Source organism: Varanus komodoensis, unplaced genomic scaffold (genome assembly GCF_004798865.1).
Source record: "Varanus komodoensis strain SLA01 unplaced genomic scaffold, ASM479886v1 scaffold2, whole genome shotgun sequence".
NCBI classification, from domain to species: domain Eukaryota; kingdom Metazoa; phylum Chordata; class Lepidosauria; order Squamata; family Varanidae; genus Varanus; species Varanus komodoensis.
In genome coordinates, this window is record NW_025335568.1 from 41,708,485 (window position 1) to 41,852,663 (window position 144,179).

At 43.6% G+C, this 144,179-nt stretch overlaps 3 protein-coding genes and 1 non-coding gene across 13 annotated transcripts in view; all 4 read right to left on the reverse strand.

Annotated features, from left to right (window-relative positions):
- Window positions 1–39,480, reverse strand: part of FARP1 (FERM, ARH/RhoGEF and pleckstrin domain protein 1) — a 227,148-nt gene extending 187,668 nt beyond the window's left edge. For 5 of the 9 annotated variants that reach the window (XR_006414629.1, XM_044429479.1, XM_044429478.1 and 2 more), the window contains exon 1: window positions 39,185–39,480. The gene's annotated coding sequence lies outside the window, so the exon portion shown is untranslated. Of the gene's footprint in view, window positions 1–38,310; window positions 38,333–38,877; window positions 38,923–38,975; window positions 39,055–39,184 lie in introns of those variants that run through there. The other 4 variants (XM_044429477.1, XM_044429474.1, XM_044429475.1 and 1 more) reach the window with 4 other exon arrangements.
- A 12,583-nt stretch (window positions 39,481–52,063) lies between these two features.
- On the reverse strand, window positions 52,064–118,130 carry IPO5 (importin 5). The gene is made up of 26 exons (XM_044428533.1): window positions 117,987–118,130; window positions 113,186–113,266; window positions 110,370–110,562; window positions 109,520–109,622; window positions 108,666–108,762; window positions 105,787–105,891; window positions 104,168–104,290; window positions 103,960–104,080; window positions 102,099–102,186; window positions 99,155–99,261; window positions 96,310–96,434; window positions 96,141–96,230; window positions 95,888–96,061; window positions 95,571–95,789; window positions 93,709–93,792; window positions 88,612–88,744; window positions 88,407–88,528; window positions 81,964–82,060; window positions 81,042–81,214; window positions 77,334–77,445; window positions 76,739–76,794; window positions 75,327–75,449; window positions 74,488–74,707; window positions 73,532–73,760; window positions 59,912–60,053; window positions 52,064–52,787 (listed from the first exon to the last, which is right to left on the reverse strand). Exons 1-26 carry the CDS (start codon window positions 118,077–118,079, stop codon window positions 52,701–52,703), a joined length of 3,297 nt encoding a protein of 1,098 aa, XP_044284468.1. The 5' UTR covers window positions 118,080–118,130; the 3' UTR covers window positions 52,064–52,700.
- Window positions 75,830–75,965, reverse strand: LOC123023234. The gene has a single exon (XR_006414683.1). It is a non-coding gene; the product is annotated as a small nucleolar RNA SNORA21 (small nucleolar RNA).
- Window positions 118,131–135,350: 17,220 nt separating the features above from the next.
- On the reverse strand, window positions 135,351–143,873 carry LOC123023204 (single-stranded DNA cytosine deaminase-like). Of its 2 annotated transcripts, XM_044429675.1 has the most exons (5): window positions 143,803–143,873; window positions 142,213–142,795; window positions 136,734–136,821; window positions 135,578–135,811; window positions 135,351–135,440 (listed from the first exon to the last, which is right to left on the reverse strand). In XM_044429675.1, exons 2-4 carry the CDS (start codon window positions 142,753–142,755, stop codon window positions 135,624–135,626), a joined length of 819 nt encoding a protein of 272 aa, XP_044285610.1. In that variant the 5' UTR covers window positions 142,756–142,795; window positions 143,803–143,873; the 3' UTR covers window positions 135,351–135,440; window positions 135,578–135,623. The 2 variants fall into 2 exon arrangements, with proteins under 2 accessions (XP_044285610.1, XP_044285609.1); XM_044429674.1 differs by having other exon boundaries at window positions 135,351–135,811.
- Window positions 143,874–144,179: the final 306 nt, after the last annotated feature.

Below are 144,179 nucleotides of genomic sequence, written 5' to 3' on the forward strand. Positions count from 1 at the left end.
CATTTGGCAGATATTCAAGGAGAAATATATGAATAACGTTCTATGGACAAAACTAGGATCTCTGTAAGCCTGTGTATTCCAGAGTCCTGCAATTCCCCAGTGCATGCAGAAGAGGCTGCACACACAAACGCCACATTACCCATTTCTTAATTTGACGCCATCCTGTGTTGTCCTTTAAACAGCTCCTTCAACAATCTGGTCCTTTTAGATTGGCAATATGGTCACTGCTCACTGTAGGAAGGGATTGGGCAAACTATCAACATTTTCTGGATTTTAATGGATTTAAGAGATAGGGATTCCAATCAGTATAGTCCTGCAGCCAAAACCCCATCCCACCAGCTATCCCTTTGGGGCACTCCAAATGGCTTTAGTCCCACTCCCTCAACCACCAATTGTTTGGTAGTTTCCAGTTTTTCTGTAGTTATTACCATCATCTAAAAGCTAAAAAGGCAACCCTAAGGTTTAGCTGGTATCAGTAAGGACTTGAAACTGCAATTTTTTTATTCTTGGCCCCGCCCCTTTTGCCTTCAACCCCACCCACTTTCCTTTCAGCCCCAAACCCCCACAGCAGTAGAATGCAGACTTGGCAAGCTTCTGGGAAATGGAAACTGGCTCACAGGCTAAAAGAGATTGCCCAGCCCTGGGTTAGGTGCCCTGCCCTGCCCTGCCCTGCCCTGCCAATCCAGCCCACTTTTCAAGGCAGTGCACACAGAAGTAGAGCTCAACATTCCAAGCCACAGGCATGCATTATCCCAGTCTTTGTGAATTAGCACCTCTTGGAGGGGGGATGCCTTTCCCACAGAACAGTAGGCCTCCCTTCCTGCCTCTTATACTGACAGGCATTTCAGTAGTCTAGAGTGCTCAAGTGAAATCATGCAAAACTGGAAACTATAAAAAGTCATAATAGTAAAAGTGTATGACTGTAGGGGTATCCATGTGGATGAAATCAGCCAGGGCCCCGGGGCAAAGCAGTGTACTGGGGCCCCTAACTACAACTACTGTTAAGTTTTCCAATTTTCCAAGGGTTAACATACACAGATTAGTATGGGGCCCACGGGCAAGTGCCCATCAGGGCCATGGGTTAAGACGGCCCTGAAATCAGCTATCAGAATAAATGAGTGGCAAATATCCAAGCAATGTTAAGTGAACAATTGTTTATCTATGTAGAAAATAGAAAAGCAACACTTATCAACTGAGCTGGTGCTATCACTCATCATGGAGGAGGAAGTATGAAATGTTTTGCTGATTTGTTTTTATAAGATGAATACACACACCCTTTAGAAGGGGTTTCAGATGTAATTGATCAGGACTGTTGCAAGGGTGGATTGGGTGGTTGGCTAACCTTCCATGTATTGGTGCCAATGATGTCTGTTCACCATGATAGCTAGCAATCAGGTAATATGACAGCAAGCAATGCCTATGCATCTGTGAAACAGAACACATGATGCTGATCATCCTAGAAAGTGAGCACACTTAGGTTTCATTCCCACTACAACTCGGCAAGGAGCTATGGACACAGATCCACTGCCAGCAAGGGCTCCTTGCTTCTTTTGACACCAATTTGCTTGTCTTTCAGCTTTATGCATGTGCACTCCCAACAAATTGTTCCCTAAGAGGCATGTCCCCAAAGAGGCATGTCCACTTGAGAGCTTCCTTCATTCACACTTTAGTGCTTTAGTGTTGATGTGGAAATGGCTACAAGACAGGATTGGGCACACGGCAGATTTGTGCACGTAGGGTCAGTCCAAATAGTTTAACATCTGAAAATCCAAAAGACACTCTGTAATGGTAAACATGTATGAATACATTTAAGTTCTCATAGGTTTCCATGCATCCAGTGTTCTGCCTGGCTGCACAGAACATAAATCCTATTTACCTGTGTCTTTGTTCACATGTAGCCCAGAAATTTCCTGGAGCAAGTGCTATTAGCTAGACTGGCCAGAGCCATTTTTAGGAGATGACAAAATTTATGATATGAATTAACACTCATATCTGACTTTGCAGACAACTGTATTTTTATGATACTGTAAGTGCATGTTTCACATGTATTTAATAAGATTCAGTTGGAACTATAAGCAGCTGGGAGGCTGCCTCCATTATCCCCAAGGATATTCTTGATAGAAGCCAATGCAAGAGCAAACAAATTGGATTCTGCAAAAGAGGAGAATCAACACCACTTTGCCGCGTAGGATCTTCGCATTGATGGTCTTGATGTTGATGATGTTGATGTTGGACCACAGAATCATAAGAGTGTCCCCTGCTGATCCCGGTTCAATGCCCGCTCTGGAGCAGAATGCTTCGTATACCCTGTTCTCGTGGGTAGCGAACAAGTCCATGTCTGGATGTCCCCAACACAGGAAAAGCTGATTGCAAATCTGTCGATCTAACTCCCACTCATGAGTTGTCGACATTTGCCTGCTCAACACATTGGCTTCCTCATTGTCGGTACCGGCTAGCCGCCAGAAGAGTTATGTCCCTCGGGATGCACCAGTCCCAAATCTTCATCGACAGCCGAGCTAGAGTGGCGGATTTCATCCTGCCCTGTTTGCTTACATAGAACACAGCAACCATGTTGTCAGATGCAACCTGAACCACGTGTCACTGGAGAGTATCCTCGAAGGATCGAAGAGCTTAGAAGATTGCCAGCAGCTCGAGATAGTTGATGTGCCTGGCTGATTCCTGTCAATCCCAAGTGTCCTCCGTTCAAAGTCCTGCACATACGGCACCCCAACCGATCAGAGATGCATCGGTATAAAGAGTCAGGGTTGGATGAGGCGGTCGGAATGGAACACTTACATTCAGATTGTCTGGCACTGTCCACCATGCTAACACGTGTAGAACGGATAAGCGGAAGGCGAATTGGTTTGCTGGGAGAGTCCCGTTGTGGATGAAACATCCTGTTGAAGCATAACTGAAGAGGTCGTAGTTGAAGTCTGGCATGAGGAACGATGGTCACCGAAGCAGCCATGTGACCCAGGAGCTTTTGAATCGAAAGAGCCGGAACAGTCCTGTCTCGTCGAATTTGGTGGATCAATGAGCAAAGATTGTCTTGACAAGCCAGAGGAAGAAATGCCCTCGCTAGAGTGGAGTTGAGACAAGCTCCAATGAAGTCGATCACCTGCGAGGGGACAAGGGATGATTTTTCATGATTAATACACAGTTCTAAATCGTCCAGCAAAGTACAAGTTGTGTCCACAGCCGAGAAAAGACCTGCCCAGGTCTGTGAAACTATTAACCAGTCATCCAGGTAAGGGTACACTTGAATACCCTGAAGTAGAAGGTGCGCATACACTGGAGTCATGCATTTAGTGAAGACCTGTGGAGAGGTGGCTAATCCGAATGGAAGGACATTAAATTCAAATATGTCGGAACCGACAGTGAAACGTAAGAGACGCCTATGGCAGGGATGGATAGAAATATGAAAGTAGGCATCTCTTAAATCCAGGGAGGCGAACCAATCCTCTCTCCTCAGCGACAGAAGGAAGTATTGAAGAGTGCTCATCTGAAACTTCCTTGGTTTGATAAACCTATTAATATCCCGTAGGTTCAGGATCGGACGGAGACCACCATCCTGCTTAGGGACAGTAAAGTATCTTGAACAGAATCTGCAAAGTCCCTCAGAGCATGAGAGCTGTCGGATTGCTCCTTTACAAAGCAGTTGGAGAATCTGTCTACTAGCACCGGTGAACATGGTGCAAATCAGATCGGACCCAGTGGAGGAACGATGTTGAATTCTATTCTGTATCCGAGCTGGATGATGGATAAAACCCACCGATCAGATGTGATGTACTCCCAAATGGGGAGTCAGCTTTGCAGTCGGTCCCCAAATGGGAGAGGGAAGGGTGGGTGTCGGATGAAAGGAGAGGTTTGCCGGGCCTGTCAGCGCTGACGCTTGTCGGAGTCAAAGCGGCGACGGCCCTGCTGGAAGCGTTGTTGTGGCGGTTGCTTCCAACACTGTTGGCACAGTTGGAATTGCTGTCTAGGTGGAAATTGCTGTCTGTATGATGGGTGAGACCAGGACCACTTATGTCTAGGCTGGGCTGGAAGTTCCATCCGACAAGCTGTCATCCGAGACTCGTGGACAGACTTCAGCTTGTGGTCTGTCCTTGCATGAAACAGGCCGGAGCCATCAAACGACATTTCTTCGATGCGCCGTTTCATTTCCTCCGGAAAATAGCAGCTCCGAAGCCATGCATGTCGGCGGAGAGAGATGGCACCGACCAGAGCCCTGGAGTCAGTATCGACGTGGTGCCTTGCCGTCAATAGTTGTTGGATGGTGACCTGCATGGCTTCTTTAATAAAGACTCTCACCAGGTCTCTCTGCTGGTCCGGTAAAGAAGCAGCAATGTTATCAAGCTTCTGCATGATAAAGTATTGATACCTGGCCAGCGTTGTTTTGTAATTAGAAATACGAAGACCTAGTCCAGAGGCTGCGTAGACTCGGCGCACCAGCATATCCATCTTCCTTCCTTCTTTATCACGAGGTGCCATATGGCCCCTTGACTCTTGGGCTTGGGACGATTCGACCACTACCGAGTTCGGTTTCAGATGGTGCAGGAGGAATGGTATGTCCTGCCCCCGAACTCAGTACATCGCCTCGTACCGGTGCGACATAGGCTGTGGTTGGGCCAGCAGGTCCCAAGGTTGCACCATAGCCTGCCAGTGTTGTTATTAAGGGCAGGACGATGGAAGCCGATTGTTCACCCCTCACGATGTCATAAAACTTGTCGGTGCTAGGGTCAACCTGATGTTGTGCCTCGATCTCTAGCGACCGAACAAGTCTTGCCATCAGTTCTCCAAAAGTGATGTGAGGCTCTTCCGGAGATCCTGGCCCCTGAGAAGTAATCGCCACGTCCGGTGAGGTAGATGCCACCTCGGACTCATCCAAGTCAGTCCCGTACTGCAGCGGCCCGCTGGAAGAAGAATTCCCTGGTGAGGTGGGGTGCCCTAGTTCCACCGGTCTGGAAGTAGATGGGGCCCCTCTCGGAACCGGGGAAAACGTATGTTCCTGTGCCGACGGATAGATTGCATAGGAATGGCAATCCTCCGAACCCACATGGTGACTGCCATAGTAGGGCTGGTCCCATTCCTCCATGAGTCGGTCCTAGAAGCGACGTCGGTGCCATGGCGAAGAAGTAATCGGTTCCGCAGTTGGCCTAGGATGCGGCATCGGTGTAGGCGAATGAGCTCTCGGCGGAGAATCACAAATCTCCCCATCCGATATTGATTCGCGTAATGGTGCCACGGGTCGCTCAAGGGATGAATGTGCCGAGTGTATGACCTGCCTAGGAGACCCTGGCGGAGTAACCTGCATGGCAGTCTGCAGGGTCGGGCCCGTTGGCATTGGTACCATCACGGCCGCCGGGACCGAGGGCACTGACGAATCTGAATCGCAGTGTCGAGCGTGGTCGGGTTTCTTAGGCTTGGGGGCCATCTTATCTGCCTTATCCTTCTTTGCCTTTTTGTGACTAGAGGATTTTTCGGAGCTGCCATGTTTCCTCTTCTCCCTTTGTTTTTGAGGGGAAGAAGGAGGTTGTTGAGCCTCCGTAATTGGGGCACCATCATCCGATGGGTGTGGTGGAGGCGCAGCAGAGGCAGAGGCAGTTTTTGCAGCCAGTTGGTCAGACTGCATGAGGGCCTGGTCCCAGAGCATTTTTCTCAGGCGGTTCTCTCAATTTTTATGTCCCTGTTTAGTGAAGGCCTGACAATGGCCACACTGATCAGTTCTGTGCCCCTCGCCTAAGCAAAGGAGACACAGTTCGTGTGGGTCCGCAGGGGACATTTTTGACCCACACTGGGAACATTTGCGGAATGCCGCCCGCTGCGCCATCGGGAAGAGGAAATGAGGATGGAGAAGATAGTAAAGAGGGAAAGATAATGTTTTGTTTGTTTGTTTTTAGAAAGCTAAAGAGTAAATGGGAGAATAATTTGAACAGGAAAAAAACTTGGAAATATAGGAATAACAATCAACAAGGAGTAAGTAACAATGGAGATCAATACTAGCAAGAGAGAGAAGAGGCTCGAGGCACAGCGAACGGCAGCCGCAAAAGACTGAGAAAATGGCAGACACTCCGCTCTATATATAGCATTGAGGGGGAGGGGAGCAGAGTTTTCCCGCCAAAAACCGTTAGCTTTGCAATCTTTGTGGCCTTAGGCACTGCGCAGGCGCAGTACCCATATGTGTGATGCATGGAGGCCACGACGAAGAATACCAAGTTATCAATACTTGTAGCTCCCTTTCTTATCAATGGGTACATTTAAAAAGTAACTGGCATGCCACAACAAAGATACATATTGTGTAATCAACGTAACCACTGATTGTGGGCATGTTCACTTAGGATTCAGTCTCACCAAACTCAGTGGGACTTCTGCATAAAACATGTGCTTAGGATTTCCTCCTTGATTCATAGCTCTACTTTGAATCCATTAAGTAATCAATGTGCTACAATAAAAGCTCTCACAAAGGTTTCACATGACTTGTGAGGATGAAAAAAAAAAGCTTTGTGTACAATCCCAGGCAAATTTTTCAACTCAGGGTTTATATGTATTCCTTTTAACAAAATTAGCCAAACCTCAAGTGTATGTGAACTTTGGTGCACGCATTTTATTTAAATAAAACTGTTGTACCAGCTGGAAGGTTTTGTGCTCACTCACTCAACCACAAAACCCTTTAATGTGAAAGTCAAGCAAGATTTGTTTAAAGACTAGAGTAATCAGATTTCTTTCCAGGTTTCAATGAAAGAATTGTGGATGTAACCAAGCATGCATGCCCAGTCCTTACGGATAGCACAGCCTCTAGAGCCAGACACAGATTCTACAGATAGATACCATCTGACCTAAGAAAGACTTTTTAAGAATCACTGTGGTTCACTAACAATAAATCAGCATTGCAACTTGCAAGCATGCACATTTGGTCTGACTGAGGCAGAGGCAGGGGCAGGCAGCATGTTGCCCACGGACATCAGAACACCCCCTGTGTAGTCACATGATGTGGGAACCTGGAAAAACTGAGTTGCTTATAGTTTAACCCAGAGCTAAGGCAACAACAGCCCTTGCACACTGTGCTCATCTCTGCAATTTCTAGGTTAAACAACTGAGAAACCACAAGCTACCATGACATGCAAATCAGGTCTAAGTTTTGGCTTGTCATTGTCACCAGACAGGAGTTCTTTTGGGAAAAGAAATAGAAAATCAGCCATTAAGTGCCAACAACAATAGCTTAATAAATTAAGGTGGAAAGGAACATCTCTTTATAACTTTATTTACTTGTTTACTACCCATCTATGCTGCCCCAAAGGCTCTCTGGGCAGTTTCAAAAACATAAAATACAATACCATAATAAAACATTCTGTAAACCTATTATGGGGTTTTAAAGAGCATACAACTAAAAGCTTAAAAAACTGTAAAGGCCAACAGCAGTGCAAGAATCATTAAGCACACTAAGGGTACAATGCAGCTAGAAGGCCCATGGCCCTTGGAGCATTATAAGCATCCTATGGAGGGTGGAAATAATGTGGAGATGAAGATCACTTTCACACTCTTCTCCTGCCCTGAAGCTCAGCTAGTTGGCTGATTTTTGCCATCACTGAAGGTGTCTTAGAAGAGGATGGAAGAAGACTGAGGTACCACCAGGATACCTTGGTATCCTCCGTGCCCTGCTCCTCAGGCCCCCATCTCTGAGGCCTCCCTTACAACCTCTGCAGCAAGCCAGCATAGTTCTTTCCATGCTACCTATCAGGTGAGGGAGGGGGATCCCAGTGCACAAACTCAGCTACAAGGTCAGAGTTATCTTCCAACCTCACATCTGGGTCTCCTAAAAATCCCACAGCGGTATCAATGCTATCTAGAGGCCGTAAGATTGTACTGTAACCTATCCATCCAGTATTCTCATTCAACCATAATACCACAACACCAACGTGTATGCATGCCCAGCCGGGATGGTGCTTCAGCAGGTGTCATGTCTCTGGTGGCTCGACAGGCTGTAGAAAATACAAAGCACTCATGCTAGCACAGCTGTGCTACAACAGTAGATTTTAAAACAGTGAGCTAGATGTATCAGATGGTCAGGTCAGTCACACATCATACAACTCAAAGAGTAGACCAATCTTCATTCCTAATGGTAAGGAAGAATTCTTGAACTGGGAACAAGAGATACTAATAGAACATCAAGAGGTGCAGACTTTATCCAGAAGACAACACAGCTTCCTTATTCTATTGAAATTTATCAAAAACTGCATATAAAGCTCTAATGAAAGGCCTCTTCCACGATGTTAGCAGTTCCATGCGTTAAAGATTGAATGACTGAAAGAAAATTAGTGTTTTCTGCCTGACATGCAGATTTTAAAGGCTCAGAGCTCTACCCTTTGAGTAGAGGGTTCATAGCATACTTTCCACAGGTTTTCTCTTGCCCACTTCATACATCAACCCATCTTTGTTCTTCATACATACACAAGTATACAAGCAGTGTTTCTTCTACCCGCTAGACCCCAAATTTTATCTAAACTTCTCTGAATTTGATAACCTTCTGATCAACCAAGAAAGAATGAGATCACTAGTTTTCAGCAGATACAAAAACTTCTATGGTTTGGCCATCAAACTCAGCATTACCTACATGGACAGGTAGTGGTTCTTCAGGGTTTCAGGCAGTCCTGCCTGGAGATGCAAGGGCTGTCATGGATGCTTCTACATACAAGCATGTGCTCTGCTGCTGAGCTATGGCCTCACTGCATATAAAAGCCTCCATGAAGAGGGATTCAACATCCAAGCCGAAATAAAGCAGGCCACTTCTAGGGAGCCCACAAATCCTCTTTTACAGAGGGCAGTCCTCACTCTGCAGGCATCTTTCCATTTGAAGGGCTGTCTAGTCCAACAGCACTGGAAAGAACCATCAGAAGCAGGAGCTGGGCCTTGAAGTTGCCCATCATCAGTTAGCACCTGGTCAGCAGAAAGAACAGGCACACAGGAAAGCATCTTTCCCCATGTTTTTCTATTTAAATTCTCATAATATTTTAAAATGTACAGCTACACACACACAGCTATTTATTCAAAACTTGTTTAGACCATCCCTTACCGCGGTCTCGGGACGGTTTACCAATAAGACAAAATAGATAGGATAAATAGGATAGAATAAAACATAGAGCTATAGAGCTATAGCAGATGCCCTCTTTTTGATGATGTGTTTCCTTCTTTCTGGTGATTCATAAGTGGCCACCCTAATTGGTAACCACCCATGGTGGCTTAGCAGGAGATGCTGCATCCTGACATTTCTTAAAGCCCAAAGCTGATACCCAGATCCAAAGGAAATCGATTCATGCTTAGAATAATTAGAACTATTTTTAACACATTCATTACAAGACTGTTACAAATTTAATACATTCATTACAAGACAAGATATTACCAGCTATTACAGTCATTACAAGGCTATTACAAACTGTTTCCTGGCTGCAAGTTTTGCGATGTGATACACTTCTACTGAACAAATTATACCCAGTCATATTTCTCTTTAAGCAACAGCACATAAACGATACACCTGCTGTATCATTCAATGTAGCATATATTGATTTATGTATTTATATATTATTTAAAATATTTGTATCCCATCTACATCCACTGCAGGATCTCTAGAGGGCTTACGGAGAATAAAACCAAACAATTACAACCACAACAGTAAAGTACTTGAATCATAGTATACAAAATATAATACATAGATAGCTAAGACAGAAGAGAAGAAAGGGTAGATACCAGGGCACACCTCACTAAGGAGCATATTCCATAGCCGAGGCGCTATCAGTGAGAAGGCCCTTCTCCAAGCAGCCACTTTTCTAACTTCTTTCAAAGAGGGCTCCCAGAGAAGGACCTCAACATCTTAGTGTCCAGGCAGATGCATATGAAAGGAGCTGCTCCTTCAGATAGCCAGGTCCAAAACCATTTAGCGCTTTATACATCAGCGTTAACACCTAAAATCAGGCTCAGACTTCAACTGGTAACCAGTGAAGATGGTACAGGACTGGCGTTATGTGATTCCATCTGCCTCTGGTTAGCAGCCTAGCTTCTCTATTCTGTACCAGCTGAAGTATACAGTCCATTTTCAAGGGCAGCCTCACACAGAGCTCATTGCAATAGTGCAAGTGGGAGGTTACCAGAGCATCAATTACTGTTGGTACGCCTGGCCTGTCCAGGTAAGGATGCAGTTGATGGACCAGCCAAAGCTGGTGGAAAGTGTTTCTCACCACAGCAGACACTGAGAGTGCAAACATTGCTCTAGAACAAAGTCTCAGCTCATAATCAGCCTTAGCCTTGAGAAGAATCCTTCTGAAACAGACCTCCTCCTCCTTTTTGTCCATTTGCCCCAGTGCCCATTTCCTATGGAGGTTCCTCCTTTGGCTAATCCCTCTAACCACCTCCTTTCGCATCCATGGTGGCACTCTCCTTCGCCTCCCCACCTTACTAACTAGAGGTATCGCCAAGGCTTGTGCCTCCAAAACCTCCCTTTGAGTGCCATCCTTCTCTCCTCAACTCCCTTGCCTTCCAGTAACCATTCCCAGGAGACTTTCCCCAGTCTAGCCTTCAATTGGCCAAAGTTGGCCCTTGTGAAGTCCCAGCTTCTAGTACTTGACCTGCTGCATGTCCCCATTCCCCTGATCTCAAAGAGAAGGATGGAGTGTTCACTCACATCCAGAGCTCCACTAATCTGCACCCCATCTATCAGCTCCTCCCTGTTTGTCAAAACCAAGTCAAGGATTCCCCCACCCCGGTAGCTTTTCAGACTCTGTGTGTGAAACACCTTCCCTCTATAGCATCTAGAAAGCAATGTGGCCTGGCTGTCGTTGCTGAGTGAATCTTCCATAATTACTGTGTCCCTCCCCCAAGAAATCCTTCGAATCTGGTCTGTCAGGGCAGCGTTCAGGGTCTCAAGGTGACCTGGAGGGTGATAACATACCCCCAATGTCAGGTCCCTCCCCTTGTCAAAACCCCTTAGTTTCACCCAGGCTGCCTCTACCAGATCCTCATCTGCACCACATTCTATCTCAATGCATCCTATCCCTTCCCTGACGTATAAAGCCACACCCCCACCTCTCTTTCCCTTCCTGTCCTTTCTAAAACGGTGATCCCCTTCTATGTTCACATTCCAGACTTGCCTTTCATCCCGCCAAGTTTCTGTGATTCCCACCAGATCATACCCTCCTATTCCCAGGAGTGCTTCAAGCTCTTCCTGCTTATTACCCATGCTCCTTGCATTGGTGTACATGCACCTCAACTCCTTCCCACAGCTTCCTTTCTTTGGAGTTCCCAGCCTCCTCCTTCCTCCCATCTTCCATGATACCAGCCCCCTCTTCATAGGAGTCCTGCCAGCCCCTGCAGTATCCAGTACTGGCCCTCATCCAATCTCACTCTGTCCAGGCACTGATTCAGAACCATCATCACCTCACCTGGGTTGGATGAAAAAGAGAGGTAGAGCTGGGTGTCATCTGCATACTGGTGACACCTCAGCCCAAACCTCTGGATGACCTCTCCCAGCGGTTTCATGTGGATAGCAAAAGAACATCTTGAGTTTACCCCTAACATCTTTTAATAACAATTTTTAATGAATTCCAACACATCTGCAAAAGTGACAGAGCATTCAAAGATACGAAGAATCTCATTTTACTTTCCTTCAAATATATAATCATAATCAATGCCTGCCAGCACTTGACTTAAAGGTTCTATCCAGTTTCATATTCTATCTCACAAGCACCAGGTAAATAACCTTGTTTCCAAATGTCTGCTTTGGCAGTAACATCCAGTCTTTCCTTTGGATCCCTGGAAAAATAGCACATATTTTCCAGCAATATTTGACCTCAGAATATGTCGGCATCCTTTGCACCTAAGCACAGGTGTCACACCACAGATTAAATAGACTTTTTTTTAGTATGCTAGTTCAGAAGTAGTTCTCAGCTTTGTAATCTATGGCTACCTCCCTTTCTCAACCCAAAACAAAACCCTAAGAAACTTATAAAAGCTGGAAGATAGATCAATGAGCATTATACAGTAAAAACAAAGATACAGATAACAGTTTTAAGAGAAACTTCAGCAATCTTATTTGTTTAGAGAAACCACTTTGTAACAGAAACCAATTTGTTTCTGTAATTTGTTTATAATTTCAATGCTGAAACACATTTCTGAAAAAAAAAAACCACAGACCCTTTACTAGACCAAAAAGTAGGATTATTATTATAATTATTACAATGCATTTATATCCTATCTTTTAATCCTTGGGGGCACCCCAAGGTGGCTTCCATAGCTCCTTTTTATCCTCACAATAAACTTATGAGATAGGCACACCATGTCACACATATCATGAGCAATGATCTTTCTTTCAAGCCTTTTGCAAGTCCATGAAATCATCATCTGTCTACCCTAAGGAGTCAAAATGCCTAATACAGAGGGGGAGTATTCTAATGCCTTTGCATCTATGCAATGTTTCACTAAAAACACTACTATAGGGTTGTATTATTACATTACATTACATTAATTGGTTGCAAAATAACCACTCAGGACTGCTTAAAAGCAATGAAGTTTAACCCTTAGGAGAAGACTGAACATAGCACAGGTGTCAACAGCTATGGAATTATATGTCTCTGAAATTTTTAGAATAGTCAAATGAGGACAATTTCATCACATGGCAAAATTTAATCTCTCTGGCTGTGAAAATCCATGACTAGTTCCCAGAGAAAGTTGCTTCTCTCTAGAAGTTATGCACAAAACTAGGACCATAATGCAATGCAGCTACTTCCATCTCCAAATTTCAGTCATTTGGTTCAACAAATGAATTGGATTAAATAATGCAGGAAATCCAAATCACTAATATACAAGTCCAGACCATGCCCTTTTGACCTGGTGAGAAAAAAAGTATTTGAGGTTCCAAAAAGATAAAGGGACAGCATTACTGATGATACAATAACCAAACACAGTAGATACCCCAGCAACTAAACAAGTATTTGGCAAACAGTATTATGCCCTTAATAATGGGGTTCCACATAGTTTGAAACTTAAATAACAAGGACAAAGGGCACAGGGAAGTTTATATACTATAATGGAAAGAAACAAAAAAGCTTCATGTTACTGAAGCTGTATTTCTCCACATGTGTAAAACACATATCCAAATGCTATTTATCTGTCATGACCTGCCTTGAAATGCTGAGTCTCTGAGCCCAATTCCAAGATCCTACATTGCACACAAGGTCATTCATATTCATTTTTCCCTACACAGTTTAATATATTGAAACATTTCCTATGCTCTCTGCTAAACACAGCAGAGGAGGGTTTGGTGGGAAGTAGCTACTCATATGTACAACTTCACAAGCTGCCTTACCTTTTCTGTCTAGAATCTGCTAGAAACAAAGGAAATAAAAGCATTAGTTAAGAATTTTGTACAAAGTGAACAAAAAAATTGAAGACTAAATCCAAATGCCACATTATATAGCTAATATAATAATTTATGTAATGTAGTTATGTAATATAACAATTCATTGCACTGTACTGGATAATGTGTGCATGTATGTATCCAAGAATAAAGATGTATTTCAGTCCAATTAATAACCAATTAGAATAAAAGAGGAGAGCATTCTGAAGTTCAAACAGGAGTATAATGCACAGCAAAGGCAGTCTTTTTGCCCTTACACATTAGTAGCTCATCAAGAATGGAAGTGACATCGGTGCCTATTACTAAGCAACGTGGTTCTTACTTGAGGAATAGTTTAAGAAGCAAATGGCTTCCTCTTAGCTATTTTATAAAGGAAAAAATTGAACCTCCCCGTAAATCTAAACCTCAAGATGATTAAAGATCTCCTAAACAAACAATCATTCATTTACACTTAGTCCCAATATCCAGAGAAAAACACAACCCTATGAAAAACAGGGAGGGCACTTCAATGAGAAACTGGGGAGGGGGGACTGGAAAAGGATGGGGAAGTCAGTTTCTGCATGTGTTCCAAGAATTCAGAAGAGGAAAATTTGGATTAGACCTAGACTCAGGGTAAGATGATAAGCTCCCTCCGCCCTGTGATGCTGCTTTATGATTGCACATTCTTGGCTCCCTGTGGTTTTTCTTGGCAGAAAGGTTTACCACCAGAGGTGGGGGAGCTCTGCAGGAGGCAGACAGAGGCAGACAACAACTCTTGCCAGCAGTTTCCCTGCCCACAGCAACTCACAGAAAGGTCTCAACTGGAAAACGCCGCAATTCCGAGGGTGGTCGCGAGGAAGCTTTGTATCTCCTGGGTATGCCAGCCATGTCTACTTCGGCACAGTTCATTCCCCTCCATGCATATTGCCACCAATCAGAGGGAAACTGTGAAGATGCAGATCTAAACCACACACACACACTGCCCTGGCCAACCAAAGCCAGCAGAGCTTGGGATGTGCTGAGATACGCTGCTCTGCTCTTTTTTGGCTCCACGTCAGATTTCTCTGTAAGCTAACTGAACTTAGTTCCCACTTAACTCTTTCTCTACAGTAAAGATCCAGTAGCTGCACGGCTACTGAAGTTCTTTCCATACAGCTGGCAGCACACATCTTCCTAACTGTCATCTCTAAGTCAAATCTTACCTGCATGTTATCATTCCATTTACATCCTCCTGCCACCAGGCCCGTCGGCCCTGTCTCCCGTTCAACACCCAGTACTATTCTTCCACAGTACCCAAAGAGGATACAGAAACAACGAGGCAGCCTTGGCAGATTCCACTGAAGAACCGACAAGTGGAAGCAATCCAAAGTTCATGGTCTGATGGCACAGAAGTGCTACTCAAGGAAGAAAAAACTGCACATAATATCCTTATTCAGTTCTCAGATACCACAGCAATGCCGTGGGAAAGAAACATTTCTGCCACAAATGGCAGCATACAAAGCTGTCTATAACTTGTTACAGCGGCATGGTCTGCCAAAACGGTATTTCAGTCTGGGCATATTTTCAGAGGCTACTCACGAAAGAGTTTGTGGAAAACAACTTGAAAAATGCAGAAAATTATGACATGTCAGACTGAGAAGGCAGTTAGGTAATTAAGATTCAGAAAAGCGGAGGCTTGGATCCTAAATTGCTCCTCCGTGTTATATTAAGGGAGGATCCCCCCACAACACCCTCTCCACCTGCAACACCCCTCACTATATCCCAATGAATTTCCAAACTACATGAGCAGATTTTCACTGGGAGATACAAAGAGAAGAAAAGCTCCATATCATAAACATGAATTCAGTTCATTTTCAGAAGGAAAGTCTGGATCCAGACCGGAGCTACACAACCACAACATAAAAGTGACAATCCACTTTGCGAAGACCTCAAAAACAATGAGATTGCTGTACAAATCCTAACATTTGACATCTCTAAGAGTAAATCTGCACTAGCACATACTTTCTCCTTCACATTTCTTAGCTAAAATAAACTACATTTTTAATCTTTGATTCCATTTTTCAAAAGGAAATGCTTTATCCTTTTTCTTTACTATCTGGGGAGAAAATAGCCTCAATTGGTAAACTCCGACCAAAAAAAAGAATACATTAGGAAGAAAGCAAATGTAGAGCAATATAGAAAACCTAAGTGTTTATAAGAGATTTAAAGAAGAGATATCACGCAGAGCATTGTGAAGTAAACAGGGAGGTACATAAACAGAACACCATTTAGACTAAAATGAATAGTCACACAAGCCCCTTTGAAGCATCCAGTAAACCTAATCCCTCTGTGGATAAACAGACTCAAATACTGCATATTCTATGGTGAAGCACTTAGAATGATGTCATCAGACAAGAACAGAAGACTTCCTGCAAACATTATGAGCGAGTGGGAAGAGAGAGATATTAACAGACACCACAAGATATTGGATGTTTTCTGTCAAGACGTCAGTACAGAGATTAAACAAGGAAGCTTGAATAATTGAAAAGAGGAATGATTTCACAACAGAGAGAACCTACATGCAGAACAGATTCCCTAAAATAAAATAATCTTTTTTAGAATGAAGAAATAGTTTATATTATTTTTGTGAATGTTTGCATTTTTATATGAATCTTCAAAATTTCAGATAAATCTGGTTAATGGCTGAAAATGCTGAAATGAATGGAGGGCAGAATTCTTTGTGTTGCCCGCTATTATAGAGAAGCCCTAAACCTGGAAGCTTTCAAGATTTGAAAGCCAGCAGAGTGGGAGGCACAACAGCAAAAACATTTGCCTCCCCATTTTCTGATATCCTGCATTTTTGCTAAATGGTGCTTTGGAGGACAAGGAAAATGACAGAAAGGGGCTTTCCTTCAGTTTGGCCTCTCTGGTCTCCTTCCATCCCTGCCCACTGGGATGCTCCTTATTCCTTCTCTAAGGCTGATTTTTTGACTTCAGAGAGGGAGCCAATGTGGCTCTCTCCATCCCAACTGCAAGAGGCCAGATCTCTGATTTCCCCTTCTAAGGTCAGAGCACCATCTCTGATCTCAGAAAAGTTTTCCAAGGCACCCTATGGAACCTGGGACGCTTGCCCAGGAACACAGGATTGCTTTCTTAGAAGACTATCAACACTCAAGAGTATGACTGCTACCATTCAAACAGGTTTGTCCAAAAAACACATATATACCTATTTTCAAACTTTCATGAAATTAACTTGTGACTTTGATGAATGCCAAAGTCAATATGCGTAACATAGTGGACGTTCCTTTCCACACCACACAATTTTACAAGCAACCCAAGAAACTACGAGTATGGCTTATTTTAGGGTTGCAGTGTGGTATGTCAGCCACTCCCAGCACCCACCCAGCATTGACTCAACAAGCTGCACCCAAACCAGCAAAGGTAACTCTGGAAATGGGGCCATGCACAACTGGCACTCACAAGTTGGGAATATAAGCCACAGTGGCTTATTTGCCTTCCCCAACTTTGTGAAACCATGCAAAATGTGCTACCAGGACAGTGGTGGTCTTATATTTAGAGGGGTGATGACTGTAGAGATGGGGCTGATTTCTCTCAAAACACAGCATTCCCAGTAAGAAAGCTCAGATCCAGAAAGTGTGTTAGAGAGAGAAGGGGATTAGAATGTTGCAAAGAAATGTCAAGGTTAATGAATGAGATGCGTTAAGACAGCTGCTGAGCATCTAACCCTGGAGTCTGGGGAGAAGCACTACTGAACATGGAGCATCTGAGGAGAGGGGTGAGTTGATTAACCCTGTGAGCTGCATCAAGCCAATAAGCAGCCCAGAGTTCCCACTGTCTGGCCTACAAGCAGCAGGAACCTCCCTGAGGGTAGTGTCAAGTCTTTTGGGAAAGGAAGGAAAGAGTCTTCAGTTAGGAATCAACTCTTCACATGGGCAAGAGTTACTTCCACCAACCAGAGAGAATGTTACTTTGATTGATGTCACTTAAGAACAACCTTTTGAAGCACCCTGTATCACCAAAAACAAACAAACAAAAAACCTGCGTAGCTCCAAAAGAAGCGTATATTTCAAAAGCCTTCTCCTTAAGACAGTCAGGACAATGACTCTGAATATTCTGAGCAGCTATTCTTAGGAAGATATACATATGCAATGACACAGTAAGCCCACAGCCAGGTGCACACGTGGCATATTGTTTGGGAGAAATTATCTGTGATTTTTATACAGGATTCCTCCAGCTTAAATGCAGGGTTCCAATGCCTGGATCAGCTCCTTGCTCTAGCATTATCAGGGGGATGCAGCATACGTTATGCAAAATACCAATACACAGAATTGGTTAGGGCAACATGCAGCAGGGTGCATATATAGCCACTGCTCCCCTCTGCCCCATCAGTTCTTTCACTGAGGTGGGGTCCTGCTGATTCCATTGTGCAAGAAGGACCCACTGCTCGCTTAATGAAGATTTAGCACTCAGAAAATGCATAGAAATGCTTGTTTTGGGTCGATGCAGGAGTGATAAATAGCCATTGCACAAGCTGAGGGGGGCACCTGCATAAAGGAAAGGGTGGGGCAGAGATCTGGCAGGGGCATAAGTGGCAAGATGAATGCTGTGTTCAGTTTGCATAATTTACACAAATCACAGAATTTGAATCAATGTGGGGTATGCAAGTAGAGAGTGTATCCACTATGATGTAGAACAAACTACTGTGAGTGTTTTACAGTATAATGGACACGCTATCCACTTGCATTTTATTGGTAATAAAATGTTCTTTGCAAATTGCAGTTGATGTTATTGTATAGTTTAGTTTCTTATTGTAAGAAGCACAATAGTGGGCAACATATTTCTTATTCTGTACAATATAACATTTGTATACAAAGAAGCTATTAAAACACAAAAATATCCACAAATGCAGCAATCTTTATTTGAACATCACATCACTGCAAGTCCTATTCTCATAAAAGTGAGGTAATTTAGAAGCCAATAATCCCCAAACCATTTCAAGTATTCAGAGGTCATGGCTTTATTTTTGCCTTTCAGTCAAGAATGCCAATTGCCATTCTCAGTGGAAAGTAATGTGTGTTTTCCTCACAGCACAAATTCTTTTATGCATTGATTTAGGATTACAGGCATTGACGATGCATCACTGCATCAAGAATTATTAATCCAGCCTTCAAGAATGAGTTAATGTAGTAAACTCATTACAACTGAAAGAGAAAAGCTGAGCTTAAAAGAGACTCCAGCTAAGAAAGAAGGTTCATGAGCAACAACTGTGGTTTATTTATTCACACGAATGACAATGCAATCCAATAGAAGAATTCTATCAGCAGGGGTCTCAAACTCGCAGCCCGTGGGCCATTTGCGGCCCGTGGGACGATATTTTGTGGCCCCCACTTGATATCAAAGTTTAGTGATAGTGCGGCCCGTGCGTGTTTCTCACACGCACCTGCGTGAGTCACTACCCTGGGCGCAATGTTCCCTCTAAGTGTGACGGGCAGGGCACGGGGCAGGGGCCCTGCGGCCTTCAAATGTGGCTCAGCTGTGTAAGAGGAAGCGTGTCAGGTCTCTGGCAGCAAGGACCAGGAGAAAGTAAGAGAAGCCTATGTTCTGAAAAACCGTTCATGTTCTGAATTATTATTAGTAAAGATTGAGAAGATTGGATCAGTTGTACCTTTTTTTGGAATACTTGAAATCCTTTTTTTGTGGAATACATGATGCGGCCCAGCCTCACCCAGACTCTACTTCCAGCGGCCCCCAGGTAAGTTGAGTTTGAGACCCCTGCTATTAGCATCATATATATGAAAACCAGCTCAGTATCTGAGTGCCAAGGTTTCTGTGCTTAAAACAGTAGCTATCTATACACAAGAAGGCACGAGGCAAACTCAAGGTTTACAGAAGTACAAAAACTGTTCAGAAAAAAATGTATGGAAGCATGAACAAAACACCAAAGCAGTCGAGCTCACTAAGTTCTAAACATGGTGAGTGGCTGCAATGTTGATTGAGCATTAAGGAGAAAAACAGAATGGAGCATTCTGGGAAGGGGGTCTGGCTGGCTGGCTGGCACTCTGAACAGTAGCATCCCACAATGCAACATTTGGTTGCAGGTCCCACTTGTCCTTTTAAAAACTCATTACAGAAGTCCAAGTGATGAGATTATCTGTAATGTTAAAGCAGACCTTATTTATTCTGATAAATTTAAAACATTAGCAAGCACATACAGATTTCCTCTGTGCCAAAATAAAACCATATTAAATATGAACCCAGCAAATATCTGGAAGAGAAAATACTTCAAGATTCTCATGAACAGTTATTTCATGCAATCTATTTCTTCCTCCACTAATGTCTACACAGGCGTAAGCATGTTGTTGTTGTTAGTCGCGAAGTCGTGTCCAACCCATCACAACCCCATGGACAACATTCCTCCAGGCCTTCCTGCCCTCCACCATCCCCCGGAGTCCAGTCAAGCACACACCAAATGCTTCAGTGACTCCATTTAGCCACCTCATCCTCTGCCGTCCCCTTCTTCTTTTGCCATCTATTGTTCCCAGCATTAGACTCTTCTCCAGGGAGTCCCTCCTTCTCATTAGGTGGCCAAAGTATTTGAGTTTCGTCTTCAGGATCTGGCCTTCTAAAGAGCAGTCAGGGTTGATCTCCTCTAGGACTGACCGGTTTGATCACCTTGCGGTCCAGGGGACTCACAGGAGTCTCCTCCAGCACCACAATTCAAAGGCCTCAATTCTTTGGCGCTCAGCCTTCCCTATGGTCCAGCTTTCAGAGCCATACATTGCAACTGGGAAAACCAGAGCCTTGACTATACGCACTTTTGTTGGCAGGGTGATGTCTCTGCTGCCCTTTTGGCTCTGGTCTCTACAAGCCCTTGTGGCTCTGGCCTCTTGGCAGAGCAGCAGAGGCACCAGCTGGGAGAGAGGGCTGAGTGGCCAGGGGACTGGTGAAGGCAAGGCAGGGGCTGGGCAGGGGAGCAGAGGGCCAGGAGCAGTGGAGAGGAAGGGGACGGGGCCAGAGAGGCTAGAGGGGCCAGGAGGGAGTGGGGCCAGAGAGGCTAGAGGGGCCAGGAGGAAGCGGACAGGCGGGGCCACCGGCCTGAGGGACTGATAAGGCCGCGCTCAACCACTGCAAGCCCTTTGGCTCTGGCCTCTTGACGTCGTCCCTTGTCTGCTTCCCTTAGCTGCGGCCCGGGCTGTCCGGGGACTCCCTCCCCTGGGACGCAGAGGGTTTTTTTGTTTGTTTTTTTTGGTGCAGTGCTGTGCTTTGCTTTTCCTCCAATTTAACTTTAAGTTTATTTGATAAATTTATTTTATCCTTGCGTGTGTGCGCGAGTGGGTTTTTGTCTGGGAGAACTGGGCGAGTGAGAGGAACTGCAGGACAAACAAGGCAGGGGGGACCAAGGTAAGGTCTCAGAAGGGATACCGATGGCAGACCAGGAGATGGCCTTGGCGGGAGTCACAGGTGTTGCTGTCCGCTGCAACAGCTGCAACATGTTCGCCCTTCTCCCCCAGGAGAGGCAGAGATACACTTGCCCTCGATGCAAGCTGGTGGTCCTGCTAGAGGAGGTGAGGTGCCTGTGGGCCGAGAGAGCTCTCCAGGCCCCCCCCGAGCAGCCCCCCTCTGGACAGAGGGTTGAGGGAGAGGCCACGGGAGGAGCAGCTGCGGAGACATGGAGGCATGTCACCCACAGGAGGAGGAGGCCAGCATGGCCTCCTCCTTCTCCTGGCACCAATCTGGAGCTAGGAAACAGGTTCTCTCCACTTGGGGAGGCTGGGGCTGATGAGGCCTCGGGGGACCAGCAGGACCCCCAGCCTGGGACGTCAGGCGGCAAGGGGGTTGCTGCAGGAAAGGTGAGGGCCAGGGCACGGCTGCCCACCACCACCAGGAAGACACGGCGGCGGGTGATTGTTGTTGGGGACTCCCTGCTGAGGGGCACTGAGCCGGCGGTGTGCCGCCCCAACCTGGAGACAAGGGAGGTTTGCTGCCTGCCGAGCACACGCATCCGGCATGTGAAGGACAGAGTGGAGCGTCCTGTTCGCTCCGGGGGTCACCAGCCACTCCTGGTGATCCATGTGGGCACAAACGATGTGGCCAGGCAGGGTGTGGTTGGGACCACCAGGGACTTCGAGGCCTTGGGGAAAAAACTCAGGGAGCTGAAGGCCCAAGTGGCCTTCTCGTCAATCTTACCTGTCCGGGGATTTGGGCCAGGAAGCGACAGGAGGGCCTCTGAGGTGAACGACTGGCTTAGGGTGTGGTGCCAGAAGGAACGCTTCAGGTTCCTCGACCACGGCACTCGTTTTCTTGCCAATGGACTTCTGGCAAGGGATGGGTTACACCTCACGAGGATGGAGAAGAGGTCCTTTGGAGATGCTCTAGCGAACTTTGTCCGGAAGACTTTAAACTGAGCTGGGGGAGGGGGAGTTCAGGCCCCCCCAGAAACGTGTCTGCACTGGACAAGTGTGGGGAGAGGATCAGGGCTCTGGGAGCAGGTTTTTAGAGGTACTGCAGGGACTGACAGGACTCCTACAGAGAGGGGCCAGGTATCAGGGAGGACGGGAGGAAGGAGGAGGCTGGGAACTCCAAGGAAAGGAAGCAGTGGGAAGGAGTTGAGGTGCATGTACACCAATGCAAGGAGCATGGGTAATAAGCAGGAAGAGCTTGAAGCTCTCCTGGGAATAGGAGGGTATGATCTGGTGGGAATCACAGAAACTCAGTGGGATGAAAGGTAAGTCTGGAATGTGAACAAAGAAGGGTATCACCTGTTTAGAAAGGACAGGAAGGGAAAGAGAGGTGGGGGCGTGGCTTTATACATCAGGGAAGGAACAGGATGCAGTGAGATAAAATGCAGCACAGGTGGGGATTCGGTAGAGGCAGGCTGGGTGCAACTTAGGGGTTTTGACAGGGAAAGGGACCTGACAGTGGGGGTTTGTTATCGCCCTCCAGGTCAACTTGAGACCCTGGATGATGTCCTGACAGACCAGATTCTAAGGATATCTCGGGGGAGAGACACAGTAATTATGGGAGATTTCAATCTCCCGGATATTACTTGGGAGACTCACTCGGCAGTGACAGCCAGGTCATGTCGCTTCCTAGAAGCTATAGAGGGAGGGTTTTTCACACAGAGGGTCCGAGAGGCGACGAGGGGGGGGAGGCATCCTTGACTTGGTCTTGACCAATAGGGAGGAGCTGATAGGTGAAGTACAGATTAGGGGAGCTCTGGATGCGAGTGATCACTCCATCCTTTGCTTTGAGATCAGGGGACTGCGGACCTGCAGCAGGTCGAGCACTAGAAGCTGGGACTTGAAGAGAGCCAACTTTGGCCAACTGAAGGCCAGACTGGGGAAAGTCTCCTAGGATAGGTTACTGGAAGGTAAGCAAGTTGAGGAGGGGTGGATAGCACTCAAAAGGGAGGTTTTGGAGGCACAAGCCTTGATGATACCTCTAGTCAGTAAGATGGGGAGGTGGAGCCGAGTGTCACCATGGATGCGAAAGGAGGTGGTTAGAGGGATTAGACGAAAGAGGAACCTCCGTAGGAAATGGGTACTGGGGGGAATAGACAAAAGGGTATACCGGGAGGAGGAGGCCTGTTGCAGAAGGATTCTTCGCAAGGCTAAGGCTGATTATGAGCTGAGACTTGCCAAGAATATCAAGAGCAACAAAAAGGGCTTCTTTCAGCATGTAAATAGGAAGAGGAAGGGGAGAAAAGTGGTGGGACCACTAAACAAGGAGGAAGGAGATCCAGCGACTGATATGAGGAAACAGGCACAGATGCTAAATGACTATTTTGCCTCTGTGTTCTCCCCAAAGCAGGACGGGGGATATCCGCATAGGAGATTAGATGAGGCTGGGCATAGGTTAGAGTCACCCCCCTTGAAGTTGAGGGGCTCCTCAGGGCATTGGACATTACAAAGGCGCCAGGCCCTGACGGGTTACACCTGAGAGTACTTAGAGAGTTGGCAGGGGTTCTCTCACACCCACTGGCCTCCATTTTTGAGACCTCGTGGAGAATGGGTGAAGTTCCAGAGGACTGGAGGGTGGTATCAGTGGTCCCAATTTTCAAAAAGGGTAGTAGAAGGGACATGGGGAATTACAGACCTGTTAGCCGTATGTCCATTGTAGGAAAAACAATGGAAAGGCTCATAATAGAGAGATCTAGTGATGCTAGACAGGGAAGGGAGGCTGACAGCCACACAACACGGCTTCCGCAAAAACAGGTCCTGCCAGACAAACCTTGTGGAATTCTATGACAAGGTTTCAAGATGGCTAGATGGAGGTGATGCAGTGGATGTGGTATACCTGGATTTCAGCAAGGCCTTTGACAAAGTGCCCCATGATATCCTGGTAGAGAAACTGAGGAGTTTTGGGATACAACAAAGCACTGTCCGGTGGGTTAGGGCATGGTTGACTGACTGAAAGCAGAAGGTAACCATTAGTGGGGAATCATCGGGATGGCGGCCAGTGACAAGCGGGTTCCCCCAGGGCTCTGTCCTGGGGCCGATCCTGTTTAATCTTTTCATTAACAACATGGAAAAAGGGGTGAACAGTCTGCTGATCAAATTCGCAGACGACACTAAAACTGGAGCAGTGGCCACAACTGTGGAGCAGGTACTCCAGACCCAAAAGGATCTGGACAGACTATGGAAGTGGGCAGGAGACAACAGGATGACGTTCAATGTGGATAAGTGCAAGGTCTTGCACTTGGGGCATAGGAATAGCTGTCGTAAGTACAGGTTAGTTGACAAGTGGCTGGAGAGCAGCACTTGTGAAAGGGACTTCGGGGTACTGGTTGACTGCAGGCTAAACATGCGTCAACAGTGTGATGCGGTGGTCAAGAGGGTGAACGCCACCCTTGATTGCATAGCCAGAAGTGTGGCTTCTAGATCAAGAGAGGTATTACTACCACTCCACACGACTCTGGTGCGCCTGCAACTGGAGTATTGTGCTCCGTTTTGGGCCCCTCATTATAGAAAGGATATAGCCAGGTTGGAGTCAGTGCAGTGTAGGGCCACAAGGTTGGTGGCCGGTTTGCAGGGGATGCCGTATGAAGCGAGACTGAGGGAAATGGGTCTCTTCAGCCTGGAGAAGAGGAAACTCAGAGGGGATATGTTGGCGACATACAGGCATGTGAGGGGATGTCACATTGAGATGGGTAGAGACCTGTTCTCCCCTGCAGAGGAAGGCAGGACGCGCTCCCACAGAGCAAAGCTCAGGGAGCCAAGGTTCCATTTAGATGCCAGGAAGCACTTCCTGACAGTCAGGACCCCGAGGGTGTGGAATGGGCTTCCACAAGAGGTCGTTGAGGCCCCATGGGTGCGGGTGTTCAAAGATAGGCTGGATGTCCACATGGTGGGCATGTCATGAGCGGAGCCGGCTGGTGCTGGAGGTCAGACTAGATGGCCTGGAAGACCCCTTCTGACTCGCTCTGTTTCTATGTTTCTGCTTTGTAGTATGCTGTCTAGATTTGCCATAGCTTTCCTCCCCAGGAGCAAGCATCTTTTAATTTCTTGGCTGCAGTCCCCATCTGTGGTGATCTTGGAGTCCAGGAAAATACTATCTGTCACTACCTCCATTTTCCCCCTTCTATTACATTACATGTATGTGTAAGCATACATAACAGCAATTTCCAGAAACAGTGCTATTATTATTTTTACATACTAGAGCAGTTATACAAATGTCCTCTGTATCTGCTCAAACAGACACACACATGCATACAAACACAGTGACCTGGTTCACATGTGATACGCCAGCAAGGATGAATTTCTCTCTGGAGCTTTTCACTGCAGCCAAGCAGGACACACAAAGAGAGTGGAAATATATTCCATCATAAATATTCCTCATGATTTTATTTTCCTAACCAGAAACACCAGTTGTAATTTTTTCCAGTTGTAAGAGTGCAGAGTAGAAAATACTCATTTTTATAATTCTTTGCCCATATGGACTGAAATAGAGTTAACACGATTACCGAAAGATAGAGAAATTGCTTAATCACACATACTGAGATGGGTGAAGGTGAAAGGAAGCATGATTCAGCAGGCAGTTTGCGTGTACGTGTGTGTGGGTGGTGGTGTTGTGGTCTGCAACATGCTACCATCGCCACAGTCCTCAATGAGCATTTTGTCTGCCTGCTCTCCTTCTGAAACCAACACCACTTCCAATTTCATAGATAAGAATGAAAAGCCATACTTTTGTAGAAGTTATAACTTTTGTCCTAAACTCACTTGCCTTGACTAATTTTGTTTTAGTGTTCTTAATAAATTAATTTGGCAGTCTACGACACAGAAATGGCTACTCAGAAATCAGATGTGCCTACAGCTGGACTGAACATGAGAAAAATACTGGTGCTAGGAGAAATACTAGGAGAAGATAGTTTCTGAAATATCACACATTTCTCCTGACCTGGCCCATCTCCACCTAGGACACTGCGCAGCCAATGGTATAGGGTTGCTTTTGCTACTTACACTGCCCTATTAGAAACCAATGTTTGTGCAACATCAATAACACCAATATGATCGGTTTCCCAGAAAACCCATCAAACTAGCAAGTGCTACTGATGCTGAGCAAGCATTAGCTTCCACCAGCGCAGTGTAAATTGGCCTGCTAGCAGCTAAACACCATAAGAGCTTTCCACAGTCTGGAATAAATTTCTTTAGGAAAAGCAAATGGATGCAGCAAAGTACACTCAAAATTAAGAAAAAAAACAAGGAGGTAGTGAATCTGGAATCAGATCTCCTGGCAACAAAAAGGGTTTGTTGCCAGGAGATCTGTCAGATCCTCCTCTTTTTTTTTTTTTTCTTTAACGCAATGAGTCTCTGTGCCAAATAAATGGAAACTAGCTTCTCAGATCTCACACCTGGATTCTTTCCTCTTTTTTCTTTGCAAGTGTGGACAGGTCACCCATTACATAAGTGTAAATCTGGATAGCTAGAAAGGCACAGACATTAAGGGGGAAATAAATGGGGCACTGCTAGAACATCAGTGATAGTGCAGAGTCTTAAATGGCATTGATAATCTAATTGTGATAATCTATCAGTCCATATGAACTACTAAAAGTTTGGCCAGATTGCTGGCAGAGGCTTACTTAGCAATCTAAGAAGGCATCTGGCACAGAACAAGTTTATAACATTCCTAAGGAAGCCATCTCCCAAACACTCAGAAGGTCAGGGCAGAATATAATAATTCTGACAGGCAGTGCAACAGTCCTTCTTCACTTCTATCACAAGACTATCTTCCTAGCTTTCTGGGGTTTCGCACTGTTTCCCTATAATCTACACTTCAAGGTATGTTTCTAGCTTGTGAATGCACCTGCTTTAATTACTGAGCAAGTAAAACCATCCACCAGACTGATGCATATTCAGTTAATCAATTTATGTACACACACAATTACTCTATTCATACATTTAGCCTCCCATTTGGACTTTGGTTGGCTGTTTTAAGAGTTTTCCGAAATAAACACATTAGTCACCTATATCGGAGAAAACAAATAAATGAAGAAGCCTAGATTATTTGAAAAGATCAATTTAGTGGCTAGCAATAAGCTTTGAACAATGATGTAGTATGCTGGTCTTCTTGCATGCATCATCCAAATTCCCTTTAAAAGATTCATTAGCTCCAGCTCAAAGGCAGGCCACAAATATCCAAGCAGTAGGTAGTATTTTTTAACTACTACTCTTCCAAATGCTGTTTGCTGTATCACTGTAGCCTGCTGTTTAAAATCTGCCACTGGAGAATACTTTACTGGAATACTTTACTTTCTTCACTGAAAGAAGAGTGTAATGAATGCAATGCTCACCATGGTCAGAATCTAAAGAACTCGTCCAACTGCTTTCGTTAATCCATCAGTGCTTTGGATGTGCTTCTTGAACAGCAGTAACTCCCCCTGCCCTGCTGGCCACCAGTTCCACCCATTGCAAAGGGTTTTGGAAAAGGAAGAGAACTGTAAATGCACTTTGCAATATGGCATAGTGATCTACTGTGCATAGTGATCTACTGTTCAAAGAAAAACACATTCAAAATCCCAGTGGGTAAACAAGTGCTCTTGCACAAGACTAAAGCTGCTCTTTTGTTCTCAGTTGGTGATTTTCATTTCACTCCTGGGCACTGTTTAGGAAGATTCCACATATATTAAAAATTGAGACAGCCAAGGAATGAAGCATTTGTAAATTGGCCCATGTTTAAAAAGCACAGTAGAACAATACTTTATTCCAGTGGGAATGCGGTTGGCTTTGAAGTCAGCTCAGGGTACAGGCTCAGCTGTGGGTCTCTTCGGTCATTCCCACAAATCTATGTGCAGGGCTGCTCCTACCATTAGGCGAAGTGTGGGTGGCTAGACAGCCAGTGCGATTCGTTCCACACTGGATGTGAAGTGGGTGGCCAGCTTGCATTTGGATTCCAGCTCTAAGGCCACAGGAATGCGAAGCTGGAGTTCCAGACAGTCCTCAAGCAATGTCAAGAGGCCACGGGATCATGTCCTTAGTGACCAAAACAAAGACAGCCTAGCTAGTGCAAAAAAAGATATATCCATTAAACGTAATAACCATCTTTTGCCAGATTAATTCTTTTCAAGAAACGCCAAAACTATTATTTCTACCACAATTCGTCTATGAAAACAGAATACAGGAGAATGTTCTAGTATCATTTATAGTTTTTTGCTTATAACCTGTTTCCCTGCTCTGTTTAAAATGTTTGGAGAAATTTTAGGGATGCTTATGGAGTAAGGCAGGGAACATATGCCACACAACTTCTCTCTGATTTCAAAGGTGGGCCTCTTCTCCATCCTTCATTAAATAAAATGATATTCCTCAATGGCTTTTAAAGCCTGCAGTCTTATCACTCCTGTACATATTTGCCTGGAAGAAAGCCTGATTAGACACAATCAGTCTTATTTATGTATTTATGACATTTTTATATAATTCCCTTGGCCTACTGGTGCTCTGGACTGTTTAGAACATTTAAAATTTAAAAAACCAGACATCACAATCACAATGAAAACAAGAGCAAAATTACAATAATCGTCAATTAAAATATAACCAATGACAATAAAACAGACTGTAAAACTAATAATAAATAAAAATAAACAATCCAGAGTGCCACAGAATATACCAGACATAATATAATAGCAACATTTCAACAATTAACTTATTGAGGGGAAAAAAGGTTTTAGCCTGGCACCAAAAGGTATAGGGCATCAGCACCAGGTGCACCTCTCTGGGAAGCTGTTTCCACAAGCATGGTAGCACAACCAAAAGGACCTTCCCCTAGTAGCTACCTTCCTTATAACCTTTAGAAAGGTGGTTCCTAGAGTAGGACCTCTGATGATGACCTTAATGACCAGGCAGGAGTATATGGGAAAAGAAGTTCCATCATATACGTATGATTCTAAGTAGACACAGAGTATGCTGAAAAAGAAATGAATTAATCTTAGGAACACAATTTTTATACTTTTCAGTCTGGAGTTTCTAACCCCTGTTATTGATTTTTTCCATAACTTTCTTTTTTGGATTAGTCACATTTGAAAAAATTACACCTTGCCAAAGGCAACAAGAAGGCTATGTTCAGCACCATTAAAGTTAAAAAGGACAAACTGTTAGTGAAGCAGTTTTCAAAAACAAGCTAGCAACATACATGGGGTTTGTCATGAATAGGATCTATTTTATTTTCACAAGTCTTGAAGCATTACACACGTGAATTATGGCATAGCAAGAGAGTAAGGCACATATATAACCTGAAATCAATGAGCCAAAGAACAAAGTAAAAAGATGTCTTGAGTGCCTACAGAGAACATTTATTGTTGCTCAACCCATTTTGCAAAGATGTTCCTTTTTTGTCAGGGGCTGCTTGTGTTTTGTGGGGGAAAAAACATCTTCTGAAACATGCTGGGCAACAATAAACATTTTCCATAGGCACCGCACACTCCATTTTACTCTGTCCGGTGAATTATGCAAATTATTACAAAACTGAATGGTATAGCATCAACCAGCCCAATATGCCAGCATTAATGCCATACTTTCCACCAGAACTGTAGCAGACTTTAGTACTGAAATCACAGTTATTAATTAGATAAACAACAAAAAATATGCTTGCCCTGGAGCTAGTGTACTTATTTTCTTTTCCAATGAACCACTATAAGTGGAAAGTGATTTAAAAGGTCAACTACCAGGAAAGTAAGGAAGGAAAGGTGTGGTGGGAATCTGCATGCTGCACCAGTGGGTCCAGACGGGTGCAGAAAGTGGTGGCAGTGGCATCATGAACTCCCTTGACCCCCCTCCCCCACAGGATTAATACATTAAAGTATCTCAACTACTCCACCATGACGCAGCCAAATCTTTTATTCCATTCAGTGTCACACATTAAGCAAAGTTAGTTTATGAAGCAACCTTTAAATCTTAGCCAGATACATGTGAAGCCAGCTTTTTCAGAAAAAGTTGCATTTCCTAAAAAGAGGTAAAGCTCAAGTGGCAAGTACTAGTGTTAAGTTTTTGCAATCAACTGAACAGCCACAGGTTGTTTTTTGCTCATGAGATTATTTACTCTCAGCATCCAATTGTTCCTTTCTGAAAGAGCAACTTCCATCAAGTGCAGCCACAATGTGACCATGTGCCAACCTGTTCTCAGCCATTTCAATTGGTTCAACATTATACCATGGTTTCCTTTAAACAAAGTTTAGAACCCAAACCAGGGTTTGAACTTTGAAACAATAAGGCAAGTTATGCATAAGGCTGTTTGGCTGTTTCTAGTTTCCTTCCGCTCAGCACTCCCACCTCTCTGGTGCAAATACTTCTTAAGCTGCAGCCATGGCTTTAAGTATGGCTTGCCGATTCAAAGTCATCGCAGCAATACACAGAACAAACCATGGTTCGCAAGCCCACTTCAAACCATATTTTTGAATTCTGGTTGGCTGGGAAGTCTCAAAGCGTGGTTTGTCAATTTAGATTTAACTGTAAGGAACCTTTGAATTCAAACTATAAGTTACATTTCCTTAATACCCATGGTTATTAAACCATCCACATAAATTTAACATGTCTAACAGTAAACCAAAGATGTTCTTTACCTTTTAATGGCAGGCTTATATTTTGAATGTGAATAAATTGCTACTAGCAACATATTGTAGCTAGTATTAGTAAAAGAGTTTGGAAATATTCTTAAAACACAGCATCAGAATGTTACTTAAACTGGATTGACTCCAGTATCAACAGCTTCTCCTAAAATTTATATTGGATGTGTTACAAGAAGAATATGTCTCTGTGTGTGGAAAATTAAAAAGAAACTGAAACAACCAAATACTACTAATAACTAAAGTTATCACCTCATTCTCTAGAGCCCAATCTACTTGAAAGAAGCCCTGAAAAGAAAACATGCTTGAAAAATCTGTTACATTCAGCCTATCATATTCTCATTATAAAAATGCCAAGTACAACAAAAGCTCAAGAAAACTGAATACAACCTCTAACTTGCTTACAGATTTATATACTGAGGAACTCAGGATTTCTAAAAATTGTTATCTTTATTATCACCAAAGATTATAAGCCAATTAAAGAGTTCCACAATGATTTACCAGCAGCTTTTCTACTGATTAAAATGAAATAAACCACCAATATTTTCCAATGCACAGAAAATAATCAGAAGTTCCTGAAGAGTTGGTATTTCTCTTAAGTGCATGAAGGCAAAAGTGATATGAATAAAATTTATTACTCATTATGAGAAAAAAAATATAGCAGTCCCAATTGCAATAACATTTCAGGGCTCAAATGATTTAAGAACAGAGCAAGTTTAAGCACACACAGAACTATGAATAACGCAGATTTGAAAGATAAGGTTCTGTTCAATGCCACACAATTAAATTTCCACCAGTGCAGTGGGAGTTTTCCTTCCCTATCTCCCCTCTGCCTGGCCCCAGCGTCTGCTCCAGCCAGTCCTCTAACCTCAGGAGCACATCTGAGGGCATGGGGAGGATTCATTTAGCAGGATCTGCCTGCTAGTAGAAGGGCACTGTTGTACGCCACCCATAATGACACCTTCACCTGCTCCCCCACCTTTTCTTTTCAAAGAAGACTGAAGAATTGGATACAAATTTAGAGTTGACCTACTGAAAGTAATAGGACTAAAGTTAGTTATAATTAACTTTTCCCATTTATTTCAAGGAATCTACTTTAAGCATGACTAAGTCTGGATCCCAACCAAAGTTAGTTTATCCTTCATGAAATCTGGGTGCTAGTTTTGAAGAGTTATCTCCCAGGAATTCCTATCAATTTTGGCTCAGAGAAGAGAGAGATGTGAAACCATAGTTAAACTGCAGAATTAATTTCCTCAAGTTGTACTAATGGTCACCAATTTGGATTGCTTTAGAGTGGGATTGGGCAAATTCATAGAGAAGGCTAACCATGACACTAGTCCTGATGGCTGTGATAGGTGTGAAAGGGTGATTTGAAACAAGGGAGTAAAGAGATTTAAAAAGGTAACAAAGAAAATTACTTAGCCCAAAGGAGTGGATGGGCCAAAATCAGATAGCACAAGGTATGGGGAAACAAAAAGGCACCGAATACTTCCTGATTGTTTATTGACAAGCCGGGCAGAACAAAGAGAGCGTATGGTGGGCGGGGGGGGGGGGGGGGGGGGGGGGGGAGGGGCAGGGCTGGATTGGGAAGACCGGCAGCACAGAAAGAATGTAACTCTCAGTACCCTATTAGCCAATTAGGGGAAAGGAGGAGGGAACAAGCGGCTGGGAGCAGGGTTCAAAAGGGGTGTGTGAGCATGTGCTCAGGTAAACAGAAGAATGGGAAGAAAACCATTCCTGTCTGTTCCTTGCACTGCAATAAAGTTTTAAAAAGAACTCTGCATGCCTGGAATATTTTTCTCTTCCGATGGAAAGAGTGTTTATAACAACCGTATGCTACTTTCAGTATTAACACAGCACGGTATGTCCAGCAGTTGCTGGGGAACATGGGCAGCAGGGTGCTGTTGCACTCACACCCTGCTGGGGGGAGGGTTCCCTGTGGACACCTGGCTGACCACTATGTGGCTAGCACAGCGTTCTGCACCAAATGAACCTTCAGTTTCACCAAGCACAGTTCTTCCCATCTTCTTAACGAGGCCACTGCCAAATCTGTCTTTTGTTACCAATATCACAAGCTGATCAAGTGGCAAATTTTAATTAGCCAATGAAATTTCAATTGAATGATCACACTGATTAAAATCGATTAAAGCTTGCAGTCCTAATCACACATAATCCACCACAGGCACTGCCAATTAAAATGTTAAATAACCTTGGAGACAAGTTAGCCCCAGCTGCTGCTCCGATCCCTGTCGAATGAGGTATGTTTCCATCTGGGTGTGTGTGGGGTGGGGGTGGGGATTATGACACTAAGCAGCAGCTGTACGGCTCAGCAGGGCAATCTGGGGCAGCAGAAAGGGAATGGGGCTTGTACAGGCATTTGCTGAGCTGCTGTTCATAACAGAGCACACAAGGTGCGAAGTTCGACCTTTAGCAACCCGTTAAAAAATAACTCAGGTCTATGAAAAACCTTTGACTAACTGTCTAGATAGTCATTAACCATCAACTTGGGCAATGGTGATCTGGCCTGAGTCAACAAAACACAGCCTATGAAATGAACACAGGTATTTAAAGGCACCTCTGCACCCTCTCCTCCATTTGGTCTGAACCTGCAAACAAGAAGAGCCCTGCTGGATAAGACCAAGGGCCCATCTAGTCTAGCATTCAGTTCACTCAGTGGCCAACAGCTGCCCATAGGAAGCCTACAATCAGGACATGCCTACCCTTGTTCCCCAGCAACTGGTGTACTTAGATATACAGCCTCTGGAACTTGAATACAGCCATCAGGGCTAGTAGCTTTTGATGGCCTGATCCTCCATTAATTTCACTGGCCAGGCACTGTGTCCAACACTTCATTTTTGTCTTCTACACCAACTGCCATTGTGGCTTGGAGTAAGGGGGACTTTTTAAAAATTTAAACAAGTTTTTTGTTAATTTAATACTTTTATATCTTGTTACAGATTATTTTAATTTATTTTGGTTAATATATTGGTAATGTTTTAGTATGTAGGGGTATAGTTTATTATGAGATGTTATCTATTATTTTATTGTTTTATATATTATCTGATTATTAATTGTTACGTTGTATTCTATGTATGTTTTTATGCTGTTTTAGCATTTGTAAGCTGTCCAGAGAACCGCTGAATTATGGGATAGCACAGAACAGAATAAACAAAAGGTATGTTAAAAATTATCAGACTGATTCAATGTTTGGATTCAATACACTGAATTCAATACAACAGATACAATGTTTTACTGAAAATAATACATATATTTATAATTAAAAACATATTTTAAACATAAATGGTTTCTGGAAATGACTCAACAAAAATATGCCAAAACCTTAAATCCATTCAACTTTCTCCCAGGCCATCAAATGCCATCCCAAATTAACAGAACCTGTGATGACAGAAAAAGATTCAGTCTCAGTAAGGATTACAGAGAAACAGAATGGCATGGAAGTGGAGCAGCCACCAAGTATCCAACTCTTACATATCTTTGCTCTAGGAACTGGGCCATTCCCAGTAGTTAGGGCAGGTCATCCTAGGTCATTCCTCCAGGAATGTTGTCCATGGGGTCCGGATGGGTTGGATGTGACTTCACAACTAACAACATCCTAGGTCATAAGGGAGAAACATGATGGGACATCAGGGAAAGTTGGTCTCCATTACCATGCAAAGGCCATTTCACACAATATGCAGCAGGAAATTTGGATCTTCAACAGGCTATATAAAGCACATGATTCCCTGACCAAGTATATCTCGATTACACACATGTTCAAAACACACATTTATGCCTTTCACATCTTCTATTTTTCAGTGTATATCAAAACATCAAATTTTGGAGTTCCTCATAAACTCTTTGGGCTTCTGTGCTGAGAAATGAGTCCAGGAAACCGCAGGAAGGGAAACACCAAAGAATATGCATTCCCACAGTCTGCCCTTGTAGTGACAATGGCAGACAGCAACTCTGAACTTGTGAGGGAGTTTTGCTGAGAAGTACTTCTGGGCAATGCTGCTGTGTCTCAATATACAGAAGCAACTTCAGGCAGGCTGAACTGCATCAGTGTGGGCAATCCTTAACTCACCAAGGCACAGAACTGGTCCACTTGACATTATCTCTGGCTTCAGCTTCAGCTAGTTCACATCCAGTCCCCCAACCCCAGCTGAACACAGGAAAAGCATAACACAAGCAGAGTCCAGGGCAAATATAAAGAAGGAACCGAATATCCTCCTTGGCTTCATGCCGGCAGCAGATTATCTAGAAAGGAGAAGCCCAAAGGAACTACACACATGGTTGCTTAGTAACAAAGCACACATCTCCTCTGTCTTCAGCCTGATCTAGAATTTTTTATTTACCATTTGGATACTACTGTCCCAGGATTACCAAAACAAAAAGAAAGAAAAAAGAAGCAACAACAGTACAAAAAAGACAGTAAGCTGAAACCCACAAAATAATAAAAGTATGATAGCAGAGACAGCAGGATAAAAATCACATCTACAAAGCTGTAGGAGAGTTTTAAAAAGTATTAGCCTGAAAGGTCAATAAAGCAGGCACCAGGAAAAACCTCTCTGGGGAGAGCATTCCACAACTGGTTCCATGACCAAAAAGGCCCAATCTCTGGCAGCCATTTACTGCTCCTGGTGGGGAGGGAGTGAGCCACAGAAAGCCCTTCAGTGAAGAACGCAAGTGCAGGACTGCTTCTTTAGCATCTCCCGTTCCTTCCTCCCTCCCTTCTACAGTTCTGATCCAGCTAAGTCCATGTAGAAGCAGCAGTCAGACAGCTTGAAAGCGAACCAAAAGGGGTGTGCATGGGGAAAGGGAGAAAACAGTTCCTTTGCCTAGTCCACGGTGTTGAGGATTGCGACGGGTTTGGTTTTTTGTTTTTGTTACAGGATACCACTCATATGGCCAAAGATTAAGAGTTGCTACCAGAAGAAGTTAAGGGGGACAAGTCTTCAACTATAACCAACACTTTTAAAAACTGCTTGTAGGTTTAGTCCTACCATTTCCCTAGAAGAAAAGGAGACCCACAACTATGCTAAACATGGGGAATTTTTGCCATCAGATAGACCAGTTCACACATCATTTCATGAGTAAGATTGGCATTCAATATTCTGTTAATTGAAAAGAAAATACCCTTGAGCACCTGATGATCAATGCTGTGAAGTAACAGGCAAGAATTTAAAGAATTTATCTGAATAACAAAACAGAGAATAATACTATTTACAAAGATAATGGATTGGGATTTTCTGGTCAGCTTTTGGCTACAAAGTTGACAAAAGCATGCACCAAAAGTATGAACTACAACGTAAGTAAGAGCTACTGTTGTACAGAAGATTTCAACTCCTCCTACAAGTTTTATAAATCACAATCTCAATTACACCAAATTCCCTCTCCCCCTACATTAAATGCAACACTCAGTAGTACTTTGATTCATAAGCACTTCTGACTTGATAGGGTGCCACAGGCTGAGTGCCTCTGAACATGTGTAGAAGTCCTTTCTGTGGCAGAAATTAAAGCATTGGGCCCATTGACAATATATGTAAGCAGCAGATATCACCTGGGAGATCATTTAGGCAGTCTCCTGAAATGTGCCTGCAAAACATTCCCAGTCATCTCCACATTCCTCTTATTAAGAAGCATGAAGCAGCTTCTATTTAAAGTCTGCTTCTATTTAAATTCACAATGCATATTTGCTAATTTTATTTATTTAAGGTATTTCATAGCTGCCTTTTAAGACTGCAGTTTTTCCAGTGTCTTACCATATAAAACCTACAATTCAATCAATATAACAAATTTGGAACTCTCTGGTAATGTTAACTGAATATGCAAATATTGACATGAAACATTTCAAACAACATATGAAAGCAACTTTAATGTGATTTAAATGTAGAAACTATTATTGAAATGCTTGTAAATATTTAGATACAATAAGAAAGCAATTTTATAGTGCCCAAATAACATCCCAGGGACCACTGGATGGCTCAGAAAGCTCCTTTTCACATCTCTTTGGAAGGGAGAGTGGTCAATCTGACCACCAACCCCTTGCAGTCAGCTTGGAGAGAACTACCCACAGTGTCTCCAAAGTTGGAAAACTTACCTTGTAGCAGAAAAGAAGGACATTCTGCTGGGCAGAAGATCAGGTAGGCCAAGATAAAATTCATCCTGACCCTCCTCCAGCCTTTCCCTCTGCAACTGTCAGAGGATGGGTACGCAGAGTGCCTCCACTGCTCCTCCAGCCCTGCCTGTTTCAGCTGGGCATGGACAGGGCATAAGAATTTGGCATCTTCTGAGCAGCAAGGGATAACAAAACTGTGCTCAACCATGTCTTTCCCTTACATTGTTTAAAGATAAGGTGGGGAAGGGAAAAGAATAGTCCTGAAAACCATTGAAACACTAATGAATTTTGTCATCTCAACAAAATATGCATGATTCGTTGACAACCACTCATGCTAATCTGAAACTGCCAATCTTCTTTAATACTGGAGTTGGCACCCATTCATTGTTACTAATACACACCACTGTTTACAAGGTAGCTTTCTTTGACTTCATGGAATTTTTGAAGGCTGTCAAGTACAGGAAGCTGCCAACTGACCAGTGCATCTGCACTGACAACTAGCATGTGTGACGAGGCAATGTATGTTTACTCAATATCAAGTCCCATTGTGAACAAAAGAGAAAGAGTACACAGTTTAAGTCATCATGGATGGTAAGAAAACTTTTCTATTATTTCCTACCACGCACATCACAGTGCTTTTCTACACTGAATCCATTCTTACATTCTGCTTTGAGTCACCAAATACTGAGCAATCAAGTGATAGGAAAGTAACTTATGTAAACCCAACTGTGAAGCTGCAAAAAGGTACTATATCATGCATTACGTCTGATTCACATGAAAACAGCTGAACAAAGTGACCTACTAACACACAACCAAAATCCCTAAACTAACTCCTGACTAAAGATCTGGACTTTATGTCACAGTGCAACTGATCTGTTGTAAATGCACCTATTTATGCTGGACAGTATATCACTTACAGCAACCTTCCCCAACCTGATGAATGGGGGCTACTGGGAGTTCTAGTTCCAGCAAAGCTGGAGGTCACCCAGGTGGAAAAACTGACTTATGAGATGAGAGAAAATGATATGTCACATTGCACCATTGCTCTTTAGTCCAGCTATGATTTAGAATCTACCTATAAGTTAGATTCAGATCTGCTGCTTATGAGGCAGCATAACCATACAAATATGGAGTAAAGGATGGTCAGAAATACCTGTCTTCCAGATATTTCAGACTACAACTCCTATAATCTTCAACCGTTTGACATGCTGGCTTGGGTTTCTGGAGCCACAGCCCAAAACATCTGAAAGAAACCAGAATGCCTGTCCCTGGGAATACATGATGGCTTTCTCTTTCATACCCCTGCCGAATATTCGGAAATGATTCCCTTTGGTTGTACTTGAGGTAAGGCAGACATATAAGCCTCGATATGGTTGAAGGGCATCAGGCCCACTCTTAACTCTGGATTTTTGAATCCACCATCATTAACTGTACAACTAAATGCTCCTTTTACAGGGCAGGTTGATCCCACAGCTTCCAGAAAAAAAAAGGGGGGGGGGATTTCCCTCAATCTGGCCAGGGTCAACTTAAAAGGTTTTGGCTCTGGAGGCAGAACGGAACCTCCTCCCTGTAACTGGCAGAGGCACAAAGATACTCCCTAGTGCAAGCCTCATTTACGGTGAAACCTCCTCTTGCACACCTCCCGTTCGTTTCAATGGCGCTACTGCACGAGTGGATCGCGCACAGTGGATCAGATCTGCTTCTCCAGACCTCCTGCCCTTATACGCACTCCAGATCTGGCACCTTGGGGCAAAGTCTCACCTTGCCTCACAGTAAAGCCACCGCTGATAGGATCCCACACCTTAGTTGCTTCCCCACCCCCATCGCGGGTGAGTGCGCACACACGTTTCTAAGTCAGCCTAATAGACGATCCACGCCCACCCGACGGTGGGCGCGACGTTTCCTCTAAGCTGAATGGTCCCGGTGCCAAACGAAAAACAAGCCTGTTGAGTCCCAGGTCTGTGCGTCCCTCCCGCCGCCGCCCCTCCATCCCAGGCGCTCCCTCCTCGCCTTCCTTTGTGCCCGGCAAGCCTCTTCCTGGCTTCACTGCATGGCAGCCAAGGCAGTAAATAAGCATACATCTGGCCGTGTGATGCTGGTCTATTTGCAGAAGGCCCCCTCCTCGCCCCGAGACGAGAGCAAGTTCACATTCAAAGCCTGGGGAGGGATGGGGGCGGCGGCGGCGGATTCCTCCCTTCCACTCCCCCCTCCCCGGCGAGGGATACCGCAAAGCGTGACGGGGGCGGGGAGAGCAAAGTAAGGCGAGAAGGGAGCGCAGCGTCCTTCGCCCGAGCAACTTCCCAATCGCCGGAGACAAAAGGCACCAACTTCTGGAAGTCGCCGCATGGAAACCCGGCCGGGGGTGGGTGTCACGTTGCGGAAAGGGGACAGACCCGGCGCCACGCCGCAAGCCCACGCGCCCGCACCTCGGCTGGCAAAAGCGGATTTTCCCGGACGGCGCGTCTCCTCCGGCCGCCGCGAACTCACAGAAAGGCTTCCTTCTGCCTGTCCCCTCCCCAGACCGACCCCGCCGAGCGCACTGGACCCGGGAACCGCCTCCTCGGGCGGGCGAGCTGACGCCCCCGCCCCGTGCCGTCCTCGTCTTCCCATTGTTCCCGCGTCCGCGCGCTCTCACCGTGCGCGGCGGCGCTCCTCTCGGGCTCTCGCTCGTCGCGGGGTCGGTGGCGGCCACCGCTGGTGGCGCGAAGCAAGTCGGGCTGTGGGGCCGCCGGAGGGTCCGAGCCATTAAAGGTTCCGGCGGGAGGCGCAGGCGGCGGCGGCCGGGGAAGGGGGCGGGAGGCGCGGGGAGCTGCGGGAGAGCGGCAGGGGCGAGGGCGCCATGGGCAGAGCTGGCGCGCGAGGGGAGCCTCTGCCGGAGCGCAGCGGCCAGAGCCCGCCACGTCCCGGCGACCCGAGGAGGAGGAGGAGGAGGAGGAGAAGACGGGCGCTGCCGCCGGAGCTCTCGCCGCCGTCGCGCCTTCGCCGCCTCCTTCTCCTCCCACTACCCACCCGGCCCCCGCCTAAAGGGGAGTGGAGAGGGGAGCTGCGGCGGTGAAGAGCCCCCTCCAGCGTCCGTGCGCGCATCCTGCCCCGGCTGCACCGCCCGCGCCCCCGCCCCGTCCGTCGTGCAGAGAGCGGGAGCCCCCTCCCCGTGGGCCGGAGAAGCGCCGCCCCTCCTCGGGGCGGCAGTCAGAAGCCCTCCGGCCAGGAGCGCCTGCTCGCGCGCGCCGCGGGGGGCCGCGCGTTCCTGCGCGAGAAGCATGATGGTTGCCGCAGGTGTTCAGAGGTCGCTGCGAGAAGGCGGCCGAGGTGAACGCGGGATTAAATCCGGCACTTGGGGACAAAGGGGAAGACAGCCATTCAATGGTCAATGCAGAGGTCAGCGGGGAACAGGCCCAAAGCCTGTGGGGAACAGGCCTCGACCCCCCAAATTTTCGCTAACCCACCACATTTTAAAAATAACATTTATTGCAACGATTGCACAAAAAATACACGAAAGCCACCGTTTCTCCTCTTAAAGGTACAGCCTTTATTTTGGAGCAGTGCCCCAGTGGAATCGGCCCAAGGAGTGAAATAGTGCACAAAGGTGAAGGAGTATGTCGACTTACTGGAACAGTTACACTATATTTTTTTAAGAAGGTCCGAGTTACTCAGAGTTATAAAAACAAGTCTGTAAAATAACTGCTTGTTTAGCCAGTACCCTTGGATTCAGTTGCAGTTACATGATTAAGACAAATGATTTAGTATTTACACACTCAGTGCATCTTCCCCTTATAAAAATACTGTCATCCAAAAATGGGAGCTATTGGTCTGCTCAGATCAGAAGTCGTCTTCCCCTTTATTATTGAAATTTTGCTAAAAGGGACTTGAACCTGTAACATAACTGCTGCACCAAAAGAATCTGGATTATCAAGGCAGTGTTTGGAGCTTATTGACTGGGTTGGAATGCACCTGCAAGAAGTGCAAAATGATACTATGTTCAACATCTTTGAAGCATCATCAAAATCTTTGTACATTTCCCTGGACTTCAGGAAAGCTGTTTTTAATAAACTCGGAACCCTGATAGGTAGGATTCCATGGCAGGAAGGAATAGGAAACTGAACATGTAGGGGCAAATATTTATAAAATTTGCAGATGACACACAATTGGGTAGAATAACTGATAAAAGGCAAATATTAAAGTGACCTTGAGAGCTTAGCAGACTGGCAGAAAATAATAGAATTACATTTAACAGGATGTAATTTATTGAGGGAATTTATAATTTAATTTGTAATTTATAAATAAACTTATTTATTGAGGGAAAGAAAATAAAATGCACATGTATGATTTAGGAGACACCTGGATTGGCACTTGTGCATGTGAAAGGGATCTTGGAATTATTGTAGACCACAACTGAATATAAGTCAGCAGAATGATTTGATTGCAAAAAAAAGGTAAGTGTTCTAGTTGCATCCATAGAAGTGTACAGTTCCAAAATCATGGAACTTCAACTCTACTTTGTACCAGTCAGTCCGTACCTCAAATACTGTGTCTGGTTCTGGACATCACACTTTAATAAGAATTCAAATAAATTGGAAGAAGTTCAGAGAAGGACAAGATTATCAGCAGACTGGAAGCCAAGTTCTGTGAAGAAAGATGGAAGGAAATGGATATGTGCAACCATGAAAAAAAAACCTAAAAAGGGGTGTGATAGTACTTCTAAAGTATTGAAGGGTAATATACCAGAGGGTTACAACCTGGTCTGTGTCATAAAAGATTCAAAAGAAGTGGACACTTAGCTGCTGCCTCCTATGGTTCAGGCTAAGAGAATGATGCCACTGCGTAGATTCAGGATAGCAGCCCTAAGATTACTTTTTCATGCAACATGAAATTTATGGTATTCTCTGCCATGCTACAGCTGAAGTGCTTTGTAACATTTCTGTTATACCCATTAATGTATGGTTCAGGCATTCTGTGGCAAAACTAACATGCACCTTTAGCTAATGTACAAGTTCAAAAAGAGCAATTAGAATCTGCATTGTAGATCTGTTATTTCTTATTCTAAAGCAGCAATAGAACTCATCTTTAACTATCTAATTAATGCACATATGAATGAAAAGAGTTGCAAACCAGACAGGCTTCTGAAAATATAGTTTCCCCATCAGGTAAAAATTGTAAGCATGCAATCTTCTGTATTTTTAGACAGAAAAAACTCCCAGCATTCCCCAGCCATGCATAGGATTCCACTCTGCTGTGGCCACCCAATGTCTATGAATCTGATTGACTATGCAGAATGAACCCCAGGAGCGTTACCTTTTCCAAAGCGAATGGCTGGCCAATCATAGTTAATACAGTCTTGTCAGAATTCATTATTGGACTAATGATTTTGTGTCACTGAGTTCTTGAGACTAGGGCCATCCTCTGTAAATGTGGAAGGAGACAACTAGGCCAAAATAGTTCTTAAATCCCTTCGCAATATTTCTTACTCTTTATTTACAATCCCTTTGAAATATAATTGCATCATAGAACAGCCAAACCTTTGCAAATCTATACATGGAATAAAGCCACATTCACCTCTGCAGTTTTTGACCTTCCAGGCCGATCCCTTCATTGTCTTTCCCCCTTTACTTACCTTCTCTTCTTGTCTTTTCCTCATTCTGTTCTCTCTTCCAACCTACGTTCTCTCTTCCAACCTACTTTCTCTCATTGCTTTTCATTTATTGGACTGCTCTTGTCTGAGCCTCAAATCTCTTTCTTTTACTGCTGGCATTTTTTTGCTAGGCCATGTTTCTGTCCCACACATAAAACATACCATACAGTAGTCCAGCCAATGACAACCAATTACTGCTTTGCCAGCCAACCCTGCATTGACATTACTGTAGTTCGGAGCATCCATACTAGAGGGCATATCGCTTGTACCCTCGAATGCTTTAGGGCCTTGTTCAGCATAAAGGCCAAATTCACTTCTGCAGAAGCGCTCAGAGAACATGTTCCAGCAGTGGATGGGACAAAAGGCAAGGGAGGTAGGACTGGGCAAAGGACACAGGGCCATGAGCCAAAGGCATTTCTACCGTTCAGAATCTGGGAAAAGCTGCATGAAAGCAGAGAAACCGCTAAATCACTGGTGGTTGGGAAAATGGGACAGAAAAGGGAAAGGAGATTGGGCCTTCTAGGGAAACCAGAAAGGCTGGATCAGGATCTTGAGGGAGTTGGATTTTGCAGAAAGTGTCCTGTGCTTGCTTTAGGATATCCCGTTATATAGCAGGACAGCAAGTCTTCCTATATATTTTGCATCTCAATCCGTGGTACTCCTAATAAAAGAACAGCAGGACAAAGTCATGTACTGCTTTGCATGTAAGCAGATAAGGACTAAGTTTGCTAATGGAGCTGTAGCTGCACTCAATCATACCTTAAGCATCTGTTTGAATTATACAGAAAAGAATGGATGAGGAGGTTAACAATCTCATTATTTGTGCTGTTGGTTGGTCACCTCTTCCTGCCCTTCATTATGTCATCTTTACAACCCACAGAGTTGTACAATGTATCAAAACAGGTAAAACACAAATTGCAAGGGAGATGAGAAAAGAAACCCAAAGGTCTCATCCTGAACCGCCTTAAGACAGCATGGACTATCTGTATATATCTATCTGTATATACGTATATCGCATGCACATGGCACTGCAAAAGAGCATGATCCTTACAGTGTCTTGCAGAAGGGTGAAGCCCAAAGGATTGTGCCCTAATTATATTAAGCAATATTTTATTATAATAATGTCTCTCATTTTTTAGGACATGCTTTTCACTCAGTGCTCATCCACTCTGTCAGAAATAGCTCTTCTGTGAGTAGAAGAGTAGAAGAGGCTCTCCCCAGTGGACCTTTATATCCAAGCCAGTATTTCTAGGCCAGGGTGAGCAGCTTGGGGACCTCCAGATGTCTTGACCTGTAACTCCCACCACTGTTCTTAAGCTCTTGCTTTTATTATGGAAGGCATGGTTATTACCTTTGCTGACCCAGAAATTTGCTAGTCAATCCTCTTCCTTTTATCAGTGCCATTCTTTTAAAGATATGTTTCACCAATGGGTTATTGTCTTCTCTTCATGGGAATTGCACAAAAACATGTTTAAACATTGGCAAGTTTTGAAGATCAAAGAAAAAAGATGTTTTCTTATCATTCAGAAAACTCTGCTAACAGTGCGGTGCTTAAGATCCAACACTTCAGAGGGGACAGGTTATGATGGAAATCCTGCTCAATAGCAGAAAACCAGCTATGCCAATAGAACGGCGTCAGTGGGGCAGAGTCATGAGTAGAACATGGCTTCCAACACTGCAAGAAGAATAAGGAGAGCTAGGTATATATCACTGATGATCTAACATGGTATAACAGCATATGAAAAATTCAGAGCCACATGGAGGAAATTATAGTGAACTCAGTACATATGCATAATGGAAAGGGCCACTGGGGGAAACAATGAATTTATATGAAATTAAGGTACATAAAATCAACATTCTTTTTGTTTTCCTATCTATTTAAATTCAAGGCACTGACTGGGAATAGGTTCAGAACGAACAATGTATTTCTTCACGCAATGCTTAACAAGGCTATTCTATTGACTCAGAATTAACTCCTCCTTAATTCAGTAGGGCTGACTGTCCCGTAACATTTGGACTGCAGCCTAGTTTATGATATTCAGCACCACAAGATTTGGTGGTGGAAACTTGCTTAAATGCAGTTGTGCTCGTTTCTAAAGGATTGGGGCAATGGCAGCTAAAATGATGAATATAATGATGGAGATTACACAGCAGCCAAATGCACACTTCTGCTCCTGGGGGAAGTTTTAGAAAAGCTAAATTGCAGAACTGCGAAGCTGCTGAGGTTGAATGGGGGTAGGGCATGAATGAGCTATAGTGGGAACATCGTGCTTTTGCTTAGTGACATTATAACCATACTTCCCCCAGTATCCTGAGCAGCTCTGAAACTTGAAATAAATACCCGACATTATTCTTATATAAAGTGAAGGGCATACAGATAAGGGTGCACTTAAGATTTGACCAAATTCCAAACCAAATTGAAATTAGTTGGAAAGCTTTGGGAAATGACCAAAGCAAGGGTCCTCCAAAGCTGGCTGAAATCTGAAGCCTCTTGAAACATTCATGATTTAGAGAGACACAGGTTGTCTAAACATCCAAAACTGTAGAAGCACTCCACGGAAGGAAAGCATCAAGCAGGGAAGGAGGGGAGGGGAGGGATGTGACTGACAGCTCTAGCTTCTAATCACATTGCTTTACCAGGACTCTGCAATCCCAGTTCTTTGGGGCAGATACGATGAAATAATATATTGCAGGACTGATCCAGTGTTTAGTGCTGTCTTCTCTTCCTTGAGCAGGCAGGTCTAAAGGGGTGTGGTGGAGTCTGTGGGAATTGGGATGCTGCAGCAGTGAGTCCTTGCTTGGAAAATGAGGGATGCGCAAATCATCTGCTTCTTCTCCGAATGCTTCATGTCCGTCATGCATCTGCTCCATTGCACTGTCTATGACTTTGCTACCCCATTGAGGAGGCAACAAAAAAGCTGTAGACTTTTCTTTCAACATGGCTCTTTAGCCCTTAAATCATGCAGGTTTGTTGCTGAGGGACATCCTATATTGTATGTCATTTTTTCATACAAACTACAAAAAAACCAGCCCACCCTCAGAAGACTGCCCTTCCACAAAACCTGCTGCAGCTATCCTAGAATGTTACTGTTTTCTTTCAATGTCTAGGCTTTATACTATTTTCATAATTGTCCACAAAGAATGTGAGTGTAAATGCATCTCTTTTTGGAAAGTCTCCAAGTGCAAAGCAAACTTCGCCTGGCACTTGGGCCTAAGCTAGTCTACCAAAGGCTGAGTATGTCCTACAGGTGCTGCCTCCTGTGAGAGATGAATCCCCAAATTATCCCTGGTAAGAAATAAAGTCAGGCTGCCTACCTGTAACTGTCGTTGAGTGGTCATCTGTGCACGCATGTGGGTGCTGCACCTCCACAGTTCCACATTCCAGAAGATTCCACTAGCTAAGCCTAAAATTTTTGGAGGGAGCCCTGCCCCTTTTCCTTAATATTTAAATAGGCAGGCACCCAGTGTTTTCTCAGTCCAACTGCAGACAGACGTTTGCTCTTGTATCGGCTCCTAACTGTTCTAGCTCTATGTAAGTAGCAGGTAAAAAGAGAGAAATATCCACTGACACCGACATGGGGCTGGTGGGTGGGTTGTGTGAATGCACAGATGACCTCTCGAGGAATGGCAGTTACAGGGAGGCAACCTTTCTTGTGGTCTCTGTGCATCACATATATGGGTAACTAGCAAGCATGCCATTAAAGGAGGTGGGAGGTGTCATTACTGAAGGATAGATGACAACACAGCACTACTGAAGGAGCAGTCCTGTCTGGACCTAACACTGAGCTGATAGTGGTGGACTCACGTGGATGGTGTTGACCATGTAGCTGCTCTGCACAGGACATCTAATGGCAAGCATGCATGGAGGGCCTCGATGTTGATACTTCCCTGCTGGAATGGACTCTAGGATGGTCTGACAAGTCCAAATCTGCTCGCTGGTATGCTCATTTGTCTCTATGATCCAGTGCACAACACACTGAGGACCAACCAACCTGCCTTGGAGTGGTCTGCATATCTGATGAAGAGAATAGAGGGAAACACCTTCCTACACCTACCCTCCATTCCAAACCTACTGTCCCAAGCACAGGGGAAGATATGGCACCCTAACATTCAAAGGCTTTGCCTGATGGTGTGGCTGCTCGCTTAATGGCCATGACTACCACCCTAACCATCTCCAATTACAAGCTCCTGCACCTATCCAAAACTCTGTATCTAATGTCCCCACTCAGAATGTAACCCCTACAAACCTACCAACTGAAACTTCCCTCAATAACATGACCAATTACTTGACAGCCACAACTACCGACTTGGATCTTTGAATCCGAGATATCTTACAAGCAGCATTGCGTCCAATCACTAGATGTTCCTATTCAACCACTAGATGCTCCTATTCAATGTTTTGTATTGTGATCTGTCTCGGTTAGGGTTCAATAAAAAGCTAATGCATGATGAACATGCTCTTGATCTGGGAACGCATCTCTTGAGGGAGGTTAGCTGCCCAAAGCCATGCATGTCATTGAATGGCCACCATATGGACCAAAGTTTCAAGAGCTGGATAGCTTCAGTGAGGAAGACTCTGGCACACTCTTGTTGTTCATCTGGGAGAAAAGCTGCCAGAGCTGCCTCCTTTTGCCACAAGAAGACCTGGTACCTCCCCATCATGGCTTTGTAATTCAAGATGCGGAGGTCCAGGCCAATCATGGTGTATATCTACTGCATCATCATGTCCAAGCAGTGACCCACTCTACTGGTCAGTGCAGAGTGCTCTCTGTGTGGCCTTCCTTCATGGATTTGACAATGATGGAACTCGGGCGTGGATGGTGTAAAAAGGTAGGGAATGTCTCTCTCCTGTACCTGGTAGATCCCTTCCAGTCAGCAGGAGGTGGGATGCAGCTGCTTGGGAAGGTCCTAGGGTTCTTTCATTGCTCAGTTAGCGCAGGAATGAATTGGTATTGCTACTGGAACCTAGTTCTCTGTCTGGATCATGTCATAGATGAGGTCTTCATTAGGCTCCGTATTTTGCTGAACCTGGACACTGAACCACATGGCCATCTGGAGGACTTGCTTGAAAAGTGACTGAGACTTTTGCCTGGGATTCTGGGCCTTGGAAGGAGATGGCCTTACCCAGAGATGGAGAGACGAATTCTGTAGAATCTGCATGCATGTTGGAGTCAGAGATGTAGTCCATTGGATCTGATGACTTGGACATGGTCAATGGATGAGATCTTTGGACACTTCCAGGGTGTTGCTGAGTGGATGGTTGCTGGATGTTCAAGGTGCCCAGCTTGACTTTGGGGTGTCAGAGTAGTCTTGGAGTGGACCAGTGTTGCATAGATCTGGCCAGAGCTGGTGGTCATGCATATTTGCAGGGGTCTGCTGCATGTTCCTACAGGTATGCAGGGAAATATTGTCCTGGGAACAGGCATTCACCGTAGTATTGGTTCTCCCTGTATGCTTGTACCATTGGTTCAAAGCCTGCTACTGAATGGTAGAGACATTGGCAATGGGATGGTTGAGGCAGGACTGAATGGATGAGGTGTCCAAGAAACCAGTTCTTTACCGTATGGCGAATGCACTGACCTAGGAGGGGAGGTAGGAATGGTGGGAGACTGTACTGGTGAGTCATATATCTCCCCTTCAAAGGAGGATGTTGGTTCTGCCTGTTTGTGATGGACCCTGCTGCAGTCCAATTGAGCTGGAATAGCTAAGGGATGAGATGGAAAAGCTCAGACTGGTAGTGTGGTAGGAGCAGGCAAGGTGTCCAGAGGAGGTAGGTGGCTGAGAGGCGCAATGCTCAGAATGGGCAGGAGAGAGTGGTGTTCTGCTCTCTTGATATGCTTAGGCTTACCAGCCATTTTAGTCTCTTTAAGCCCCTCAGGTTTGAGGTGCTTTCATTTCTCTTTGTGCTTCTTAGGCACGTCAGAGGCAGCCAATGGCTTTGAAGCTGTTGAGATCAGCTTTGGCTTGCCCAGAGCACTGGCTGATGGACGTTTTTTGGGAGCCTCTCCAGCAGTTGAGGGGCCTTCACCCCCATTGACGGCAACGTCCTTCATGGCAATGCGAGCACACTCCCACATTTCCATTTTGAGGTGACCAGCCCTGTTTTTCCTGGTCTGCTTGGCGAAGGCCTGGCAGTATGGGCACTTGACCACATGATGCTCCTCTTTCAAATGGAAGAGGCTCAGGGAGTGGCTGTCAGTCGATGGCATTTTCACTCCACACATTACACATTTGCGAAACACTGGTTTTAGTGTCATCGAGAGAGGAAAGAGACAGACAAGTAGAGAAAGTAAGAATATTGAGGGGGGAGACAATATAAGGTTTTTTTTTAAAAAATGAGACAGGTAATAAGGTGGGGAAGGGGGGGTTCTGAAAATGGGAAGTAAGTGATGAAGAAAGGGTCTTAAGATCACAAAAGGCGAGGAATAAAGAATTACAGTTGTAGAAGAAAAACAGGTCTGAGGTAAATGACTAAGTTGAGAGCCAGAGATCCTGAGGCACTGCGACGGCAGTTGAAAGTAAATTGAGAAAATGGCAGAAGTCTGCCTATTTATATAACCAGGAAGGGGGTGGGGCTTCTGCCAAATTTCTAGGTGTAGCTAGAGGAATCTCCCTGAACACAGGCACTATGCAGGCACAGCACTCGTGTGGGAAGTACAGAGGCCACGAAAAACAAGAAGTAAATTCCAGTTTGTGCTCCTTGCCCTTTGTTGAGTGAACAGTACAGTGAGGAATTGCTTTGCTATCTCTGATCAGAGATTTGTGTGATCTCTGTACCACTGTACCATTTCCTGTACCACTCACCCACTGACTGCAGGAGCCTATTCCTGCAAGTTCTGCCTCTATCCCTTCTCATACCACTTGCACCCCAATTGGTATGTTAGCGGTGAGGGAAGTAATGGGCAAACTGGGACAAAAAACCTTACTCTATGGAGAAGCACTAAGCTGTGTGCCTCTCTTTGCAAGAATCCTTTTGAAAAGTGAGCAAAGTGGGTAAGGGGGAGAGGCAGTGACTCATTCAGCTCTCAAGGCTTGGTCCAGGCAGTACTCTGAACCTGGAGCAGTAGTAGCTGCTCTCTCCTACAAAGTTGCTCTTACATTGATTTATCTGAAATTTGGCAGATTTTGTCTCACAAGCAGCCACTACCTGCAAGGTCCATACAGTGCTAACAGTGACAGTGTAATGGCTATTAACTGATTTCTAATTTCAGATTTTCAAATCAATTATTAGAATTTGGCTCCAAATGAAAACAGACAGCCATTGATAGGGTCAAAATAAAATTGGGCTTTTTTTTTTAAATCAGGGTTCAAGCAATCTTATGGTCTGTACAAATGCTTAATAAGAATTTTTAAAATTTAAATACCTCTTAAATATTAAAGTCCGGATTATTTTCCTGTTAACTTTACCCGGAACCACTTACCGAGAAACCAAGTGTAACCCCCGGTAACTTTCCCCAAAGTTAGCTAGTCAGGCAGCTCACTCCAGTGGCCAACTTAATTTCTTCAAAAGCAGACCATTACACAATGACCCTCCTTGTTCCTCCATTATGAAGTTGTTTTTCAGTATTTTATTTCCAGACTGCAGAAAATGAGGGAAATTTTAGACAAACACCATGAACATCCTTTATTCCTTGCCTTAGTGACATTTAGACAAGTCCTTAATTAACTTGCAAAGGTCTATAATTCTGATTTGTGTCCATAAAACAATTGCCACAGGTACAGCCAAGACTGCTTCGAAACGAGACTGTGTCCCTTCGTTGCACAATATAGCTACTGCCTACTGAAAAAAGTAAAAAATACTTCCACTTGAGCCAACAGCATTTCTTCCTTTGTCTGAGACAGAGAAATACCTTCGGAAGGAATATTGCTTCCTCTCCACACCCTCCATCCCAGTAAATGGAACTGAGGCAACATTCCCTACTGCCAGGAATGATGGGTCAGGTTTTGTTCCCACTGTCCTCAGGGAAGTATACTTTAAGCCTGAATGGCACCCTTACCTTATATGGAGACAATATACCAGGTCGCTATATTATATTGCTTTTAACAGTGACATGAACTAAGCCTGTGCCCATCCACAGCTGAACACAGTGGTTGATACAGCCTCATGTTGTGCTGTTTTCTTTTCATATTAATCCTTGTTCAGGCATTCTCAAAATAGTTAAAGTAAACTTAGGAAAGGAAACATGCTAGCTCTGTCACCCTCAACTCATGGAGGAGTGTCTTTCTGAAGAGCCTCCTGTATCCATAGGTCCTCACACTATTGAGAATCCTGATTTCCCAGCATTTTCAATCACATGGAGGCACTGCTTTTCAGGAATTTGCCCTCTACAAGTAAAGGGTCACAGGGCAGGGCTCATATCCTTGCTTTCCTCACAGTGTGTTGGAATATAGGGACATACATTCTGTGGACTATCTACAGACAAGAAGATAATTCCTTTAATTGCAAGTCTTGTATTTTCCATACTTCACAGTCACAGTATTTCCATGGTCCAATTAAAGTCTGCCTCTTTCAAATTATATCGCTTCCATCTCCTGGCAAGAAAAAGTAAGTGAAATGATACCAAAAACGAAATTACTTCAGGCAAAAATGTGAGAAGGAAGCTGAGGAAAGCTAAAATGCTTCAGTAAGACATATAAAGGAATTTACATGTCTAGAATTTTCAGACATTGCTCATGATCATTGGGATGGAATTCTCATGACCTTTGCTTTTAGTACACTTAAATGGACACACATTTTATTTATCAGAGAAACATCTTCTGAAACAGAAGTTTAAAAATAAACAGAATATGGAACATCTAGCATTGTGAACATTGATATTTGTATTGCAGAAAAATGAGATCAAATTTTTTAAAATCAACAAGTATTCAATAGTACAGCCAAAAGAGAACTAAGAAGAAAACCAAATTTTATAGTTAAAATGTAGCATTTCCCTCTTCCCTAAAAATACTGTATTAAATGGTGAATCTTTCAAAAAATCTTAAGTGTTATAAAGCAACACCTGAAACATGGTTACATATGAACTTGATTTAACTATTCCAAAGTCCATATTAGGTTAATACTTTTATTAGAGCAATTCAAAATCACCCCCAAATGTGCAAGCCTTCACATTCACATTCTCCAGACTAGGTAAACAAAGTAAAAATGGGGCCAGACAGTGTCTCATTGACGGACTAGAATAGTCCAGCGTATGTGCCTTAATAGTCTATACTATTTCTATGTCAAAAGGAAACATACAGTGGAATCTCATTGTATTGTAGGGTAAACTTTTCTGGGCCAGAACTTCAGACAAATCATCTTGATTCAGTCCCTTTAATGTTGCCAATCTGTTTTAATAACAAAATTCAATGTAACACAGTTACATACTTTCTTTAAAAATATATGCTTCATTCAGTTTGTGAAATTTTAACTATTTTATAGTGTGACCCTACCAAATAGCCTTCTGCTCCTTGGGATACTTAAGTACAAAACAAAATGCTCACACTGAAGATCTCATAATAGAGAAGCCTCAACTGAAGCATTGGACATAGATTGTACTTAAATTACATTGACCTACCAAAATAAGGTACACATTCCATTAGAAATGAAGTAGTGCATGTGTGCTAATGTTCAAACACTAGAAAATCCTATTCAATAACCAGAATCATTCTGTAATTGAACTTTACATCTTTCAGAAGATACAGAGAACTAATTAAAAAGAAAGAATTCATCCAGAGGACACTAACCTGCTATAAGAAGGGGCTCCTCAAATCCCTGCATAATGTAATAGGAAGACTAAAGACATGAGTGATTACAGGCCAAGCATTTTGAATCTGAAATATAGTACTTAGAAATACAATCAGTGAAAGCAAACAAGAGACCACACAGCACTGGACTTTTACACAAGCTTTGACTTCATTTCAATGTCATTTATTGAGGAGTGGATGAGATACTTTTAGACATGCCAAAGACACTTCACATTCAAGGGCTGGGAGCTCAATGGCTTTCTTCATTGAGTCACTACACAAGCCTGTTTCAGAAAACTGAATGCGAAATCGATGAAGTCTTCATGCTCAAAGTTGCCATCAGTTTAGAGTCTCTTAATCTACTGGTTTGGTGGGCAGAAGGGTGTTCTCTACCCTATGAAAATACTCACACTCCAAAACATGTTAACACTAGAGGGTAAAAATGCCTGTAATCTTTTGTAATGGGTGTCTACTGAATACCTGGTTTTAATGCTGCCTTAATTACTTTATGCTTAATGGAAATTCAACTTGTTTCCCTTTCAACATCATGTGGTTGGTTCATACCATTAGAAAAATACTCTTCAGTGCTACTGCAGGGTTTACATGGAGCTCCTTCAGTGCAGATGGGGAGGAAATTCATTGCAACACCATTTGAAACCATTTCTTCCTGCTGCCACTGCCTGTAGGTTGCAGAATGGCCTACATGCGCTACAGTTTTTTTTCTCAAAAACAAAACAAAGAAACCTAAACCAAAGGGTAAGTGTTTATTTGGAGTTTTCTTGTGGGTAATAAAGGCCCTTTACGCAGAGTTCAGGAGCTCCTGTATGGCTGCCTGCTGGTCTGCACTGAGCTGAGATATGCATTCTGTCCACAAGCCTCCAGAAGTCTAGAGAATAAAGGAGAAGTAGTGGGTTAGTTAAACATTCACATTAATATATAGCCTACAAAAAAGGCAGGTTGCTCACCTGTAACTGTCGTTCTTTGAGTGGCCATCTGTGCATTCACACATATGGGTGCTGCGCCTGCGCAGTGCCTATGGCCAGAAAGATTGAAAAGCTTAACGGTTTTGGCAGGAACTCCGTACACCCCACCCCCATGGTATAAAAGGGCGGACTGCCTGCCATTTCCTCAGTCTACTGAAGACCGATCCTTCACTCCCTCGTGGGAGTGAGAGATATTGCAAGGAACTGCTGAACCCAAGAGAAAATTTTTCAACGAAACCATTATCGAGGAGAAACGGTACCGTATAAACCCATTCACCGACACTGAGCGGGGCCGGCAGGTGGGTTGTGTGAATGCACAGATGGCCACTCGAAGAACAACAGTTACAGGTGAGCAACCTGCCTTTCTTCGTCGTGGCCTCTGTGCATCACACATATTGGTGATTAACAAGCTTACCAGACCCGGAGGCGGGTGGTGTCATCATTTAAGAACAGAAGAAAGGATTGCCCAGCCAAAGGAGCAATCGTGTCTGGCACGCACATCAAGGCGGTAATGCCTGGCAAAGGTGCAAGGAGTAGTCCAAGTGGCAGCCTTGCAAATGTCCTGGATCGGAATGCCAGCAGCAAAAGCAGAGGAAGCAGCTACCGCCCTCGTGGAATGCCCTCTGGGCATGACAGGTAAGTCAAGATTGGAGAGCGGATACGCTAGCTCGATGGTCTACATGATCCACTTTGAAAGTCTCTGCGAACCAACAGGAGAGCCCTTATCACAGTCCGAGTATTTAATAAAGAGACAGTTAGATTTACGGAAGGACTCCGTGCGAGACCTGTAAAAGGCAAGACAGCGACGAATGTCGAGAGCATGCAACGACCATTCTATTGGTGTAGCGGGTGTAGGGAAAAAGGCAGGTAACACAATGTCCTGGTTAATATGAAAGGGAGATACGACTTTAGGTAAGAATGCTGGATCAGTGCGGAGAACGACTTTCTTCTTATGAAAGTTAAGGTAAGGAGGATCTATCCGAAGTGCGCAGAGTTCACTAGCCCTTCTGGCAGACGTGACCGCGATGAGAAAGGCAGTCTTCCAAGACAGGAGACATAAGTCAGTAGTTGCCAGGGGCTCGAAAGGAGCTTGAGTGAGTGCCTGGAGGATGACTGAGAAGCTCCAAGTAGGAATAACTGGTCAAAGTGGTGGCTGAAGGTTCTGTAGACCCTTAAGGAATCAATGTATGAGGGTATAAGAAAAAATTGAAGAACCCTGCACCTGTCCACGGTAGTGGGAGATTGCAGCTGTATAAACTTTCATGGAAGATGGCTTAAGTCCCGACTGATGGAGTGATAAGAGAAATTGAAGGACATTTTCAACAGAGGCCGAAGAAACAACAAAATTGTTGGATTCAGCAAAGGATGTGAAGCGCTTCCATTTGGCCGCATAAGACTGGTGAGTTGCAGGTCTTTGGGCAGACTGAAGAATGAATTGGATATTGGGATGGAGAACACTCGGGTTTGTTTGTTTGTTTGTTTATTTCTATCCTGCCTTTTTCCTACCAAAGGACTCAAGGCAGCTTACATCATTCTCCTCCTCCATCTTATCCCCACAGCAACAACCCTGTGAGGCAGGTTGGGCTGAGAGTTTGTGACTGGCCCAAAGTCACCCAGTTGGCTCCATGGTTGAGCGGGGACTAGAACCCAGATCATCTGAGTCCCAGTCCCATGCTCTTAACCACTATACCACACTGGCTCTCACTGGGTTCAACGAGGAGTCTATTGGTAGCAGGGAAGAAGAGGCTGTATCGGGATGATGTCGGGCAAGTATAGGAGTCCCGGGATCCGCTGGTACCCAAGGGTCCCTGTGGATCATTGAATGAGCCAGGCTGTCAGGTTGAGTGAAGGAAGATCCAGGTGGCGAACAGCTCCGCACTGTTATCAGATGAGGTATGAGAGGCAGGTGGAAAAAGGTGCTGCCGGATAGGTGGAGAAGAGTAGGGGACCATGGTTGATGGGGCCACCAGGGGGTGATCAGGATCCCCATGGCACCATCGCAGATGAACTTGGCTAGAACCCTCATTATGAGCGGGATCGGGGGAAACACATAAAAGAACGTGTTTGTCCAAGGGATCATGAGCGCGTCCCCCGTCTATCCCAGGCCGATGCCAGCACGAGAGCAGAACACCTAGCACACCTTGTTTGTGTGAGTGGCGAACAAGTCTACGTCCAGAGAGCCCCAAGTCTGGAAGAGGCGATGGCAAGTCAAACGATCCAGTTCCCATTCATGGGTTGTCGACATCTGCCTGCTGAGGGTGTCGGCCTCCTCGTTGTCAGTACTGGCCAGGTGAACTGCAAGGAGGGTGATCTCCCTGGGGATGCACCAGTCCCACAGTTGCATTGCCAGGCAGGCCAGGGGGGTGGACTTTGTCCTGCCCTGTTTGTTTATATAGAATACAGCAACAATGTTGTTGGAGGTAATTTGGACAACATGTCACCGAAGAGAGTCCTCGAACAATCCAAGGGCTTTGAAGACTGCCAGGAGTTCAAGGTAATTGATGTGTCTGGTGGTCTCCCGACAGTCACAGGTGCCCTGTGTACGGAGACCAGCACATAGAGCTCCCCACCCGGTAAGGAAGGCATCGGTAAACAGAGTCAAGGTCGGGTGAGGTGGACGAAATGGGACGCCCACAGACAGATTGTGCTGCGTAGTCCACCATGATAGAGTCTGGAGGACGGAGGTCGGAAGGCGGAGAAGACAGTGAGGTAAGTCTCGTTGAGGTTGAAACAATCTGTTGAACCACAACTGGAGTGGTCTCACCTGTAGCCTGGCGTGGGGAACTGTGGATACTGTAAAGGCCATATGGCTGAGAAGTTTTTGCACTGAGAGTGCTGGGACAGCTCTGTCCATGTGGATTTGACAGATCGATGAACACAGATTGTCCTGTCGATTTTGTCGAAGGAGAGCCAGTGTGGTGTAGTGGTTAAAAGCATGGGACTGGGACTCAGACCATGTGGGTTCTAGTCCCCGCTCAGCCATGGAGCCAACTGGGTGACTTTGGGCCAGTCACAGACTCTCAGCCCAACCTATCTCAGAGGGTTGCTGTTGTGGGGATAAGATGGAGGAGGAGAATGATGTAAGCTGCCTTGAGCCCTTTGTAGGAAAAAGGCAGGATATAAATCGAATAAATAAATAAATAAATAAGGCTCTCATCAGCGTGGAATTGAGATGGGCTCCAATGAAGTCGATGACCTGTACGGGAATAAGGCATGACTTCTCCTGATTAATGCATAGTTCCAAATTGTCCAAGAGAGCACAAATAGTTTGAATTGATGACTGAAGGCCTTCCTTAGATTGGGAGATGATCAGCCAGTCATCCAGGTAGGGGTACATTTGAATGCCTTGGAGCCAAAGATGCACACACACTGGGGCCATGCACTTCGTAAAAACCCGGGGGGCAGTAGCCACTCCAAATGGAAGGATGTTAAACTCAAACAGGTCAGAACCGACAGTGAATCGAAGAAGACGCCTGTGGGACGGGTGAATGGTAATGTGAAAATAGGCATCTTTCAAGTCCAGAGAAGCGAACCAATCCTCTCTCCTAAGCAACGGAAGGATATTTTGAAGGGTGGTCATCCAAAACTTTTTGGTTTTGATAAACCTATTGATGTCACATAAGTCCAGTATCGGACGAAGACCACCATCACACTTAGGGATCATGAAATATCTTGAGTAGAAGCCGTGGAGACCCTCAGAGTGCGCAAGCTGTTGAATCGCTCCTTTACAAAGAAGCTGTTGAACTTCGTCAATGAGAACCAATGACTGAGGCGTAAATCAGATCGGTCCCGGTGGGGGCACTGTATCAAACTCAATTCTGTATCTGTGCTGTATGATGGATAAAACCCAAATGGGGAGCTGACTTTGCAGCCGATCCCCAAAAGGAAGAGGGGAAGGTGGGTTAAGGAGAAAAGGTTCTCTCGTCCCGTCAACACTGCCGTTTGTCAGAGTTGGGACGACGACGGTTCTGCTGGAAGCGTTGTTGTTGCTTCCGACGCTGTTGGCGGGGTTGGAACTGCTGACGGCCTGGAAATTGTGAGTAAGGCTGGTATCTATAGGATGGGCGAGACCAAGACCACTTACGGCACGATTGGTTAGGAACTTCCATCCGGCGAGCAATGACCCTCGACTCATGGATAGTCTTCATCTTGTGGTCCGTCCTAGCACTGAAGAGCCCTGAACCGTTGAAGGGCATGTCTTCAATCTGGCATTTCGTCTCATCCAGGAAGTTGCAATTCTGGAGCCAAACATGGAGATGGAGGGCTACGGCGCTGACGAGAGCTCTAGATTGGAGTCGACATGGTGCCTCACCATGGAAAGCTGCTAGATTACCACCTGCATAGCCTCTTTAATGAAGATTCTAGCCAAGTCCTTTTGCTGGTCTGGAAGTGAGGCCGTGATATTTTCTAACTTTTGCATTAGAAAATAGTGGTATTGTACCAGCGTGGCCTCATAATTAAAAATACGGAGGCCAAGTCCTGTAGCGGCATAGATCCGGCGAGCCAACATGTCGATCTTACGGCCCTCTTTGTCACGAGGAGTAGTGTGTCCCCTTGACTCACGTACTTGAGAGGACTCAACAACAATTGGGTCTGGTCTCAGATGACGCAGGAGGAATGGGATATCCTACTCATGGACCCGATACATGGACTTGTATCGCCGCGAAGTAGGCTGAGGCTGGTTAGGGTAGTTCCACGGTTCCATCATTGCCTGGCGAAGAGTAGCAATCAGCAGCGAAATGATGGCGGCGGACTGTTCACCCTTGACAATGTTGTAGAACTTGTCGGTACTGGGATTGAAGCAGTGCTGGGCCTTGATCTCAAGTGACCTTGTAAGCCTCGCCATCAGTTCCCCAAAAGTTACATAGGGTTCCTCCAGTGAGCTGGGACCCTGTGTAGAGATCACCGTGTCTGGTGAAGTAGACACCATTTCGGAGTCCTCCAAGTCTGAATTGTAGGGAGGCGGGAGACTAGAAGAAGAGTCAACAGGCAAAGTGCGACGCCTGGACTGAGCTGCTCTCGAAGTCAAAGGAGCGTCTCTTGGTACTGAAGAGAGGGTACGATCGCGCACTGACGGGTAGTAACCATAAGGTGGATCATCATCCCATGGCTTGCGACGAGACAGCCTGTGGGGTGGTTGCACCCATTCTTCCAAGGGCCGGACAGAGGCAAGCTGTTGATATCGCGCCTGCTGAGGAGCAGCCCTTGGGGAAGGCTCGAGTGATGGTTGGGGAGTCGGTGAATGAGCCATTGGAGGAGAGTCTCGAATCTCTCCATCGGAAATTGATCCCAACAAGGGAACGTCTCGGTGTTTGGGAGAGGACTGGACGAAAGGTGCAACCTGTCTTGGAGACCCAGGCAGAGTCACTTGCATGGCCAACTGGAGGGCTGGGCCAGTAGGTGTCGGTACCGAGACAGCCGTCAGAATTGACAGGGCAGACGAACCCGAGTCATGGTGCCTGAAATGGTCAGGCTTCTTAAGCTTGCGAGCCGACTTGTCCTTCTTAGGCTCCTTATGGCCTGGGGACTTGTCCGAACCACTATGCTTCCTCTTCTCCGTTTGCTTATGTGGAGACACAGAGGACCGTTGACCCTCTGGCAAAGGGGCATCATCAGTGGACAGGCGGGGCGGAGGTGTGGTGGAAGAGGTGGACGGAGCAGATTTGCCCGCCAGTTGGTCCGACTGGAGTAGGGCTTGGTCCCACAAAAATTTGCGCAGGCGGTTCTCCCAATTTTTCCTCGCCTGCTTCGTAAAAGTCTGACAATGGCCACATTTATCAGTTCTGTGCCCTTCTCCAAGACAGAGACGGCACAGATCATGCAGATCAGTAGGTGACATTTTGGACCCACACTGAGAATACTTGGGAAAGCTGCATGCTGCGCCATCGAGGAAGAAAGAGAAGATAGCAAAGCGAAGAGAAAGAGGAACAATTTTTTTTGGTTTTTTTTTTTTAAACAGGGAAAGGGGGAAATTGAGAAGAAAAACTTCTAACAGGGAGGGAAAAACTTGGAATCATAATGACTAAGAGAGATAATAGCAACTGGATAAACGTGTAAAAACTGAGAGACGAAAGGCTCGAGGCACAGTGAACGGTGGTCGCAAGAAGACTGAGGAAATGGCGGGCACTCTGCCCTTTTATACCATGGGGGGGGAGGGGTGCAGAGTTCCCGCCAAAACCGTTAAACTTTTCAATCTTTCTGGACATAGGCACTGCGCAGGCACAGCACCCATATGTGTGATGCACAGAGGCCATGACGAACAACAATGAAATACTTTTTTTTAAAATTAGTGTCTCTTAAAGGCATCCAACTTCATCTAGGCACAGTCATGTTTGTGGAGACAATGGCAGCATAAAAAGTTTCAAAGGAGTGATCAAAAACAAAGGTAAAAATATTTCATTCTAGGGATGAGCAACTTGTGCTCTTCTAGAAGTTTTGACTTGCAACTCCCTAATTACTCAAATATGGCAATGCTGGCCAGGGATGATGAGAGCTGTAGGTCAAAATGTCTTGAGGGTCAGAGCTTGCTCATCTTTGCTCAAAAATAACTAGCATTATTAATATTATTTTAGAGATTAACTATTCTAGAGAAAGTATATGGGTGATTGCTAGATACAACAGTAGACAGAAATAAGCTAACCTGTTGAGAAATAGGACACTACAGAAAAAAAGTGATACCTGAATTTAGGAACCCTTCCTTTTTCCTGACTTTTGTTGAATCTGAAAATCAGGAATCTCGTTTGTCTTGCCTCTCACCTTTCCACTGTCAGGTAGGCTCCATAATGGCAATGACAGATGCTCTACAACCCTGTTAAGATGCCTTCCTTCCACCTCCTATTTACTACTGCTGAAATACTGTTGCTTGCCAGCTCCGCTGAATTATTTCTATTAACCTGAATATAATTAGTAAATTGATTATAACTATTCCCCCCATTTAAAGATATTGTTACTTGAGTGGAAACATCATGGTATAATTCTGTGAGGTGACAAAGCAAGCTAACATATAAAAATATTATTTTGCATTTACCTGCACTTGCCGAACTACATTAGCCAGTCGTTTGGTACATGGATCTTCATGCTTGATAGCTTCATTAATTTCACCATCCGCAATTATACTGAATATTTTGGGCAGATTAGAATTGTTGGGGCCCAGGACAATGGGATTATTACTATCGGGAAGATAAGAACAAAGATTTGGCCTGATTAATATTTAAAAAGTAGTGCAAGATACATGAGCTTTAATGAGGATTTTAGGCTTAAACTGAGGGTTGCCATGAACGCATTAAGTACCCACAAGCATATTACAACATGGAATGCTAATGATTTACCTTACTCAACTATGGTTGGGTAAGGATTGCATATAAAGTTGCATACTAAGTTTACAATAAATGAGTACCGCCAAACATTACCATTAAGATGGAAACAAGTTACTTTTAAAAACCAGCTGAATGATGAGGTGGTCCACTTTTTTGGGCAACAACTTGGTATTTTTGGGGCAGCCTTGCTTTGCCAATGTGCAACTATCTAAGATGACACTTTGTCTTGGCTACAGATCCTCTCATTATATCACGAATGTAGAATTGTATACACAATGGGAGCAAAGACCTAAAAGAACAGATACTGCTCAAGCATATTGGATTTATAATTTGACAGGATTTCTAATTTATTCTGTTTCATTAAAATTTGTGACTGTGGATTTTTAGCCATTCCTAATGGAAATGAAGGGATGCAGGTGGCGCAGTGGTTTAAACTGCTGTGCTGCTAGGCTGGTTGATCAAAAGGTTGCCAGTTTGAATCTGCACAACAGGGTGAGTTCCTGTTGCCCCGTCCCAGCTCCTGCCAACCTTGCAGTGCGAAAGCATGCACATGCAAGTAGATAAAAAGGTGCCACTTTGGTGGGAAGGTAAACAGCGTTCCGTGCACACTGGTGTTTAGTCATGCCGGCCACATGACCATGGAGACTATCTGCAGACAAATGCTGGCTCCCTTGGCTAGGAAATGGAGATGAGCACCGCCCCCTAAAGTCAGACATGACTGGACTTCAAGGTCAAGGGGAAACCTTTACCTTTAATGGAAATGAAAATTAACATAAATACAAATGATAGAGTAAAAAAGGAAGCTATTTAGAAAACATATTCAGGATGTCAGTTATCTGCACAAAGGAAGTTCTAAAGCTTGAAGGCAGCCATAATGCCTTTCTGTGCTCTCACTGTTCAACTAAGAAGCACACAACACACGAGATAATTAAAACATCCTTCTGAAAATGCAACTATAGTGTCAGTTTATTTATGAAAATGGCATTGTTGATCTTTGTCTAAATAAATAATAAACGGATTTATTAAAATACACATTGTTACTGATAGTTTATGGATCAGACAAAGGGGTCATTTAGACTTGAACAGATGCTATCTTCATAGCCTTGCCCTAGGTACTGTTCCTCAGTCAGTTAAGAGCTTGGGTAGGGAACAGTTTTGATGTCCCCCATCTGGCCTTCTGTGGCTACTCAGACCTTGACTGCAGGACTGGGTGACGTTTCAGACAAAACTTTAGCCAGGGATGAACTTTGCTATGAACAGTCCTCATCTAGGAAAACTTGTGCACAATGACCCTAACAGAAGTTGCCTGGAAGCATGGAGGACATATAGAAAGTGCAGCATAGGTGAAACGGCAGCAGCAGCAGCTAAACGGCACCTGACTCCTCCTTGAGTGGGAAATGCTTTGTTTATGGCTTCAGGCAGTGCATGAATGGAATTGGAACAATGGAGGATGGACGGAGCAACTCCTACAAGTCCTACAGAAAGCCCACCACCTTCATTCTGCTATCTGTTGTCCAAAATATATGCAGAAATTCCATCCCATGTAAGAATCTAAGAAGGCTCTGTGGGCTGAACAGGGAACCTTCTGGTTCCCGACTCCTAGTAGAGCAAAGAGGATTAGAGCAAGCTGCCCCACCTGGACTAGGGCCTCTGGGATACAAGCAGCCAAGTTCCCAAGGAGTGAGCAAACAAGGAGAGCAAACAAGAATGTGGTGGCAGAGGTGTAGTGTAAGAGGAGAGGCAGGCAGAGGCAAAGCAGAGAGGTGCCTGCACTAGCCCAGCAAACACTCTTTTGTTTTTTAAGAGACCATGTGTACTTCAGAAGATACGACTGAAGGGAAGTTCCTGTTTAGCTGATTAACTGAAGGAGACTGTCCTGATCAACTAACAGCAATTGTGTGAGTGGGGTGATTCATTCTGGTTCCTGACTCAGAGCAGAGCAGAGCAGAGCAGATTGGAGCAAGCTGCTCCAGTTGGACTGGAGCCTCCAGGAAACAAACAGCTAAGCTTCCAGGGAGCAAGTGACCAGAGTGAGCAAACAGGAGTTTGGTGATGAAGTTCGGTGGGAGAAGTCCCTAAAGGTCCCCTCCTTTTCTTTCCTTTCTCCTTAGTTCTCCCACACAGTTGTTTTCCTCCTTGTAAAACACTATTATTTATTAGTAGGGCTGCGTTCTTAATCTTTAAAGACAGGAGAAAGCATCACAGTGGTTGCAACAGCTCCCCAAGTCAGAATCACAAAGATCACACAAACGATGGACCAAGAAGACTCCACAGTGGTGGTGACCTGCAATGTTTGTTTTCCTACCTGGGGGCAACACAACCTATACATGCAACATCCCCCAGAGCTCTGTCCTGGGGCCGATCCTGTTTAAACTTTTCATCGACAACATGAAAGAAGGGGTGAACAGTCTGCTGATCAAATTCGCAAATGATGTTAAAACCAGGGCAGTGGCCACAACTGAGGAGCAGGTACTCCAGATAGGCAGGTTGCTTACCTGTAACTGATGTTCTTCGAGTGGCCATCTGTGCAGTCACACATATGGGTGCTGCGCCTGCGCAGTGCCTAGGCCGGAAGATTAAAAAGCTAACGGTTTTTGGCGGGAAAACTCCCCTCCCCTCCCCCTTCGTGGTATAAATAGAGCCGAGTGTCTGCCATTTTGTTCAGTCTTGAAGACCGAACGTTCACCCTCTACAGGTTAAGAATAAAATTAATGACAAACAGCACTGTACCCCAATGGTACTGATACAAATTATAGCACGGTACCGAGAACAATATCCACTCACCGGCATATACCATTGGTACCGATGCAAATTACAGTATGGTACTGAAAAGTAGAATCTACTCATGGACACCGAGTGGGGCCGGTGGGTGGGTTGTGTGACTGCACAGATGGCCACTCGAAGAACATCAGTTACAGGTAAGCAACCTGCCTTTCTTCATCGTGGCCTCTGTGCATCACACATATGGGTGATTAGCAAGCTTACCCAACTCGGAGGAGGGAGGTGTCATCAGCGAAGAACAGACGAACAGAACTGCCAAAAGAGCAGTCCTGCCTGGTGCGCACATCAAGCTGATAGTGCTTGGCAAAAGTGCATGGCCCTGCCCACGTTGCAGCTTTACAGAAATCTTGAAGCGGGACCCCTGCGGCAAAGGCGGATGAAGTCGCAACAGCTCGTGTAGAGTGATCCCTCGGGGTAACAGGTAAATCTATTTTTGATAGTTGATAGGCCAAGACAATAGTCTGGGTGATCCAGTGTGACAGCCGTTGAGGTGTGACTGGCAGTCCTTTGTCATGTTCGGAGTACTTAACAAATAGTTTGTTTGTGCGATGGAAGGATTCCGTATGGGAGTGATAGAAAGCCAAGCAGCGGCGAACATCAAGGGTGTGTAGAGCCCGCTGTACTGGATTCGACGGTGCTGGATAGAACACTGGCAGAACAATATCTTGACTCAAGTGGAATGGTGTAGCCACTTTAGGAAGAAACGAAGAGTCCATACAAAGAATGACCTTTTCCTCATGGAAATTAAGATATGGAGGGTCTATGCGGAGAGCAGGAAGTTCGCTCGCTCTCCGAGCTGATGTCACCGCTACGAGGAAAGCTGTTTTCCAGGACACCAGGCGTAGGTCGACAGTCGCCAGCGGCTCGAACGGAGGTTTGGTAAGTGCTTGGAGTATGACCAAAAGGCTCCACGTTGGCATAGCCGGGCGAATAGAAGGGTGTAAGTTCTGTAACCCCCGAAGAAAACGTCAAAGCAGAGGTTGAGAGACAACTGATACCCCTTGAAGCGCACCATTATAGTGTGAAATAGCGGCTACATAAACTTTAATGGATGACGATTTCAGTCCCAAGTGATAGAGTTCCAGGAGAAATGGCAAAATATTGTCAATTGAGGCCATTCCAGGAGAAAAAGAATGGTGTTCTGCAAAGGAAGAGAATCTCTTCCATTTAGCCGCATAAGAGCGACGAGTGGACGGTCTTAAAGCAGATGTAAGAATCGCCTGAATTTCTTGGTCAACAGTCGTCGGAAGCGAAGCGGTTGCCGTCGAAACCGACGTAGGGGCCGTCGGTACAGTGCAGTGAATACAGTCCGCTAGAGGTTGGGATGCAGTCGGTACCGATGCAGCGGAATGACTCAAATGATCTGCCATGCCGTCAACCTCAAGGCAGTCAGATCTGGATGTCGGACCGCTCTGTTTTGCTGCATTAATAGCTGAGGAATAGACGGGAGGCGAACCACGGTTGTCTCAGCCACCATGGAGTTAATATTATTCCCGTGGCATTCTCTTGAGATATTTCCGCTACCACTTTCATTAGAAGTGGGATTGGAGGAAATGCATAAAAGGCTATGTTGTCCCAGGGGATCATAAGGGCATCTCCCATCGATCCCGATCCTATGCCTGCCCTGGAACAGTATAGGGCACACACTCTGTTGTCGCAAGTGGCAAACAAGTCCAAGTCTGAATAGCCCCACAAACAGAAGAGGTCCTAGCATATGTGTCTGTCCATCTCCCATTTGTGCGTTGTTGACATATATCTGCTCAACATGTTTGCTTCGGTGTTGTCAGTCCCTGCGAGGTGGACTGCTAGAAGCATAATGTCCCTTGGTATGCACCAGTCCCAAATGGCCATTGAGAGACGTGCTAAAGCTGGCGATTTTGTGCCGCCCTCTTTGTTGATGCAGAAGACAGCTGGTATGTTGTCTGCTGCAACCTGGACGACTTGTCGGCATAGCACAGTCTCGAAAGCTTTGAGGGTGTTGAAGATCGCCTGAAGTTCGAGGAAGTTGATGTGCTTCCTTGCTTCCCATCGGTTCCAAGTCCCCTGGACCCGAAGATCCGAACATGTTGCACCCCATCCGAGTAGCGATGTCTCTGTATACAGGGTCTTCATTGGATGGGGTGTTCAAAATGAGACACCGACAGACAGATTGCTCGGAATGGTCCACCAAGCTAGAGTGTCGAGTATCACAGATGGAATTTGGATCAGTTTGTTGGGAGAATCTTGCTGTGGGTGAAACGAAGTGTTGAAAAACAGCTGCATGGCCCGCATACGTAGTCTGGCATACGGGACAATGGCAACTGCAGCAGCCATGTGCCCCAATAGTCTCTGAATGGATATAGCCAGAACTGTTCCGAGTGTTCGGATTCGATGGATGTGGGCACATAAGGTAGCTTGATGGTCCGGAGGGAGGAAAGCTCTTTCCCGTGTGGAGTCGAGACGTGCCCTGATAAAGTCGATGACCTGTGTGGGAATAAGGGATGATTTTTCATGGTTAATACATAGTCCAAGATCATCGAGCAAGACGCAGGTCATGTGTATTGCAGACAGAAGACCTTGTTTAGTTTGGGAAACAATTAGCCAGTCGTCTAAGTATGTGTATATTTGCACTCCTCGTGTCCGCAAGTGTGCACATACTGGTGCCATACACCTCGTAAAAGTGGCCAGGCCAAAGGGCAGCACAGCATATTTGAACAAGTCGAGCCCAACAGTAAAACGCACGAAACGTCTATGCGAAGAATGGGTAGCAAAATGAAAATAGGCATCCTTCAAATCCAATGAGGCAAACCAATCCTCTCTCTTCAGTAACGGAAAAATATTCTGTAAAGTGGTCATCCAAAACTTTTTTGGTTTGATGTATTTGTTAAGATTTCGTAAGTCCAAAATCGGACGAAGACCACCGTCTCTTTTTGGGACCGTAAAGTATCTGGAGTAGAATCCGTGCAACCCCTCCGGGCGGGATAGTTGTCGAATCGCGCCCTTGCGAAGCAACTGAGAGACTTCTTTGCACAGTACAGATGAAGAAGATGTAAATCGAATTGGACACGGTGGAGGGACGACATCAAATTCTATCCTATATCCAAACTGAATGATAGACAACACCCACCTATCAGATGTAATGGACTCCCAAATGGGGAGTTGGCCCTGAAGCCGGTCCCCAAAAGGGAGAGGGGAAGGTGGTGTGGGAAAAGAGAGAATGGTTTGCCCGGACCGTCAACGTGGACGTTTATCAGCATCGAAGCGCTGCCGGCCCTGGGAGGAACGTTGCTGCGGCTGTTGTCTCCGCTGTTGCTGTCTTTGCTGGTAGTGTTGCCGAGGGTGGAACTGTGGATGGTAGGAGGAACGAGGCCATTGCCACTTACGCCTCTGTTGAGGAAGCTTCATGGGAGCGCGGTCATACGCGATTCATGTATCGCTTTTAGTTTGCGGTCAGTTTTTTGATGAAACAATCCGGTACCGTCGAATGGCATTTCCTCGATCCTCCTTTTCATCTCGTTGGGAAAATTGCAATTGCAGAGCCACGCGTGTCGGCGCAGTGAGATGGCATTCACGAGAGCCCTCAAATTGGTGTCTACGTGATGTCGTGCAGTAGACAACTGTTGCACTGCTACCTGCATTGCTTCTTTGATGAAGACCTTGGCAAGTTCGGCTTGGCGGTCTGGAAGGAAGGAAGCAACGTTATCCAGCTTCTGCATAATAAAATACTGGTAAAGTGCCAGTGTTGATTCATAATTCGATATGCGCACACCGAGTCCAGAGGCCGCATAGACTCGGCACGCGAGCATATCGATTTTCCTCCCTTCCTTGTTGCGAGGGGCTTATGACCCCTGGACTCCCTGCCCGGGGAGGATTCGATGACGACAGAGTTTGGTCGCGGATGGCAAATCAAGAACGGGATGTCGTCCTCTCGAACTCTGTACATGGCCTCATACCGACGGGAGGTGGCTTGCGGTTGGGCCAGTTGATCCCAGGGTTTGACCATAGCCTGCCGAAGTGTGGTAATTAGCTGCAGGACTACGGCCGCGGACTGTTCTCCCCTCATGACATCATAGAACCGATCCGTGGATGGGCCAGGCTGTTGACTCGCTTCAATTTCGAGGGAACGGACGAGGCGGGACATGAGCTCCGTAAAAGAGACATGTGGCTCATCGGGCAAAGCAGGTCCTTGGGAGGCGACTACTACATCGGGGGATGTAGAGTCAACCGCAGATTCGTCCGAATCCGGATAATAAGGAGGATGGTCGCTCGAAGACGATGTTTCAGGGGAGGTTGGACGTCCCCTCTCCACATGCCTGGACATTGAAGGCGAATCTCTGGGGACCGATGGAGATGCACGATTCCGACGGAAATATGGATAGGACTGATAACCACCCCAGTCTGGGAAGGCACCATATCCATGCATCCTCCAATCGTCATCCCGGTGTTCCGACGAGCGGCTGCGGCGCCTAGGTGGCGACGGTGACTCCGCAGGTGGCTCAGTCATGGGCATTGGAGTCGGAGATCGTTCCCTCGGTGGGGAGTCTCTAATCTCACTATCAGAGATGGACTCCTGAAGCGGCTCCTCCACTTGTTGGGGCGGCACGCTCTCAGGCCGAATGATAAGCCCGGGGGATCCCAGCGGTGTCACCTGCATAGTAAGTTGCAGGGCCGGTCCCGAAGGGGTCAATACCGTGGCAGCAGATGGTACCGAGAAGCCCGATGAACCCGAGCCCTGGTGTTTGGGGAGATCAGGTTTCTTGGTTTTGCGAGCGGGTTTATCTGCCTTCTCTTTCCTCGGTACTTTACGAGCGGAAGGCTTATCCGAACCCATGTGCTTGTGCTTCTCCCATTTCTTGGCTGGGGAAGAAGACGGCACCTGGGTCTCCGCTGGAGTAGCATCTTCAGCTAAAGGGCACTGAGGAGGAGAGGTGGAAGCGGGACACTTCGGAGGAGCACTCACAGTTGAGGCAGAGCGCGGAGGAGGTACAGCTGAAGAGGAACCAGGCCGTAAGAACAGCTGATCAGATTGCATCAAGGCCTGGTCCCAGAGGAGCTTCCGGAGACAGTTCTCCCTGTTCTTCCGTGCTTGCTTGGTAAATGCCAAGCAATGGCCGCACTTGTCAGTTCTATGCCCCTCGCCGAGGCAGAGAAGGCATAGATCATGTGGATCCACAGGCGACATTTTGGATCTGCATTCGGTGCATTTGCGGAAGGCCGCTCGCTGTGCCATCGTGGAAAAAGAAGAAAAGATGACAGGATAGAGGGTAAGATAATATTTTTGAGGTTTTTTTTTAGAATAGAAGAAAGAGAGTTAAAGAAGGGATAAAGGCAAAAAATGGACAGTAAGGACTCAAAGATCTTAGCGAGGGACGTTAACAGGCACGAGGTACAGCGAACAGCAGTCACAAAGACTGAACAAAATGGCAGACACTCCGCTCTATTCATACCACGAAGGGGGAGGGGAGCAGCGTTTTCCCGCCAAAAACCGTTAGCTTTTTAATCTTCTGGCCTAGGCACTGCGCAGGCGCAGCACCCATACGTGTGATGCACAGAGGCCACGATGAAGAACCAAAAGGATCTGGACAGACTATGGAAGTGGTCAGGAGACAACAGGATGGTGTTCAATGTGGCTAAGTGCAAGGTCTTGCACTTGGGCATAGGAATGGGTGTCATAAGTACAGGTTTAGAGGACAACTGGCTGGAGAGCAGCACTTGTGAAAGGCTCATAATAGTGAGAGATCTAGTGATGCTAGACTGGGAAGGGAGGCTGGCGGCCACACAACATGGCTTCCGCAAAAACAGGTCCTGACAGACATACCTTGTGGAATTCTATGACAAGGTTTCAAGGTGGCTAGACGGAGGGGACGTGGTGTATGTGGTTTACGAGGATTTCAGCAAGGCCTTTGACAAAGTGCCCCATGATATCCTGGTGGAGAAATTGAGGGGTTTTGAGATAGACCAATGCACTGTCCGATGGATTAGGGCATGGTTGACTGACCAAAAGGAGGGTAACCATTAGTGGTGAATCATCAGGATGGTGGCCACTGACAAGCGGGGTCCCCCAGGGCTCTGTCCTGGGGCAGATACTGTTCAGTCTTTTTGTCAATAACATGGAAGAAGTGGTGAACAGTCTGCTGATCAAATCTGCAGACGATACTAAAATTAGGGCAGTGGCCACAATTGAGGAACAGGTATCTGGACAGACTATGGATGTAGTCAGGAGACGACAGGATGGCATTCAATCTGAATAAGTGCAAGGTCTTGCACTTGGGGCATAGGAAAGGGTGTCATAATTACAGGTTAGGGGACAAGTGGCTGAAGAGCAGCACTTGTGAAACGGATTTTGGGGTGCTGGTTGACTGCAGGCTAAACATGAGTCAGCAGTGTGATGTGGTGGAAGCCACCCTTGGTTGCATAGCCAGAAGCGTGGCTTCTAGATCAAGAGAGGTATTACTACCACTCTATATGACTCTGGGGCACCCGCAACAGGAGTATTGTGTTCAGTTTTGGGCCCCTTGCTACAGGAAGGATATAGCCAGGTTGGAGTCAGTGCAGCGTAGGGCCACAAGGTTGGTGGCTGGTTTGCAGGGAAAGCCATATGAGGTGAGACTGAGGGGACTGGGTCTTTTCAGCCTGGAGAAGCCTGAAATTCTGCCAAGGATGGCCTGTCCAGAAGATTCCAGATGTGTGTTGCCAACAACTTCGTCCAGCAGAAGATAGAAGAAGGAACTGGAGGCACAGATAATACTAACTGGGATGGCCTAGTGGACAAAATAGCAGCCATGGGAATCCTGGGGGATATGACCATGTGATACTTGAATTCTCAGTTATAAAGGAGGCAAAGGTTAACTGCAGCCAAACACATATCCTGGATGTCAAGAAGCCAACTTTGATGAACTTGGAACAATGATAAGTGAGGTGCCACAGCACCTCACTCTTAAGGGGAGAGGAGTTCAAGAGGGGTGGGAAATCTTAAAAAAGAAGCACAGCTACAAACAATTCTAAGAAAAATGTTTAGAAGATAATGGAGGAAGCCCATGGGGCTCCACAAAAAATTAAGTCACTACCTAAAAGGAAAAAAGAACAAGTACATGAGGTGGAAGCAGGGCCAGGCCACAAAGGAGGAATAGAAACAAACAGCAAGGAATTGCAGGGATGCCATCAACAAGACTAGAGCAGAAAATGAACTGAGACTATTGAGGGATGCTAAAAACAACAAGAAGGCCTTCTTCAGATACATCTAAAACAAAAGACATGTGAAAGAGAAAGGTCTCCAGCTATTTAAAGTAGATGGCAGAGTGATAAGAAGAAAGGAACAACAAGGAAAAGGCAGAGGTACTCAATTTCTACTTTGTTTGTCTTCTCCCACAAGAAGATATACCACAAAGAGGAAGCACAAGCTGAACGCGAGAGATGGCAGTTCAAGATTGACAAACAAATGTCAAGGATCTTCTAACTGGGCTACATGAGTTCAAATCTCTAGGGCCCGATGAGCTTCATCCTAGAGTCATAAAAGAGCTAGCAGAGGAACTCTCAGAACTACTTGCTATTATCTTTGATAAATTTTGGAAAACCAGAGAAGTTCCAGACGACTGGAGAAGGGTTAATGTTGTCCCCATCTTCAAAAAAAGAGAAAAAAACAAACCTGGAAATTACAGACCAGTTAGTCTGACATCATTCCCTGGAAAAATTCTGGAGCAAATTGTTTAAAAATCAGTCTGCAAGCACTTCAAAGAACATGCAGTGATTAATAAAAGTCAACATGGATTTATCCAGAATAAGTCCTGCCAGAGTAATTTAATATCATTTTTGAGTGGGTAACCTCCCAAATGGATAGAGGGAACACTGGGACATAATCTACCTCAACTTTAGCAAAGCTTTCAATGTAGTGCCCCATAACATTCTAATAAGCAAATTAGTAAAAAGTGGCTAGAGAAACTATTAGGTGGATCCAAAATTGGCTACTAAATCAGACACAGAGTACTCATCAATGGCACCTTCTCAAACTGGAGGCAGGTAACTAGTGTGCTGCCACAGGGTCAGTCCTAGGCCCAGTGCTCCTCAGCATCTTTATTAATGAATTAGATAAGAAAGTATGAAGAAAGATAACCAAATTTGCAGACAATACAAAACTGGGTGGAACAGTGAGCACTGCAGAAGACAGAATGAAGATCCAGGGTGATCTTGATATTGGGCTGAAAGCAACAGAATGAGATTCAATAGGGACAAGTAACAAATCCATTGATATGAGGAATACATGGCTCAACAAAACTGAAAAACACCTTAGAGTAATTGTGGGCAGCAGACTAAATATGAGCCAACAATTGTTCTGGCACCAAGATGTCAAAAAAAAAATGCAGAGAAATTCGAAAAGGTCCAGAGAAGGGCAGCAAAAATTATCCAGGCTTTGGAAACACTGCCCTATGAGGAAAAACTGAAAGAACTGGGTATGTTCAGCCTTGAGGAGACTGAGGGGAACATGATAGTACTTATAAGTAGTACAAAGTTTGTCACAAACAGGAAGGTCAAGATCTCTTCTCACTGAAACCAGACTGTGGGTCACACAATAGCAAGAAATCAGGAAAGGTTTCCTCACTGTCAGAGCAATACAACAGTTGGCTAGGGAGGTTGTAGGCTCTCCCACACTAGAAACATTCAAAAAGAAACTGGACAGTCATCTGAGTGGGATGATATAAATTGGCATCCTGGTACAGCAGGGGATTGAATCTGATTGCTTTCTTGGTCCTTTCCAAGTATGCAATTTTATGACTGTGTCACAGGATCCCCATCCCAGGATTAGAAAATGGAATGTTGGAAATTGGCACAGACTAAGTAGTTTAATCTAACCTTCATCTACATAATTAGGATGGTCAAATCTCTGTATTAAACATCTGAGACACCTCTGTTGTCTTAGCTGGGTATTCAGAAACCTCTTGCACCAATAGATCATTTGACTGTGATCCTATCTCCCTCAAGTGACATTCAAAAGTAATTTCAGATTAAAATAACAGTAAGAATTCCAATGTTTAGAAGTAACTGTACTTTTTTAATATAACTAGTTTGAGAATAACTATGGATCATTACAATGCAATCACTAGTCTTGTGAGGATACGAGAACCTGCCTGTATAGCATGAAGATTATAAAACATTTTTCTCCAACTTTGTCCCCTCCAGGTCAGAATGGTCTAGCTAGGGATGATTTCCTCACAAGGGGTACGACGGAAGGCATAGTTCAATGCATACTGAGAATAACAGGTTTTAACTACAGATGCTTCTTTTGATAATCTTATTTTTTAAAGTAACAGCATTTTTTGTATGCAATTATGTGAAATCCCTTTCAACATTCCTATACTTTACTTCTGCTTTTACATTCCTGAACTTTGAACACAAATGCACACAGAGAGATGCATTACCATAAATGTACTATTAAGATAATCGAAAGCTATGACTGGATCTTCCTGCCTTTCTATTTTGGCAAAATGTAGCTGCATGAAAGGAGGGAAATGGATCCATCTTGGAAATGTGGTCCTGGGGAAGCAAGCCCTTTTCCTAGGGAGAATTTCTCCCCTACCCACCAGGGAAACAACAGGCATATAATGGCTGCTATTGTCATCTGGTTTGCACATAACCATTGTGGTCATGTGACAGAAAGCAAGTCTGCTGTGCAATCACCACTTTCACTTTTTTTCCTGATTGCTAAACAGCTCGGGAAGGCCCTAATCCTGACCTGTTGTAACATATAAACCTAACAACCTAGGTTATATAAACAGCCCAGAGTTACAGCAGGACATCCCCGGGTTGTTTCAGAAAGTGGAAGTAGCAGGTTTGTTAAGCCAGGATTGTTTGGTTGTGTGAATCAGGTCTTTAAAAATTGCGTATTTTTTCCTTATTTTTAAACAAAGCTTATGAGTCATTTACATTCTTAATATATGGACACGTATGAATTATTACATTCATTTTTAATACTAAACCTACTGAAGCCATTTCTTTTTTGAAGCGTTTTCCCTAACTCATCACTCAATGGACTGGTTTGCACAACATGCCAGGCTCACCTCATATTGTTTAATCTTCAAGCAGCTGCTTTTCATGCTGTGTTTATGTAGCTGTCATTGGGAATATACAATCCCCATGAGGTTGCAGTTTCTTGTCTGAACCCAGCCACCAAGGGTTTTTGAGGGTTAAACAACCCTTATCTAATCTTACTACAAAGATTTTGGCTAGGTGTGGGGGAACACCATAACTTCATCAGTGACTGCATATTCATAACAGCAGCTGCATACATCCAGCATGCACTGTGGCTCATCATGGGCTCACCCACAGTGAATCCAGTGTATCATGGGAACCAGGTCAGTAAGAAGCAGGTGGGAGCAAAAGTAGATATATTTAATTGTTTGAAAACATGGAACATAGTTGAGAAGAAAGTATATGCACCATTTTAAGATGAGAAATAGATTCATATACAAAGAAATCACCAAGGGCAATTAGATATTTATATGTAACAAATATGATGAAACTTAGCAAGCAACAAGTTTAAAAAATCATTTAGGCTGCAGCTCATATTTTCTTCTTACCTCTCAATTAGATCACATAAGTAATTGAAAGCATGAACAGCTTCTTCTTTGTCTTCATGAAGTGGAAGCCATGATAACCAATGAGGCAGAACTTCTTCAACATTTATACAGTCAGGCTTGAACTTCATGATCTTCCCAACTGCTGAAATGCAATTTTCTGTTGCATTGATATTCTCTTTGGTTTTGGCATCTGTTGATTGAATAACTCTCACCAGTAATGGAAGTGCCTCTGATTATGCATTAGAAAAAAATACCATGAGTTACTATGCTCAAATGTTTCTGCTTAAGAACGTATATGTTAAAGCATGCTAAGAAATGAACAGAGCAGGCAACAAAATGTTGTAATGTGGAGTGTTCCTGTTCTGGCTAATCACACTCCATTCCAGTATGCTTTATTCTACCCCCTCCTGCTTTTCTGTCTGCCCCACCCTCTATACCAATAGTGAGGCAAGCATTTCATTCCCAGTGAGCATGCTTCTTCCCATTTTTGAGGCCAAGATTGGCACTCCTTAACTGTATTAAAGTAATAGATTAAACACCAGACTGCTTCTAGGACAGATGTACTCATAATGATATCCAACTATGATTTTCTATTTTCAGAAAGCCTTTTTCCACACCGACTTTCCTGTCATAAAGAATCTCTGCATATTGCAGAGGCATGTTTTATATGAGTACTCAATTCATGAAAAGTGCTGGCCATAACACAGTTTGAAAATCACACTGGTCTAAAGCTGAGGGAAAAAGGGAACCATGTTTTAGGAATACTATTACCCTCATATTCAGCAGACTCATAATAAAAGTTGTAGGCTAGGATATTCCCCAAGCATACTCATTACTAGAAATAACTACTACCTCTTTGTGCTAAGAGCAGACAAGTCTGAGAGACCTTTGAGATGTCTCTTAATCAAATTCAGATGTAGCTGAATCACATTTAGAGGAACACTGAGCCCACATACCTGTGCAGAAAGGACGATAGTTGTCCCCACCAAATTGTGCCATAACGCCAATACCATATGCAGCTGCTTGCCTGACCTCTGGGCTGTTATCACATATTGACTGTAGCATTGGTCTCAAGAAGTATTCTGCATATTTGAATGAGGATGGACTGCAATGCTCTATGATATCATCAAAAATGCACAAGCCCCACTGCCTGTCTGGCCATGGCCTATGTGGACACTGCAAAGAAAATATTTGAAGCAGTCAAACATACATCCACTTTTCCTTTCATTTTGTTTGAAGTCTGTTCACTGCCATCCCATCTCGTTACATCTAGGTTAGGCTGCATGCCGTCTGCAGTACCATTCCCTCTCTCCTTAACAGTTTTAGAATCCTAGATTATCATGTACAGTTTAACAACACATTTCCTAATTCCATAGCTTGAGGGAATTCAGAGATCTGTACACATATTTGGAAGCCCCAGCAGCAGGGTCCATAACTCATTCTGATTTATGAAAAACAAAATGACAATCTGTTCTTTAAAAGATCTGAAAATATTTTTTACAATAAACATACCAAACCATTTTTATAAATAAAAACCTGTTGACTTTATTCCACCCTACCCTTTGTGCTTGTTGTCCTCCTGCAAAAGATATTCCCTTAAAGCCTATCAGCAGTAAGTGCCATGGGGAAAAGTTGCATAAAATTAGTCAACCAGTTATTGTAGTAATTTCAGATGAATTTTGCTTCCCAAAATCTTTGTATAGGAAAGCTTTCTCCTCCTCTTTCTCCTATTCCTATTACTATAATATGGGGGTGCTTTGTATAATTACAGTCTCAAGAAGTCCAGGATACTTACAATTAAGTTGACAATTTGTGGTAGGAGCTGTTCAAACCATGGTAACACCTTTGCCTTGTAACTGCTGAATATTGAGTGCAAAATATCTGACACTTTTGTCAGAATGTATACATCACTGTCATGCTGGTAAAAAATGCAGTGAGATCAGTACAAATTATTTTTACTATCTTAAAGGCAATAGGCTAAAACTCATTTATGCATTTTTCTGGCAACGAACCTTACAGGTCATCATTCATTTATTATTACATGTATATTTCACCAATCATTTCTCCTATAAGGAACCCAAGGTGGCTTACATGGCCTCCTCCTCTCCATTTTATGCTCATAACAACTTTATGAGGTTGTTATAAAGTATAACCAACTAAAATTAAGACTATCTCTAGCAGTGTAATATTTCTAAAATGAATTTTTCCAAAGTAACAAACACTACAACCTTCCCCAACTTCCAATGAACTCACCCCACAATCCAGAGAATTTTAAAAAAACCATCATCATTTTTAGGTATCTGTAGAACTACCGATTGAGGTATAACAGCACAAGCTGCCACCTCACCCAAAAGCAGTGCCTTTATTGTACCCTTCCACGACAACTCCCTGGGCCACGAAAAACATAGACCCAGCAAGTGCTTTTCAGAAGGGAATGAATACAATTTGATCAAAAGACAAACATGTTGGAGAGAGCTGCAGATATAGACAGACATTTTTCTCTCCATATGAACTCCAGACCTTGTCTCTTGAACAAACACCTACAGTAAGATATAACCAGAAGTAACTACCTGACTAGAAGCTGTTGCATCCTTTGAGGGAGGAGTGTAAACCATTCCCCCGGTACGCTTTTAAAGCAGGATGTAATTTACACTCAGAAAGAAGTTGGTTCCCTCTAATAGGTTTCCAGCATTCATGTCTTAAACCATCTTGATAAAGATCCCAGTAACGCTTTCTGCCACTATTTACTCTGCACTACCCTGCAGTTCTATCCTAAAAGACTCTGTCCTGTACTTGAAATTCTTAACTGTTCTCCTAATGTCAGGTGTATCACCTTTTTCCCTGGAGATTAAAGACAAAAGGACAAGACTAGATCTTGAAATCTTTAAAGTTGAGATCTGGTCAAAGGGCAATTTTATTCTCATGACTGATATGCAAATTAGACTATATTTCCAAAAGATCCAACCATCATAGCCATTACAATCGTACTAAGAAAGATTAGGTTGATTGAATATAGATTAAAGTGGTTCAAAGTATGGTTTAGTTAGAATTTCTAAGCCCAAATTCAGAAGGAAATTTGTGAACCCCAGGAAGGAACAGATTATACTTGCCCTAAAACTTATAGCAACTATGATTACACCAAAGTTCCCCATATCCAGTGACATAATAATATTCATTGTCATAACAGACAATGAACAGATAACTTACTTCATCTTGCAATGACTCTTCAACTTGCTCATCATAATCTTCATCTTGCCTTTTCACTAATTAAAAAGTAAATTATTAATGAATTAGCATAGCTGATTTCACAGTGTTTGGGCTTGCTGCAAGAAGAAAGCTGAAGAAGAGGAGTAGAGTGGAATTATTTGGTAGACCAACCCAACCCAAGAGATGAAGTCACTGTAAAAATGGAAAAGGGAATCTTGGATGAGAAAAGTATTTCTTAAATAAATAGCAAGGTATCCTGCAACAAGTTGTTTAGATGAGAAAGATGAATCTAGCATTTTTTACAATATTGCTGCAGCTACAGAGGTAGCTATCAGGTTGGCCAGAACAACATCTTGTCTGGTAAAATTTCAGGACTTTGTTTGGGCTGGCATATGGTGACAGAGTTTAACAATGGCACAAACTGTGATTAATCCAGTGTGTTATCTGATTTTACTTCAGTACGGTGATTTTAAACACACTGTTGCCTGTCCAAAAACTTTACAACTAGATAGGCTAAACATGCCCATTATTAGTACAATTAAGAAATTGTACCTTGAAACTCATATTTGAATGATATTAAGTAATCTTAATTTACCTTGTCTTAATTCTTGGTTTTTAAAGTGCTCTTCTAGTTTTCCTTTCAGTATTCCTCCAAGCTCTTCAAAATGTTCATTGTTAAGGCATCCGTCTCCCATTACTTCAATACACTAATAAAATGAAGTTTATCATCAACATTACGGACTTTACTCAAACAGCTTCAAGAGTAATTATTTCCAGAACAGTGTGAACTTATCTATAGAAAAAACTATCCACTGAACTATGCAGTTACATGTGCTTAAGTCATGCCTTCCAATTACCTTGGAGGCTTTGTTTCCCACAAGTGCTGGTTGTGCTCTGCCTCTTTCTCTTCATTATCCATGCTCTGCATGGGTTGCCACATTGTCCAAACTCAGCAACAGTGGGACTGGCTTCCAAACCATCTCACAACTCATGACATGCTTCATATAGTTCTGGAGTGAGTAGGAACCCTTGCTCAGTTTAGATAACAGGGCGACATGCAATTAGCATATGGTCATTGCTGCTTCTTTTCCTTCCCTGATCATGTGAACTATTACTACTACTACAGCCTATACAATGCATTTCCAATATTCAGAACTACAAAAAAGGGAGCTTGATCACATGGTATCAGAGTTTTATGACTGCAGTTAAGTGATATTCTTTCTTTAATGGGTTTTTGCAAGGAACCAAACTTACAGCAGCAACAAATGTACTGTACATTTTCATCCAAAACTCAAATGTAAACATGTCCTCTAAATTTTATGAAGAATTTGCTAGCCATTATCAAAAACTAGCTATTTCACTATTGTTAACTTTCTAGTTAAACAGAGCTGTCTCCCAAACAAATCATACTGCAATCCTAGTACATGCTTATCTGGGGGTAAACTGTTAATATTTGCTTATCATATTGCTCCAGTTACTTGTGCCTGCAGGGTAGCGAGTGCAACTGACTCTTGCCTGCACATCAGTTATACTTTCCTAAACAACCCAGAAATACCCCATTCCTCAGTTGTTATTGTTACATCCAAGTCCAGAAAGTCCAGGTTGCTAGGAGTTAAAAAACCTAGAGTTAACCCAACAAATGCCATGGGCTAATTCTGAGCAACTTAATCCCTTAACAACTCAGGCATTCCAGGTTTGGATGCAGAAGTAACTCAGGGAAAGGGCATTCCTGGGTTATTTAAGAAAGCAAAAGTGAGTGAAAAACAGTATTTACTCACTACTACCTACTCATAAATAACCCATAGTTTGTTAACCATGGGTTGATAGTGCAAATAGGTTCTTTGCAGGAGGCACTTTTGTAAAAATGAATTCTTCTTGTGAGCACTGACTCTTTCAAAAACATTATCTATTGCTTAAGGTTATCTGACTGATTAAAAATTGCCAACTGCGGAGATTTGCATAATTGAAAGAGTAAGCTTAACTGTAAATTTGAACAGGCCCATATTTAAGATCTTATGCAGCAAAAAGACATTAGTTCTAGAAGCTCCCCCTCTGCTCCTGAGCAACCACTGTAACTTTCCTGACTCATCAATTTTGTAACTCAACTAACAAATTTGTGTGGCAATCTAACATTTCAACAGAATCCTACAAGCACAACATGGTAAAATCAATCACTATATAAGTCATGAGCTTAATAAGTAACCTAATTTTATTACTATATGTAGTCTATTTCCAAAGGCCAACAGTGCCCTGTCTTTATTAAATTTATATCCCACCTTTTTTCCCTAAGAAGTAGTTAAGGAAGCTTATGTAATTCTCCTCCTCTGTGACTGGTGCAAAGTCACCCAGTGAGCTCCATGGTTGAGTGTGGCCTAGAACCCAGATCTCCTGAGTCCCAGTCCCACACCCTTAACCACTATATTGCACTGGCTCTCACCATTTTTTACAGAAAGAATGTTTGCAGAAACATTCTAAAACAATGGGCATGGTTTGGAACTGGGGCTACCAGTGCAGCACTGCATCACAAGGCTATTTCTTTCTTCGCAAGTGAATGGAACAATTCCTTCAGTCACTTGAACAGATGAGAAAAAGTCCCACCGACAAAAATGGATGGAAGTAAGCTCATCCCCACCTTTGACCTCTGGATCAAAAGGACCCCTTGGGAAGCTTTCCCCACCCAGCTGTTTTTCAATAGGGCAGCTTTTCCTACTCCATTCAAACAATTGGAGACAAAGCTCCTCGGCTGAAATAAGTCTGGGGTGGGGATGACATGCCTACCAAGGACCCTCTGGAACCCAACTTACTCTGCAGCTTTTTTTGGACAGTGCAGCTTCCCCTCCCTTCCATGCAAAGGAATGATTGGGTGAGTGAACCAAGAGAAAAGGTGCAGACATAGATATACAGTGGTACCTTGGCTCACGAGCTCAATCCGTTCCATGACTCTGGTCGTGACCCAAATTGGTCGTGAGCAAAGTTAAATTTCCCCATAAGGTTCAATGTAAATAAGGTTAATCCGTTCTGTAACCATGTTTTAAATCAGAAAAATGTGAAGCAAAGTGACAACAACAAAGGTCGCGGCCATCTCCCCCCACACCCCAAACACAAGTGCGATCATCTCGCCGCCCCCCACTCCACCAGCAGGACTGAGATAGCACCTGTCATCCCTGCACGTGCCTGTCATCCCTGCAGGCGCCCGTTATCCCGGCGTGCTGGGGGGGTGGGGGGGGAGAGACGGGTGCAATTGTGGGCACACTGGGGGAGGGAGAGGGAGAGATGGGCGCAAATGGTGCACTGGGGGTGGGGAGATGGCCTCAATCGCAGTTCCATTCATGCAGGGGAGGTGTGCCTGATCAGAGGCGCGCTCCTGCAGGAAAGACAGGCAGAATCTCAGCCATCTCCCCCATGGCTCTGCTTTGCTGCTCTAGTCTTTCCTGCAGCAGCGCGCCTCTGATCACGGACGCCTTCCCTGCACAAAAGCAAATGCGATCCGTGATCAGAGGCGTGAGGCGGCATGAATGACAAGTGGATTCTTGGCAATCTGCCCCATGGCTCTGCTTTGCTGCACCCGTCTTTCGTGCAGCCGCGTGCCTCTGATTGCGGACGCCTTCCCTGCACGAATGGAACTGCGATCGTGGCCATCTCCCCACCGGGGATGGGGGGGCGGGAAGATGGCTGCAATCTTGGTTGCCACCCAAAGCAGTGTTCACGGCCCAAGTAAAAATTTTTCAGTAATTTTTGTTCGTGACCTGATTTGTTCGTGAGCCAAGAAGTTTGTGAGCTGAGATACCACTGTACCTTCAGAGAAAGGGGAGACATTTCCAGTGATTTTGTGATTGTCTCCCAACACCCTATTTTTCAAAGTTCCAAATGTGTCCACAGGCCCAAAAAGACTGGAGATACCTACAATTTGGAATGAGCAGCAGTAGTTTCAGGCTCATGTTGGCTTTTCTTTTCCTCTACAGGAGGGGAGGAGATGAGAACTAGTGCTTTGAGTCATCAGCATAAACATTTGCTACATTCAGATGCAAACATTATGGTTTGCTACTAACTAAAAGGTAACATCTTTACACACCTCCTCTCATGTAGGGCAGGGAGATATGAGATAAGTGAACTCAGAGGTTTTGGTTGCTTGTTCTTGAACATCTAAGCCACATCTTGGTAGATTGTCTGAATTAAGCCGAAGCTGAACCCCAAGAATTTTAATTAGGAAAATATGAATACTCATTAATAATTTATTGTATTCCTACTTGCTAAAGATGTTGGAAACTTAGGTATTAAAAGGTTATAAAAAGTAGAATGTTACCTTGGCAAAAGAATGCATTATTTCTGACAGCACATCTGCATCAGGTTCTGTTCCTATGGCTTTGATAAGGGCATCACACATAAAATGCCACATCTGAGTGAGATACTCCGGGCCACGAACTCTTGCACACTCGAGGAGCAAAGGCATTGATTCTGCAGCTGCCACTCGAACACGTTATATTTATTAAGGTAAATTATCATTAAACATTTAACAGTATAGTGATCAACGTACACCCCTAGTTTCCTGTTCTAGACCCTAGCACTAGATTTTAAACTAGAGTTTAGCACAAATAGTTCTATTTCTACTACAAAGTAACTTCGTTTAACCAAATGAGATACAATCAGGGTGGAAAACATTTTTACAGAACTATACTTCTGGATTAAACTGGAAAGCTCAAATCAGGAGGTCCATACAGTTTACTTTTTAGATAATGTATAAAATATGAACCTATCATTTCAAAATTAATGTAAAATTAAAAGTGCATCTCCATATGTTATTTCACAGTTGGCAGCCTAATTCTACAATGCTGCTTTAGGTACAAAAGCCCTTCCTAGCATGCAGCTTTTCTATCATGAGAAGTCTGTTGTGCCAGCCAACCAGACATTCCACCCTTCTCCAGGCCCTCCCCATGTTAACTGTCTAAGAGCCACACTGAAGTTAAAATGATATGCTATACATGGAAGGAAAAACAGGCTTATGAACCTTGCTGTATTTGCCACTGGGTATAGAAAACAGAAGAACATTAAGGACTCCTCATAATTCTGAATAGTTTTTAATTAGCATTCATGTTCTGCCCAAATGATGAGAACCAGCAGTTCATCCAAATATGAATGGATGAACCCAAACTATTTGTAAACACTGTAAAGGTTGTGACACTCGAACTTCACAGGTCCATCACATAAATATTCTCATGTAAGGATATCATCATGAAAATAGAATTTCAGCAAAGGAACCATCAGTTTCACAACTTGTTCCGTGTACTCCACAAATCCTTCTTTCAACTCTTTTGCATAGCAAACCTAAAACACAAAAGTGCAATTTCAGCAAATAGATACCACTATTAAAGAAGTAAACAGGCATCAATGACCAAGTGAGGTTGCTTACCTGTAACTGGCATTGTCTGAGTGGTCACCTGTGCATTCACACGCATGGGCTCTGTGCCCACATGGGGCCTGTTGTCAGGAGGATTTTCCTAGCTAAACTTGTTTTGGTGAGAGCCCTACCCCTCCCTCCCCTTGATATATATAGGAGGGGCTCCTGCCATTTTTCCCCAGTTCTCATGAGATCAAAATTTTGGCTTCAGAACTGGGGAACAACAGTTAATAATGGCCTGACCTGCACCATCCTGGTACAGGTGCTGAAAGAATGAAGCTACTGGAACCGAGGTGGTTAAGATCAACAGGGGAATGGTAGGTGGGTTATGTGAATGCGCAGATGACCACTTGAAGAACATCAGTTACAGGTAAGCAACCTTACTTTCTTGTTCATGGTCTCTGCGCATCACGTAGGGGTGACTAGCAAGTTTGCCTCAAAATAGAGGAGGGCAGGTATTATCAGCAGAGGACCAGTAAGAGTACTGCTTGGCCAAAAAAGGTATTCCTACCTAGTGCAGACATCAAGCCAGCAGTGTCAGATGAAGGTTGATGGGGTGGGACCATATTGCCACTCTGCTGAGATGCTGCAGAGGGGTGCCACTGTGGAGTGCTGTAGATATCGCCATTGCCACGGTAGAATGTGCCCTCAGTCACTCAGGAACTGCAGTCTGGACAGCTGGTAGGCCATTTTGATGGTCTCAACAACCAGTGTGCACCTCATTAAACGCAAATCAGCTCAGCACTGGACTGTTCGCCACATGCAACAAAAAAACCCCTCTTGGACTGGCAGATTGCCAATGTGCTGCACACATCCATTCATGCAGGGCCAACTCCACCTGCTTTGATGGAGTCAGGAAGACTGCTGGCAAGATGATGTCCTGGTTCAATGGAACTGAGACATGATAGTTGAGAGGAATGTCATGACAAGCCACAGAGCCACCTAGTCTCTAAGAAAGTGAGGAATGATGAGATGAAGTGCAAAGTGTCATGGTCGCTCACCAGCATGGCCAAAGGGATTACCACCAGATAAGGCAATCTTCTAAGAGTAGAGGCATAAATCCACTGTGGCTTGAAGAAGGCTGAGTAAGAGCCTGCATGACCACCAGCAGGCTCTATCCTCACACAAAGAAATGAGGTTATGGGACCAGATTACATAGAATTCCCATGAATTGACAGGATAGTGGATGTGAGAATATTAAGAAAAACTGTTTACCATCCCATGGAACAAAGTAATCACTGCAGATATACCTTCCTGGAGGATGGCTGCAGGTCTCTGGAGTATAGTACATGGAGGAAGCTGAGGATATAGAATCACAGAATCATCGAATAGCAGAATTGGAAGGAGCCGGAAGGCCATCGGGTCCAACCCCCTACTGTTTGCTGGATGGATGGATATCCAATGTGGATTCAAGGCTGCAAAAAGAGATCCTTTTTGACATGTAGGGACTTTCCCTGTGCTTGGTTGCAAAGTCATATTTAGAGTCGCCTGCGTTATGGTATGGATAGGAAGACTCCCATCAACCAGTTGATTCCCCGTGCAGTGAGGTGGATGGTCCTAACATTCAGGTGCAGGATCATCTCTCACTTTGAGGGATGTTGTTTCGACTCAAAGGTAATTGAATGAAATTGCAGTTGGGCAAAGGAGGTGGGCTAACCATGCCTGTTGGGGCCACCATGATGTGATGAGGATGCAGGATCTTTGCCAGCTTCATGGTGATCAGTAGGAACAGTGGAAACAGGTTCTCTCCCAGTGAAGGAACACATATCCCTGGCTGAGCCCAGATTGAGAGCAGATGGTGGTGCTTTTGGCAGAGAGGTCTACCAATGGAGTACCCCTGGTTTCAAAGAGCTGTGTCAGGACTTCTGGGTGTATCTCCCAGGGTCCACTCTGCTATGGGGTACGGTCCTCTTCTTGAGTAAACATGCTGCTCCAGAGTTTTTTTGCAAATTGTTGCACATCCCTATAGCTGCACATCTCCAAGTTCACCCGAAGTGAAGTTTTGAGCCCAATCTAACACTTCTCAATCCCCAATCCTTAATCCCCTTATATCATTTTTTCCTGAACAGCCCCGCAAGCAGGATGCTGCGAAACATCATCTGATGGTGCTCCTCCTGTTTCTCCATCAAGTGAATCTCCTGCCTGTCTTGTCTCTAAGCAACTGGCATCACCTCTGCAGGAGAAGGGCCCGTAATGTCAGACATACTGCTCAACTCCTAGTGTGAAACCTGCCCACTTCCCAGGTTCTCCCCGTTCTCTCATTGGTAGATCAGGGCTCTTGTCAGCCATGACTGTCAGCTCCATCTCATGCTGTGCTATTTCCCATTCCCACAGACCAGTTGCCCATCACCTCCACCCACTTGGACTAACAACTCCCCTTTTTGCTCCCCAGACATTCTCTGACCTTGATTTGATACTGGAGCTTGTTAACACTCTACTACCCCTTCATCTTCACTGTCTGGGCTCAAATTCCCATTGAAACTATAAACTGGTTGTGGGTGTTCTGACACCTTCTTCCTGTGCTCATGCACAACGCACTTGGTCCTCCTGCTAAGGCGGCCTACCATGATGTTGACGGTCCCAGTCAGGTGAATGAATATAACAATGTCTCTCTTGAAACAGCAGCCCCAGATCTGCAAATTGAGGCAACTGTGGGATTTGGATCACCTTGTATGCTCCCTCTGGTCCCCATTTGTCCAGACTCCATGGGTCCTGCCACTGGTGCAGTACATTTCCTTGGCTGGCTGTGACACATCTATAATCAGGGTCCAGTCCTCCTCTCTCTGCTAGATTGTGTTGGCAGGCCCACTAGGTGAAGTCTGGCTAAATCAAATACAGGAGCACCAGCTGCTTCCGAGCTGAATCGCACTGGGGCGAGTAGGCATGCACAAACCAGAGTTACAGTGGTCACATTCATAGCCTGGCCAATGGGACAACTGTGACTGTCGCTGCCATGAGTGCCAGGAGCCACTTCACCTGCTGCACCACCACCCTGGGTTCAACCTAGAGCCCAAGGCAAAGTTGATCAATGCTGCTGCCCTATCCACTGGAAGGTATGCCAACTCTGTTGCCACACTGAGTCTCACTCCAATGTAGTCAACTGAGATGAAGCAGCCCTCTTGGTGCAACAATGACTGAAGATTGTGCACAAGACCATGCAACACTGCTTATGGTGGATGAAGAAGTTCACATCCAGCACATCTAGAATGAAACAGACGCCACTGTCCATCTTTGGTACTCCAGAGTACCAAGAGTAGAATCCAAAGCTGTGATAGGATAATGGAATGGGCTGAGACACTCCCTTCGACAGCAGAGTTACCACCTGCACCAACATGGGAGAGGGCAATGTCTAGTGCATTAAAATGAAAGTGGGTCACCGTCGGTTCCACCAGGACCATTGCAGGAACCATCACAGGAACTGGTGCAGAAAGTGCCAGTGGTGATGGACTGGTGGCTTCCTTTGAACCAGGTCCATGCAGCTGGAGGAAAACTGGCAGGCTGCAGTGGTCAGCAGCATCACCTCTCAGTGGCAAGTCTCTTCTGCCAGTTGTCAGTGTGGGTATTTAAGATACCTTTGCTGGAAAAAGGGCAGCTCCCCAATCTGGCTGCAAAACTCTTGATAGAGGCTCTCTCCACTATGATAGTGGAGTTGAAGTAATGGGATGTCAACCACCTGGACCCGGTACAGGCTTTCCAACTGGCTGGATGTTGGTTGAGGCTGTGTTGGCACCCTCCCTAGATCTTTCACAGAAAAAACAGAATAGCCACCAACACCGAATCCTCTGTGTATCCAGTCCAACTGATGCCATCATGTGGACATTTTTGTAAGGGGAATCCCAAATCTTTGGGGACTGAGAGATCAAGCACCTACTTGAGGGTGGTGGCAAGTCTGAGACTGAGATGTGGTTGTCTGGGTCTAAGATCAATGAATCTCCAGATGGTGAGGAAGGTTGCCAGGGAGGGTAGACAGCTGCAGTGCAGGAACTGGCATGAGACTGGGTGCAGGAACCGGTGTGAGCAGGAACCCGTGTCCCAGTCTCAGAATACCTGGGCTGTAGACCAGGACCCCACTGTAGAAAAATGCAGAAAAGGACAGCGTTGCTGCCAGTTCAGTCAGGATAACTGCAGGAGCCTGTGAAGGAACTGAGGAAAGGACTGCACAGGAATGGCCATAGAGTGCACAGGAACAGGCACAGGAACAGTGCAGGAACTGCAGGAATGGGACAGTAGACTGGGGGCCACCACTGCCAGAAGTGCAGGTAGATGGAACCCCCTGCCATGGTGTACGAATTGCCAGAGGAACCAGCACTTACACATGCGCAGACAGTGCTGATGCACTTGGCCTTGCCCTTCTGGGCCTCTGTCATTTTGTGGCCTTTTTAGTGGTCCAGAGGACTGGAGGGTGGCGTCAGAGCTCCCAATTTTTAAAAAGGGGAGTAGAAGGGACATTAGCCTTATGTCTGCTGTAGGAAAAACAATGGAAAGGCTCACAACAGCGAGAAGTCTAGTGATGCTAGATAGAGAAGGGAGGCTGGCGGCCACACAACACGGCTTCCGCAAAAACAAGTCCTGCCAGACAAACCTTGAGGAATCCTATGACAAGGTTTCGAGATGGCTAGATGGAGGGGATGCGTGGATGTGGTTTACCTGGATTTCAGCAAGGCCTTTGACAAAGTGCCCCATGATATCTTGGTTGAGACATTGAGGAGTTTTGAGATAGACCAATGCACTGTCCAATGCATTAGGACATGGTTGACTGACTGAAAGCAGAAGGTACCCATTAGTGGGGAATCATCAGAATGGAATGGAGGTCAGTGACAAGTGGGGTCCCCAGGGATCCTGCTTAATCTTTTCATCAACGACATGGAAGAAGGGGTGAACAGTCTGTTGATCAAATTCACAGACGATACTAAAACCAGGGCAGTGGCCACAACGGAGGAGCAGGTACTCCAGATCCTAAAGGATCTGGACAGGCTATGGAAGTGGGCAGGAGACAACAGGATGGCATTCAATGTGCTAAGTGCACTTGGGCATAGGAATGGGTGTCATAAGTACAGGTTAGGGGACAAATGGCTGGAGAGCAGCACTTGTGAAAGGGATCACAAGATACTGGTTGACTGCAGGCTAAATATGAGTTAGCAGTGTGATGTGGTGGTCAAGAGGGAGAATGCAACCCTTGGTTGCATAGTTAGACGTGTGGCTTCTAGATTGAGAGGTACTGCAAAAACTCTATATGACACTGGTGTTCCCTCAACTGGAGTATGGTGTTCAGTTTTGGGCCCCTCATTACAGGAAGGATACAGCAAGGTTAGAGTCAGTGCAGCGTAGGGCCACAAGGTTGGTGGCCGGTTTGCAGGGAAACCCTTATGAGGCGAGACTGAGGGAACTGGGTCTTGTCAGCCTGGAGAAGAGGAGGCTCCAAGAGGATCTGTTGGCAACATACAGGTATGTGAGGGGGTGTCACACGGAGGTGGGTAGAGACCTGTTCTCCCCTGCAGAGAAGGACAGGATGTGCTCCAATAGAATGAAGTTCAGGGAACCAAGGTTCAATTTAGATGCCAGGCAGTACTTCCTAAGTTAGGACCCTGAGGGTATGGAATGGGCATCCACGGGAGGTGGTTGAGGCCTCATCAGTGAGGGTGTCCAAGGACAGGCTAGACATGCACAGGGTAGGCATGTCGTGAGTGGAGCCGGCTGGAGTTGGGGGTCAGACTAGATGGCCTGGCAGACTCCTTCTGCCTCGCTCTGTTTCTATGGTTCTATATATATCAGAGAAAGGGCACAGCCCCCGCCAGAATGAGCTTAGTTGAGAAAATCTTCCTGACAATAGGTCCCATGCAGGCACAGAGGCCATATGTTTGATGCACAGAGACCAGGAAGAAGAACTGATAAAATTTTAACAGAAACAGACAAGCTACACCTACAGACCAAGAAAGCAAAGATCTACTTCAATTTGCTTGTAGTAACCTAGTCTACTAAATCCTTTTTCTGACATGTTAATCTGGAGACATTCCTCAAGAATATTGTCTGTCCTGACCATAGGCTCCTTTTTTTCCGTGTTTTATTCTCCTCCTTTTTCCCAAAAGGAAAACCTGCTAACCTTTTCTGGCATGAGAAGTCCGTTGAATCAGCCAGCTAGCCATTCCACCCTTTCCATGTTAATTGTCTATGAATCACATTCAGCTTGTAAAAAGAAACTCTACTCAGCTTTAGGGAAATTTGTTCTGCTTGACTGTGATTTCTGTTCAAAGAAATGATCAAATTAGCACCCACCAACATTTGGCATGCGGTTGCTTTTTCTTCAAGGCCTGCAGTCTTGATGCCAAAACTCTGCTGGTCTCCTAGGTTTACAAATTCCCAGCCATCATCATCACTCATATTCTCCATATCTTGTGCTGGTGAGAGAAAAAATTATGTTAGTAGAGCTGTGCCATTTTTTACAAAAAGAAGTGAGAATGCGTTAAGTGCCATAACTTACTGTCAAGGAGAGCCACTTCAGGTTTAATTGATGCTGTTTTCATTAAAGGGCCCATAACAACAGGAAGATATTGTTGGAATTCCTTTCCAAGGATCTTGCACATTCTAGCCCATGCGGAAATCATATATGATATCTGTAAATGTATAGTTTTTGTTCACTTTCCTTTCCTTCAACAATATAGTACAAAGCTGTATTACTTCCTGGACTAAGTGAAAATCAAACCCATTTTAAAAATTAGCACTTCCTCAGGCTAGATATTGGTATCACGGGTAGGAAGGAATTTAGAAATCTAAGAACTGAACAACGCTTCATACTTATGTAATGTTTTGAACATTCACACACTTCCCAAAATTATCTTGTTGCAATCCTTACAAAGTACATTACAGTGGTACCTTGGCTCACGAATGCCTCAGTTCACGACCAAATCTGGTTGCGAACAGAAATTTCAGAAAAATTTTGCCTCAGTGCACAAACTCCACATTGGGTGACAACCACGATCGTGGCCATGTTGCTGCACGAACACGAGCACGGCCAGCTTCCCCGTATGAGCACAATTGCGTTCGCGCCCATCTCCCCCCACTGAGCATGATTGCGGCCATCTCCTCCCCCAAGCACAATCGCTATCGCACAATTATCATTTGGACTCTTCCTTCAAACAATAACCTCCCCCACACCTAGGTTAGTGTTCGCTACTGTATCATACTTTGTTACTTTGTTTCAAATGTTTGTGATTTAAAAAAATATTTACAGAACAGATTAACCTTATTTACAACTGAGCCTTATAGGGAAATTTGACTTGGCTTGCGACCAATTCGGGTTATGACCAGAGTTGTGGAACAGATTAAGTTTGTGAGCCGAGGTACCACTGTATTTGCATAATGAGGATAGGAGATATAGGCTGATATATAACCTGTCCAAGGTTTCATAGCTCTGTCTGAGCCATTATGCTCTGTAACATATGAACAACAGTTTAAAAACAGCAAAACCAAAACGCCTAGAAATTTGTGGTTTTTGAGTACTGCACTGATTAAGGAAAAAGGGGAAAGTACTATAGAACTGATTTGCACTACAGCTATGTTGACGAAGAATATTTTTACTCTGATTTCTTCAAGTGAAGATATTTTCTGTATATCCACATTATCCCTATAGGCGAGGAGAGAGACTATAATAAGATTACTCAAATCGTGCTGGGACAAGTGGAGATCGCAGAAGCTACTAAAAATGAGAATTTAATCACCAAGAGGGTCACAACAAAGTTGGTGATGGGTCTCATTCTCCATTCTACCTCTATTCATCACACTTAATGAATCTTTAGCTAGCTGTTTATAAAGCTAATTACAGTCTGGCTCCTTCCCCCTTCACCATCATTGTAGCTAATTTCTCTGGAAAATAAAATCAGATTCACTATACGTATAGTGAAACACTGAGCTAATAAAACTAGAAACCTTCACAAGCCACATTATCAAAGAATTCATTTGTACATAAAATATGCATAATTACTATGAAGTTCCAATCTCACTTGGTGAGAAGAAGTTAACTTGTCCAGGACAGGGAAGGAACGTAGTATCAGGTTTCTGCCTTGCCCCTGGCTTGGCTGTTCATTCCAGACAGTTCTTTTCTACCTGAACCTTTGGACACAGTAACTACGTAGCAGCCATTAACATACTAACTCAAACACAGAAAGTAAAAAGAATGGAAAAACCATCAATTTGGCACACTCTCTAAGAAAGGCGGTAATAAATGCTATTACTTACAAGGGTGGTTAGCCTGCCAGAATGTGCAGTATGGATGTCACCTGCACACTGAAGTGAATACCAATAGTTCATTCCCCTGCAGTGTGAAAAAATATCCACCATGGATGTACAGTATTTCCACTGGCTGAGCCCCAAGGAAGGCAAGGTAGGTTGAGGCAGAGCTACTGTAATACTCTATGCCTGAAGGCTGCTTTGGCCTATGCGTATCTGTTCATCCTATAACACTTTACAAAGGTGTGCTGTGAAGACCACATGGCTGCCCTACAGATCTCTGCTGAGCAAGCGCTAACAGACAAATCTGAGATAGCTGCAGTCTTGGTGGACTGTGTAAGTTAAGGAAATTTTTTACACTCTTGAGCCACCTGGTGAGGGTAGCAGGAAGCTTTTTGCCCAAGGCCACTGGATGAAAGCAAATAAAGAATCAGAATGTTTGAGTTCCTCAGTCATCTTTGGGTAGATTTTGATGGCCCTTGTAACATCCATTGAGTGAGAAGGAGAACTTCCAGTGAGAAGGATTAGGGCAGGAAGACACACAATTGATTCCATTCTGTGAAAATTGTGTTGAATTTGAGAATTAAGAATAGATCCAACTGGAGTATGACAGAATCCTTTCTGAATATACACAGAATCTACACGTACTGAAAGGTCCCTCACAGAGAGGGCTGATAACTCTGAACTCTCTGGGCAGATGTTGCTGCTATCAGAAATAAAACCTTAAGTGAGAGGAAACAGAGATACAGTTCTAAAAGGTTTGAAGAGAAGAGAGGAGAACGCAGAAAGGTTCCACATAACAAACCAATTTATAACTGGATGGGATATGAGTGATGCTTCCCTGAAGAAACATTTAAAGTGTGGGTGAGCACTATATGTCCTGCAGCAGGGCTTCAAAAGGGAAGAAGAGTGAGCTATGGCTTGCCTGAGAATTGCATTAGCCTTGAGTCCCACATCGAGCCCCAGTTGTAGGAATAGAAGCACCTCTTTGATTCCTGCTGTCTTGTGATCTATGGATTTTCTTTTGGACCAACAAATAAATGTGTTCTGGGTTGTTTACTGTATTTCATTTGACAAATGGTCTCCTGGAGGATAACATAATTTCTGTTACCTCAGCTGAACAGCCTAGGGAGAAAATGTCTGGCACTCAGTAGCCAAACATCTAGATGCTGCCATTTGGGTCCAGATGCTAGACAAAGCCTTACATGACAAAGTCAATGGAAGGAACCATGGTCTGACTTGCCAGTTGTAAGATCTGGGACAGCCATTATTTCTGGTTGCCATGAATATTACAGCTATATGCTCTTGCTTGATCTTCCTGAAAACCTTGGCCAGAAGTAGAAACTGCAGGAATGTGTAATGTCTGTCCCGGGGTCAGGAGAGTGAAGAGCACCTGTAGATTCTGCTACTTGCACAAGCTATCTGGAGAAGCAAAGTCGTTCACTGTTGAGGAGGGAGGCAAAAAGGTCCACCAGGGGTAGGCTGAAGTGACAGCAAAGTCATTGCCAGATTAAAACAAAGGCTATTTTGTTTGGGTCAAGTTGATGCTGGCTTGATATACTGGTGTTTCACCTTCGGAGCTAGGCTCCTTGAATGGGATGGTCTTGGTAGTGAGCCCTGCACCTCTCCATACTGACATTCATGGTCACAGCAATGCCATGGGGTTTCTGAATGAGAGTGCCTTTTGCTTTGTGGTACATAAGAGAGATGTTCTGATTGTGACAGAATGATTCTGATATGCTATTTTGGATTATTTTGGACTGAGAGGGGAAGAGCCACCACTGTAGGAGGCTGGAATGTAACCCAGCCCATGACAGGATCCCTAAGGAGGGTATCATGAGAACTAGCATGAGATGATCTGAGTGAGACTGGAGAAGGGACTTTGCTACTTGTTCAATCCTGGAAAAACTTTCCTGGGCCAAGATTTTGTTTTGTTTTTTGGAGATGTCTAAAGCTGTCCTCAGATGAATGAGCAACTTGGAGGCCTGGAGGTGGTTCTTTTGGAAGTTTATTAGGAACCCATGTTCTCAGAGACGAGACAAGACAAGTTAATCTACATGGGGATAGATGTGAATGGAGTTCAGTCTGAAGTGAGCTCCCACTGCTACCATCAACTTGGAAAGACTCTTGAAGCTGATGCTAGCCCATGAGCACTACCCTGAAAATGCTGTCTCTTATATGAGAAGTGGAGAAAGTGTTGGTGTTGTCCAGCAAAGGGGATGTTGAGATATGCCTCTGTAAGGCATGATATGCCTCCGGAGTAGCCCTGACTGGAGGTATGAGATCTAGTGAGGAATTCTAGTCCAGGTGGGCTTGTGAACTTATAGCTACATGGAAGAAAGGATGAATTGAATGGAGCTCTGAAGGAACTAAAGTAAGAAGAGGAGGAGGAAGCTTAGAGAATTTTCATCCCTTTTTGAAGAGGACATATCTAACTTCTTGTCTTTGATTCCTACCAGATTCCCTCTCCAAAATGGCACATTCCTGTGACCATGCTGAAGGCTGTACAACCCAGGGTAAACAAAAATATTGGAAAAAAAATTGGTGTATCACAGTGTTTTCTTTTTCCTGAGGCCTCAAAAGAGGTTATGCGCCCTTGCAAACTCATCGGGATCGATGTCTAGGTTGACCTCCACTGAGATAGGAACTATGAAGAGGGTGCACTATTACATGTTATCCATGAAGGCTCCATGCTGATCTGCCTTGTCTGCTGTGCTGCTGGATAATCAGTGGTTGTGAGAACAAGTTTGCCAGGCCCAGGTTTTAGCCATTCTTAAGTGCTACAGGCCCTCCCATAATTTTTCCACTATTGCAGGTAAAGTTGACCATGGGCTGAACAAGATAGGTGGCACCTTGTGAACAGACTCTGGAGTCTGGAAGATTCTAACATGTCAAACCCTCCACTTCTTTTCCTTTTCTTCACTAGGCTTGGAACTCTTCTTGCTAGACAATGCCATCCTGTGGCAAAAAAGCAGAACAGCAAGAAAGGAAAGAACTGACCAGACAGAAAGAAAAACTTGCTAAGGTAAGAGACAGAACAAAGACTGAAAGAAAAGAGGCCTGGAAAAAGTTTGTTGAAGACAGATAAGAACATGCTGTGTCCCAGGCAAAGGCAAGGCATGGACTGGCAGGGAGGAGCACAGAGACCAGGACCAAGGCATAAACACACGTTCCTTGCTAGTTCTGGGTGGTGGGAGGAGTTAGTTTATGATGACGGTTTCTACACACCAGATAGAACTTGCCATCCAAATGGCCAGCATACTGACACATTGAATGGGACGCTCTTGGAACAAGGTAATTATACAAGATACTTAAAAGTGGTAAAAGTGCTGGAAGTAACTATTTGACATACCTGAGGGTCATCATCTTCCAAGTCATTAAAGTCAGTCTGTGTTTTTAGCAAGAGCTGCATTACATCTGATGCATCCTGCATGAACTAGAAACAGAGAGAAAAAAAGCTATGGCAGTTATTAAATAGTCATTAAGCCTAAATAGTTTATTTAGTGTATGCTAATGCTTCTGACAGCATGAATTGTAAATATGCCCAAACTATTAAAATGTTCCATAGGTAACACTAGGAAAGGAAAAATTAGTGGTTTTAACAGAAGAACGTAAGAGCAAGTCAGTGTACTTAGGAAAATTCAACTGTCACACAAATTTGCTCTGGAAGTCTTTGCATTCTCATTCAAGCATTGTAAAAGACTTTTCCATCAAGTCACATAATAGGTTGCCTAACAAGTAGTATGTTGTTCTCTACATCTGTCATTCAGACAGTCTCCTAACAGGGAATATGAAATATTAGATGCATCTACTTTCATACCAAGCTTGGATCATTTTGATTCTAGAAAAGTCATTTACATTGTAGGTTTTCCTTGATCCTAGGTTTAACTAAGTTATAAAACCTGTAGAATCACTTCTCGCCTAAATTCAGGTTAAAAAAAAATGACGGAAATCTGAAGGGTGACTGGTTAAGTAACGGACACCATATTGTTTTCTTTTGTGTTGGACAAGGCCTACACAGTAAAGCTGCTTTGCTCACTCAGAGTCCTCTTCCACTGGGAAAGGATGCAGGGAAGGGAAGGTTTTAGGACCTGAGTATATGTCAGGAGGATGCTCCTCCTAGTGCATCTGCTAGGATCTGGCTTCAAGGATGACCAAGTCTCCTCTCACTGGGGATAGTATGCAGGGCAGGTAAAGCCACGGTAAATGAGCCAGGACTGGAGAAGGGCATCTCCAGTCAACTGCCAGTTGGGAATGGTAGCTGTGTCTAAGGGATTTTTTTGGTCAGTGGTATGGTTTCTAGATGCTTCCCTGTGTTGTGGGTTTACACAAGGCATTAGAAAGGGTACCATATGGACAAGTCCCCTGCTTATCCACATTCCCAGAAGGTATTACAGATCAGAGATAATAGGTCAGAGGCTGCAGAAGAAATCTGACACCAGGAATTAAAAAAAGCTATTTGGTTTAGTTCGAAAGAACATCTTAATAGCTTATTATGTGCAAAATCACTTCATTTATCATGCCGTCTGCAAATTAGACATTTTTATTTAAAAACCCCCTGAAACTCAGTGAGAAAACTAGTGCTTAACTATTACTGAGGAAAATTTACTACATTCTGAAATGTAGTAAACAAGATCCTAACAGAAAAGTTCTTGAAACCATTATCAAGCCCCTCCCTACCCTGCCCCGTGTGTGTGTGTGTGCGTGCGCGTGTGTGAATTTGAATGTAGTATTATTTAACAGGAAACTTTATCTTCAGCTAACCCCAACAGTTATTAGAACACCATACTGGAACAAAGAGGTGTTGAGAACACAATCTGGTTGAAGAATCTTTCGTTTCAGTTTAGGGTGATTACAGTTATTGGAGAGCCACCGTGGCATGGTGGTTACAGTGTTGGACTGGATACCTGGGAGATCCAAATTCTAGTCCCTGCTCAGCCATGAAGCTTACTGGGTGACTTTGGGCCAGTCACAGACTCTTAGGGTAGGTTGTTCTTGTGAGGATAAAGTGAGACTATATGAGCTTCCTTGGGTTCCTCACAAGAGAGAAAAGGGTGGGATATAAATGCAGTGTCGGCATCATCATCTGCGGTTTAGTAGTACCATTTTTGATATAACCTATTCTGTGTGTTCACAGACAGAATAGCAGGGTAAAAATAATGAAATGATTCAAGCACCAAGTCAAAGGCAAAAAATACTCATACTGAAACTTACCTTCTCTTTACCTACTGCAAGACCAATTAAGCTGATACATTCTATGGTTTTTCCTCGTAAAAGTCTAAGTTCCTTCTGCACAGCATTCTCAACGATGTGTTTAAGAGATGGCATAAATAAATCATAGTATGGAACAAACTTTTCTTCTGCTGTATCAGCTACAGATGCAATGGATGTAACAACTTGCTCCAAAACCAGCTTTGTGCCTTTTTCTATCAACTGTGGGGCAGAAACCACACAAACTTTAAAACTTGTTTAAATCTCAATTATATTAAAGTCAAATTAGTACCATATTCAATCATCCCAAAGTGTCTTACCTCCTGCAATTTTAATACCATAGTGGAATGAAGGTGCTTCACTAAGTTATCTAAATAAGGAATAAGCAATGATTTTGGACAATCTTCAGTAAAATTGATCAAAGCAGCAGCTGCATGTGCCTGAACACGTTGGTTGCCTTGGTCTTCCATGGTCTGTAGTAGAGCTGCAATCACCTACAACACAGTTGAGTACCATGAGTGAAAGTTCTCAAAATAAAATGGATCATATATGGCAACATAGCTTTCCACTTGCCTTCTCATGGAATTTCTTCTGGAAGCCTGGTGCAAAGTCAGTAGCCATCTGACCAATTGCATTACAAGCCGCATATCTTACTCTTGGGTGCTGAAATATTTAGCTTTCATTAGTAAGTTCACAAAACAATCTAATACACATTTTGAGAAGACAAATGGGATAAACTTACAGTATCCCGAAGGAAGAGCAAAACCAAGTTAACTATTTCATTCAGAATTCCCTCCATCTGTTGATGGCAGCCTTCACCAATAGCCGACAAAGCCATCAGTCCAGCATGTCTGCACTTCCAGTCAGCTGTATTGAAAGATATTAAACTGAAGTATTATTGGCTGGGAAAAAGTATATAGAAGTACTAAAGTACTTTTATCCAAAACATGAATGTAGAATACTGTGTCTAGTTCTGGACATCAAGATTTAAGAAAAATGCTTTAAAAGAACTAGTACTTCCAAATCAGAAGTAGTAGTAGTTTCCCTATACTCCTCATTAATCAGACTTCTTCTGGAGTAGAAGGTCAGGTTCTGGGCACTAAGATTTCAGAAAAAAATGCAGAAAAATTAGAAAGGGTCCAGAGGAGGGCAACAAAACACAAAAACATTGTCCTATGAGGAGAGACTGAGAGAACTGGGCATGTTCAGGCTTGAGAAGAGAAGGCGGAGGTGGGACAGGATATCACTCCGTAAGTACTTCGAAGGCTGTCACAAAGAGGAAGGTCAAGATCTCTTCTCGCTGATACCAGAGTAAAGGACATTGAATAATCAATTCAAATTGCGACAACCCAGATTCAGGCTTGTTATCAGGAAAGGTTTCCTCACTTTTAGAGCAATACAATAGTGGAACCAGTTGCCTAGAGAGATTGTGGGCTCTCCCACACTAGGGACATTCAAAAAGAAACTGGACAGTTATCTGAGTGGGATGGTGTCAATTGGTGCCCTGTAACAGCAGGAGGTTGGACCCAATGGCCTTCTTGGCCCCTCTCAACTCTATTATTCTATGATTCTGTGATCCAAGCCAACTGTAGCAGTTTTCCCTTCCATGCAAGGCTGTGAGAGCAAGGATCATCTATTCTTCTCTCTGTTAATTCCAAACTAGAGAACTGCGGTTTAAAAAAAGACTAGAATTACAGGGTCCAACTGCAATTCCGTATGTTCCATCAAGCCAGGAACACTACATCCAAACTGCAAGAATGATTTCACCACTTGGCTGAACACTAAGGGAAAGGATGTTTTGTAATCTTCATGTTGTTACCAAGAACACCTTATCATGTGCCTGTGAACCACCTTGGGAGGCATCAGGGCATGCATCAATGTCTTTAATGATGAATGTAACTGGCAAACAGACTTTATAGCAGAAAAAACATCCTTCCAATAACTGATGCTACGCAAGGTTGCTACCTGCCACTACCATTGTATAGATAAATGAGGAGATTCAAATGCTAGCTTACAGCAATTGACTTATTTTCTGATACACCAAAGTCCTTACCAGTTTTTGTCCAAGTGTATAATCACAAGAGACTGCACTTACCTTGTCCCCAGGGCCTATATGCAAAATCCTGTGTTAGTATTAATTTCTATGTAAGAAGACTTTAGTGGACTATTTCCTGGACCCTTATTTCAGCAAAATAATGGAGGCTAGTGCAGATAGATGCAATCCCCATGTATTTGTTCAAACAAATGGGAATGACACATAGGTGTAGGACTCCCTTCACACACTTGAACAATTCTTTGAAGAAAGAATCCAGTTGCAAGCAGGAAGCATCTTCCTGCTTAAAGAATACAGTAGCTCCTGATGAATCTCTTTGAATAAAACCTTTAAAGCTTAGAAAAGAAAAATCCCTGGCCAGAATCCAATGTCCCACAGAAAATGTTTTGTGCACATACTAGGGGCTTTCCAGGTCTCACCTTTTATCAATAATACTTTGCACCCTAAGAAATTACCTCTGAAGATCCAGAGACATCCCATGAGATGCTCAGAAGTACTGCAGGAAGAAAAATATCTCCTCTAACCAAAAGTGTAAGAGCTTTTCTTGATCCTGTCACTGTCTGCAAAATTATTCAAACCTGTCTTTGATTACATATTTACACAGTTCATATGGTACAACAGCCCACCACGTCAGTCAGTTATGGGGGGCTGCTGAGTCAAACAAACCCTTCACTGCATGCTTCAACTTTCACAAACCACCCTGAGATCCCATGGCTTGTTCTAGTAATGTTCATATCCATGGTGGGTTCCCGTGTCATCTGAACCCAGAAAAGAAATATCACCATAAGCATTGGGATTGGCTAAGAGCTTCTTGGCAAGCAAAACACGTTCATATCACTCTTTGTGAAATGCTGAGAGGGCTGGAGATGTGAGGAAACATTGAACTGACACTTCTCAGTGTCTTCTACTAGTTCAACACTCAGAAGTGAGAAAATTACATTTCTAAGTGAGAGATATTTCCCAACGTGACCATTTTGGTGTGCTCACTCCATTTGTCTTTTTTGATCCATTTCTGAATTGATGTCCTTCCCCTTATTATTCTTACCAAACCTTTTGCAACTATGCACAAATTAGGCTATATGCAGCCTTGTTTTGCCAGTTTCAGTGTATGTTATCAACTCTGCCTTGGTATTCCCTTTGACAGCTGCAACATATAAGGACATTGACAAGTCAGGATTACACATATGGGACAAGTAGAAGTTACAAAAAAATGTATGTACTTCAGAAAAGGTACTGAATGAAAGGGGCAGTGACTGAAGCAGGGAGACAGCTGTGGTGAGGAGACAAGATGGGTTCTGTCACAAAGGTGACTGAGAAACATGCTGTAGCTGGCTGCAAATCTGAGGGGAAATAAGTGGGAGAACAAGCCACAGAAAGCCTGATCGTGGCTTATCTGCAGGGCGGCTTAGCATGAAGTGTGAACCTGTCCACTGTCATGGATCTTCAGTGCTCAGCCCTCCCCCCCCCCCACCAACAATTTTATTAATTAAGTGTGCTCTAACAGTGGTTCAAAGACCTGAATAAAATAACTTACGATTCTGAAGCATCTGCATAATATGTTCTTTTATCATAGGCAAAACAAGTTTTCCACCAAGGCCACACGCCATTCTATCCAGTGCACTTTCGCCAGCAACAGCATTGCTAAGGATTATAATTGTTTAAAAAAGAAATCAGTGAACCAACATCAAGAAATTAAATTCAGCACTCAGGAGCTATCAAAATAATTAACATTATGCAGAAGCACCAGTTAGGGCTCGGTTATGGAAAATATCCCGAACAATAGTATGAACATCTGGAGCACTATTAAAGTCATTATTAAAAGCAGAAATAAGGCTCAACCTCCCCAGAGAGGTCTGCCTGGTGCCGATGTTATATACTTTTCAGCGCCAGGTCAAGACCTTTTTATTTTTCTATAATTTTAATGTTTAATATTTTAATTATGTTTTATGCTCAGTCGTGGAGTATTTTGTATTATTTGGGTTTATATGTATTTATTGGATTTTGACTTGAAGCTGTCCAGAGACCTGCAACATATTGGATGGGGTAAAAAAAAATACCCAAACAAACAAACAAATTTAGTTATTTTCCATGACCAAGTAAGAAGGGTATTATCAGGCAAGTAACTGAAAGGCCAAGGGAAACTCTGAAGGTGCTGGAGAGATCTGCAGCTGAGCTGGGGGAAGCTGTCCTTGGGATAAATGGATGATCCACAAAGCTGGGCTATACGGAAGTGTGGCAAGAAGAAAGCCATTGCTGAAACAAACTCATACCAAAGCCTATTTCAAATCTGCAGTATTTCAAGTTTGTGGGAGACATAGCAAACATGCAGGAAAATGTTCTCTAGTCCGAGACCATAATGGAATTTTTGGCCTTGCTGCAAAATGCTATGTATACCACAATGTCAACAATGCTCATTGCCCTGAGAACACCATCCCCGTGATAAAGCTTGGTGCTAACAGCATTATGTTGGGAGATGCTTCTTCTTGGTAGGGACTGAGAGGCTGGTCAGTAGTGTGGCCAAGACTGGATGGAGCTAAATATAAGGCGACTCTAGAGAAAAATCTGCCTATAGGTGTTTCCAGAAGTATTGACTTAAGAGGGGTGAATACTAATTCAACCAGAAAATTGCTGTTGCTGTCATGTGCCACCAAGTCATCTCCAATGCACGGGGACCTTATGAATTAATTAATGACTACCAAAATGTCCTGTCCTACACAGCCCTGCTGAGCTCTTACAAGCTCACGGTTATGGCTTCCTTTATGTAGTCAACCCATCTCATATTTGGTCGTCTTCTTCTGCCTTTGCCTTTCTTTACCATGACTGTCTTCTCCCATAAGTCTTGCCCTCTCAAACCAACAATGACAAGTCTGTTTTTGTTTACTTAATTTTTGTGCCACCATAAAATTATCTCACAGTGTTGAATATTTTGCATACATCAAGGGGCATTAATGCCAATTACACCCATTTCAATATTGAAGTATAGTACAACAGTCTGTGGAAAAATGTAGAGGGGAGATACTTCTGCAAAATGCAGTATCAAACCACTTAAAGTATCAAATTCTGAGCACTCCACTAGAGGATCATTACAATCCATTACTCATGTGCTACCATTTGCCAAGGATTTGTATAGTAAGAAGGGGATTATATCCAGTTGCGTCTCTCTGCTGACAAAAGGCTCTTTGATCCAGTAGAGAGTTCCATGAGCAGAAAAGGAGGGAAGAATATTACGTTTCACTGATTTCCTCTGCAGCCCTTTGCCTGCCCCCATTCCACAGTCCAGAGAGTTTCTATGGAACCCTGCTGGAGATGGTGCTGTGGACTGCAGGCACAAGAAAATGACTTGCGACCATAATTAAAGTTTCTGAAGATGGTGATTTCAACAAGAATGATTGAGATGAACAGAGCACTAAAATTAAAGGAATTAGTTTTTGAATACTTCTAGAAGCGCGCAGAGGTACAGCTACTAGATTTTCAGTTTTAAAGATGTAGTCAATATTGCCTCAGATTCAAATAAGATACACAAAATGGGAGCTTTCATCCCCGTTCCAGTGGCAGCCCCTTGTACCCATGTAAGACCACACAGGGGGTAAGGCTTACACTTGGAGGAAGGAAGGGAAGAATCAAAAACTGACACAAATTGTGCCTAATACTACAAGCATCATGCACTCTTACATAGAGTGCTTTAGAATCAAACTATATGAGGTACAGGACTGAAGATTTTCTCTACAGGCCAGTATTCCTCATAGGAAAATTCTTCTTCAGAATGCTCTCACTGTAGCTTGTCTTGTGAGAAAGGATTCTCCCTCCACAAGGATTTGGGCTTCTTAAAACCAGAAAATATATGTTTAGGTACTATTTGTTCTCCTCCTCCTTATATACTGGGACAAGAGGGCAGAACATCAGGCCAGGGTGCCAAATCTATGGCTTCCAGAAGGCCGTACTCACTTCCCCTGGTGCCACATTCTTTCCTCTAGCCATCAATCATTTGGGGTTTCCTGGATTCGGTCAAGTTTTTTGCCATATTCAAAAAGGCTGAAATAGCACTTCTAAGGCTGTTACTGACAGCAACAGTTCTAAGCTTCAATATGCTGGAATTTGGGGGCCCTACCCGTTTTTTCCTAGCCCGCACCCACCACCAGAATGTGGTCCCTGAAAGTGCCCCGGAAATGGGATGTGACCTTCATGATGAAAGAGGTTCTGTAGCCCTGATTTAAGAGTTGTTTGTATATCATACTGGCTCTCATTTGATTATCTCATAAGAATATGAGGTGCCACTACAAGACGGTACAATTTATGATCAGGTACCTAAATGTGGTTGTAACACAACACACATACTCACAGATATCTCATAGCAACAGCAATGAATCAACAGTAGTTAGCAAACAAATAAACAGTGAACAAATAAACCAGCATGAAATACAAGAGAATTCCAGAAACAAGTTAAACATTCAGTATTTTCTTTTTTAAGCTTTTTTTACCTGTCAAAATCATCATCTTCCAATTCATCAGCATTTGCCCAGTCTTCATCTTCTTCTAGGTCAACCATCATTGTCAACATCTGAGGAACTAAGAAAAAAAACAATGCTAATGTTTAAGCAAGGGATTGTCTGGGTAGTAACCTAATTGTTAATAAAATATCCATCAGTCCTTGACTCCAGTAAAATTTGCACATATTTCATCCTATTGCAACGTTTTCTAATACAGGCAATTCCTAAGTTACAAATGTCCAAGTTACAAACAACTCATACTTATGAACAAACTGCTATTAATTTTTTTAAAAAATATTGCAGAAAATTGTCATCAGCAGAGAGAGAGAAAGCAAAAGGGGAGAGAGGGAAGACCTCCAAAGCATGCCTTCCTGCCTCACCCATCTGGAGAGGGAAATCTCTCCAGCATTACCTTGCTGCAAAGTGAAGGCCCTGGTGAGTTTGGGCAGGGGGTGGAGGGGTGGGGATAGAGATATTCATGATTTTTCCTCTTTCACAGGAGTCCTGTGTCCCCTAACTCTAATTTGAAGGGGAAACTGTGTGTGATCTGACTTACGATACAAACTCAGCTTAAAGACACAGTTCCATTTTCTCAGGAATGAAACCCAGGCTCTACCTGTAGCGCAATTTTGCATTTTGAAACACTGTTCCCCAAGTGTCCATTTGTACATATGTAAAAATGACTTAAGATTTGGTCCATATCTCAAATAAATTATGCAGTCCATTATTTATATATATTTATGGCCCACCTTTATTTATATTTATCGTCCACCTTTCTTCCTGCAAGGAAGTCAGTGCAGCACAACCTGTGAGGGAGGTTAGGCTAAAAGACTAGTCCAAAGTCACTCAGTGAGGTTCAGTGGGCATTACTGCTTAGTTCTCCTGAGATCCTAACCAGTATGCCACACTAAGAGTCCAGAAACTGAGATAATGGTTCAGTTTTTCAAGGCTGTCATTAAACCTCCTGATTGAAATACTGCAGCTAAGAAGGACATTTTAGCCAGGAACTATTCATGGAAAGCATTTATAGTTGAACAGTTCTCATATGTGCCTTAACTATATTTTTTCTAATAATATTATCTTCCAGGATCCTAATTATGCAACATTTTATTACTATTCATTGCTTAACATAAATAAAATGTTTTTAAAATCAATTAAAAGCAGCAGTAACATTCCAGGTCTCCCATACTTCCATTTAATATACAAAACATGGTTCAGTTTTCTCAAAACTTTGCTTATCTTTGCATTTTAACCAGTTAAGTTATTCTAATTTCTCTACCATAAAATTTTGATTAATGTGTTCACAAAAAAATGAAGTATGTGAAATTACTAAAAGGATGAAAACTGGAGTAATGTTTCCAGATCAGAACAACCTTGTAGGCTCACGTCCTCCTCTATTCTTTATCATATGAATTGTCTTTTTCTTTCCATTTTGGGTGGTATACAAATAAAAGAGCATACCCATTTATTTAAGAGTTCAGCAACATTTATTACACATCTATTGCAATTTTAAAAGGAGTATGCTTTTAATTATTTTTACTTTATTTTATTTTTTATTGCATTACATGGGTGATGGATGTATTTTTGGATCCAAACTGGGGCTGCAAGGTTGGAGCATTTTAAAAAATGCTGAAAGATTATCCTGGATGTTTGTGGAAAGGGCTGGATTTAACTTCTCTACCTGAGAAATGAAGCATCAGCAGGACATTGGTTTTTAAAAGCTTTTCTATCTACACTGTGCTAGTCCAGAGCAAGTATATTTTAGCTAACTTAAAATTCTCTCATGTATGCTTATCTTCTGTTTTAATTTTAACTGAGAAGAAAACTAACTCAAGAACAAAATTTTACTTACTAGCTTGTGCAACAATGTTGATATGCCTTCTCAGCATAGCAGCAGCAGTTTCCGATAATGTAACTATTACTTCAAGGGCCAGCTGACGTTGCATGTTACTGAGACTAGTGTCTGCACACAACTGAAATAAAATCAAATGTAACTAAAACACTAAAGACAAGTTAGCCATCTAAGAAATTGAAATTTGGAGTGGGAAGATCAAGCTTACCTTCAAACTCAGTTGTAATGTGGGTTCTATGTGTGGCCGTAGGTATTTTGGAACAGTATCTGCAATCTCTACAAGAGACTTTAGGACTGAATCATCATTTTGGTAACAGGAGTCATTTACTGCCTAAAAGAGAATTCAGTATTTTACTTATAACGTATACTCAGATTCATATTCTATATTATGAAAACTTTGCATAATGTTTCAAGATAATACAGTTGGCATAAACGTCTAACAGAGGATATAGTGGCTGAAGATCTCAAATGAAAATAACTTCAGCAGGCACTCACTTAATAATCTGTTCTATCTATTTGCCTCATATCCTTCATCACTGGTTTGGTACAGATGCAGCTTTTTCTGCTGTGTGGTGAGGAAATGGAAACCCTGCACAGGAGTTCCAAATATGGTCCCTCTCAAAAAAAAAAAAATAAATAAAATAAAAAATCTTATTATATGGTCTCTCTTTTTGTAGGTCCTCCTGAAGAAGTCTAAAAAACCACAATACTTGAGTGAAAATGCATACATTTATCTGTCTACAGACTATAATTAAATATTTCTTTTTGAATTCAATATTAGAATATTAGACCATCATTGATGAGCTTTTTGGAATTATTGTCTCTATCACTTATGTTAAAATGCCTTAAAATCATAAAATGTTTCTATCCTTGTATAAGGTTAGATCCAGCATTTCAGTGAATGATGCCCAGTAGTAGTAGCAGTATGACATGAAACTTTAGGTGAATCACCTACCCCCAGCTCCACTGATAGAACTACTTCTATCAGCAGAAAGAACCCATAGTTTTGAAAATCCAATGACTTTAGTAATTACTGAAAGACTGATGAATGGCAAACATCTGCGATCTGTGAGTTTGTATATAATTAGAGTTGGCAATATAAGAAATGAAATTGATTGATTTGATTTTTAAGACCATCAAATGTAAGACAGTCTTAAAAATCAATACATTTCATCCTGTTTTTAGTTCCCTGCATCTGCAGACATTATGTTTGATTGTGTGAAGAATTCCTTATTATTTGTTTAATTTCTATACTGCCCAACAGCCAAAGCTGTCAGATTACCATGTATTTTAACTATAAATAAGTAAATATATTGTGTGTGTGTGCTTTAATTTTTCCACAAGATTCTTATCAAAACAGACTGAACTTTTCACAATTCTCAATATATGAGCAACCCTTTTGAATAGTATCAGTTGAGAGTTATCCTTTCGATGTAGTTTACATGAAGAACAGATGTATTAGAAATCAATCATTTTTAAATCTAGAGTACCTTGTTATAGATTCCAACACCTGCATAAAGACCCAATTACCAAAGCAGATAAATAATTGACTTCAACATTCAAATTTTGAGATCTGATAGCGCAAATGTCAGGAGGTGTCAGAAAAGACTCCTCAGCCCTCCCTAGTTTTGCCACAGCAATTTGAGTCTTTCTGGGGCTGCTTTGTGGTCCTACTCTGGCATCTCCCTCCAGTTCTGCAATGTCTAACTGTGCCTTGGCTTATGCCTGTTCAGGCTCATGCCTGTAGCGATCTTATATGCATTTCAGCAACAAGCCAGTCTCTAGGAGAGAACATACTTCAGACAATTTTCTAGAAGAAATTTTTACCTGCAAAATCCCAGGAAGCAAGTCAGCAAAATGTTTAAGGAGGGGAAGATTTTGTTCATTTGCAAGAACAAATGCAGCTGCAGCTCTGGCTGACAGTGTCCTTATCTAGAAAAATATAAAATACAAAAACATTAAATATGCAAGAACTTTGCACAGGCACTTCCCTTTGCAAACCAGACACTCATTCGGGAGCTATACAGGCACATAATTGAAACTTGACTATAGAAGGACAGATGGTTCTTCTGAAAAATACACTAATATCTTTAGAAGAAAGTAGCAGATCTTCCCAAGTTTGTGAGCCTAATCTGGCCTTCAGAGGTTGCCCATCTGGCTCCCATCCCAAAGCTACCTTTCTAGAGGCTACTTGGGCTGATGAATCCTTGTTATTTATGATAAGTGTTTGGAAATTTCACTGGTGATTCAGGGATTCTCTTTAGCACATTGCTCACTGTTCCAGCTGGGAGACATGCTATGTGCTTTACCTGCGCCACATCCTTCTCAATGAATGGGAAGAACACGTCTCTGTTTGGTGCCTCTGCTGTGCATGAGTTTTCTCAGCCTATACAAGGCTGAGAACAGATGATTTCTGAGGCATAGTTCCACTTCTGGATGTTATCTGGCTTGTGGGTCAGTAGCAGTGGTGATTCACCTCAGCAATAACAGATTGGGATGATGGATACTGAAGTCATTCCACATAACCCAGTGTAGATCAAGAAGGGTCCCTCATACAGGGACACTTAACCCATTTTGAGGAGCAAATAGAACTTGTACACACATCAGGTATTTTATGCCCTGTAGGAGTTCATCCACAATTTGAGAGCTTGGGTCAGCACTTTTGCAATTAATGTACATTTATTTATTTCTTAAATTTGCAGTTTGCCTTCCCATCAGATGGTAAACAATGCAACTATGAAACGCACTCCCCAGAGAGGTCCGCCTGGCACCGTCATTATATGTTTTTTGGTGCCAGGTCAAGACCTTTTATTTAATCAATATTTTAATATGTTTTAATACTGAATTTTATGGTTGTATTTTATTAATTTGCAGCCAGAGTGGATTGTCAATTTATCTATGTTGTAAGCCGTCCAGAGACGCAAGTAATTGAACGGCATACAAATTTTATAAATAAATAAAACAAATAAAACTAACAGTAGCAGAATACAAAGTACTATCAGGAACATAAAAAGAAAGAGAAATCTCATTAGTAAGATTGATTTTAAAACCCAACCTATTTAAAACTGACTGTATGTATCAGCTTATTAGACCAAGGGCTGTGTGAATAAAAACATCTTTGCCTGTAGCAGAAGGTCAAAGAAGAAGCTAGACAAACAACTATTAAAAAGACCGTATCATGAGTTCTCACCAAACATGCATCAGGTGTTGGCAAGACAGAAAGGATCTCCATAAAGAACATGCATGGGAGAGCAGGTTCTTTCAGATAATGCAATCCTAAGTTGAGGAGAACATTGTAAGTCATAACTGATGTTTTGGTTTGTGCCCAAAAACAATTCTGCAGCCAGTGAAATTTCTGTAAGATGCCAATTAGATGTTTTCAATTACAGGTTCCAAGGAACAGTCTGACTGCAGCATTCAAAAGCAGTTTCCTAGCACTCTTCAGAGTCAGCAGCACAGAGTGTGTGTTACAATAGTTCAAATAAGAAGTAACAAGGGCATATGTGGCTAGATCCAGGATTTCTAGAAATGAGTGCAATTGGCCTACTAGTCATAGCTCTGTATAGGTGCTTCTGGCCACTGCTGACACCTGGACATCAAGGTTGAGAGTTGGATCCAGGAATATACACCACCCAATACCTGAGTCTTCAAGATGATTCCAGTTCCATCCATTACAGAACAAACCCATAATCTGCCTTTCTATTAACCAAGAGAGCCTCTGTCTTGACTGGATTAAGATTCCATTTGTTTCTTCTCATCTAGCCTATTACTGACATTAAACACTCATTCAGGACTTGAGCTGCTTCCTTGGATTGAGTTGAAAAAGAGAGACAGGCCTGGGTATCATGAGAATATTACAGAATCACAGAATAAAAGAGTTGTAATAGGCCAATAAAGCCATGAGGTTCTGCCTCTTGCTCAGTGCAGGACTTCAAATTAATGCATCCCTGACAGATGACTGTCCAGCTGCATCTTGAATGTCTTCAGTGAGGGAGAGCCCATGACCCCTGCTAGGCAACTGGTTCCATTGTCATATTGCTGTAACAGTCAGGAAGTTTTCCTTGATGTACTGCTGGAGGCAGGCTTCCTGTAACTTGAGCTTATTATTCTGTGTACTCTACAATGATCATGAAATCATGGCTCTCCTCTGTGTGACATTTTTTCAAGTACTTGAAGAGTGTTATCATATCTCTCACCAGTCTTTTCTCTTTTTTTGAAGATTAAACATGCTCAATTATTTCAGTCTCTCCTTTATGGGGCTTATTTTCATCATCTCTCTTGCCTCTTCTGAACCACCACTGCTGACTGGAGGATTCCTTCATGTGATCAGGAAGGGATACTTCTATTAATGCAGTCCACAATAACATCTACCTTTTTTGCAGCATCAGACCCCCAAATCCTAGATAGCTTTACCAAGCTTCTGATGCTAAATAGTACAGGGAACAAGACAGAAGCCTATGAGACAAGACAGAAGCCTATGAGACAGCACAGGCCATCAGCTGAGGGGTTGGAGAGGAGTCTCTCAGCACCATGATCTGGAACCATTCTTCTCAGCACTAAGGAACCACAAAATTCTATCTCAAATAGCCCAGCATAACATTGTCAGCAAAGTCTTCATTGCAGACATTCACTTTTCTAAAATAGAAAATATTCCAAGATTAAAGAAGGGTTTTTGGTTCTAGCTGATCATGGAAGCTTTGAATTACCATTGGATTTTCCTGATCCTGCATACATTGTACCAACATCCTCTTGATGACCTCCAAATAATGCTGCTGTTGATTTCCAAAGATACCAGGAAAGTTCCTAAATGGGAAGTAAAAAGAATGCACATTTAAGCATTTTAAACTCTTCATGCTGAGCAGTCACACACACACAGAAAAATGGAAACCTATGACAATTATGTGCAAAGTGTTGCAAGTTAGTTTATTTTACAGAAAGCTTTAAAACTTTCTGCATTCAGGGTACATACCCTACACCAATATGCCTTAAGAAAACTCTTGTGAGCTTGGAGAGAATTCTGAGGCAAAATCTAGGATATAATTCAATTCTCACAGGCAATGGTGACCTGCTAGAGCTCAGCTGTAGATGCTTATGTACCATTACTCATCTAATTGAGAAACTCCTGAAAAGCTTCCCAAGATTCCCTAGAACACAAGGTTACCTCAGAACAAAGACAGAAAAACACATTTTAAGACAGAAGTTGTGTGTTTTCCTTAGTGGAAATTGCTTTTTGCTCAAGCCAGTTCACTAGTTTTTCACTGATTCTCCGTAATGCTGCAGCTTTCTGAGCTATATCTCACTGTGTTCCAAAGGAACCTCTAACCCTCAGTAACAGCTGGGGGAGAGAGCATATAGGATATAAGGGAATTCAGAGGTCAGTAAAAAATGCAAGTTCTTACTGACCTATCAAAAAACTTCCTGGCTTGAATGAGAAGTGCTTTCTACTTCAGCAAACCCACCACTGGATTCAACTCATGGTTTCTAAAAGCCAGTAACTTTAAACCTAACAAAATTGTGTGACAAGATAAACTATGGATGAACTCATTCAGCAATGATATACCAGAAGATATGGAGCGCAGCCTCACGCAGTCCCACATTTTGAGAGCTGACTGAGTCAAACAAGAATTTCAGGCCTTCTGGCCACTGGTTATTTCCATCCTCGTCTAGAAGATACAAATATGAACATGTAAGAGTTTTCAAAACATTCCCAGGCTAAATTAAAACCAAAATGGCATTAACGTATACAGCCAAATCAGAAGAATTGGTATTCTACAGGAAACTCTGCAATGATAGGGGAAGAATCTTTACATTAAGGGACATCATACCTGTAAAGGGATAAAAACTGCCAAGTTTTACTATGGTTTCTTGTAAACTCTCAGGCTTGGTCCATATAGCTGAATTTTTCTTTCTTACAAGGGCTTCTTTATTTCTTTGTGTGGTTGTAAGTATTTTTAAAAGCCCACAGTGCTTGGGAATCTTCAGTTGCTGCATTTCTGCCCCAATCCTGTACATACCTACTATCTCCCATGTATTCCTTCCAGATTACTCAGCTTTGACAGGAAACTCTGGCCTTGTCCTGTTCCAGATGATTAGTGAGGGTACAGAACAGATCCTTCTCTGTAATGGCACCCAGATTCTAGAATAATCTGCTCATCCACTTCTTTCTTGGTTTTTCATTAGCAAGTGGAAAAATTCCATTTAGAAAGTGTTCTAGAACGGTTCCTGCTGACCAGTCAAATATGGCCACAGTTCTTGGACTATGGTGACTGCACTAATTGTCCATCCTTTGACTTAATGTTTAAATGCCTATTTTATTGATTAGTTTGTATCAGTTCACTGTAAATTTATGCTCTACACTACCTTACAGGCCTTCAGGCAGAGAAACATTTAATATAAATAATATAATGTACCTATTAGATTTCTGGCGAGTTCAGCTACAATATCACAGATTTTTCTCCTCATACTAGATTGTGTTTCCAACTGAATGATCAAGAGCAATTCACTTTTGATGGCAGTCTGAACTTCAGGGAGTAATGTTGGATAAATTTCCTCAAACGATGCTGACAAAAGTCTCCGCAGAAGCACAGCAGCCATTTGTCTAGCCTATTAAGACAGAATTACATTAGAATGTTTCCTGAAATATATATATATAAGATAATATACTGCAGATACATTATTTTCCTACATAGCTATATACAAAAATCCAGAAGTCGAGCCAAAGTGCTGACTCTGTCACACCTATTTTTGGCATCTTTAGTCATATAGCTATTTTTTCTCCAACTATTTCCCTCCACTGTTGGTATATGAACTAAACAAGGCAACTGACTCTATGGCTGAAGAACTGTGAACCTAGAAGCATTTAGTAAAGAGCTTCACTAAAATAAAAGCTTTTTGCAATACAATCAAAACTTACACAGAAACATTATCTGAGAACAGATAATCCATCCTTTTTTAATGTGAAGAATAAGATGAACGTAATACATCTTAATCATATATGATTAAAGCACCTACAAAAAGTGAATTAACATTTGAATTATTATTATTTTAACTTTTATTGTTTTAAGTAAACTTCCATACCAGAAAAGAACCACACATTTCAGCCTAACGTTCAGAAGGGTATCAAAGGAAATAAACCAAAGGGTTCAAATTCTGTTATGATCAAATACAAAAGCAATGAACATCTGAAGCATGATGAATCTGAAATACGCTGGTAGGTGATATCAAAAGGGGAAAAAAGAGACCATTACCACGCAGTCCTACTAAATAAGCAGCCTAACTGCAGAGGACCACTGCCACAAAAGTATAGGAAGTCTGGCTCCATTCCTCCTTTTTTGTGTGGGGACTGCGATAACAGTATAGACATAACATACCACAAGAGAACCATAACAAATGTGCTGCTGGGTTTTCATGACATGTGAATACAATCATGCCAGCACAACATAGATTTTGTTAATCATGAATGAGCATGAAAGAGAATCCATGGTTTGTTATGCTGTGAACTCTGGAACTCTTTAAATTACAAATTGCTGTTACAAATGAACCCACAACTGTGAGCTGTTCATGTGGTACTTCATCAGGCTATCATGACAATGAGCAAAAAAAAAAGGGGGGGGGGACCTTAGCTACTCTGTGTACCAGTACAGGCAGTCACTGGATTATGAATGAGTTACATTCCTGAGAAAACAAAATTTGTCTTTAAGTCAAATATGTATCTAGGTCAGATCACATATAGCTGTCCCTCCGCATTTGTGAGGGTTGGAGGTGCAGAACCCCAGTGAAAGTGGAAAAACCACTAATATATCCAGCCTTCCTCCCAAACTCACCATGGCCTCCTCTTTGCAGCAAAGAAATGCTGGAAAGATTTCCCTCTCTGAATGGGCGGGGCAGGAAGGCATTCTTTAGAGGCCTCCCTCTCTCCCCCTTTGCATCATCTCTCTCTATGGTGATGAAAATTTCCTGTAGTAGGCTTTCAACTCAATTTTTGCAATTAATAGGTTTTATGGCAGTTTGTTCCATAATACGGCCTGTTCGTAACTTGAATGTTCATAACCCACAAACCACCTTACTGCAGCACGCAAATACATTCAGGATAGAGGAAAAGAGGCAGGTGAAAGAGGAAACAAAGAACCCTGGAACTGAAACCACAGCCTGTTCTTTCATCTGTCACATAAACCCTGGGTAGGGTAGCAAGCCATGGGTTAAATAAAGCATGAATTAGGATTATTTGAGGCCAAGGCCACAAAAATATACGCAGGGTTGAAGCAGACACAACAGATTAATGTACAAAAGATACAATGCCATCACTTGAATATGTGCCAGAATAGTCCACTGTTCATGAAAACATGTATTCTTGTAAAGTATATTAGGTATGTGCATTTTAATTTATATGCACAACTAAGTTGGCATGACTTATGCTTCATCAGCAACAGTTGCTTAGCTGGCAAAGGAAGTAACAACCTAATAAACAACCAGCAGTGCAAACTTGGCAGCAAAACACTTAAAAAATAAACACACAAGGAAATTCAAGACCATGTGCTGAGGTATACAATTATATTTTTATACTTCTTTCCTATCAACAACCACAATGAATCTTGCTCCCAATCCTATGCACTTAGTTTTCCCTAGGATGAAAGAGATGATCTTCAAAAACTAGCAGAAATTTGATGAAAACAAAATGACTTGGAACCCTGATAGCCTCATCATTTACATATGGGAAGTAATGATTTCCACCAAGTGCTCCATCCATCTGTACCCCCTGCATCATGTCTGATGCCATTTCTAAGGGTTCTGGAATTCACAGGAACAGATTTTCAGGTAGAACAGTCAGCTGATTTGCTCATGGGAAGAAAGTTAGGTTCCAAGTCAGCTATGTTTAAGGGTAAAAACGTGTAAACTCTTTGTTGCCACTAGCCTGGAAATTGAATTTTTCATCTGTGTGTACAAAGAGAAAGGGGAGTAAACATGTCCAAGACTTGTTCCTATAAAAGTAAGCTATGGTCTAGTTTTACATTTGTAGTGCATAGAGACATTTTCCCAGTAATTTGTTCTTTGATATGGTGGTCATACTAATAATATATTCCTTCTCTAGTCTATAGTTTCAGCTGACATGATTAAACATAATCCTAATCCACTTTAGTGCAACATAAAACTATACTGCAACTATGATGTTGCCTTCTCCCCATAAATGCTTTATAGGGGTTACTTGAAATTTCTTGGGAAAAAATACCTCTTCAGCAACAGTAGTATTTCTCACAGCTTGTAGAAGGAATGTAATCTTAGATTGGCCTGGTATGTTCTCATATGTTTCCTGTGAAAGAAAAGTTAAGAAATAGGTTAGCACTAAAAAGCAAACAAAACACCAATGAGTCGTGAAAACTTTATCCCCTTAAAACTTTATCCCCGGTGACATGTTGAGTCAGCCCCATGGCCATCATGGAGGCCATGAAGTCCTGAGCTGCCCCGGTCAGACTAGCTTCGGCATGGAGATTGAAGTCCCCCAGGACCAACATCCTGGGGGTCCTCAACACCAGGTCCGAGACAGTCTCCGTCAGCTCAGGCAGGGAGACTGTTGGGCAGAAGACTTCTGTAACGCGCTCTACGTGGGACTACCCTTGAAGACGGTCCGGATACTTCAATTGGTTCAAAATAGAGCTGCCAGGTTGCTGACGGGGACTGGACGTTATGCTCACATGACTCCAGTTCTCCGTCAGCTTCACTGGCTTCCCATTGAAGTCCGCGCCCAATTCAAGGTGTTGGTGATGACCTATAAAGCCCTAAACGGCTTGGGTCCTGGTTACCTGAAGGAGCGCTTACATCCATATATGCCCAGCCATCCCCTGAGATCGGCGGGAGAGGCCCTTCTCCGGGAGCCCTCCATGAAAGAAATTAGGAGGGTGGCTACTCGGAGGAGGGCTTTCTCAGCGGTGGCACCTAAGTTATGGAATGCGCTCCCCAGAGAGGTCTGCCTGGCGCCGTCATTATTTGTTTTTCGGCGCCAGGCGAAGACCTTTTTATTCAAGCAGCATTTTAAATGTTAATATTATTGAATTTTTCTGGCCAGGGCGGCTTATTTTATATTGTATATTTGTAATTTATTTTAATGTATATATTTTAAAATGTTATTTAACTTATTTGTTGTAAGCTGCCCTGAGGCTTCGGCGAATGGGGCGGCATAAAAATGTTTTAATAAATAAATGTAGAACTTGTCCTGGAAACAAAAACTGAAGCTGTCATACTTTGAGCACACCATGATAAGGCAGGCGTGAAAAGAAAGCTGAAGGCAGAAGAAGACAATCACCAAATATGAGCTGGGTCCATTCCATAAAGAAAGCCACAGCACCAAATCTGTATGCTGAACAGGACCATGAAGGCCATGACATTTTGGAGAACATCCATTCATACGGTCACAATAACTCAGAACTTGGTGGCATGTAACAACACCACACCAATTTTCAATTTGCTAGAAACCATGCTACAGAAACACTTTGTCTTAAGATTAAATCTAGCCAACAAATATGTAGGAAATTTTGCAGCTACAGAGCTGCATCCAGATTTAGTCATAGATAAATAGATAGAATAGATCCACTGAAACCACTGGGACCAAGTCATGACTTCTGTCTCATTGATTTCAATGAATATTCTCTAAATATTACTAAATTTGAATCCAATGCAAAGTATTTCCACTATTAAAAGACAAATTGTAAAGAACCTGCTATAAACCAGAGAGCAATCCTTAATTCACAAAGAGAATTTTAAAGCCTTGGAAGCAAGAAGTAAACCAGTCCAAGATTTTCTTCACCGTCAGGGAAGAAAATGTATAGAAAATTCTAATTTAAGAGTTATATTCAACAGAGTCCTTTAATTACTAAACTGGCACTGATGGCAGACCAAACGTCCAGCTCCCCAACGTACAAGTTCTCACAAAATTTCCAAAGCTGTTCTAGAGGATTGGAAGATTCCTCCAGAGCAAATCAAGGGGGCATGTAGGGGAGATGGGAAGGGAGACACCATCATCCAGAGAATTTGAGTTAGATTTAGTTCTACGTTGCTGTTAATTAGTTTAAATATTTTTTAAAAATCTGTGTGGTCTCTAGTTCATGGATACATATAGCAATTGATAAAGCACAAATAATTTTTATTTATTTGATCCTATAAAGCCTATTTCATGCTTGAACAGCAAGAATAAAATTTAAATCATGTTTCTTTTATTGGGAACTAATTCTAAATAAAAGTTGAAAGTTAGCTTCACTATTTATAGCACTAGATGATATTTATCAACATCTCTTAGAAGAGATCAGTGGCTGCTGTGTTCTTAACTCTGGAGCTAGATACGCCCTCTAGATGTTATGACCTAAAACTTCCATAAACATTCACCTATATTATTCTTTTTTCTTTCTTTTCTTTTGTTATGAAAGGAGTTATGTTGATTTATTATTTATTGTTTTAATTATTGTATCATTGTATTTCATATGCTACTTAATCTCTGTAAGGCATCTTGAGGCACTCAGCAGAAAGGATGGGATATAAATGTTTTAATTAATAAATAAATATAAATATACTGAGCATGGCTGCTGGGAGCTATGGGGCATAACATCTGGAGGGCTACAAATTTCCCATCCTTTAAATACGTTGATGGTTCCTGAATTGACAGTCCATTTTTGAATTCAGTATCAATTAGTACAGAATGAAAACAATTATCAATTCAGTAGCCATCCACTTTCATCAATTGGTGTACAACATGGCACTCTCATGTCCCAGTTCAAAAAGGGCATGAATTCCTCTCTTACTTATCTTATGCTGGCCACCAGTGATTTTGCCAAGCAAACTGCCTCACTTGGCTTCTGCTTTCCCAGACTCTTACCGGTTAGGAATTCCTAGATTCCTTTCCACTTAAAATGTTCTGTTCAGGTTTATGAGTTCACAGATACAAGTTGCAGATAGGATCTCCTATAATGTATGCTTCTGGAAAGCTTACAAAGGCATCAAGGCAACAACCATGTCTTTTATGGCCAGCATTTAGCATTGAGAAACACGCAGCCTCTGAACATGAACATATGAGCAACTGATCAACAAGACATCCAAGTTACCACAGTACACTAGAAACTGACACTATCACAGTTGGGTAATATGCCCATCAGTCATTACCTTATTTGCATGCAAGTGATGTAACTTTCATAAGTTATGCCAATTAGGAGCAGTAGCTCCCCACCAGAGGTCCTTAGAACTGACCACAGCACTTGCAGCTCAAAGGAGAAAATACTCAAATTCTCTATTATTTTCTTACATCCATATTTCAGGATGCATGCATGCATGCCAAGCTACTACACAGTATTTAAAATGATTGTGCTGATACCTACAACTCTGATCTTGAATGTGGATTGTATGTGTCAAGTTCGAAAAGAAGAATAATCAGACTATACTGCTTTACATTAGGGTACCGACAGCAGTTTATACAATTGTTCACAGTGAAAGAATGTGCTGAACTTGGCTGACCACTCAAATGATGTAAGTGATAAAGCCTGAGAACAACCATCCAATGAGAAAAGGTTAGGCTAGACACTGGCATTTATTTCATAGGCAGAGAGATTCCCCACTAAGTTTTACAATAAAGAATATAAAGCACTCCTGCAGCTGGGGAGAAAGCATTGTCCTAATTTACTAATTACAGGGAAATCTTGTGGCTCAGAGTTTTAGTTAATAATGGCAAGCATACAATGGAGGTGGGAAAAAACTTCATTCAATACCATACTGAAGATGCTTAAAGATTAGGAAAAAAAAGTTTAAAACACAGGATTATTATGTCACAATTCAGGCACCAAGTTCTCCTCAGTGGTTAAGAGAGGTCTGCACCCCAAAAACCATACTACACATGGCATGGGGAAAGATGTATAATAATCTCTCAACATGCAGCAAATTGGCTGAACTTTGGCAGGAACACTTATTCTTCAGATTTGGCCCACATCCTCACAGAGCCATGCATTCTTACAAGGCAAGCAATCATAATAGTGCCTTCCTTAGAAGCCACAGAATTTCCAACCATATGGCATATACCTATAACCTAGCAACTGTCGAAATGGACCAACATAGAAATACTGAGTTAATTGCTCTTGCTGCCAACATAGCGGTTTTACATTTATCTACACATATTACTGAATTCTCTGTACATAGCTACTATGTTAGAAAGTACTCAAACTACATTCCAGTAATCATCTATTCTATTTCTCTTTCCCCCTTTCTGTAAATTTCATGAGGAAGGGATACGTGAGGTATCTTAAGTGCACCTAACTCAGCATTTCCCAGAAGGAAAAGGGAATAGCATGTTCTCCTTGCATTTGGCAAAGATTGGTCAGGTCACAGACTTTGGGCATGTATGTCCACAAGTGGATCAATGCTGAAGTGGAGGATCAGAAGTTTTGCCAGCCAGCATAGAGGTTTTCCTCATCAACAGAATATACTAGAGCAAGTAACTCATTTATCACAAAGTACTCAAACTACAGTCGAATAAAGCCAGAAAAGGGCCATGAAAAAAGCAGACAGTGGGGAGAAAATATTGCAGACTACTAGGGAGAGAGGGAGCGGGAAGAGTCGCGTGGGGGAAAATGGAACCAAGGATGTGGCAGGACTTTCCAGGCATGGATGAAGTGCCTCTTGGAAGGCCCATCTTCGATCAGGAGAATACGCTTGGGCGGGTGAGGGAGCGGGCGGGGAGAGGAAGAGAAAGAGAGCAGATGGGGAGAGATGGGGCAGGCGGAAAAGCCCGGTAGGGGCTTTGTGGGAAGGCGACGACGGCTGGCGTCACAACACCAAGCCTGCTTTAATTCGCAGCCAACGGCTGTAACGGCCGCCGGCCTCTCTCGCCGATCGTGCCCAGAGCACGTGGGGTCCATGAGGGCCCACACAAGGCGGAGGAAGCAGGCGACCGCTGACAGGGCAAGGCCGGGTTCTGATGGCGCGTGCGGCGCGGCTTGAGCCGGCGAGGCGGAGGCGAGCGCGCGCAAGGGAGAGAGCAATGAGAACCTCTGATTCACCTCGGCCTGCTTGCGGACGACGTTGTCCGGGCTGAGCAGGTTGCCCAGAAGAAGGTAGAACTGCTGCTGCTCCTGCTCCGCTGCCGCCGCCATGGCTGCCAAAGAGAGAGAGAGGCCAGCCGGCCAGGCAGAGGGAGGAGGAGGAGGGAGGAGGGGACTCCAGGCCGCGCTCCGATCGAGGAGAGGCGGAGCCGCTCCCGTCGCGCTCTTGTGAATTTCTCTCCCACCCTCCCTCTAAGAAAATCCCCGCCTGCCGGCACCGGATTAGCGCTTCCCCATTGGCTGCGGTGTGAAACACGGCTCTTCTATGATTGGGCAGAGTGACTCCATTGTGAAGTCACTTCCCTCGCTTGGTCTGTCCTTTTTCTCTCTGGGGGACCCAGGGGAGAGGAGGAGGAGCGGGGTGGGGTTATTAGGCAAGCTAAGCATCCATTGGCGAGAGGCTCTGACAGCGGCTTCTTGACTGGGCGGGAAACTGTAGGGTGGTAAAGGGCGGGAGGAGGAGAGCGGAGAAAGCGAGCCAGGAAGCGGTGGGGGAGTGGCTCCCTGGGGGAAAGGGCGCCTTTGGGAGCGCCCCTTCTCTTGCACCCGGGGGCTGAGTGGGCGGGTAGGTGGGCTTCTTATTGTCCCTGCTTCCCGGTCCCGGATAGCGCACAAGTCCGGTGCGTGGCCCTAATGAATGTGAGGGGAGGAATGATGTGTGGAGAAATCGTGCTGGAGAAGCTTCCTTAAACAAAGCTTCAAACATACGTCCCGTGGCGGCTTTGTTGTGGGGGGGACCCCAAAAATTCTTGTGACACCTTAAAGTGCAGCCAGCTGACTTTGGCCTAAGTTTTCGTGGACAGTGCACACTTTATCAGATACGTGAAGTATTCCCCTTAAATTATTTTAGTCTTATTTTAACTTAACCCTATTTCCCATCCTCCCTTGTAAACGACTTCTGCCCGCATTTTGCCTATATGGGGCTGTCTTCGAGCCTGCATTTTTGTTAAAATGCTGAAGTCTGTGTATCCCACTTCACAAAGGCTTAAATCTCATACTGAATGGGGCTTATTTTTGAGTAAATGGTAAAGGATTTGTCCCTCAGGCTTCTCAATATGTTGCCCTCTGTCTCGACTGTCTTTGTGCATATGCATGTACATGGATATAAAATTCTGTTGGGGTACTGATTCTCTTCTGTATTTTCAATAAAACTACCTTTCAAATAAACTAATACGCACATTATACTAAAGCACGTGGCTTTTCATCTCCATTGTGGGAGCATTTTTCCAAGGCTGCAAACAGGAGTCCATCTCACTCCCAACCTTACCTGGAGATATCTGTACAGTAAACAGGCACCTGACATGATGTGGGGAGATGGATGTGGCTGAGTGTGCTTGAGTTGTACTTGCTTTCCAATAAATAGACCCAAGCTTCTGTGAATATACATAAGCTTAAAAATTATTTTAATGAAATAGTATGGTCTGTTTGTTTATGCAGCTTCTTTCAATCCCAAAGCAGGACAAGCTGTTGCAGAATAAATGAAGTAGATGATGAGCATTCAGCAGTGTCTCTCTCCATATGTAGAATGAAGATGAGTGCAGACAGTGTGACTGAATACAGAGTTATTCTGGTTTTGACCACTATCTGAAATACCTTCTAGGCTTCAGGCAAGGGGAACATAACTTTCCAGATGTTGACAGACTACAGCTAGCCATGCTGGTTGGTTCAAGGAAATATATAAAGGACTTTGAATTGGTCAAGTTGAAATACACGGACAAAGTTGTAATGTTTCACAAGTCCAGTGCATCTTTGAAACTGATGGTGTCATTTTCCCTCTACATGCTGTTGTGCACAAATATATGTTTAATACTAGCCTGTGCTTTTACAATGTAATTTCCCTGTTGCTGATGCATGAATTCAGATATGGCATATGTGAGCACAAATTAGCCAAGCTTTCGTGAGAAAAGGTAGTGTGATCTAGGTGGTGCTTCAGGTGGGAAGTGTGAAGCCCTCCCCATGAGTTTCTGAGACTATAGCTCTTGTCATCCTTTGCCACTGGCTGGGGGTGACCAGGGCTAGATACGAATGACATGAATGAATTGAACCATGAAGTGTCTTTCAGGGAGTGAGCAATATCCCCCAAGTCAGAGTGGAACCACTGCAATGCAATTCTACCTTAATCTCAGCTCGTCATCTCAGGAGGACATCATGGCTGATGGTATTAAAAGCCACTAAGAGATCTAGGAGTACCAGTGGAGTCATAGTTACCAGTCTCTCTCTTCATACAGGTTATCATACAAGGTGACCAAAGCTGTTTATGAGTCAAAACTTGACCTGAACTCTGACTGAAATGGATCCAGGTAATCAGTTTCATCAAGAGTATCTGGAGCTAGTTGGCTACCACCCATTCAAGGACCCGGCCCAAGAGGAGGATATTTGTCTATAACCTAAAAAGTATTAAGATCTTCTGGGTTCAGAAGAAGGAGGACCTATCTGAATTCTAGCTATATTATTCTAGCTATTATTCTAATTCTAGCTATATTATTTTATTCTCTCACCTGTTGCACTTGTATGCCAAGTGATTTGGCCAAACAGAGGACCTGTTCTGAAAACTTTCCCATACTTTTGCCAGGGGATCCTTGACCCAGGCCCTGGGAGGAAACAGCCTCATCGGATGGAGATTGGTTCAGTAGGCTGTGAAGAGTCTAATTCCACATAGTCCATCAGATCCAATGACTTGGAGGATGGAGAGGGTGACTGGAGACCGCCTTCCACTGGAGGTTGGGTCCCAGAGGTACTTGGCCCTTGGTCATCCGGTAGGAGGTGGCTCAGAGGTGGCCAATGCTACAGCACACGTCTAGGTAGAGCTGGCCAGTTGTATTGTCAAAGACCAATTGGAGGGTCATACTGGTATCCATGGTAGAAATGGGGTGGAGGTGGATACCAATAAGGATGTACCCCGAGCGGTCATATTGCCACTTCAGCCATCAGAGCAGAATGGTGAAACGAAGCCAGCGATGGATGTGTGGATGAGGGTCTGTAGTACAGTTGTGTGGTGTGAGGTATCGGGTGTGGTGCATCTTGGTGCTGAGCCAGAGACTTTGCAGTGATTGGATTGGAGAGTCCCTGATTTCTCAGTCCGAAAAGGAAGTCAGAACCACAGGCTTGGGATGGACCTCTTGTTCTGATGACATTGGTGTTGGGGAGCAACAAATTGGAGACCCTCAGATCAGTGGCTCTCTCAGTCTGGAGGGCCATCTAGGAGATAATGGTCTGCCAGGAGACAGAGGAGGTTGTGCCGGCCTCCTTCTCCTGTGGGTGACATGCCTCCATGTCTCCCCAGCTGTTTCCCATTCGGCCCCTCCCTCAACCTTCTGTCCAGAGGGAGGCTACTCCCAGGTGACCTGGAAAGCTCTCTCGGTTCTCAGGCTGCTCACCTCCTCCTCTTGGAGGGACACCAGCTTGCACAGGGGGCAAGTGTATCCCTGTCTCACCTGAGGGAGAAGGGCAAACATGTCACAGATGTTGCAGTGGACAGCATCACACGTGATTCCCACCAGGTCCATCTCCTGGCCTGACACAGGGCACCCCTCGCAGGCCCTGCCTTCTTCCCTTGCCTTGTCTCTCCTACACTACCCTTCCCTGTCTTTACACACCTAGTTCTTCCAGACAAAACCAACCAACCAACAAAAAGCCAGACAAAAAGAATAAAAAAATTACAAATTAAAAAAAAATACCGAAGGGAAGAGAGCCCCTGGACAACCTGGGCCGCAGCTAAGGGGCGCAGTCAAGTCCCTCAAATAGGCCTCACTGCCAGCCGGCAGCTCGTCCCATTCACCTTGCGCCTCTCTCACATGTGCCAGGGCTGCTAGGCCTCCCCTGCCCTGCAGCCCAATCCTTACCTCCCTCCTTGTAGCTCGTGGGCTTCCTGGCTCCACTGCTGCTGCTGCTGCTCCCTCTCTCCCCAGGCACAAGACCCGAAAGGCAATAAATGTTAACACTAGCATAAACCAGTCTTAACATAATATCATAAGTGCTTGCTATTCAAAGGAAAAAGTCAGCAGTTTGCCATCAAATCTTGGCAGCAAGTCACCACTTCTCCTTTTGCCTAACTAACCATAATGATCCTGTGCCAGAGATGGTTTGTGTTAGCACAACATCATTAGCTGTTATGCTAGGATTGGGATTCTGGTGAAGTTTGTGCAGGCAAACTGTTGCTAATTTTGGAAGCAAGAGAATTTGTAACAGTGCTAGTAATAGAAGCCCCGCTCCAGCTTTACCATTCTTCACATTTGTGATATCAGAAATGAGACTGTTACTGGCTATAAACCATCACTTAGAGAGTTGGCAGGGGTTCTCTCACGCCTGCTGGCTTCCATTTTTGAGACCTCATGGAGAACGGGTGAAGTTCCAGAGGACTGGAGGGTGGCATTAGTGGTCCCAATTTTCAAAAAGGGTAGTAGAAGGGACATGGGGAATGATAGTCCGGTTAGCCTTACATACATTGTAGGAAAAACAATGGAAAGGCTCATAATAGAGAGAGATCTAGTGATGCTAGATAGGGAAGGGAGGCTGACAGCCACACAACACAGCTTCCGCTAAAACAGGTCCTGCCAGACAAACCTTGTGGAATTCTATGACAAGGTTTCAAGATGGCTAGATGGAGGTGATGCAGTGGATGTGGTATACCTGGATTTCAGCAAGTGCCCCATGATATCCTGGTTGGGAAACTGAGGAGTTTTGGGATACACCAAAGCACTGTCCGGTGGATTAGGGCATGGTTGACTGACCGAAAGCAGAAGGTAACCATTAGCGGGGAATCATCGGGATGGTGGCCAGTGACAAGCGGGTTCCCCCAGGTCTCTCTCCTGGGGCCGATCCTGTTTAATCTTTTCATTAATGACATGGAAGAAGGAGTGAGCAGTCTGCTGATCAAATTCGCAGACGACACTAAAACTGGAGCAGTGGCCACAACTGAGGAGCAGGAACTCCAGATCCAAAAGGATCTGGACAGACTATGGAAGTGGGCAGGAGACAACAGGATGGCATTCAATGTGGATAAGTGCAAGGTCTTGCACGTGGGGCATAGGAATAGGTGTCATATGTGGCTGGAGAGCAGCACTTGTGAAAGGGACCTCAGGGTGCTGGTTGACTGCAGGCTAAACATGAGTCAGCAGTGTGATGCGGTGGTCAAGAGGGTAAACGCCACCCTTGGTTGCATAGCCAGAAGTGTGGCTTCTAGATCAAGAGAGGTATTACTACCACTCTACACGACTCTGGTGCGCCCGCCACTGGAGTATTGTGCTCAGTTTTGGACCCCTCATTACAAAAAGGATATAGCCAGGTTGGAGTCAGTGCAGCGTAGGGCCACAAGGTTGGTGGCCGGTTTGCAGGGGATGCTGTATGAGGAGAGACTGAGGGAACTGGGTCTCTTCAGCCTCGAGAAGAGAAGACTCAGAAGGGATATGTTGGCAACATGCAGGTATGTGAGGGGGTGTCACATGGAGATGGGTAGAGACCTGTCCTCCCCTGCAGAGGAAGGCAGGACGTGCTCCAATGGAGCAAAGCTCAGGGAGCCAAGGTTCCGTTTGGATGCCAGGAAGCACTTCCTGACAGTCAGGACCCCGAGGGTGTGGAATGGGCTTCTATGAGAGGTCGCTGAGGCCCCATCGGTGCGGGTGTTCAAGGATAGGCAGGACGTCCACATGGTGGGCATGTCGTGAGCGGAGCCGGCTGGTGCCGGAGGTCAGACTAGATAGCCCAGGAGACCCCTTCTGACTCTCTCTGTTTGTATGTTTCTTTCTTACAATATGGGACTTAATATAAACAAAAAAAGTAAAACAAGCATTGATAATGATGTTAATTATTTTGACAGGTACCACTCTGGCCCTTCTGACCTTACTTGTGTTTAGCTCTTTGCTTTGGAATGGAATGATCTTGGTTTTATAAACGCAGATGAGTAGTAGCTGCAGTTAGGGTAGCAGGAAGTGGGTAGGTTGAGGGAATGGATTTTGGCATTTTAGAGACACTTTCAGTTATTGAAGAATGAACTTTTGCTGCTTACTTAATCAGAAGTCATTACAATTGTCTGTTGTTCTCTTTTAGTCATGGATTGCTTTATGCATATCTGGCATGCCTGAGGTTTTGTGATAAGTCCCCTTATCTACCAAAGATGAATAAAGTATTTGCCTTGGAAAGCAATCCTCTGTGGCTAAAACTAGCTACCTTTCCAATATAACAGACAAAGAATTTTAAAAATTATGCATTTTATATCACCAAAAGTCTGCACAGTATTTTACATATTTAGATTATACTTTCACCACAGATTTGCTTGCCACAGAATAAATGTAATTTTGATTCTGTGAAGTTTTTATGTATTTATTGCAGAAGTAATTGTCCAACATTTTCAGGTAGATTATGTTTCAGGTATTGTAATTATGGATACATTATATTTTTAGACAAATATACACAGCATTCCTTAGCCTAAACATGTATAAGATAAATTTGTACCCTAAATCACTAAGTAAACAGTAGATGGAACTCATCGGATGGGTGCTATCTGGACATATGGTTGGTCCTGACAAATAATTCGTATGTTGTAGAGTCCTTTGGTAAAATATTTTGGAACAGCTGCCTAACTTTTAAAATGAGATCTAAAGCATTGCATAATGCTATTTACAAGATTACTGTCATGATTTACACACAATTGTAGAAAGTTCATGTATTTTTAAAAAAATGCATTTGTTCTCCACTCTATAGCCTGAAAGGCTCTGAGGCAGCCTGCAAATTAATCAAAACAAGTCAGGTTCTAGCCTTAGCTTTACAGTCTAAAAATAATTTTAAAAGCAGTAAGAATTCTTAATATATTTAGCAGTATATGAATGGTGCACATAAACAAAATAACTTACATAAAACAGGGATAGAGAGAAAGGAAAATGAGAATGATTAGGCACAAGTTCTTAATGTTATAAAGATCATGTAATGATCAGATGTGATGGAACTGCATCAGCTGGGTAATGAACTGGATATTACTGGTTTTCTTGATCATGACCTGCTGCAAATTAACTTGCAGAGGGATCAAGACAAAAATTGCTGTTCTCTCAGGTGAATGATGGAATGGCCTGGCCTCATAAGCCTCACTTTTTCGTAGCTTGAGGAAAATCCACTGGCTGACGCTTATCCTGGAGGGGAGGCAAAGGCTGATGAAACTGGCTTCTAAGGTGGGCCAATGGTGGTCTTTAAGTGTCAAAATTTACTTGTTAATGTGTTGACATTAACACTGAACAAGATAAAAATGAGAAATGTCCAAAGCAAGCCTGGTGGTCCAGTCAGTTGTGATATTTACTAGTAAATATCACAAGTTTTCTTGAAGTTTCAATTGAGCAAACATAGTTATACAGCCAGTGTGGTGTAGTGGTTAAGAGTGTGGGACTGGGACTTGGAAGATCTGCATTGTAGTCCCCACTCAGCCATACAGCTCATGGGTGACTTTGGGCCAGTCACAAACTCAGTGCAACCTACCTCACAGCACTGTTGTTCTTCGTCGTGGCCTCTGTGCATCACACATATGGGGTGCTGCGCCTGCGCAGTGCCTTTGGCCGGAAGATTGATAGCTAATAGTTTTGGTGGGAAGCTCCTCCCCCCTCCCCCTTATAGCTTATATAGAGCAGAGCGTCTGCCATTTTCTTCAGTCTTTGCGACCGTTTGTTGTGCCTCGTGTCGCTTTCGCTCTCGCTCTGACCATTTCTCGTTCTCCTACTCCTGATTATTCTTCTTTCCAAGTTTATTATCCCGTTTTTCCAGTTCCTGTTGTTTCTCTTGTTGTTCTTTGTTACTTATTCGCTTCTTTCTAAAAAAAAACAAACCCAAAAATATATTATTACCCGCTGCCCTATCTTCTCCTTTTCTACAATGGTGCAACGAGCGGCTTTCCGCAAGTGCGCGGAATGTGGGTCTAAAATGTCTCCTGCAGACCTGCATGACCTATGCCTTCTCTGCTTGGGGGAAGGGCATAGAACGGACAAGTGTTCTCACTGCCTAGCCTTTTCGAAGCAGGCCAGGAAGAACTGTGAGAACCGCCTCCGGAGACTTCTGTGGGACCGTGCACTCCTCCAGTCGGACCCACTAGTATCTGTCCCACCGGTCTCTTCTTCTGTGGTTCCACCCTCACACCCTTTGGACGAAGGCGTGTCCACCATGGGTGATTGGCCTGCTTCCTCAACTAAGAAAAAGCATGAAAAACGGAAGTACACTGGTTCCGATAAGCCGTCTGACCACAAGGAGGCTAAAAAAGACAAGACCAGGAAGCCTCCTCAGAAGACCAAGAACCCTGAGCGCCCCAAGCACTGAGACTTGGGTTTGTCGGCCCCTTCGGTCCCAACGGCTGTCGCGGTACCGACACCACCGGGCCCAGCTCTTCAGGCGGCCATAAGGGTTATCCCTCCTGGGTCCCCTCAACGCATGGGCGAGCTTACATCGGAGCCTCCCCAAACTCCGCTGAGGGAATCGATTTCCGATGGGGAGATTCGGGATTTCCCACCCAGGGCTAGGTCCCCCACGCCTATGCCCCCAGCTACACTGGAAGCGGACGTGGAGATGTCTCCTCCCAGGAGCTGGAGAAGTCACTAGTTCAAAAGGAGATCAGAGGGATGGTACCATCCTCAACCTTCGTACTACCATGGATGGGGGGACAGCCATTCAGTCAGGCGCTATCCGGCCCCAAGAGAATGTTCCTTTCCACCGGCACCTCGCGACCACCCAATATCTTCAGTCCTGAGGCGTACTTCTCCAATACCGACTAGGGAGAGCAGTCGCTCCTTATCACTGGCAGAGTCTTCCTCCTTGGTTCCCCCATATTATGGGGTTGACTCAGATGACTCCGACGTCGACTCCACCTCCCCGGATGTCGCAGTGCCCTGGGTCTCCTGACGAATCCCACATTTCCTTTGCAGAATTAATGTTGTGTCTGGTCCAGTCACTTGAAATCGATGCCGTACAACAGCCTGGCCCCAATACAGACAAATTCTATGACGTCGTCCATGGGGAACAGTCGACATCGATAGTGCTGTCGCTCATCACTGCCTTGCGGCAGGCTATGACCCAGCTGTGGGTCCTTCCCCCACCCACCCCCAGCCAACTTCAAGGAGGTATGAATCCATGTACCGAATTCGGGAGGAGGACATTCCATTTCTCCTCCATCATCCTAAACCGAACTCGGTCGTGGTGGAGTCCTCCCAGGGCAGGGAATCAAGGGGTCATACCACGCCCTGAGACAAGGAAGGGAGAAAAATCAACTCCCTGGCTCGACGAGTCTACGCTGCTTCTGGTCTCGGGCTCAGAATATCTAATTATGAGGCAACACTAGCGAGGTACCAGTATTTTATTATGCAGCGCCTCAACAATGTTGTCTTGGCCCTTCCAGAGGCCATGCAAGTTGCGATCCAGCAGTTGTCCACTGCTCGACACCATATGGACATGGACTCGAGGGCCCTGGTGGGTGCCATCTCCCTCCGGAGGCATGCATAGTTGCAGAATTGCAACTTTCCAGAGGAGACGAAGGGGCGGATGGAGGAGATGCCCTTTGACGGGTCCAGGCTCTTCCATTCTAGGACCGACCACAAACTCGAAAAGATTCACGAGTCCCGTACGATGGCCTGGCAGATAGAGCTTCAACCGCAGATTCGACGTAAGAGGTTGTGGACCCGTTCCTCCTACAGGCAACCGTACCAAACCAGACAGCAGCCTCAACACTGGCAACTACAACAGCAACGCCGCTCTCAACAGCCCCTGCAACGATACCAACAAGGCCATTGTCGTTTCGAGGGCGACAGGAGGCAACGTTGACAGGACGGGCGAACCTTTCCTCTTCTTCCTACTCTACCCACCCCTTTCTCATTTGGGGACCAGCTGAGAAGCCGACTCCCCATTTGGGAGTCCATCACATCTGATCGGTGGCTATTGTCCATCATTCAGCACGGATATTGGATAGAATTCGACATTGTTCCTCCATTGAGCCCGATCCGGTTCACCTCATGTTCTCTGGTATTGCTCGCTGAAGTTCGACAGCTTCTTCGTAAAGGAGCAGTTCGTCAATTAACTCAGACGGAAGGACTTCATGGATTCTATTTGCAATATTTCACGGTCCCGAAGCGGGATGGTGGTCTTTGTCCAATCTTGGACTTATGAAATATTAAACAGTTTATCACAATGAAGAAATTCAAGATGACCACCCTTCAAAATATCCTACCGTTGCTGCGGAAAGAGGATTGGTTCGCCTCATTGGACTTGAAGGATGCCTATTTCCACATTTCCATTCATCCTTGTCATAGGTGTTTCCTTCGTTTTGCTGTCGCATCCTAACTCTTTGAGTTCACGATGTTGCCTTTCGGACTGGCTACTGTTCCAAGAGTCTTTACTAAGTGTATGGCTCCTGTCTGTGCCTTTCTACAGCTGCGGGGTGTTCAAATTTACCCTTATCTCAATGACCGGTTGCTAGTTTCCCAGACCAGAGAGGGACTTCTTGACTCGATACGTACAACCTGTACCCTGCTACAGGACCTTGGACTTTGTATTAATACTGAGAAATCTTCTCTTCTCCCGGTACAGACGATTACTTTCATCGGAGCCTGTCTGGATTCTACAATGGCAAAAGCCTTCCTCCCTCGGGACAGACAACAGACTCTTACTTGACACATCCATCGAATGCGATGAGATATGACAGTTCCTGCCCGGTCCATCCAGAGACTTTTGGGACATATGGCCACATCAGTTGCCATGGTCCCACATGCCAGACTTTGCCTTTGTCCTCTTCAGCTCCTATTCAACAAAATGTTTCAGCCGCAAAGGGATCTACTGACAAAGTTGATTCGGATTCCATCCTCTGTTCTTCACTCTCTGCTCTGGTGGACAGTTCCGGCCAACCTTACCATGGGGGTTCCATTCCGACCCCGATGCCCTTCAGTGAACATCAGTTCCAATGCATCCCTGCTGGGATGGGGAGCAGTGTGTTCCGATCTACACACTCAAGGCGTGTGGAATCGTCGAGAATCCAGGAATCATATCAATTTCTTGGAACTCCTGGCTGTATTCAAGGCTCTACGTTCATTCAAAGATGTTCTTCGACATCGAGTTGTTCAGATAACCTCGGACAACATTGCTACGGTATTTTTTCTGAACAAGCAAGGCGGGACAAAGTCACCAACTCTAGCCAGACTGTCGATGCAAATCTGGGAACGGTGCGTCCCGAGAGACATTACTCCGGTAGCAGTACACCTTGCCGGTATGGACAATGTGGAAGCCGATCTTCTGAGCAGACACATGTCCACATCTCATGAATGGGAACTAGACCCCCAGACATGCGACCACCTCTTCCATTGCTGAGGTTTCCCAGACATAGACTTATTCGCCACCCGACAGAACAGGGTATGCAAGACTTTTTGCTTGAGAGCGGGAATCGGACACAGATCATTAAGGGACGCCTTTATGATCCCTTGGAACAATCTGAAATATTACGCATTCCCTCTGATCCCCCTCATTATGAGAGTGATATCGAAGATAATCCTCGACGGAGCCACAGGACTGCTGGTAACTCCATGGTGGCCACACCAAGCCTGGTTTTTGGCACTTCTTCACATCTCTCAAGAAGAATATCTTCATCTTCCACTCATTCCATATCTCATAACCCAGCGAGAAGGCACAGTTCGCCATCCGGATTTAACATCGCTGAAATTGACAGCCTGGCGAATCCAATAACAATTAATACTGACTCAGTACCGACGGTATCTGCACGTGATCTGGATCCTGTCCCCGGATCTGACACATTGCCCCATACTTCAAATCCATTCGTCTTCCCCACTTCATCGGATTCACTGAACATCCCGTCGGATCCGACAATTTTTCATCCGGACATTCAGCATATTCTTAATTCTGCGTTAAAGCCTTCAACACAGAAGTCATACGCGGCTAAGTGGCGACGATTCTCTACTTTTGCCGAGTCTCGTTCGTTTCTCCCACTCTCAGCATCCATACACCAAATTCTTCAGTTCCTATTAGAACTCCACCATTCCGGACTGAAGCCGTCTTCTATAAAAGTGTACATGACAGCAATCTCCTATTACCATGGCACAATTCAAGATTTCTCCATTTTCTCACAACCACTCATAAAGAGATTCCTTAAGGGACTTTATAACCTTAACCCGATGGTCAGACCAATGATGCCTACGTGGAATCTTTCAGTGGTCTTGCAAGCGCTTACACGAGCTCCTTTCGAACCCTTGGCGACAATCGATTTACGTCTTGTTTCTTGGAAAATGGCATTCCTTGTAGCAGTAACGTCAGCTTGAAGAGCTAGTGAGCTCTGTGCTCTGCAGGTAGATCCTCCATATTTAAATTTCCACAGGGAGAAAGTTGTTTTGCGAATGGATCCATCCTTTCTTCCCAAGGTGGCCACCTCCTTTCACATGGGACAAGACATTGTCTTACCCACCTTCTTTCCGTCCCTGACGAATCCACTCGAGAGATCCTTACACACACTTGATGTATGGCGCTGCCTGGCCTTCTACAGATTAAGGACTGAGTCTATTCGACGTTCCAACAAGCTCTTTGTCAAATACTCTGAGCAAAATCAGGGCCTTCCAGTTACCCCTCAGAGACTCTCCAAGTGGATAGTCCACACAATTACTCTATCGTATCAGTTGGCTAGGATTGACTTACCTACAATTCCAAGGGGTCATTCTACTAGAGCTGTTGCTACTTCTTCTGCCTTTGCTTCTGGAGTTCCAATTGACAACGTCTGCTGAGCTGCCACTTGGGCTACTCCATGTATATTTGCTAAGTATTATCGGCTAGATGTTCGTGCCAGACAAGATTGCTCCTTTGGCAGAGCTGTACTCTTGTCTATTCTTCGCTAAGGACACCTTCCCTCCTCCAATAAGGGTAAGCTTGCTAATCTACCCATATGTGTGATGCACAGAGGCCACGATGAAGAAAAGCAGGTTGCTTACCTGTAACTGATATTCTTTGAGTGGCCATCTGTGCAGTCACACAACCCGCCCGCCAGCCCCGCTCGGTGTCGGTGAGTGGAAATATTTCATCAGTACCTTACCATTTTTCATTCATGGTACCGATCTCATCTTTAGTAGGGACTCCTTTTTTCTGTATGAGGGCGAACGTTCAGTCTTCAAAGATTGAACAGAATGGCGGACCCTCTGCTCTATATAAGCTATAAAGGGGAGGGGGAGCAGAGCTTCCTGCCAAAACCGTTAGCTATCAATCTTCCGGCCAAAGGCACTGCGCAGGCGCAGCACCCCATATGTATGACTGCACAGATGGCCACTCAAAGAACATCAGTTACAGGTGAGCAACCTGCTTTTGTGAGAATAAGATTGGGAAGAGGAGATCTATGTAAGCTGGAAAGAAAAGAGGTGGGATATAAATATAATAACTAATAAATTGTTTATCAAGGGGATATCCAGATTCATCCGGAAACTGACTTTCAGATTGTTCTGTTGGTCTTAAACCTTTATGCAGAAGCACTGAAAGAATACATAACTACTTAAATATTGAACAACATATACTGTAATAGAAGGGTTTATTTTCCCCTGAAACTACTGTATCTGCATCTATAATGTTAGACAACTGCATCCTATAGGAGCTTCCTGATGAGGCATTTATTGTATCCATCACCCTACCTCAGTTACAGAATTTTACACATGTATAGACAGCATTGTCAGTTGTTTGTAACTGCCTCACTGTTTTCTCACTGTTTCAGTTTTATTTACCATGGGAAATCTGTTAAGCACAAAAAGAGATACTATGTCTTTGGATTGTGAGTACAAGGAACCCTCTGCCTGGAAGCTAAGTTTTATTGTGCTTTAGCCTTGCACAGTCCTGCAGAGGGGAAGAAATAATGCCAGAGTGAGCTTCCAGTCATTTTTGTTCAATGAACAGTAAGAGGAAGTTTCAGAGGCAAGAAAGGTTTATTACAGGCCAATTACTGATGTCAGTACTTTGCTATGGCAGTATTAACATCTGGTTCTAGGGAGAAAGCAACACCCTGCTGCCCACCCAAGAGATGAGCAACTGTTTATTTATTTACTTACTTACAATATTTTTACCCCATCCTTATTTATTTACAATATTTTTATTCCGTCCTATACAATCCAATTGTCTCAGGACAACTAACAACATAAGCAAACAAGAAATACAACAATAAACGACTATAAGAACAAGATAAAATGTGCCTGAGGATATTAATATTAATAAAACCAGATTAAAATGTTGGGCAAATAAAAAGGTTTTTACCTGGCGCCACAAAGAATATAACGGCAAACCTCTCTGGGGAGCGCATTCCACAGTTGGGGTGCTACTGTGGAGAAGGATGTGGATCCTAGATAGCCAAAGTTCTCTAGGCAGTTTTTATTTAACTTCTCTACTACCCAATAGCTGAAGCTCTCTGGGCAGTTTACAACAATGCATTAGAAGATAGTCTAAAATACACCACTTTATAAAACATCATAAAAAGAATGCCATGCAAAATGTAAAACCAAATTTAAAGCACACAAAAGTTCCAAAGATTTTTATTTATTTATTAATTAAAACATTTTCACGCCGCCCCATTCGCCGAAGCCTCAGGGTGGCTTACAACAAAAAGTTAAAAAATAATTATAACATTAAATTAAAAAAATATAAACATTAAGTTAAAAAGATCCATCTTTGGATATGGTTTAGCAACTAGCAAAGCCCCAATAAACTAAAAACATGTCTTGTGGTAGAGGACAGTCTTAACCTGGTGCCAAAAAGATAGTAAGGTTGGTACCGGCGAAAATCAGTAGGGAGACACCTGCACCTCAAGTGACAAGGATGGCTCAAAGAGCACCCCCAAGCTACAAACCTGCTTCTTTAAGGGGAGTGCAAACCCATCTAGAACAGGCTGAATTTCCTCCATCCAATCAGAAGAACAATCCACTGTCATGAGATACTGTCTTCCTCCTAAGCACCAGAGTTTCTTTTCACAAGGCTTATTGTTATGCATCCCTATTGTTGCACATCTGAGTTCACCCAGAGTGAAGTGTTGAGCCCTTTCTAACACCTATCAGCCTCTGGCCCCCTTATAATCCTTTTTCCTTCACCAACCCAGAGGTGGGCCATTGTGATATCTTGCCTGCCAGTGTGCTTCCAGTTGTTCCATCAACTGAATCTCCCACCTGTGTTGTCTCCTAGCAACCAGAATCACTTCCTCAGGGGGAGGGTCCTCTGTAGCTGACAGACTGCTCAACTCTTGGCCAGATCCCAAATTCTCCCCCTGTTCTCCCATTGGCAGATTGGGATTCTTGTCAACCTTGGCTCCCAGCTCCACTTCCTGCTGTGTTATCTGCCCATTTCCAGAAGATGGGCTGGCTGTCACCTACACCCACCTGGAGTTACCCTCCCGGGGTCTCAAACATTTCCTGGCCTTGATCTGATACTATAGTTTGCTGACTTTCTAGAACTCATCTTCACTGTCTAAACTCTCATTCCCACTGAAGCTATAAACTGGTTGCGTGTGTTCTGGCACCTTTTCCCTGTTTGTACACACAACACAAACAGCATCCCAGTCTTGCCTGCACTGACTTTCAGTGGGTTAGCCCTCATCCCATCTATTGTGGCAGCCAAACAATGGCTTAGCACATCCATAGCCAAACCTACTTAAGATGAAAAGGAGAAATAGAGCTGTGTATCGTCAGCATACTGATGGCAACAGACTCTAAAACTCTGGGTAACCCCACTCTGGTTTCATGTGGATGTTAAATAGCATGGGGGACAAGTCAGACCGTTGAGAAACCCCAATCTGAAGAACCCAAGGGGCAGAGCAATATCCCCCTAGCACCACTTTCTGGCGCTTGCCATCCAAGTAGGAACAGAACCACTGCAGTGCAATGGCCCTCAAATGCAATTCAGACAGTCACTCCAGGAGGATACCATGGTTGATGGTATTGAAAGCTGCTGAGAGGTCCAGGAGTACCAAGAGGGTTCTATGCCTACGGTCTCTGTCCCAGCATAGGTCATCATACAGGGTGACCAAAGCTATTTCTGTGCCAAAATCAGGCCTGATCTCCAACCAAAATAGATGCAGATAATCAGTCTCATCCAAGAGTGCCTGAAGCTGGGTGGCCACCACTCAACCAGTTTACAACAGTACATAAAAACAAGGCAATTAAATTTGGTAAAAACACCTTAAAATCTTATCAAAGAAAATTAAACAATTTAGAACAGCTAAAACATTCAGTGAATAGTGAACTTTGAAAGAAAAATGCCTGGGGTGGTAATCCCCTCAAGTCCCTGAATAACCAAGTAGATTTGCCTTGGCAAAAGGGGCCCATCTTAACCTGGTGCTGAAAAATGGCAAGGTTTGTATCAGGTGGGGCAATATTCCAAGCCTTGTAAAATTATTATCGGTAAAATTTAATAGATTTATATAGCACTGACCATATTTAAAAGCATCATTAAGTGGACTTAAAGAAAGTTGAATACATTGAAAGGTATTATGATGCATATTAAAATACAATCAAAATCAATCATAATTGCTAAAACATTTATATGCCCATTAATAAAAATATTTAAACCCAAAGAATACCATAATTAAATAGGTGGCACACTCACTCAGGGAGGGTCAGGGTAAAATTGGCTGCAGTAGATAAGCCATTCATCTTATTTCTCATTAGCTGATGTCTGATTATAAATGAAATTGAGCAACTAGTAAGAAGGATGAAAGAAGAGCTGGTTCACAAATATGTTTTTTAGTGACGGTGGGTTAGAGTTTCAGTTTCAGATTGTACCAGTTGTACAACAAGTAGAAATTCAGCAGGAAAAATATTTTCTGTAAACTGCACCACAATGTAAGAAGTACACATTTGTTCCTTGTGCATTTTAAAAACCTGAACCTGCGCTCATGGAGCAATTTAGCTGGGATGTTAGTATCATTGCCACCTTGTTCTAAAATGGCAATTGTATGAATCGCTGTTGGAATTACTGGATTTTTGTTGCTGTTGCTAGTTACCAAGTCATGTTCAACCCTTTGTGACCCCATGGACAACATTCCTCCAGGCCTTCCTGTCCTCGACCATCCCCCGGAGTCCACTTAAGCTCATGCTGACTGCTTCAGTGACTCCATCTAGCCACCTCATTCTCTGCCATCCCCTTCTTCTCTTGCCGTCAATTGTTCCCAGCATTAGGCTCTTCTCTAGTGAGTCCTTCCTTCTCATTAGGTGGCCAAAGTATTTGAGTTTCATCTTCAGTATCTAGCCTTCTAAAGAGCAGTTCAAGGTTGATCTCCTCTAGGACTGACTGGTTTGATTGTCTTGCAGTCCAAGGGACTCTCAGGAGTCTTCTCCAGCACTTCTCCAGCACCAATTCAAAGGCCTCAGTTCTTCAGCGCTCAGCCTTCCTTATGGCCCAACTTTCACAGTTATACATTGCAAGCACTTCTGTGCCTATCTGTATCAAGAAAAAATTATGACCAACAGGAAATGCCCAACAGACATTCTTATAATTAAAACAGCAAGAAGTGGCAACAATGCTAGCATTTAATCTAGGTTATTTCATGAGTGCAGGTTCAGGTTTCTAGTACCTACTTCATAGTAGCAAAGTGAAGAGCAAAAGGGAAATGTGTTTGTGCCTCTAGTTCTTGGAGAAATCAAGTTTCCTTTTAACTGCTCGGCTAGCTCCCATGCCTTTTGTAGGGTAGTTCAGTTTCTGAGGAGTCTCTGGTCCCGACAACTGAGTTTTTTCCATTATTGGTGACTGAGGATCCAGAAGAATATCTGGTTTGGAAACTTCCTGGGCACTAATTTGTGGAACAGGAAAACCTAAAATACAAAATAGTCAGTGCAATCACATTACAAACACTAGAAAACAGAAAATTCTGTTAGACTGCTCTTACATTTCAACTTGTCCTTGCTCCTCCTGCCCCAAACAGATCCTAAAGCATATCAGAAAAATCTCGTACAGTCTTTGCCATATTCTGATAGGTAAAAGGGTACTACTGTCAATATCTCTAGCAGTTGCCTGGGAAGACTTTGCAAGAATCATTCTTTCCTATCATATATTAATCTGCTAACTCAGAAACATTAACAGGAAGCAGTTATTGCAAGCAACTACCTGTTTTATATATATGCTTGCAGGTGAATACTTGCAGGAAGGCCTCAGCAGTTACAGGTAGCCTATAAATAGGTGTATAAATAAATAAATTTCCTCTTAAGTACACATGCTGCATGTAATATCTGGTCTTCCCCTTTTAAAATCTGACATCCTGAATATGTGCATAGCCATTTGTGTCAACCACAGCATTCCTAAAAAAACAGCAAACAAAATATGATCCTGATACTTACAGTATGTGAGCATGAAGCACAAACATATGATTTTTGGGAAATCAAGACAAACTTAAAGCTCTAATGAGGCAGATGTGTTTATATGGACATACCTGAGCCACATTTTAAAAACAATCCACATGACCTAAATTGCTTAACTGAAAAACTTGCCTAGATTTCAAATTTCATGGTTCACAAGGAAATACTGGGAGTCATAAGATGTCTTTCCAACTAAATATGCACAAGATTCTGTCCTAACGTTCTTACATCCTCACAGTGCTCCTCCAAATACTTAAGCTAATTAACAATCCAGTCTTCAACTCACTTACCACTCACCTACTGTTACATGCAGGTACATCTGTTTACCAGATGTTCATTGGTCAGACTGCTTTAATTAATTTTAATGCAAGGGTGGTATTACCTGCAAAGCTATGTGAATCAGTCACACTGCAATGATAGGATGTTTTGATTCCTTTCCTTAGTTTTTCTTCTCTTTCTTTTTCTTCCTCCTGGGACAAAAAAAAATATAAGCTAGGTCAAGGGAATATATGAGACTTTGAGTTGGTCAAGTTGAAATACATAAAGTTGTGATGTACTTCACAAGTCTATTGTAGTTTCTTGATGGATGGGTGTTTTGATTTTCCTCTACATGTTATTGTAAAAAATTAGTGCTTAATAGCTCTATGTCATTTTACAATATAAAAATGGCTTGTTGCTAAATATTGCAAAGATCCATATAATTTACATGGGAGTGTAAGAGCTTCTTCATATAAGGCATTTCTTGTTCCCTTGTGATTCCTTACTCAAAGAAGTTTGCAGGGCCTTTTCACAATGTTGTCATCCTCCAGGGCTTCTCCCATGTTTTCTAGCCTTTTTTGAGGGTTATTTTAGAATGCGGAAAGTCTACTATTAAAATTAAAACCACAAGAAGGTGGAACATAAGCCTCCTGAAAAAGTTTCAAATCTGTAATACTTCAGCTCTTCCATTGTGCCACCATGAGGTTAGTATAATACATATAGAACAGCAGAGAAATATAGACTCCAGGAAAAAAAACTTGTGCCAAGGACACGTATTTCCTCCTGCAACAAAAACAGAAAACATGTAAAGATTGAAAGAGTTGTGTGTGTGCTCCTTTAATTGTTCGTAAGTTTCAGAAGGACAAGAGGGGTAAAAGAGGGGATGAATGAGTGAGGTGATGGGTTGGTGACTGAGAGTGTATGGGTGGAGCTTGAAAATGTGCAAGGAGAAACAGATAATTTCAGTCAATCAACTGTGGTCTTTCAACAGTTACAGCTGGTTGGAATCAGTCATCCGTCTGCAGAATTTGAAGAGGCAGTCTTCTCTTTAGGATCCTAGATAGTGCTGTGAAAGGTATTTAGGATTCGTAAGGACAAAAGGAAGGAAGTAAAATACTTAAAGGATATATTAGCAACCAGGGAGAGTCAAAACCTAATATTGTCAACAATTATAAGGGTGCAAGAGACAGAAGCTGAAAGAAACTTGAGTGCAGGAGGGAAAGATTGAACTGAGATAAATAGAATAAAGATTGGACAAAGATCATTCAGAAGTGAGAGGAGGATTTGAGAGTGATGACTAATTGTGAGGGGAAAGAGTGAGATACTTCAATTCAGAAGTTGTTATTACACATGGTTTTATTCATTAAGTAAATAAGTGACTAAACATTTTGAAACCAATACACTTATTGTACAAATAAAGTTTTATTTTGCTTATGGTTAATTCTGAGGCTTTAGGCTGTTTGAATACCAAAGTCTCATCCTCAGGACCACATATTCCAATGGAGGAGCCTTAAAGCTTAGGCACAATACTGTGGGACAGTTTGACAAATAAGACTGGAATTAAATTTCTGGTGGCAGCGGTACATACTGAGAGAAAGAGAAGGAAATATCAAGAAATTTAAAAACACACATACTATATCCCAACAAATTATAGGAGGCTTCTCATGACAAAAAACAAACAAATAAAAATTTAAAAAATGACAAAGCAGCAAATTAAACTCCTCATGTAAAAACCCTACATAAGGCAAGACATGGGTTGATACTAAAAAAAATCATGCAATTGTGAGCATTTGACTTGAGGAAAGCCAGTGCCACTTACATAACTGAAAAAGAGGCTGTATAAACCATCTTGTTCCAGCCATATCCTAAAGGTATGACTGTCACTCTCCAAATATATATGAGGAAATGTGTTATTAACAAAATACTTTATCTCTATTAGGTCTGGAAACTGCTTAATTTTATTTTATTAATAAATTGACACACTATAGTGCACAGGTGCTTTATAAGTATCTTTTACATGTTGATCTGGGTTTCATACAACCATAACTCAGAGTGCAGGTCGAGTATGAGTTTTCATTGAATAATGGGTTGTCTTTATGTGCAAACTCTGTGCTATGGTTTAACTATGGCGTTTTTACAAATATATCAATCCACAATCCATACAACAGTTTTGTTCAAGGTTAAACCATACTTAAACCATAGTGTAGTGTTTGCACATAACCCACAATTCAGTCAAAAACCATGATTCAGTGACAAGCATACTCAACCCATACAGAGACAGGGTTATATGTGAGCCAGGCCATTGGGTTTGGTGGGGATGGGAGAGATGGTCTCAATGGCTTCTTCCAGATTCTGGAACCCTTGGCATGGTAGGTCTGTTTGGTTCTCTCCTTGCTGTCCTGCTGCTGCCAAGGTAAAGGTGTTTTTATTCAGTTAGGCCATTGGCCTAACTGATATTTTAAAATTCATCTGCTAACTTGTTTTAATTAAGATTTTGTTCTAATTCAAAGTTAATTGTTAGTTGCCTTGATGCTTGAACACAATTCATGGGTAGAAAGATGAGCTAGAAATTAAATTATTTAAGGCATAAACCTATGGTCTCCTGACTTCATTTAGGAACGCATAGGATTATTTGGAGTCCCAGCCCTGAGGTCCTGCTGTCCTGCCCTCTCACAGCTGGCACAGAAAGAACCACTCTGGTTGTTCCCATTCCACCCCCCTCCCGCCAATCACAATCTGGCCTTGAGGGGAGGGAAAGGGGCCTGCCACGGGGAGAGGAAGAGGCAGAAGGGGCAGACTTGCACCAATGCCAGTCAGTCTGCCAGTCTCCTTCCCTCCCCCTCCCTGGCACTAAAGAACCGGGTGTGAAGAGCTGTCACTACATCTCATTCCAGGCATGATATGCACTCATGCCTCCACATTCAGAGGCTTGCAAGCATTAAGAGTCAGAACATATGATCCTTCCCTGTTTGTCTAGTAATAATGGTGAAATAGTTTTACATTCAAAATGAAGTAAATAGACATTTTATCTCATTTTATTTCATTGTGACTTAAATTTAATATAAATGAACATAAAACCATATCAGGTTCTCAACTGCCTTTGAAAGCAGTTGACAAATGGTGCATATGCATCCATGAGAAATCTAGTACTGTTTTGGAAGGCAATACAAAACTAAAGAATTCAGAAGGATTTTTTAAAATCATCTGATCTGATTAGAAGTTTAATTGGTAGATTCTAGGGATGTGCTTCAGATTCACACTAACTCTGAACCAAATCAGGCTGAATCAGATTTGGGAGATGTCGGAATCAAAGTGTGTGTGTGGGTGGTGGGGGAGGTCCATTGAAGTAGACTGAATCCACATCTGAAAACCAGTATAGATTGGGGTTAGGGTGTAGGGTCCAATTATGTGACTGGCTGCTCTAGCTTCTAATCAGTTAGGATACAATCCTACTCCATATGATATGCTGGAGTGTCAATTGCACCCTCAGAGTTGGCATGGTTCTTTCCATGCCAGCTGTGCTCCTGTAACAGAAGACCATATTGGAGGTGATGGCAGGAGAACACGTTCTGTGGGGGAGAGGAGAAGGAAGTCACCACTATTCTCTGAAGAATCCTGGTGATGCCTCAGCCTCTTTCTCATGAGGGGAAAATACATTTAGATAGCGCAACTTGGTCATTTTAATGTTTTCATGTGTTTAGGGAGTTCCAAGGAAATCCTAGCCTCTGTTGTCCTCTTGCCTTCCATTTGATGTCCACAATCTTCTGAATTTGGAGGAATATGTGCAAGCATATTGGATGGTGCCCATAATGATTTTGCTAGGTTCTCCTTTGGGGGAGGTATGCTGGAGTAATATACCACAGGTCTCTTCCACTAGTGTTGTCTAGTTTTTAGTCCCAGCAGCAGGGACATCTAAAGAGGTTTGGTGAAGTCTGCAGGACCTAACAGGTACAGCATTAGGTACTTGCCTGAAAAATGTTGGATGTTAAAGTCCTTCTGCTACTCTGTTTCCCTCTTCTACTCCTGCCCAATTGCACTTTTGTTACTTTGGGGCTAACTGAGCAGAAAACAAACCTTGAAGTGTTTTTCATTCATCATACCACCTAGCTCCTGCACCTATCCTTCTGACATTTTGTATGTTCCTTGGCTATGGAAGCCTGTATTAGGTATGCAATTTTCATAAAAATTATCAACAAAGTAACAACAGGCCATACAGGGGGATAAGATGAACTGAATAACTTACCTCCCCCATCCCTTACTGCAAGAAATCATTTGGGTATCCAGATTTTTTTTCAGGGCCACTTTTATACTACATGTCATTACCATTACAAAATGGCTACAAAGAAGGAACGGGGATAAGCATTTTTGTTTTGAAAACACCAAACTGAAGGGGCCATTCTTGCTCAAAGTCCCTTGTATCTTGTATCTCGTATTCAATTAAACTCAGTAGTTTTGATTCCCCCTGAGAAAAGGCAATTATTCTTGCATGTTACATCCAACTCTGCCAAGAAATAAAAAATAGAGGCTATTCCCTTTTAACAAGAGTCAGGATTCAAAGGCACATAAAACAAATCCAACTGCTTCTATTTGTCTGCAATTTGTCATGCTTAATCTCATAAACATCCAGTCCTCTCACTTCCTGGCAAATAGATGGGGAAGAAATGGAGGTAGTGACATTTTATTTTCCTGGGCTCCAAGATCACCGCAGATGGGGACTGCAGCCAAGAAATTAAAAGATGCTTGCTCCTGGGGAGGAAAGCTATGGCAAATCTAGACAGCATACTAAAAAGCAGAGACATCACCCTGCCAACAAAAGCATGTATAGTCAAGGCTATGGTTTTCCCAGTTGCAATGTATGGCCGTGAAAGCTGGACCATAAGGAAGGCTGAGCGCCAAAGGATTGATGCCTTTGAATTGTGGTGCTGGAGGAGACTCCTGCGAGTCTCTTGGACCGCAAGGCGATCAAACCGGTCAGTCCTAAAGGAGATCAACCCTGACTGCTCTTTAGAAGGCCAGATCCTGAAGATGAAACTCAAATACTTTGGCCACCTAATGAGAAGGAAGGACTCCCTGGAGAAGAGTCTAATGCTGGTAACAATAGATGGCAAAAGAAGAAGGGGACAGCAGAGGATGAGGTGGCTAGATGGAGTCACTGAAGCAGTTGGTGTGAGCTTAAGTGGACTCCGGGGGAAGGTGGAGGACAGGAAGGCCTGGAGGAATGTTGTCCATGGGGTCGCAATGGGTTGGACATGACTTCGCAACTAACAACAACAAGAACAACAACAATCTCATAAGGAACTAGTCTGCCTCTAAATTTCATTATCTGACAAACTGGAAAAATGGTAAAGTGATATGTTCATTTGAGAAGCCTGAAGATTTGGCTGACCTGAGTTTCAGAGTCAGTCAAAGCAGATAGCCTTGAAATTGGCCTCAGCTTGAATCAGGATCTGAAGTGAACCTTGTGGCTGCTGCACACTTCTAGTGAATTCCTATCAGAATAAGCATTTGGGAGCTACCACTTGCTACAGCTGAGTGACTTCGTGTGTATATTACTTCATTATTTTCATAGAAAGACTTTACTGCAAACACTTTCCCCCTCTTACCTGTTTCCAAATTGTATTCATTTCATCTAAATTCTTCTTGCTTTGTTCATCCAAACCAAGCCATGGTGTAAACTTCTTCGTTGGATGCACAAATAAATTGAAACTTTTTTGGTAGTCAAATCTGTCCATCATTTTAACTGGAATACTAGCTTTCTTCAGATACCAGAGCCCTTTCCGTTCTTCTTCATTATTTAAAAAATATGGTCTTGACGCTTTTATTTCCATTTGAATTCCATTTCTTGATGTCAAGAAAGATAGTATCCTAGCACTGCATTCATGGCAAGGACTATGTGACAGAAATAATGTCACTTTATATTTTCGACAGTTTTGGTTTTCTGCGATATATTCTTTGATAGCATCCAAAACTAAAACTTCAGCATGCTCTTTACCAGGATTGTTGTACCCATAGCCCCATACTTTCCAAAGAGAATTGCTCTCCTTTTTTAAACTAAATAGCACGAATGTCTTCTTGAGTGGGGTTGTATTATTGAAATTTTCTATGAAGTCATTTTCAGTCATCAGTTCTTTGAGAAATATGGGCATTTCCTCTGACTGTACTAAGCCAGATCAACTGAAGAGAACACTACAATAAAAAAAAAAGATTTTGCTTTACTTATATTGCTTCTGTCCTTAAATATTGTAAAAACACACCAAAACTTCATTCCTATGCATGGCTACTCAGAAGTAAGAAATCAACTTATTACTCAGTAAAGCTTCTTAAACTTGAACCATTACAAGACCTTACCAGATGATGAGAATGTATATATGATCTCAGCTGGCCACCTTCTTTCCACACTGGTGTTGTCCTACTTTTCTTTACTGCAGTCTTGGGGTCTCCAGCTTGCCTCTCTTGGTGTTCCACAGGCTCTCTGCTTCTTCTGCATTTTAGGATTTTTTTTAATATTATTTTTAACTGGGACCTGACTGGTTACAAAGTGCAGTGCTGCTCTCTGGCATCATCTCTATTTGAGCTGTAAAGAGTATCACATATCTTTCCTTTTATTAGGTTATTGGGAAAGTTTTCTTTTAGGTTTACTTTTCTTTTAGTGTCATCAGTTTGCAGACTGGCTTTGACCCAGTCGCTTCATTCTTTCTGGCGCTACTAGTACTAGCCCTCTGCTCTTCCCCAGTAGCATATTGGACACCTTCCGACCTGTGGGGCTCATCTTCCGGTGTCATATCTTTTTGCCTTTTGGTGCTGTCCGTGGGGTTTTCATGGCAAAGATACTGGAGTGGGTTGCCATTTCGTTCTCCAGTGGATCACCTTTTGTCAGAGCTCTCTGCTATGACCTGTCCATCTTGGGTGACCCTGCACGGCATAGCTCATAGCTTCATTGAGCTACGCAAGCCCCTTTACCACGACAAGGCAGTGATCCATGAAGGATTTAAAATGTTTTAGTGAGTACCAAAATATTTCTTAAGTGTTTTATATACATAGAAAAGTAACACACACACACACACACACACACACAAAGAAAAATATTTGGCTTACTCATGTGATCTGATGTACATACAATTCAAAGACTATCAGATCACATTTCAAATGGTATAATCAGTCATACTATGTATGAAATACAAATATATTCTTACCAATATATGTTCGTTATACAGCCCAGAAGTTGGCGATATGTTTTCTAGCTGAGAAGTCGTATATACCACTTTAAACTTTCAGTTTCTATTCCAGAGGCTATGCTTACTTTCAGGAGTTTAGGCAACCCTAAGCCTGTATTTACTGTTCCACCTAGTGGCAAATATGGTGCACAACATATATGTATGTATGTATGTATGTATGTACAACATTAAGACAAGTTTTTGTGACCATAACACAGTATATTTTCGGATCAAAGCCTGAAAAAACAAGGTCACTATAGTGGGATTTAACGCCACTTATTTCTCAGTATAATGTATAAACTATAAATCACTTTGTATGCCATTTTTATTAGAAAAGCAGGATACATATAAAACAA

What these genes read in the sequence shown, in the direction of transcription:
- IPO5 (XM_044428533.1), bottom strand. Translation starts at nt 118,079, where the DNA reads ATGGCGGCGGCAGCGGAGCAGGAGCAGCAGCAGTTCTACCTTCTTCTG. An exon ending in AGAAGAAATTCCATGAGAAG is followed by an intron (nt 96,062 to 96,140) that starts GCAAGTGGAAAG and finishes ACTGTGTTGTAG; the next exon opens with GTGATTGCAGCTCTACTACA. An exon ending in AAGAGTCATTGCAAGATGAA is followed by an intron (nt 75,450 to 76,738) that starts GTAAGTTATCTG and finishes ATTTTTTACCAG; the next exon opens with CATGACAGTGATGTATACAT.
- LOC123023204 (XM_044429675.1), bottom strand. Translation starts at nt 142,755, where the DNA reads ATGCCCATATTTCTCAAAGAACTGATGACTGAAAATGACTTCATAGAA. An exon ending in TGAATACAATTTGGAAACAG is followed by an intron (nt 136,822 to 142,212) that starts GTAAGAGGGGGA and finishes TTTTTGTCCCAG; the next exon opens with GAGGAAGAAAAAGAAAGAGA. An exon ending in TGATTCACATAGCTTTGCAG is followed by an intron (nt 135,812 to 136,733) that starts GTAATACCACCC and finishes TTTGTATTTTAG; the next exon opens with GTTTTCCTGTTCCACAAATT.